This window comes from Melopsittacus undulatus, chromosome 3 (assembly GCF_012275295.1).
Source record: "Melopsittacus undulatus isolate bMelUnd1 chromosome 3, bMelUnd1.mat.Z, whole genome shotgun sequence".
NCBI lineage: Eukaryota > Metazoa > Chordata > Aves > Psittaciformes > Psittaculidae > Melopsittacus > Melopsittacus undulatus.
In genome coordinates, this window is record NC_047529.1 from 7,047,278 (window position 1) to 7,191,456 (window position 144,179).

Sequence of the window (144,179 nt, forward strand, 5' to 3'; positions counted from 1 at the left end):
ATGAATGTTTAGTACAGCAGTTTCATATCTAAACAGTGAAGTGGTCATGTCACAGTTGAAATTTCCTCTATATAGAAGACAAGCATTTAGGGAATTTCTTATTCCTTCTTTTTGCAAAATCATGTTAAATCATGATGCAAAGTAGATTCCAGAGAACAGCGACAGTTGTTTCTCTGTAGCAAATGCGATTGCTAATGGAAAGAAATGCAAGACAGCCATCTGTTGGATTGCACAGCAACATGCTTAGTTTCCAGGTCCCAGTGTGGGCTGTCGGTAGCCCAGAAAGGAATGAGAACAGTGCTCATTGCAAAGGCAGATGGTGTTTGTGGACAGTTTAAGTTCAGGCTGAGCAGAAGTCCTCTAAAAAGGAAATGCATGTGTCTGAAAATGGGTCCTGGGAGTGCTGCAGACATCTGGGATGCAGGCAAGTCTTTGTCATCAGCGTGTTACTGGTTGTACAGAGGTTTTCTGCATCTTTTCACAAGTAACAATTCTATACTGCAGAATTGAGTGCTGAGCTGCCATCAAAAGTGATGGATTCAGCACTGATCCACTGCTTGGGGAGAGCAAACACACAGCTGATCTCAACATGCGTATCAGTGTAAAGCAGCAGATGAGCTTGTTCCTGGATGTGTATGACACCTTCATATATGTATTGTAAAGAACATACTAATGAAGATCACAACCATGTTTATCTTTAAAAAGTTGGGTTTAATGTAAGGTTTGACTTAGGTATTTTGAATCCTTATATTTTGTGTATTATCGGCTTTTAGTAAAAACCTTTCTATAATATTGATCATTAAGTGATATAGTCAATAACTGGGTCTTTGGTTGTTCCAGATCTACTGATCCATGTCTATAATTTGATAAATTAGCCTAGTTGCACATCACTGCCATTAAGGCTGAGGGTCTGAGCCATTATATCATCTTTCCCATCCAAGATACTCTGACAGACTTCTACTTTGAAGTGATTTTGTACCTTTCTTAGATCTGGGGCCTTTCTTAGATCTGGGGCCTATAAATAAATAGGCTTAGTTCCCAATACCACAGAGGTGATTGTATTCTGTTGTTTATCTCCAGATCTTTTTAGGAGATGGCTATAAAATAGTGGATATACTGGTCCCCCTCTTACCACAGTCTTCAGGGTAATGCTCAAGCTCACGTTATCTCTCTTCCAGGTAACAATAACACAAAGGAGAACTTCTGATATGGTACCAGAGTGCTGGGGGTTTGGGCAGGGATTTGTAAGCCTCATGCATGTTGCTCTTCTCACTTCCATTACAGCTGAAAGCTGGTACTCAGGACTAAGCTCTGAACCGCAGTGATTTCAATGGAGATATTATCAGTGTGTTTATCTGTCACAAACTGTGCAATTTTCAAGAGCTTCCTGGCTTGCCTTTGCTTATTTTTTTGTCCCTGCTGAGGCAAATTACACTTAAAGCTGGAAAAATTGAGCCACTGTTGAAAATCACACCCTATGTGTTCCTCTGAGTACCCATAGACTGAATTTCAATTAAAAATGAGTGAAGTAAAAGGTCACTTGTTAATTCTAATGTAATTTAAATGGGTGTAAACTAATTCTGTTTCTTTCTCTGTCTTCATGTTCTGTCACGTGTTCTTTTGTAGGTCACTGAAATCACAAGAATGGGTAACAGCCCATGGATGTCAAAGGTAAAGGGAGAGGGACAATCATAAGGAAGGTATCAAAATAACCAATTATACTAAATAGTAGAGGAGAAAACCATACTGGTTGAGCTGCACAAGTGATTTGTTTGCTGCATTTTGTGGCAGACATCCATTGTGAATATTTGACACGTGTGATTGCTTTGGTGAAGATACTCTGTATACAGACACTGAGGAGATGACCACTGCATTCCATGTGATAATCATAAACCTCATATTCTGCATTCCTGTGCTGGTTTTTTTTTCCTCCAGTAATTTGGCTTAGACTTGACAGCTTCTGCTTGTGATGCGTTTATCCCATATGTTGTCATCAGCAGATTAATATTATGCTCTAAATAAGATTCAGCTGATACCAAACTCATAAAGCTGGGAGGACAAAGGTACCAGCTGGGCTAAGCCAGCTTGTTAACATCCCAAGAGATGTTGCTGTGAGCTGAATACCTGTCACTCAGTCTGTAACTTCCTGAGAGTTTCAAAACTACATAGGCAGGCTTTATTAATTATAATTTCTACAGCCCCTACAGAGGATTAGAATCAGTTTTTAATGTACTTGATATGCAAAAATGTTTGTAATATGTGTAGAAGGTAAATCTTGTCATTTCAGTCCAAACTCAATGAACAGTTCAGTTGGAAAAGTATTTCAGTTCTCTATATGCAAATGTTAGGAGTTATCCTCATGTCCCACTTGCTAATAAAGAGTGTTCTTACCTTAACACAAGGCCGTTAAAAGGGGAGAAGAAAAAGGTCATACAGTTTCAGGGGAGATTCCTGACAGATGGTGCACTAGTTCTAAGAGAAGCTGGCTTTTCTGCTATGAAAGGTTTTATTCTTGCTTAGTCAGTAAATTATAACAAAAAAGGTCTAGTCTGGTTCTGATTTTATGTTGTATTTAGTATGAATTTCACAACTCTGACTCCATTTTAATCTATAAAGCCTGCATCTTTCCCTTTAATCTAAATGACCTGGTTTTGAAATTGCTGACTGCTGCTGTTTGGGATATTCACTTCCAGAAGCTCCTGGGGAAGAGGTACTGATCCCTAACCTCAGAGCAAGATACAAGTTTTATCCTGCATAAATAACTCCATTCTCAGAAGCAATCGGGAGGGGGATATGGGAACTGATTTGTTTTGAAAGCAAGGGAAAAGTTAAACAGCTTCAACAGAAAGTAGCCACATTACGTCTACTGAAAGCGAAGAAAAACCCTCAGAAATTTGGGAGCAAAAACAAGCCTTTTTTATGCTAAAACAGTTTTACAGTAATTCCAAATATGTTTGTTAATAACCTTCTCCGAGCTTGGCCTTTGACCCCAAAACCAAAACAGGAGAAGGTTTTGCCTTCGCTGCTCAAGACAGATGAGTTTGTTAGAGCAAGATAACAAATGTGGAATATGTCACTATAAATACCGAAGGGGAAGGTGACACTTCAGGTGCTTGCCTCTGGCTAAGTATGTGAGGTCAGGGCTATATTCTTATCTAGGTACAACCTTCTGCTTACCTTACAATAAATTAAACTGACTGCTTGTCTTTGCTAAGGCTAAAGAAGCCATGTTTTTGTATGTATGTTTGTTTTATCCTTTTAACCTCAGGATAACTTATACACCTCAGCTTTCCTGAGGTAGAAACATAGTGAAGGAGAGACACTACAATTTACAAGATCAGTGCTATACCTCTGCCTAAAGTTGACTTAGCTAAATCCATCCCACAGTAAAACTGAAGCACTCTGACATTGCTGTCCTTTCTTTTTCTTCCTTCTTTTCTTCACCTCATGCAACCTTGTGTGTGCTAATTACAGCACAGCACATCCTAAGCAATGAACGATTTTAACTGCAGCATACCCAGGTTATGCTACTAAGGAGATCACAGTGCTGATGGTACTATACTTACCTTGAATGTAATATATCTTTTCCCATAGGCAAGTAATAGTCCTCCTTCTCTTGGCTCATTACTCAATTGTATATTTCAATTTGATTCTCTCACATGTGGCATTCTGCTGTTCTCCTTGCCAGATGTACCTGCTCAGATTTAGCTACTTCTGAAGTGCTTCTCCAGCTGTAGGCTTTCTGTGCCACAGTCATCTGCTCTTCACTGAAGCAGGTGCAATTAGCATAGGAACAGTATTTGACATCTCTGTACAATTCATCCTCCCACCCCAGAGTGACAACCTGAGATTTTCTGACTTTCCTGCACTTATGAAAACTCAATTTCCTGTGATTTTTTTTAGTTGTTTTTATTCTCTCTTAAATATTAATTAATAGCCCAGGATCCCAAACCTATTTCTGAGCTTCTTCATTTTACTCTACAGTAGAAGAAAGTCTGTACATCACTGTAAGAATAAATTCTTTATATTCCATCTCCACTGCATCCAGAGTTTTCTGACTGTACTATCACAGAAGTTATACTGGGTTATTCTGGGTACTAACACTGATTGATATCTCTTAGTGTATTGTGCTTCCCTAACTTGGAAACCTCTCTCAGCTATTTTCCTCAAAGTTCATCTATGTGCCCTTTCCTCTCTTGACATATCTCCCCAACAACCCACATCTGGTAAAGTTGCACTGAGTGCCCTGAAGAGAGTCATAGCATTACAAAGAGTTTTCTAGTACATAGTCTCACTTTATAATAGTCAACTTTGTTGAGTAATATGGTCAACCTTTATTTTTGAGGTCAACAAAGTGTATGAAGTGTTTCAGCTCAAATACTCTTCTGTATTTCTAGAAAATGCATAACCAGCAATATTTTTCTGCTACTAAGGACAGCCAAGAAGTTGATGAGTGTCCAACCCTTTCCAATATAGATTAAACAATCCTACTGCCTCACCAAGCTGAAAAGTCTTCCACTAAGTGTGAATTCAGTTTTACTTTCTCTGCTTAATGGTAAAACCAATTTTATCATCTTCTTCCAAAAAGTTTTAGGTATAGATTTGATTGGAGCTGAATGCAGTGACATTAATCTGTGCTAATAGTGGCAGTTCAGAAACCAAAATTCAAGTGATCATAAGATGGAATTAGCATAATGCTCTCAAACATAATCAAATTTTTGATAAATTGGCCAATTTTCCTGCTAATTGTGTGATTATCCCTGAAAATGAACTGTGAATTATATGCTCTGTAATACATTTCTGACACTGATGTGAAAGCCATTTGATGAAGGAATTACTTGACCCAAGATGTTTATTATTTAGATGGTTTTTAGACTGTACAAATCAATCTCAGTATTAAGGACATTCCAGTAGTTGAAGACATACACTTGTATTTCTAGTCTTAAATAATGATGCTTAACATTAACCCATCATCCAACTGGCACATTCCAAGCCAGGGCAAAAATTAAAACCAACCAACATAGATGATGTGTGTGTGCATATTTGCTGTCTTCTAATTTTAAAGTCTCTAAACATATACATATGTATATATATGATTCACTGCATTCTCAGGACACTTTAATGTGCCAATACTATTAAATAAGAAATTAAAAAGAGTATATTTTTTGATGTTGGAATGTATCTATGTGAGAGCAGGCTACAGCTCAAAGGCTTGCTAGCCACCAATGCTTGCTGTCTCTGCAGCAGCAGGTCTGCAAGTGCCACCCAGGCACCACTTTTCAACAGGTCTCTGGTGAAAGGAAATGTGACTTGAGCAACTCACAATACTCTGTTTCTTCACCTGCAAATGAGTAGTTTTCCTGTTGATTTTAGACTTCACACAAGTGCTGTGCTGTACCAAACCAGCTGTATTTTCTCACTCAATTTATAGCACATAATATTACCTGCCTTTCAAAAACCTAAGCAGTATAAGCTAAGAGCATATCTTTCATGACCACTTTGTCGTTTCTTACATAAAACCACACCTGCTTGTATTTAAAGCTCACAAGTAGTGATATTTCTTATGTCACAAAAGTCTCTGATACATTTAAGCAAGGTTCTTAATTTTGCCAAAGCCCGATTCTCTGGCAGCATAAAATCCTAGAGGAAGATGGAAACAGGTGCAGAGAGGATGCTGTGATTTAGCAGGGATTTTTTTCCTCAATGGCTGGGATTTTCTCTATGACCACTTTAGGCTTAAAGTGCTTTTGAGTAAAAGTGCTTTACCCAGTATCAGGTTCCGGCTAGCTGGGATTGGCAAGAGCTTTTCAGGATTCAGATCCTGTTTGGCAAGTTCAACCTTTAAAGTCCCCGTCTTTACACACAGTAATATTGTGCAGTAATGAGGCTTCTCTAATTTAAACCAAACATTGAAATGGTGTCTTAATGGCCTTGTGTTATCAAGTTGGCATAACACCCTCCTTGCCCTTTCCCTGCAGAGCAACTGAACCTCTGTAATTCAGGAAAGGCTCTTGGCAATGTCTAGGGTATGAGGGTTGCTGTGCCAAGACTACTGCTTTTACACTTCCTTTGGAAAAATGAAGTTCCATCAGAATAATTCTTTGCAGGACTATTCCCATCCCAACTGTACTGGTGACAGATATGTTTGTAAATGTTTCAAAGCAATCAATGACCTGATTTTGTTTGCATCTTGTTATTGACTTTGGCCTTTCTCATTTCCTTTTATTTTGAGAGGCTACTATGCTGCGTTTTCCAGTTTAATATGAAATAGTTGAAGGCATTTTAGAATTGCAAGTCTGCTTAGTATTTTATGAGTATGAATTTTTCTCCAAAGTAGGACAAAATAAAATTGGGAAAAGTCAAACCATCCAACAAGATGGAAATTCTGTAGCAGATTTCATGTTCCCCTCTGTGATTTTGAGCTCCAAGGACCTGATTCAGTGCCCAGCAAAAGAAACTGGAAGCTTTCTCTCCAACTTAATTACTTTGGACTCAACTTTAAGACCAAAAATCTTTCAATCTGGTTATAGAAGCCAAGAGGCTTTTATTTTCTTTTTAGTTTTAAATATTCCTACTGCTATGAAAACCCAACTGGCAGGAGGAAACTTGCAATGAATATCCATACTTAAGTCAATGTAAGAAATTGAGGGGGCTCCCAGTGTCTACTGAATCCCAACTAAGCCAGGGATTTGAGTTGAATTAGCGGAATCCGCCATGAACCATTACTTGGCTCCAATGCCTTGTTACTGGATCTCTATGAACATTGTGATGTTGAATGTCCAGGAACAATGTTTTATAAATGTTTGAACAATGTTTTAGAGATATTAAAGATTTTCATGTAGATTGCTTCTTATTTTTTTTCTTTTGGGATTGAATAGGTTTCCTGAGGCAGCTACTGGGGGATTGAATACAGAGTTGAGATGGAGCACAGAAGTGACACCGCTCACATGCCAGTATTCGAGCACACTGCCTCGAGTGGTTCACTGAGGCATCTGAGCACTCCAACAAGTTCTTGATGCCACCAGAAGTACTTCAGGACAAGAGACCAGATCACCACTTCTGTTACAATTGCATGAGTCACTCTGCCTCATCAAGACAACACAGGTAGAAGTGATAAGAGATTATCATATACAATGTTCTGCTCTCATCACCATCCTTACACCCCATCCAGTTCTGTAATGGGGTGTGGGCTGTTTCCTCAGCTCTGCCTTGCTCTGTGCAATGTGGTGAACCAAGAGGAAATAAAGTCTCTAACTTCTCAGCCATTCAACCCAAGCACTGAGAGTCAAGCCTCACTTAGTAATTTATATCTGGAGTCACCCAAGTCAGTAAATATGACCATGGACATATAGAGGGTGTCACTTTCACAGAGCAGTTATTTAGAAAGGAACCATTATACTAGTGACCAGCTGATTTTCCTGAAAACTTAGTGGTACATTGTTGGATAGGGTAAAGAAATTTTGGTTATATGCACTGTGTTCTACTTCTGCTGTAACAAGTTTGTGAGATGTGATTCTTCCGGACTGCTCAAAAGGTAGGTGTTTTCTATAGTCTTCGATAGATACGCAAAGTAGGTGTTTGGCTTGCAGCTTCTTCCTGCAGGTAAGGTACCAAGGTACTTGTTTCTTTCATTCCCAAGCCCCTTTTATCAAGCTTTTGGGGCTTGTTTAGGCCATCTTTGTAAGACTCAAATGTTGGTGTTTGGGGTTTTTATCATAATAGTGACATTTCCACTTAAGAAGCTGAAAGGTGCTGCTAATCAAAGTCCTGCATAAAGCTCTAGAAACGATCAGAGTTTGCCTCTGATCACTTCTGACAAATCCTTTGGAGAAAATCTTGACAGAATGATGATGACTTCTCCCCCTGCCCTGCCAACCTTTTTGGTGAAGTTCATTCTCACAACTTAGCAGTACTAGAAATCAGGTCTTCTGTGGTGTATTTTGCCCAAAGAAGTGGTAAATGCTCCATTCCTGGCAGTGTTCAAAGCCAGGCTGGGCAGAGCTTGGGCAGCACAGTCTAATGTGATGTGTCCCTGCACATGGCAGGGGGTTGGAGCTAGGTGACTTCAAGGTCCTTTCCAATCCGAAACATTCTGTGATTCTATGATTGTGAACTCAGTAGCCATTTCATGCTTCATGTGTTTTCTTCCCTGTGATCAGAAAGATGAACTCATGCATAAAGAAGGAATAAGCTGGACAGGTTTTTCAATAAAACCTTCTTGTGCAATTTTCAAACAGCTGAAAGACAGAAAAAAACAGACTTTCCATTGGAAATAACTTTTCTTGCAAACACTTGTATACATTTTCACTATGCTGTCAAAGGAAAATGGTGATGCAAAGCAAAAATAATCTCAGGACTCCCTTATAAATAACTTGGTTTCCATGTCAAAAGAGCTGTTTTTCTTGTCGTGTCAACATTATTTTAATCAGAGTACTGGAGCTCCTAAGGAAGCACAAATTGCAGGACTCTGTTTCATACACATTCACAGCCATCAGAGGTCAGTACAAGTTCGTTCATCTGAGCAGTTTTAAGGTCCTTTATTCCTCCAGTTTTACATATCAAGTTTTGGATAAATAAGAAAATGAGCTTTCATGTCTGTGACATCTTAGTAGATAAGAAGCTTCTCGGGAACTTTAAAAGTTAATAAACATAAAGTATATGCTTACACTTGTATTTTCATGCCTTATAGCATGTCAGGAAAAGCTCCACTTCATGTTTGTTCTAATTTTGAGAGTCTAAGTCAGCAACTGCCAAAGGAATAGAATAGATCACAGAATGGTTGGGTTGAAAGGGACCTTAAAGATCATGGGCAGGGACACCTTCCACTAGAGCAGGTTGCTCCAAGCCCCATCCAACCTGGCTGTACCTTATGCCCTTCCAGATTTTGGTTAATCCTTGTGCCTCATTGAGATATGTTTGACACAAATCCTACTGGTTATGAACCTATATTGTTAAGAGTAAGCACCAGGACAGCTACAGCAATGTATTATTTCATATTTTGTATTATTTAACTCATTTAAGCCCAATATCAATGATCCACAGTAAAGTGCCCTCTAAAAAAAGCTATCTAAATACTCTTCAGTTAAATAGAATGAAAGTTTAAAGGCAACTTTCTGTGGATTTATGGCTGATTTTACAATATACTTTATTTATTTAAAAAAAACCCATGTTGTAAATTGGAAATATAAAAAAACTCTGAGGAGCAGAAGGTTCAGGAAGTTCTGAACTTATTTTCCCAAACCAGTACTTATTCTTCATGTGTTTTACTGAAAAATGCTCCTTAGAGGAACATGAATAAAATTTTATTTGGCTACAGTGTGAGAGAGTGAAGGACGTGAATCCAGTGGTTTGAGTCCCTCTGCAGAAAAGGGCTGAGAATCTGTTATGAATCTGGCAAAGAATGAACTTGAACTTCTGCCTCCCGCTATAAAAACAGTCTATCAGTTACGGGATCTTCCCCTCTCCCTCCAGAGACAAATCCAAAAGGTAAAAACACAAAATTGATAACTCAAATGGGTTTAAGTGTTTGCTTAGGAAAACGTTTTCTAAACAGTTTTTGGTTTGACCTAAAAGAAATAATGAAAAACAAGAAAGTTCTATGAAGTATAATTTTAGTTCCCTGGACAGCAACAATAATAATGTGAGCTGCTTCTTATCTCTAACTAAGCTATGAAAATAAAATTCAAGTGTAGAAAGTCAGTTGAAAATTAAAAATGCAATTCATTAACTTGGTTTTATTGGAAGAAACACTGATCTGAGTCTCAGAGGATAATAAATATCACAAAATGCTGCATAGGCAGAATTGCCAAGGCTTCAGGTTCAAAGTGGATCTCACTAGACTGGCTGTTTATCTTGAAGCTTAGTTCCCACAGGTGTATATCACCTGAAAATCCCAGCTTTCATGAAGACACTATTTTGTTGCCTTTGCACCTGTAGAAGTACACATGAAAATACAACAAGCACCAACTCAAGTGTTCCTATGCTGTCCTTTAAAACAAATAAACAAAAAACCAAACCAAACTTTAAAGCTAATCTCACAAAGTCTCATTGCTCCAGAGCCAAAACTACAGGAGAAAACATTAAATGGTCCATTGATTAAACTGTGACAGTTGGCAACTCTGAGTGTGGGAAAATAATCCTCTCACAGTACCAGGCCCAAATGTGAGTCCAGTAAATACATATCAACAGTATCAGCTTTGAACTGACAAGGAACTTCATAGTCCTGGTGAATTACTTAGGAAATCCTAGTATCTGATAAAATCCACCCTCCATCAGGATCACACATGATCATATATGCTGTGAGGTCAGAACAAAGACTAAATAAGGCAGTATCCTGACTTTTGTTGCCACATCACCTGGTGTTAACCTGAAAGTCTTTGCTTTTTACTGGTGTTAGTTAACTCAGCAACAATTAGTGCTCTTGTAACATTAAAAGATAGCAAAACAATTTGGATTTTATTGAATGTGATGCTGAGGGACAGACATACACAGTGAGGTCTTGTGAAGCCCATGACTGCCGTGTAAAGAAAATTCAAAGCTGTAACCACATTTAATAATCATGATTTGAGAAACTTTAAAAGAATGGTCAGGAACTTTGCTGTACCTTATAAACAATTATTCTCAGCCTTACCTTTACACTGTGAACAGCTGTAATAATTTGATTCATAGCAGCTCTCCAGTATCTGAAGGGGGCCTATAGGGATGCTGGGGAGGGACTCTTCATTAGCACACATTCTACTAATCCTGTTGGTGTAAATCTGTTGGTTCATTGGGCTACAGACCCCCAAAATCAAGTGCTTCTGCCAGATCTGTTTAATGACTGCCTTTGGTATAATGTAAAGGAGGCAGTCACATAGGGCAGCTGGTAGCTAGGGCAGTAAAATGGCTGTGGCTCAGCTGTTTCCATTACCAGGACTAGAAACCTCAGGAGATAAGTTAGCTGCTAGAGCTGACAAGGGAAAGGTTGGAGTTTACAGCATGGTGGTCGCTGTGGGAAGGAAAGAAGGAGAAAAACCTTTTTTCCTCATATTTCATTCTCAGAAGTACAATAGTAAACCTCAAACTCCACAGTATCTCCCATCAGTTCTCAATCCTTGCTCCCCCCCTTCCTCTATACACCTGTATTCAAAGAAAAGAGAGTCTATGGAGCTTCCGCTCACCTTCAGTTCTCACCTTCCCTGCTGACTATTTAGTTGTCTGTCCCAGTCAGAAGTCTTGAGTCAGCTCTATTTTCAGCTTGCTTTCCTCCAGTGAAGAGAAAGAAACCATATGCAAAGGAACAGCATTAATGCTGCAGTAAATCCATGACATCAGCTGTTTGCCAACATAGGAATAGCAGGTGGGGAAAGAACTACTCGAGGTAAAAGACTGTTTTGGATGTCTGTTAGCTGCAGTGAAAGCACTGGAACTGCAGGACATGCACTAGTCTCAGAACAAGTTGCAGGAGATCACTTACAAGCTTGAATTTTCAGTAACATTGAAAAAGCAGCACAAGAACTGTATTCCAGGTTAGTCCCATGTACAGGAAAGGTTGCTTTGAAACCCATTGGAAGCAGTAGGCTGCTAAATATAGCTCAGTCACCTCTCCAAGCTAAAGGATGAATGCACATAGCTGGAAAGTAGAATGAGGCCTACCTAAAAGTCCTCTAAGTCTCAGCTTGCCTAGACTTCTCCAGTGATATAAAAGTGCTGCTTTGACATAGAGGTTTGTTTCAGAAAAGAACTATTGGAAAAAAGCAACCCTTGGTTCTATTTCTTTACTGAGGCCTGACAAACCTACCTTACATAATATCAAAATTAGACATTACATGGAATATCAACGTGAATAAACACCAGAGGAGGAAAGAAGCTTTAGTTTTATGGCATCTCAGCATGGCAGTTGCAAGACTCCAATCATAAACTGGCTTCCTGTAAGAGTGTGTTTAATGAAAATCTTGTGACTGAAACTGATGTATTGAAACAGAACCTGCTGCTCTGAAAGACCTTCAGATTATTTTATTCGCTGGTGTATGCACCAGCTGTGAGCTGAACTTGTTGAGTCCAAGCTCCTGAAACAGTGTTTTGGAATACCAGAGTGTGTTCCTAAAGCTTCTGTAACAAATGCTTAACGGGTCAGACTTGTACACTAAATCTTAAGGACAAGTACCCCCAAGTAAGGAACAACAACGTTTTATTTTCTTGACAAAATTACATCGTATGGTTAAATGTAAGGCTTCAACCAACTTCAGAAATCATCTGTCTCAGAACTTGGTGGATTTTTAAAATTCCTGGGTTTTGTAATGTTGGCATTCCTGCATTTGAGATCAACTTCTAGGATGACTTTTTAAACTCTCACTCACCTTTTCATCCTTCCATCTGACCCTTGGTACCTCTTCAGAGCCCCATTGACTTCATGGGGGCATGAAACTGAGGATGAATTGCAGCTAAGTCTGCTGAAAACAGAATTATGACTGAGCATGCAAAACCATAGATGAAGCAGAAGTCTCAAAAGACACAAGAAATTCTGCACAAGTGAAAACAGAAAACAAATGGATTTGGAAATAGGCAAAGTAAACAGTAATTTGGTTTCTTCCATCTGTTTGACCGTGTAGGGTAAAAATAACTAATGTCAACCATATTAAAGTACCATGAGGCAACTGAATGAAGAACTTTTAGGCTTTATAAGGCAACTTGGCTAACAGCTTTTACCATAATACCATAAATATGAATTATCTATCTATCTATCTATCCATCTATCTATCTATCTATCTATCTATCTATCTCTCAGCCTGTATTCCCCTAAAAGGTAGGTTATACAGAACTCAAATGATGAATAGCAAAACTATAGGCAACAATAAAAGGAAATGAGACTATAGATAACATATTTAACACAACAGTTCTGTGTCATGTCTTAAAATGCTTTGTTCACTGCCAATGAGGAAGGCAAATAATCTGCTGTATCATGTCACTAAGTTTAGTAGTTCTAATAAAAATGTGTTGAAGCATAACTACTACTTGGATGAGTAGGGGTATTGACCTCACTGGGTCTAATCACATGAAGTGCTTCATTGAATGAGTAAGAATTGCAAAAGAGCCACTTGTTAGATTAAAAATGGATTTGGGGTGTTTTGCAATGCTACTTTTTTTCTTAACTGGGTCCCATTGCGAGCCTTCATCTTGGCCTGTATAAATCTCTTGCCTCCCGAAGCACTGAACAATTGCGTTACAGGAACAATGAACAATAACCTTTAAGCTTTGTGTGAAATCACTTCTTAATTTCCTGCTCTGAGACTTAAATTTCATCCTTAAACATAGGTTGAAGCTATGACATCTGATTCAGTTTCATTAGTAATACTAAGGAGATTTTTCTTTCCTGTTAAATATCAGTTGTTTTAATGTTCCAGATGTTTGTAGCTAAGAGCAACTTGTCTGAATTGATGTGGTGATGACACAGAGAAGGAACAGATGGCACAGAGCTGTCTCTGCCCCATTCATCACGTCAGTGACTGGAAACAGTGACAATACCACACTGACTTGTTCCAAATTATGAAGCCCAGCAAACAAATTAGCCAGACTGTCAGGAGGTCTCAGAAAAGTAGACTGGAATCTGCTTTGGACAGCTATAGAAGTTATACAGCTATGGCTCACAACGCTGGTGAAAAAGGTAGGTAGAAAAATGGCCAAACAAAGGTTTTGTCTCTCCCTGGTTCTTGTAAAGTTCTTTCAGCTTTTGGCTTGGATGAGTATTTCTATTGACTTCCCCGTGTCTAGCTACATGAAGTTTTTCATTTAAGGACTGAGAATTGCAGATTCAGCTTGTTGATCAGATACCAGGTAAGAATGTAGTAATGGCATGATACTTTCAAGTGGAAGAAGCTAGAGTAAAAGGTTATACTAGGCTTACTTATGCTTGTTGCTGTATTTTTGCAGCAGGCTTCTACTTACCGTACTGTCATTCTTTTTGTCTAGGTCTGTTTTTCTGTATTGCTTTTGGTTTTGTCTGACCATAACATTCCAGTCAGATCCTTTTGTGTTTTTGTATCATAAGATAGGGACAAAACCATATCAGCTGTGCAGTTTATAAAGTCTTAATCCTTGCAAGAAGATTAAAGTTTTTGGTGCCGCAAACGTCCTGGGGTTGGGTACCGATTCCTAACCAGATATGTGTACCATATATCAAAAATACCAATAAATTCCTACTGTTATGGGTACTTACAGCTGACTGACATCTGGATACACTCAGATCAAGTGCTGGTAAGATTGCTTAAGAAACCGGGGGAAAGTACATTTATATGTATATGGTTTGCAACCTGTCATCTTACTGTACATCATGAAAGAACAAGCAGATGCAGGATTTGTAAGTAAAGAAAAGCAGATTTCATTGTTTCACCAAAAAAAATGAAAACTTGGTGGGCTTTTTCTACTCAGACCTGCAGTAGAGCTTGTTACAGAACACCAAATACAAGGGTTTGGTGTAAGTGCTTATTAAGTTTCTTCTGTGCCTTGGTGAACGCATTCTTTTTGTCAGGGCATACTTGTAGTTTGAGAAGGATAGGAGAGTTCATATTGGTATACTTAAAAATAATAGAAAATGAGTAGAATCACTTGCTTGATAAACAAGAAGTGAGTAAAGTTAACTATTTTATCCAGATTGAAAAGGAAGATGTGGATAAGCTCTGATTGTCCTCTTTACAAGTGATAAACTGGTTACCTCTTTTACTGTTGACTGCTCTAGCAGTGACTATCTGCCAGAAGACTATTTTGTACAGTGAGTGGAAAAAGATAAACTCGTAATTCTTGTGTTAAGGGTGTGAATAGTTCCCTAAATATGAAAGTTTGGGGATTCAAACCCAAGGTAATTTCTGATACTTTTCCCCTTCTATTATCTCACAGGAGTTAAATATGTCCACCTGAGAAGGTCTTAGAAAAGTGTTTGTACCAACTTTGCACTCAAGAGTAAGCAGAATTATTTGAAATGAAAAAGTAAGAAAAAATCTCTCTCTCCTACAATAATTCTATGAGTATATTGCAGCAGAATCTGTGTTTCTAACCTCCACCTTTGGAGCTGTTAGAACTTAACTTTCTGTCAGGAGAGAGTTCCAGCTTTCAACAACTGCATTAGTACTTGAAAATATGACTCAAATGCATCCAAAAGTTTTGGAAAGGAGAAGGTCTCAAATCATTATCATATTAAACTCATTCTATGGTATTTCAGTACCTAATATTAACTGTATCCAATAAATTATGATAACAGTGATGAAATAATTTTCTAGTCTACATAACAACCCAAAAGCAAAGTTAACCTGGTAAAACTAAGAGGAAAGCACCACTGTGACTGAGTTTCCAATAGATTGGGTTATGATGAAAGCAGACTGTTAATAGAGAGTACATGTTGTCTGAGGACGTATGTTTTATGGTAGAATAAATAAAAGGGAAAGAAAGAGGAATTTAGAAGCTTCATTTCTCAAGAGAAATATCCAAAATCAGTGCTTATATGCAAAATTTTTAGACCATAAAATGATATTCTAATTTAATTTTCAGCTTATAGACATTAAAAAAACCCAAAGAGGGACTACAAAAATAATGGTAGTGACAGCAAAACAGCAGGGAACCTTATCCAAAATTTTAATAGAATCATAGAATTGTTAGGGTTGGAAAGGACCTTAAGATCATCTAGCTCCAACCCCCCTGCCATGAGCAGGAAAACAGATTTAAATGGTCCAGACAAGCACAACCCTGTAATATTAATTGACTTCCAAAAATGTCTATAAGAATCACATGCCAAGAAGACAGCAGAAACTGCTAATCATGGTAAGAGTTATCCTGAATCATGGTGCTTTTCCTCCGTGATACATCTGATTAACTAGTAGAAACTTGGCTACCTGGAAGCCTAGTGCTGTTGGGGTTTTTCCTACTCATAACTTACAGCCTCCTTTATTTACATAAGTGAGCTACTGCAGATTTAGGATATTAAGATCTGTACGTTTGATTATAAGCAGGGAAAAAAACCCAACCAGAGAATGTTATTAATTTTATCTAAACAGTGGCCTAAATAGTCGATTTCATCATTAATGGTTGTGGAATATAAACTGGAGATGTGAAGTGTGCGGTTTCCTTTCTTAGTTCAAGAATAACATCCGCAATGATGCGTGCATGCTGGTACATGAAGCTTAGGTTATGCCAGTCTGTCATCTTCTAGTAGTCTATAGTAAACGAACTATGGATTTCATAATCTAAAGTGTTTTTCAGATGTCAACCAAAACTTATGCCAGTTGCTGACACACTGTTGGCAAAAGTTAGGAGTAAAATATCATTAGAAACCAAAGATGTCTGCTACAACTAGTAACTTATTCACAGTTGTTACTCCCCTGACATATTCACTTAAATAATGTGTTATTACAGTGCAAATGGAGAATGAAACTTAGACACTTATGGAGGAGGGAATGACATCTGTATCAAGAAACATGATGCATTTGTCTTTTTAACAGCTACATATTAAGGTGGTAAAATAACAGAAACAAGATACCTAAGCAAAGATCTTGCTATCCAAGAATCAGATGATCTGACATTCAGACATACAGTAGTGTCCTGCATAACTCAAATCAGTAAAGCAACTGCATTTAGTTCATACATCTCCTTTTAGCCACTTTTGCTGCTCAGAGAAATATACATTAAGGTTTCAATGCAGCTTCTTCCTGTAGCACTGGATCAGTAAGTACATCCAGGGAGGGTGTATCAGAATGCAGCATTAAAATGAGAAGCTTTAAGCATACCATGTTTAGTTTGGGGGTTTAGATGTGTCCACTGCAATTGAGGGTACTTGGGTTATCAGTAATGATCTGGCAATCCATGTGATACTCTCTGCTTTGAATTAACTTCACTAGTGCATGTGAGCTCTGTTTGCACTGACATCAAACAGCAGAATAGTCTGGTGCAGTTTATTCTGCATTCCAAGGAAAGAGAATTTATTTCCACTGTTATACAAGCACTTGGAGGTGCGGTGTTCGGTATGCAAGGGCCTTGTTCTGAAGAGCCTACAAATTTAAATCAAAAGACATAGAGCTGGTGGGATGCCAAATTCAGACCGTGTTCTGTGCCATGGGCAAACAACATAAATGGAGCATCTGCTCTAGTCAGCAGCGTTTGAGCTTCCCTGTGAAAACACGTACTTTCATGTAGGTGTGAGGAAATCTCTCCTTTCTCCTCAGAGAGAGCAATTAGTAGAAACATATCTACATGTAAATTACTCGCACTTTACTCCTCTCTCAACGGAGGTTTTGTCAAACATTCTTGTCTTTCCCTGGCACCTCAGCCCCTCAAACCAACAGCTTATGCGATAAGAACATTTAAAACCATTTTCTAATCTCTTCATTAACATAGTGTAATCAAGTTATTCAACTGAATTCACCTCTGTCTTTACAGGAGTTTTAAGCCTGAAGGAAAGGTTTTGAAAGCATAAAAACCCAAATAAGACACACCAGCCTGGGTGGTCTTACAAGTTTTCATACAGGGCACCTAGTTTTTTACGTCTTTTCAATGGGTGCACTGGTTTATGATTTATATGTAATGTAGATTTCACACTCTGGCCAGGTCAGTGCCTTTACTCACATCAAAGTAAACCTTTGGTTCCCAATAAATACTTAGATAAATCACTGCTTTGCCTCTGTACAATATGAATTCCCAACATTTTCAGTGGCTACTCTGTGTTTGTTTGTGGGATATTTTTTCCTGAACCCACTGAGTATTTTGTGGGCAGGCAGGATGGATGAAGGCCAAAAGCTCTTTGTGCATTACTGAGAGCCTGTCTGCAAAAATCTGAAAGCAAGGACAGAGAGAAACAATAGATTGCGATGATAAAGCAATATGGATGAAATTCAGATGGAAAATGTAAAAGATCAAGTCTCTGCCTGCTTCATGCTGTTTCCCAAGAGCTTCCCTTGAGCTATCCGTCAAAGAAAAGAGCTGGAGAGGATTAATGAGGTGTGTCAAGTTTTAAAGGTGACACCTGTTCTGGACTGCCAAAAATGGATTTGAAGGAGTTTAGGAGGGCTTTTTTCCTTTTAGAAACGGGATCAGATGACAGGTAGGGAACAGAAAATGGAAAAATGGAAATTTTTCTATGGAAAAATGTGGAATTCTGAATTTTCTTTGTGGAAGTGTTCTTCATGTATTGGTGTGCCTGTGACTTTCTACAGAGCTGTATTGTTGTGCCCCTCCTTGAGGTATGAGTCTGAAAGCAGGATGCACTCCCACCCCTGTGTAGTGATGTCCAACCTCTGTGGTTAAAAATCAGCAGATCTCTCTGGGCTGTTGCTGTACCGAGTAACAACAAATTTTCAAGGCCCATTTGGAGGTAAAAAAAAGGATAATCAGGTTTTTCAATGCAAGACAATTGCATGGAGTGCTGCAGCTTCATAGCATAGCAAATGAAATTTTCAGTCATTTATAGACCCCTCAAATGTGTGAATCCATGTGTCAAAACTGCATGTTTGCACAATAGGATTTTTTTTCCTTAGGTACTTAAATCCATGTTCCCTCAGAAGTCCTTGCACCCTGATAGGTCACAAACCAAAGTGAATTTTCTAGGGAAAATCAATGAAACTCAGAAGGTTGGAGTCACATTTTGACGCATGAAGCAACACTTCTTCATCCATTAGTCCTTGAAGAGGCTTTCACCCCTTTTAAGGTTTAGTTGCAGTCTGGGATTTGAAGGAAGGACATCTGCCAACAGAATGGCAATCTGCTTGTCCCTTAAAACAGGGGCAATGTTAAGGAAAACTCACCAATACTTGATACAAACTTGTAGAGAAAAAGTTAAAGAGGTTTATGTAAGTAGGAGAAAAAGTAAATACAAAAAAGAGGTTGCTTCCTGGCACACAGTCATTTGTTCGTGCTGACAGGACAAAAGTGCTACACTGGCATTCTTGCTTCACTCAGGTTTTTATAGCAAGTAATGAAATGACTGTATAAATCTAATCTGTCTCTTCAATAGATGGGTCCAACAACAGGCTGTAAGCATGTCAGACTGCACCCTCCAAGTCCTTGCCTGCTCCCCTGGTTCCTATGCCTGGATATAGCTTCTTCCTCCTGTGCCCACACTTCTGGCTGTGCTTTTTCTTACCAGAATGTGAGTTTTTTTGCAGTAAATCCAATGAACTTTATCTCTTAAGTGGTGCAAGACTTCCTTGTTGGCAGGACCTTCCTGTCCTGGAGATATCACAACCTCTCTTCCAGATTTCACACAACCCAGCAAAAATGTGTATTTCCCTGTGGTTGCACTTCCCAGACACTAATATCTGATGAAAGACATAGAATACATAGCCCCCTCTACCTCACGACTGAGAAGCCTGTTTGTGCTCTTCTGTCTCCTCCAGCACCCAGTCTGTAGAGGTGAAAAAGGGGATCTGCGCGGGCCCCAGAGCTCTGCAGATGATATATGGACCTGCCAGAGCTGGAGGAGCACTGCTTGTTGTACCATGTTGCAATGTCTCTGATGCAATGCTAGTTGCATGCATACACCTATGCCGTTGGGTCTTGGTTCTGAGATGCTCTATGATTATTTCCTAACCAGTTTCAAAGCTTTTTTCTATCCACCAAAGGGCAATTGTGCAAGGGCACTTGAGGGGATCCATCAGCATTGGTGCGCAGTTTCATGCCCAGGTATAGGGTGATATCCCTACTCAGATAGGGTTTAAAGAAACATACGTGGATTGAGGTTCTTCCATCTGAACATTTATGAAGTTGAGCCTACAGCCAGTGTTGATGAAGCCTGGGTGAATCTGGAAAGACACCCAGGGAGATGACTGACCAGCTGATACCTGGTATTTGCTGTTGCCTATGTCAGTTTGTTGTTGTGTCTCCCTATTTGTTCATTTATTTCAGCCTCACTGGTGTTCATAGAATCATAGAATAGTTAGAAGTGGAAAGGACCTCAAGATCATCTAGTTCCAACCCCCCTGCCATGGGCAGGGACACTTCACACTAAACCTATACTGTAAGTCATTTACATATCTGGTGCAGGAATTGTCTCCAATATCCATGGGTCCACAGGTACTGAATGTACTGGGATCCTAAACAGAGAATAAGGTAACAATGGTACACAGAATTTATAAGGCAAACTACTGTTGTAAGAGAAACAACTGGGAGAGCAAGAATGCTTTTTAACCGGGGGCATGCTCTGCAGCTAAATTAAATGTTATTAGAACCATGACTTTTAACAAAGGAACTGAGTTAGGAACCCAGTTTTTTGAGCTCCTCTTTGACATTGGTGTCTGTCCAATGAAAATAAGGATAAAAATGGTAGTTGCCTTTGTGTAGCTCCTTATTGTTTCATGTGGCATGTAAATTTACACCTGTCGTGAAGGGAAATCATCAAGGTCTTGCAACTACATCGTAAGACCATTTCACAACTATGCTGGAACTGTTCTCTGGGATGAGCATGGGCCATGTGGAAATCATTCCGGCTTATGACATTACAGTTTCTGGGGATCAGCTCTCACGCTTTCTTGCAACATGTACTCTTTTTATCAGTAGGCAATCTAGTAGTGATGTCATGCATGGGGACCCTGTGGCCACCCTAATGACTCTACATGGTCTGACTAGGCTGGAAGTGTAATGGAAGGTTAGATGGTTTTGTCCCTATTTCTTGAATTCATCAGCCAAGTTGAGCCTTTTAACCTATCCTGTGTAACAGTGGTAATGCATAGCAGAAAAGTGGCTTTGTTCAAGTACTGAGAGACTGCTCAGACAGAGCCCTACCTCTCCCTTTCTCCTTGCTCTGTTGTTAAACCTCTGCTAATTAACTGTATATATTTTACTTTTCCACCACACTCCTTGGCAGTTAGTCCCAGTGCATTTACAAAGGATTTAAACACTTTTATCCTAATTTCAAGAGGTGAGTCAGTAAAGACCCAATGGCATTGACATGATAATGACAAAGCAAAGGATAAAACCTAGATCTGGGGAATTCACTGAGGGTTTTCCTACAGATTTATAGTAATTGTAGCCATGGCTTACAAACGTTGCTGGCATCTGCATAGAACATGGTGTGTGGTCTGCTAGTAACCTTAGAAATTCATCATCTTCTTGCCAATGTATGAAGGGTAACTGTTACTTCTGACCAGAACCCAAGCCACTAAAGTGAGGAGCACATACAATATTAGTAGGATTGGGGTCCCCTGCAGCTAAATGCACACAGTTCTTGCATAGTCAGCATAGTAAGTTTTCTTTCCTTTTGCCTCTCAGAATGGTAAAAAGAGACAGGGCATCACTGTTGGTCATTTTGGTGTTGCAAAGTACATCACTGAGTCCTTCCTCCAGTGTCCAGAATGCATAGACTTTCATATTTGTGAGCAATAGATTTAGGCGCAGCAAATCAGTAGCATGATAGATACGGATAAAGAAGCCTGAGTAACAGATGGCTTTGAATAAGATGGAGTTCTAAAGGGCACAATTCAACATATTTCTTTTTCTGCAGGAGAAATACCACATCCTGTTTACAGGATGTGTATCCTGTGTGTATTTGTCCAGACTCATCCCTTCTATAAATCTTTTGCTGTGAATGGAATCAGGGCAGTAATTCTACTCAGCCTTCAGCGGTATTTGTTTTGTGAGCTCTGGCTTTTACAGTGTGGTTAAAAGAGACCCTAAAGGATAGCTGTTCTCTGAGGTTTTCAAAATTGCTCATTTAAATTCTTATTTAAAAGTAGTCTATTTTTTTTAAGTGGTGTTTGTTTGTGATCTTAAATACTACAGACACTGGAAGCTAAAATTAATGTAGCATATTTAATTCCCTTTTTTATTCATATAAGGGCACTGATATTTCATGGGCCCTGAAAGGTGTAGACTTACAGCCTGGGATTAGAGACAGAATTTGTATCACCTGAACTGTTATTTAATCAGATGCTACTTCCCCATAAACCTAATGGGGGGGAAAAAAACCCAAATAAGACACACCTGATATGTTAATTATACCACTTTGTGCCCTCAAAGGTGCTGAGTCTGTTGGGAAGCATACCTGGCAGAGGTGCTAACTGAGACTGTTAAGGGAAAGAAGTCCACTGGGTAAGTTTCCTTGTCTTTATCACAACAGGATCAAGATGATCAGTCACTGTCTGAACAGATGATGTGTTTTACAGGTTTTAGTTTTGCTGTGACAGTCAAGGAAACAATTCCCAAATGAAGAAAGATTTTGGTGGGAGGGGGTTGCCAGGAGCAGAGATTATGCTCTATGTCATTGTGCTGCATTTGTCGTGGTACTATAGGTGAGAGAGATGCAGGAAAGTATCACTGACTATTCTTTCACCCTTCTTCAGGTTTGTCCTTATCTCAGTCTTCTCCCTGTAAATATTAACCTCTAGCCCCTTATCATGACCAATTTATCTTATCACTACATATTCTTGATTAATTTGTAATTGACTTATCCTTGCAGATGCCTTAATGAAGCCTAAAAAGAAGACTTTCACACAGAAATGAGGCATTCTTGCCTAGGAAAAACACCAAAAAGACAAACCTAGGAAATCTGAGTTCTGGTGGTGAACCTGGTATAATTGTGAAGGAAAGCATTCTGATGTTTTACTGTTTCTGTGTCATTCTAGTCAGTTAAGGGGCTATTTTCTTGACCAAAACTAATACTGTCTTATTAATTGAAATATGTGGTAGAAGGCTTCTTTCAAATGATATAAAAATCAAACCTGGTTATAAATGGACTGCTTTTTCAGTTGATGTACTCCATAGTGTATCATGGAGGTTTTCTGCAGGCCTTAATGGAAGTTTCTGCAGGCCACCTCTGAAATGAGATGAAATGCAGAGGGAAAGATGCAGAGATACTTCTTTTAAACACAGTCCAGGCCTATGTTAAGTAGGGACCAGAAGATTTCCTACTTTTCCATTGAAGATATACCACTTTGCAAACCACTTCAAAGGAGAAAATACATGTTAGCAAATCAATACATGACTAAGACAAGTTTTCAAAACCAACGCAGTGTTTCCCTGTATATTTTTACAGTGGCTCACTAAATATTTAACCTCCTGAGTTCTACATACTCAAGTTGTAGGCTGCTTTTTCTGTGTATCACTAACATTTCATTGCTGACATGGTAATTTTTTTCTAGCTAAAACACTCCAAGTGTTTTTATTCTCCCAGTCTTTCATCCTTACTGTTTTCCAAAATGGATATTATAATACAGCTTTCCTTTAATCCCTCTCCATAATAATATTAATCTTTCTGGGAGGAAGAGATTCTATCAAATGCTGCCAGACACTCTTACACTTTCATGTTTTGCCACTAAAATCTGAAACATGAGAATTTGCTTCAGCAAAGACACTATACATGAGTATTTCCTCGTGTCTTAAAAGCAAAGATGTATGTTAGTCCTGCTTAGTAATTTCATATGTGATTAAAACATGACTAGTTTTAAAACTAGATTAATAAACTTTCTAAAAGTCCATTTACTCTTAATTATAATATCATGCCGTTTATCCTATTACTGGCCAAACTGATCTTAAAGGGACAGTTCACTCCAGTAAACACCTGTGCACACATCTGTAGGATAGAGCTAAATATATTGTTTCTAGCTCTAGATAAAATGTCATTTAAATACTGAAATGTTTTCCATTTCCTTGCAGGATTAATGTTTTTTCTATCATGCTACCTATATAAGAAGAGATTAAAAAAACAGGAAAAGAAAAAGTTGTTCTTCTCCACTCAGTGAAATCCTACTTTTTCAGCCAATACATTCTGAGCAAGATGAACCTTGTAATTTTAAAGATTACCCTATTTAAATTTTCCAAGCATTTTATTACTCTAAATGGAATAACGTAGCTCTACATTCAGTGTAACCAGGAGGAGAAACTCTAATGTTCCTCACTGGGAGATGTTTAAGAGGTAATGTATCTTTAAGTGTCTCCGCCTCTGAATCCACCCACTTCTTGATAGCTGCAGCAGCCTTGTTGACTCATAGAAGCTGTGTTCATACAATAGCCAGCAATGAGACGTATTTCTCAGAGATTTTAAGAGCACACCTCCTGCTATGTATTTCGCGATCTAGCTTGCTGGGGCTGAAGGTATATGAAAGAAACAGTTTTAAGTTTCTAAGATATTGCAAAAGATAGATCTTCTTCTCATCCCGGAAAATCCTGACAGACCAGTTGGATACCTTTCAGGCCTTAACCAAGAACTTTATCTGCTTGTCCCACTCTCTTTTTTTGTAGCAAAGACTTGAGATACCCTTAAGAACTGGGAATCTGACTAATTTAAACAGATGGCTAATCCCAATGCTGTCTGCAATGGACATCTACATCACCATCATCATCAGAAACAGAATAACCTCTTAAAAAGTGGGATCTATAAGAAAAATGGAATTACGAAAGGAATGAAGGTAAGGTTTGTTTACCCTAATTGCCTCTATATTGAAAATAAGTAGTTGCAACATTACTTATTTAGCTAGTTTCATGGCAGTCTTGGTCTCCATTGAACAGGTTGTATGGATTGGGCTTATATGTTAAGTTTTACAATCTTGGGACCTGAAGCTGATTTTTTTTCTGTTATCCTAAACTGCAACTTACTGCTGGTTCTGTGGATTAACTAGTCTCTAGTTCATATCAAACACAACAAACACTTGCATGTTGAAATGCAGTAGTTTCCTTCTAAAGCTTAACCAATGGTGGAGTTGACTTCATGTTGCATTAACCAGTAATAGAACACTGTTTTATCAATTTAAAGTGTGCATGGAGTAGTTTTTAAAGTGTGATTTATTGCTGTACAAGTATAACCAAAACCAAAACATACGCAGGGGAAGCTGTCTTTTCTTGATGTTTACATTACTGCAAGGTTGGTTTAACTGATGCCTGCCCTTTACTGATGCCGGCTCTCTCTAGTCTTGTACTGCTTAAAATCCGAGCCAGTTTGCTTCCTAGTTTCTCAAGCTGTTCCTTTTGAAACCAGCACTCCCCATTTATGCAAACGTTTTGTAGAGCACTTGGCATGTAGCAACCTAAAGAATAAACCACAAAACCAAAGGTCTGCTTCTGCCAAAAGAACCCAGATCTGCAGGTTGTCTGTCTGCGATGCCTGTTCTGAGAACCTACTGTCTGCCTTGAAGTGTCCTAATTCTGGATCGTGATGTGGTCATTAGTAGAAAGCCTTGTAGTGACAAGAAAAAGGCTGGCTTTACAGTGGGGTGTGATGGTGAGAAAGGAGAGGAGAAGGTTGCTTCTGGAGCCTGAGCACTGACCTAACCATCCCTGCTGAAAGCTTTAGACAGTGGCTGTGGTAAGGACTCCACTGTTTTAGAACTAAACTGCTATCTTATATCTTTCTCGAAATGGGGCTCTCACACACCTAGCACTCTAATGAAGGCACACCCAGTGTCATGCTTAATGATTGTCTGCTTTAGGTGTCTCCCTTGGTACCGGTGTTTCCCAATCTTTGGCTTGTGTAGTAGGATGAGGAAAGCAAAAACGCTTGTGCAATGATTGAAAGGCCTTTCTTGGGATTCACTTCCAGAAACCTAATCTGGCATCCTTTTATATGTCATCATTTTATGTATTAGCTGTTTGTCGCAATGATGTCTGAAATCTCTGCTTTCACTTTGAGTGGCAAATTTCAATAAGCCTTGCCATTCAGTTATTGTTAACCTGCTGCAAGTGAGCAGTTTTGAAAGCAGTAGACTCCCATTAGGGGATTAATTAGAATTTCCTCCTTAATAGGAAAGCCATGGCTAGAGAAGTAAAGGAGAATATTGCTGAGGGTGAGCAAAAAGGAAATAAAGAGTGGCCTGAAAGGGGTGGCAAAGAAATGGAGGAAAATGTTAGTGGATGTATCTGCTAGGTTAGTAAGGTCTCACAAGCACCATGTGGTTGAAGGACAGGAGGTTTTACCCTGCCATGTGATGTGTGAAAGAAGCACCGCACCACTGATAAATACCATCCATGGCTGAGGAAGTGGTGAGGAAACGAAGCCTTAGAAAGTTCAGGAGGCTTATCGCAGGCAGATTTGGAATGTCCGGGTCTAGCACTGTGTCCGAATTACATGCCATTTCACCTCTCTCCCTGCTTCAAACACAGATTAGGAAAGAAGGAAACAATAACAGACAGGAGTCCTGTATGAACCAGGAATCTCATTCCTGGTAGGAATCTCCCCATTCCTGTCTGGTCTGTTTCTCCACCCCAGCTGCCTCACCCTGTTGGGTACTTATGCTTTATCCTACTCTACACGAACAGATACTGTTCCTTCCTACCTGAGCTGTTTACATGGCATACTGCTCTAGATGCACAGCTTCACACAGTCTTCCAGGGTGTTTGCATTTGCAACACCTCACTAAGGTGTGCTTCCCACTTCACAGCTGGGATCTGAGGAGTAGGCAGTATGGCAGCTGGGTGCACAAGGAATTCTGTGCAGGGACCAGACCCAGGTTTGTCATGATTCCAGTCATCCTCCTTCCTTCCTTCTCTTTTGCTCTTTCTCCACCTTGACCCAATTTACCCTAACACTTTCACACACATGCACACACACGTATATGTACTTTACTGCTTATTGAATAAATTAATTCACTACTAAACACCTTACAGTGGAGGTGAAATACAGTACTAGGATATTCAGGGGACATGACTGATGATGCTGGTTGTAGCACTGAAGACTTGTGGCATTTCTGAAACTCTTGGAGCTGGTGACAGCTGTGTTACTTTGCAAGGAGGAAAGGAGAGCATTCTGGTTTGAGAGAGGCAACTGGTGGCACAGAGGCTGCAGCAAGATGGCACAGTGAAGGCTTCTAAGCCAGTAATATGTAGCAATAGTTGCACACAATTGACTGACTGGAACACCAGGCTTTGCAGAAATCTGCTCCATAAACCCTTTTATCTAGGGAGCCCACAGGAAGCACTGGCTTCAGGAAATGCTAGCTTTGGAAACACTGTTTTTGAAAACACTGGCTCAGGAACAATGTGTTTCACATTTTAATGATGTAAGGACACTTTTTGTGTCTGTGAGTGCATGACAGAAAGAGAGAAGCAATTCTGATACAGCAAAACCCCCAGGTTACCAAAGAAAGTATTTTGTTTAATGGTTTGGGGAAGGCAATTAGGGATGATCAAATGTGGGCGAGTAGGGAGGTTCTCTTTGCTTCTAGCAAGCTGTGGCATACCAAGGACAGGAAAGGAGGTATCCGAGTGATAAAGAAGTAGGGAAGCATCCTACCAGAAGAGATACTGCTCTTGTGGGGAAAGAGATCTACACCTTTGGGGTGGGACTGCTGGTTTGAATGGCTTCTGTGATTATTTTAAGTCTGACTCGTTCAGTTCTAGCTGATAGCACAGATTTCCACATAGTGATGAACCCAGGCCTAACCACATCCCCACAGCCATGCATCCTTGCATTCCTTGTAGCATATATCCTTATAGAAACCTTCCAATACCTAAAGAAGGGCTACAAGAAATTTGGAGAGGGACTTTTTACAAGGACATGTAGGAATAGGACAAGGAGGAATGGCTTTAAACTGAAAGAAGGGAGATTTAGATTACGTATTAGGAAGAAGTTCTTCTCAATGGGAGTGGTGAGGCACTGGCACAGATTGCCCAGAGAAGCTGTGGCTTCCCCATTCCTGGCAGTGTTCAAGGCCAGGCTGGACTGGGCTTGGAGCAACCTGGTCTAGGGGAAGGTGTCCCTGCTTGTAGCAGAGGGGTGGAACTGAATGAACTTTAAGGTCCCTTCTAACCTAAGCCATTCTGTGATGGTATGATTCATTGGAAGGTGGGCCAGAGTAAGGACATAAGCTTTGGCAGGTGGGTTGTGCGCCATGTCTCTCACTCCATTTAAAGCTTTCAAGACAGGCAGATGCTTTATGTTCTTCCAGAACTTGTAGCCTGGACTTGCCTTTATCCAAAGCACAGTTCAATAGATAACCTATTTATTTATGCAATTGTAGTATTCAGGAGAAGGTACTTTCCTAACAATGGTTTCTTTTGCTGTTATATTGCTGTTGATTGGGTGTCAATTGTAGGGAACATTGGATTTTTAAAAAGATAAATATGTTTGTCTAATAGAAACATTTTTTCCTAAAGTATACATGCAGCAATTTTTTTGATAGATCATTTCCTTGGATATCTTCAAGACAGTATAAAACTATTTGCAAATTCATTTTTTTTCTGTTCTGCACTGAGAATGACATTAGCTTGCATTGAGAATGGCACTTCACTTGCAGTGAACAGCACTACAGCCTTTTCTAGGGCTTTCAGTCTCCCTTCTGGAAGAAAATAAGAGTTTAGGATTAGGTCAGACGCAGCAACATCTGCCTTACTTATTTGATAGCCCCAAAATGTGTTAGCTTCTGCCATCTGGGGGTTCTACAGTTCAGAAGCTGATTATATTTACCCTCTGTCCTGTGACATCCGGTCCCCCTCCTAACTGTTCTACTCTGCTATTGATTTGACATTCCAGCAGCTGCCTTAGTACCTGCCATGCTTTTGGCTCCCCTGCTTTTCTTCCTCCTCTTTGTGCACTTCAATGTCACTTACTCCCTAGTGAAGGTCTTAAAGAAATATTGGTTGTTTAAAAAGACAGTTGTGAAAGGAATATGCCTTGCAACTGCTCTCATAGGAATCATTTTCTTGTATGTTGCAAATGCCTCCTGTAATTTCTCTGTGCTCTGTCCTCTCACATATACAGATAGCACTTATTTCATGTGTGCTTGCAGGGGTTATGCAACTGGGGCATTTTGGATGCAAACTCAATACAAATGTTAATGACTCCTGTGGGGAAAATATAAGCTGATTCCCACAATTAGAGTCACATGATCAGGTTTATTAATGAGAGAAGAGGAAGAAGGGAGGGTTAAGGCTGATCAGACACAGCCTTTCAGAATGGTTGCAGCCTCAGCTACACAACCATAAAGTGACCTACTGACAGAATCATCTTCTTCTGAAGTATCTTCATTTCTTGGTGTTGCTTTGGGTAAAAACAAACTGAAAAGGGACTTTGCTAGGCCCAGCTTATTTTACCTGTAGCACCTAAGCCTTTTGAACCTGTTCCACTGCGCATGCATTAGTGGAAAGCTCAATCGTCATAAGCCCTCTGGGTTTCATAGCTGTAGTGATGACAAGTAAATACTGAGACTTGGTTTCCAGTCACAGTTCTCTACCAATTATTACCCCTGTTACTTCAGCTGCACCACAGACATGACCTCCTCATCCTCAGTTCCTGCCTTCTCTTCTCCTTGGTTTCGAGCCCCAGAAATTTGTTGCTTTGTACCGGCACTCTCAGCTAATAATCACAGGTCTCAGATCCACACCCTTGTTTCTGTCATTTACTCTGCTATGTGATGAGCTCAATGCATTGGAAGCAGGAAATGTTGAAGAAGTCTTTCTGCAGACTGAGATGTGACAAGTGTGTAGGCATGTTAAGCATTGCTACAAGAGTCACTGTTACCTGTGTGTTGCATGAGACTTTACATGCAGGGCTAGGGATCACATGGCACAATAAGTTTCCTGTAGGGATGGAGTCACTACTGTGTTAACACCTTAAATCTCTTAATTCAGCTAACTAAATTCTGGTAGGTTGAGCCCTGCCTGGCAAAAGCAGTGTATAGTGCTTCGCTTTGGCTTGGAAGACAGAACATATCAGGTCTTTAAGGACAACCTCCTCTTAGCACAAGAGCATGAAACAGGTGAATGTATCAGGAGGCTGGCTCAGCTAAACAGATAACCTATGATTAATCTGCAGTGCAAAAAAAAAAAAGGCAATATACAAAAGGCAGAAGCAGAAATTTGGTTATGAAATAGGAATTTTCAAACATTTCAGGGGCATGAAGGAATGGTATCAGGAAATACAAAGCTCACCAGGAGTCAACATTTGTGGGGAAACATCAAGGGAAACAAGAAGAGGTTTTATAGCTACATCAGTAGTAAATGAACAAACACATGAAATGTGGCTCATTGCTGAATGGCGTGGGTAACTTAGTGGTAAGGCTGAGGTATTCCATGCTTTCTTTCACCACCGAAGTCTTCCAAGACTCTTTGTTGTCAAACTACCAGTAGCGGAAGACAATTGAGTCCTGGATCTATTGAGAACACACACAAGTGAATGGGATCAGAAGGAAGCATCCAAACGTGCCGGCTGATGTCATATTGCTATCACACACTACCATCTTTGACAGATCAAAAATCATCCCTGATATCTTCAGAAAGACAAATGCTTCATGTGTTTTCAAAAGATAGGATAACTTCTAGGAAATGTAGTTTCATATAGGGGAAGGTAAGGAATAGCAAGCATGGTTGTAGCAAATACAAACAATGTTTGTCTGACTGATTGTATTCTATGATGAAGTGACCAGATTTGTGAAAGAGGGCAGAATGATGGATGTCATCTACCCTGACTCTAGTAATACTGTCCTCTTATGCTCCTTGGGACATTACGGTCTCAATGGGTAGACTACTATATGGGTTAATAACTGGCTGGATCATTGGGCTCAAAGAGTAGTGGTTAATGGTTCATACTTTGCCTGGAGGCTGGAGAGGTTTCATATATGGGAAAAAAAAAAGCTTCAACATACAGGTAACACTGGGACATGTTGCTCTGGAGCCTTCATCATAGAGGCTTTCAGGACCCAGCTGGGAAAAACCCTGAGCACCCTGCTGGGAATTAGGTGTTAACCTGCCTTTGAACACAAGGACAAACCAGAGACCAGCTGAGGCCCCATCCAGCCTAAGTGAGTCTGTGACCCTTTAGCATAAGGACACAGTATTTCTTTGGTGAGAGTCAGCTGCAGTGATGTAAAACTGGACAGAATTGAACCAAAGCCCCAGTGAGGCTTCTGTGGGTAATTACTTGGCAAGCAGCTTACTCTTGCTCAGTAGAGATAGTAAAAGAAAGCCATGAAGTGGCTTGTCCCATTGCCTGTTTACTTGTGTCCCTTCAGCATGAGAATTAACTTCATTTGCAAGCTGTAAACAGCAGTCTAGTCTTTAGAAGCAGGCAAGGTAATGTGCATTTTCTACCTACTATGTCAGCCAGGGGCATAGCTGACTGCAGGACATTGCAGAAGCAAGTTCATGAATAGAATGGGCAATAGGATAAGATAATGGCTGCTTGAGGGCTACCTGCATCTCTGTGTGAGCTGACACAGGCAGGAGCATGTTTATAATCCTTACCAATGTTCCATCATTTTCCCAAATTCCACCCCCTTGTTTAAGACACCATTTCCATTGAGACTGACAAAGCTGGAGGTGTCCATTTGGGCTTGTGGGGTGTAGAGCAGGGAAATTTAGAGGCACATAATAAACACATATAGAAAAAGGAGGGAACATATCACTACAATAATGCTCTGAATTGGGTGTTCCATTCATCCTGTCAGGGAATTACACCACTCAACCAGCCAGGCACCACCAGTAGATTGTTTTATTTGATGCTTTAAGCTCTCAAGATGCTGAATGTCAGCCTCCATGCTGGCTGATTCATCAGTTATGTTGAAACAACACATGTCTTCAAAACTGGAGCAGTGTTTATGGTGTCAAAGAAGGAGATATTCTACCACCAATCGATTTTGTAATGTTTCTTGGTGTATGCCCATTACCTTCCTAGAAAAAGTAACGATGAGGACCATTAACATCAAATGGTATTAGCATAGCATAATTCTGCAATACAGCCACTGGGATTTACATGATTACATTTTCCCCTGGAGTTAGTATTTTGGGGGAGATATCATCTGGAAGAATTTCAGTGCTTACCATATTTCATTCTGGAGGTGTTGTATTAAAATTGTATGGGGTTTGATTATGAATATTCTGGCTATTTAAGACAAAAACTGCTTTAGTAAGATGTGAACTCCAGTGTTTATTGTTTTACTAATAGTTAACATCTTTAATTGTTCCTTCAAAGTCCCATTCATTCTTTCAATCAAGCTATTAGGTTGGGGATGGTAGACAATGTGGAATATCGAATCTAGCCTTAGCCCTTGAGCACAATCTTGGACATTATGTCCAATAGAGTGTGTTCCTTGGTCACTTTATTTGATGAGGAGGTGTGTATTGATGAATGTGTTGTTCTAAAGCTTCAGTTGTGTTGTGCTGCTTAGCATATTTGGTAGGTTTTGCAAAAGCCAGTCCTGACAACATATCCACTGCATTGAATTCATGTTGCCACTACCTCAAAAGGAGCATGGGGCCAGTGTAATCAGCCTGCCAGGTATTCAAGGCTCACTGACTTCATTCTATCTTTCCCCATAGCCTATACAATGCCCTTAAATGTAGCTGTGTACAAATAGCACAATTACACGTACATGCTTTATAAGTACATAATGGCTATTGAAAAGAAATGGGTAGCAAAAATCTGTCACCACCTTCCAGGGTAGTAAATTTTTGCTGACTTTCTATAAGAGTAGCTATGTTTGGTACCATAACTGCAAGTGGGGGGTGACTTTATTCAATTCTCTATAACCTACAGTCATTCTCCAAGTGCTGTCTGGTTTTTGAACTGATCAAGTAGGATTACTAAAAGCAGTCATGGTTTCCTGAACAATTCCTGCTTGTTGAAGTGCCTGAATGGTTTGAATAATTTCATCTTTCTCCCCTGGAATATGATAGTGTTTTACAGTTAGCACCTTGCAAGGATGGGCAGCACAACAGGATCCCACTTCTGGAATCCATGCAAGATGGCTATGGATCAAATAGCAAATCCTGCTTGTGGAGTCTTGAATTAAGATCAATCATTTAAAGTATTGCTTATCTTGCCAACAAATCAATGTCCAAGATATACTCTTTCACTGGGGCAATTAACACTATCCTAGTAAATGGAGTTGTGTTTCCCACCGCTAAGGTAACCTTAGCTCAGAGGGCAGGGGTCAGATTTCCTCTGTCTCCACAGATCTGTGATGTGGCTTCTTTATTCTTATTATTACTGTGTAATGTAGCAACTTCAGCTCTAGAATCCACTAGAGCTGACACGTGTAAAATCCCCTCAGACTTTATGGTTAAAGGAATATAGGTGTGTCAGTCCCCCTCACAGTAAGAGGCTACAGTGGCAGCAATTCTGGGAGATCTACCCTTCATTTCTGCTGTTCTGGCATTTTCCATTTAGTGCCCTGCCTTGAAGTGGTGAGCAGGGTGGAAGATGGGCACAGAGTTAGTGGTGTGGCCAGGGGTGGTTGGCTTCTTTTGCTTAGGAGCTAACTTTTGCCATCAGAGAAACATTTCTGGCGATGTAATCCCATTTATTTCTGACTGTGGGACACCAACTTGGACAAGGTTATTCCACATTTGTTTCCTCATTGCCTGCAATGTAACTCCTTGATTTTACCAGATTTTCTTTATTCACCACCCGCACAGACGGTCCCAGAGTTACAGCCCCGGTTTCTCTCAAGGTATTTGTTAGGGCATTTACATGACCTGTATCATTTATGACTGCTGGTATAACCAAGGGTTTGACTGAGGTGGATGCTTCTCTAGAATCTGCAGTTTGATACCTCTTGTTACTGCTCCCTGTCTGACTGAATCCCATAATCAATACATGAGCCACCATTGTTATCAGAATGTCCCCAGGCACAGCAGAGTGAGATGATGATCAGTACAGCAGGCAGTGAAAGCAAAAAGCAGCCACCAAGGAACACTGGACATTAACAGACAATAAGGTAATCAAGGCCCATCCCAAGCACAGAAGCCTATCAATTAACAGCTCAACAGCAGAAACAACTATGAGTTTGAACTAGCACATTCTAATCAAATCTGTCTTAAAACTTTCATGTCTCACATTGGGTACCAAAAAGGGCTGCCATGGTTTAACCCCAGCCAGCAGCTAAGATCAGCACAGCTGATCACTCACTCCCCAGCTAATTTGTTGGCAATACACACTATCAACTGTTCTGCAGTATCTTGCAGCCCATAGCACCGCTCTGCTAGAGTAGTAATTACTTCTTGCACAATTGCCGTTGTATCTTGTAAAGTCCCAACTTCCTTTTCCCGTTCTCTCATTTTACTCCATAGTAAAACAACTTCACAGTCAAGAGCTCCCAGTCCAGTAACTAATAACCATTCCGATCTCCCTGTTAACCTGTGAGAAGAATCCAGTGCTGCTTTCCATGGCAATACATACATAGACATTCCCGTTATCTGGGGATAACCATCATCCCATCACCTATTTCAGGCCATGCTTTTGACAGGGCCCATGTAGCCAGTAAAGTAGCCACTGAGGTTCAGCACTCAGTATTGGGCCATCCAATGGAGATGCAGGTGCCATGGAGCTCAGTCAATGCCAGAGGATGACCAAACCTTCTGTTTTCTCCTGTATTTCAGGGATCAGTGTAGATGGAGTTTGCCACTGTGCTTTGATCTGTCCCACAGCATGTCTCAAGCATGTTTGATTCTAAGTCAGTCACAGGCCTATGCTATTTAAGGACAGATTTTCCACTTTACCAACACACAAGACTAAACAACAATTAGTATATGTGTGTTTTCTACTCTTCAGCTTCAGGTCATTTGACTATATTTATAATCCTTCCCACCAATCTTCCATTATTTTCCCACAGTCTCTATAAAACCAGTGTTTTCACCAGACTATTACCTAACATCATGATGCTTCTCAGAGAATGCTGTTTGCAAACATGTTGTAGGGATTCAAATCCTGTTTTATAGGCTAGGAGACATACAGATCCCTTAATTTATCATAGAACCATAGAATGGTTTGGGTTGGAAAGGAACTTGAGATCATCCAGGTCCAACCCCCCTGCCATGGGCAGGGATGCCTATGCAGGTCAGTTTCTGCTGCCACCAGACATATGAACTCTCTCATGACTTGTTATTTTTAAATATCTATTTAAAGAAACTTCTGTTGTGGCGAGGTCTGTGGCATTAACCAGCAAAACAGGAAATTAAATCTCCCTACAATGACCAGTGGCTCGGCCAGAGAATTCCTGCCATTCCTGGCAGCTAGTTTTTCCACAGGAAACACTTTTAGAAAGCAATCAAGCCAGAAGTCTTGTGAGACTATTGTCTGAGAGCTGTCACTATGGGATGTATGTTGAATTGGGAAGGAAAGTGTTGTTTAAGGAGAAGAGCAGGCAGGAAGAACCAGCTGTGTTGTGTGCCAGACCAAAAAGGAGCTGGGGCATTTCACAGGTTAGGATATATTAATCACAGAATGGTTTGGTTTGGGAGGGACCTTAAAGCTCACCCAGTCCCAACCTCCTGCCATGGGCAGGGACACCTTCCACTAGACCAGGTTGCTCCAAGCCTCATCCAACCTGGCCTTGAACACTGTCAGGGATGGAGCAGCCACAGCTTCTCTGGGCACCCTATACCAGTTCAGCCAAATAGCTAGAGCATTTAGTGTGATGTCTTCAGTATAAAACTGCAATGAGAAGAGCTGAATTCCCAGGGCAGGTACCATCTCTGTGCACCCATGTCTTAGCACAAACTTGTTCTGGCCAGATGACTTTCTCACTCTTGTAGCACTTTGAATTTGTGGGAGAACAAGCAGTGTAGTCTTGTCTGTTCTTCTGATCATCTCAGTTTTCTTAGATATTATTCAGCTGTATCCTTTCCTTTATTCTTTTGGCCAAGCACAGGCCTTGACATGTGCTCTGTCAATCCCCCTCTTCTGAAAGACCCATTTTTCCCCTTAGCCTACCAAGAAGTGAGGATTTATTCATTCAGCAATAGAAATATGGAACTTTGCAGTGGGGAGCTGAGATTTGCAGCCATTTCAGCTGACATCATGCTGCACTCTGCTTCCCCCAGGAACTTCCATTGGAGTTTCTGCTTCCCTGTCACTGCTGATGATTCATGTTGTCTGAAGAACTGCCATACATCCCTCTCTGTGACTCACACTTGTCTATCTGAGGCTTCAACCTGGGTAATCTTCTAGCAGTCTCAAAGCTGTCAGCCTACAAGTGAAACAGCAGCAGCCATTTGTACATTCTTAAGCTTCCTGGGGCTGTTCTTCAGTACCTCAGTCTGTCCCTGTATTTCACTTTTCTGTCTATTCCTTGTGTTTCCACAAAACTTTGTGCTTGTCTTTGGAAAGATAAACACAACTGTGTCTGAAAGACACATTGCTCCCTCTGTGGTCCCCAGGCTGTACTTCCTGATGACAAAGGTATCTGTGATCAGGTTTTTGTGCACTCTGTTGGGGGGGAGATCTGTAAAGATCACCCAAAGCCACTGCCTAGAGAGGGCAGGGTACAGTTGTTTCTATCCAGTCTTAACAGCCATGTGTCAAGATGGGAACCCTGGGGGCCAGGAATGTAACTTGAGAAATACATTTAAGACCACCCATGCTTGTCACATTGTACCTTATTGTCAGCTGTGCCCTGAAAGCATCTCAGCCCCTTGATCTGATCAAATACATCTCCTCCTCAGGCCACCTGCTGATCAGCCTCAAAATCTCAGATACAGACTCAAAGAATGAAACAATTCAAAGTGAATGAACTTTTGTTGAAGTAATTTCATGGTCCAAGAAAGCATTTGAAAAATCGATGTATTTTTCTAGCTTTTTAAGATCATGTTCATGTAAGTTCATGAGTTTGAGCTTTTGAACTTTCAGCAACTCTTGACATCAGTCATGCTCAAAGAGAACTTCTTACTTTGGCACAAAAAATCTGTGTCTGCACATCTCTTGGCGTCCTATCTTCTTTATATAAGGCTTTGCTCTCCTGTGCAGTTCTATCCTTGCATCACTGCTATATAAACAGCATTTTGTTTGCATATGTGGGTGCTAAGATTGTTTGGGAGGTTCTAGCAGGTGCAAGGGTGTGTTAATCCCAAAGAAGAAAACCTTCTTGGCTTCTGTTGTTCTCCTTTGATCATGAAGAATACAAACACTGTTAAACTGTTTTGATGCAATCTCCACCCCTTTTCCTCTCTTCTAATCACAACCATTTATCACCTATGGGTCATCATCCTCAGTTTCTTTTCACTTGCCTTAGGTTATAAGAGAACCAATTGTGAGATTTTTATGAGTCTTTACGTGTTGCATTGGTGCATCTGGGGGTAAATATGTAAAGGGTGTTATGCAGTAGATTCTGCTTTCTCCATGTGTCCTGTTTCATCCCCCATTAAGAAAAGCACAGTTAAGTTATCAAGTAACCAAGGAAGAATCCCATGTGGATGTAACTTGTCTATTGATAAGTTTTGGTTTTCAGTGGAATTCTTAAATGGTGTCTCTCCAAGTTGAACTCAGAGCTTTTGTTTCTACAATCTAATTCTTACCCACCATCAAGCAGGAATAATTACAGATTCCAAAGCAAAAGTGATCATTTGCCAAATTCCACACCTTTTAAAGAAAATAGTTACTGTTTTTGCCTTTTATTCTGTGACAAATATGCTGCTGTATATGCTAAATCTATTTGCTTGTTCTTAAAATCCACATTTTCAAGGGATAGAAAGCTTATGAATTCTGTAAGCTGTCTTTATTTTCAGATGTATGTGAATGGAACTGGTATATTGACATGCAGTAGTGTGAAATGATGGATATGTTATGTACATTAGTAAGACTTGGTAAGATAATTAGGAGTGAGTTTGTGTCCTGAGACAGGAGATGTGATTTGGGAACTGAGGAGTAGCATTAATAAAATTCAGTTTCGCTTGGGTTAAACCTTTTGTCCCAAGAGAGGTGTAATTTATTTCATCCCTCAAAAGGAATTAATTGGCCTCCTCACATCCTTTGCTCACCAGTGAAAGCTAAAGAGATAAAATTCTGCAAAAAAATAATTACTGTCTTTAAGCAGAGATATACAGGAACAAGAAGGGCTGCAAGGAGGCTGTTGGGTTTTCTTGGTATGTCCAATGTAAGGATGGATAGCTTACCCGAAGCCCTGGCCTTTGGGCTTTGATGCTCAGTGTAGTAACCCAGCAAGAGGACTTCTCATTATAGCAGCAGTTTCCAGCATGAAGTAATGTCTGCAAAATCCCTCCATCTCCCTCCATGTCTTCCCAATGCACAATGTCTACCCAAGCACACATGTTCACCCATCCATTTCCAACAAGCTCTTCTCTGCACTTCATTAGCATCTTGGCTCTTCCTAAGTTTCTGTTGTGACAAGGGAAATTTCTTTATTGCCTTACTATATAAAGGAAGTTTTGTCATCACGTCTTTGATCTGGTGAAGAAATCACTGTGGCTTTTGTATTAGAGATGCATCTCTACAGGTTACGCAAGAGTGAAAGTCAACCGACTCTCTGCTAGTAAGGAACAAGATGGCATCGCCAAGCATGGCAGACCAAAAAATGGAGCCCTGTCAGCTTCCATTGCAACCCTAGCCCAAAGTATACATTAATTGCTGTGATTTAAAATGTTGGTATGAACTTTGTTTTCAGCACAGCACAGTTAAATCAAGCAAATCAGAAGGGAAATATCTGCTTTACCCATCAATAGGTGGAAAATACTGTAAAATTTGCAGAGATAAGGTACTATCAGTAGGTTTTTATACCTGTGATTCAGTATAACTAGAAACCTTTTTAAAACATTTCTTGCTGTAGGCTGAGAATTATATGGATTTATGTAAGTGAAGCATAGCAGGTTTTTGTTTGATTTCATCAGTATCGTGTCAGAGACTTTGGCTGCTTTGATTGTTTCACTATATACCTGATGAGAAACAAAGCCTTGTAATCTGATCATTTTGTTATAAAGTTGTTCACATTTACAGGAAACAAAATTTCATTCAATGACAAGATGTGCATTTGCTTAGAATATCAGCTTGGCTTGTTTTTATTCCCTGCTGAACACTTTATAGGTGTAAAAAATGTATGTGGTTCAGGAAGGGGAGTGTTGTATGAGGGGAAAAAAAAACCCACATATGTGGTTTGTTCTTTCAGCATGGTAGCAGTCAATCTTGGTTGGTTTTGGCTTCATTTCCTACAGAAATAAGACTTATTTAATGATACTATCTATCAACTCCTTAATGACTTGTGAACTAGTCAGCCGTTTTCAGTCAGATCTGACAAAGGCTTATCATCTACTTCTTCCTTAAAGCAAGCAGCTAGGCACAGGAGAAAAGCCCTGCACATTCCCTGTTGAAAGAGAAGCTGCAGCATGAATTCATTCCTCCAGTACCCAAGAGAATCTACAGTAGAAAAGAGATTGGATCTGTGCCTCAAATAAGAAGGAAGTTTCTGTCAATATGTTACTTTATTTGACACCAAACTCAGTCAACATAAGACAGATGTAGAAACCCAGAATTTATTATTCCCAGAGTTCAAGGTGCTCTCTTTATTCTGCTCTAGTTCATTTCTGCATGGTGCGTATCTTCCAATTGAATTTCTCTGGAATTGATTTAGTTTGTAAACTTGCCGAGATGAAGACTTTTTTCTATCCTCTTGTAAAATGCTTGGTATACGTAGGAGCAGTATCTATTAAATGTACCTTCATTCACAGGAATTTTCATCCAAGTTTGCCCACATTTTCCAATATCAGTGATTTGTTACCAGTATTGTGTAGAGCAGTTGACCCACCTCCTGTTCTAGTTGCTGCTAGTAAGTCAGGATAGAAAAATGTATCTTAGTCTTATTTCTCATGGGATGTTTCTACTCTACCAGTCTAGCTACAGATAAAACTTGAGTTCAAATTAAATGTTATACTTACTGTTTCACATTAATTCAATCCTAATTCAGTCGCGCATCAGTTCTTCATCTTTAAAGGAGACTGGTCCAAAAATGAGCAGATTCAGACTCATCATTTTCATCTAGCTGGCTTCTATCCATTTCACAAAGGCTGCAGGTTTTCAGTTAATCTCCTACTGATCAAGTATCTCACCTACTCAGCAATGGCATTCTAGTGGGAGCTGTATTTCAGGACATCAGCATAACAGAAAGCAGAATGGATGCAAAAGACAGAAATGGAATGTATGCATATCTTTGACAGGTAGTTTCTGTAAGCTTGGGCTGAAGGTTGGTGGTTAGGCCTTTTAAGAGAGCTTTAACTGTATCTTCCTTAAGATTAAGGTAATCATAATTAGAATATTTTGTTTTTCAGGGCTACTTATATAATCATAGAATCATAGAATACTTAGGGTTGGAAAGGACCTTAAGATCATCCAGTTCCAACCCCCTGCCATGGGCAGGGACACCTCACACTAAACCATAACACCCAAGGCTCTGTCCAACCTGGCCTTGAACACTGCCAGGGATGGAGCATTCACAACCTCCCTGGGCAACCCAATCCAGTGCCTCACCACCCTCACAGTAAAGAATTTCTTCCTTATATCCAATCTAAACGTCCCCTGTTTAAGTTTCAACCCATTACCCCTTGTCCTATCACTACAGTCCCTAATGAAGAGTCCCTCCTCACCATCCTTATAGGCCCCCTTCAGATACTGGAAGGCTGCTATGAGGTCTCCATGCAGCCTTCTCTTCTCCAGGCTGAACAGACCCAACTCTCTCAGCCTGTCTTCATAAGGGTGGTGCTCCAGTCCCTGATCATCCTCGTGGCCTCCTCTGGACTTGTTCCAACAGTTCCATGTCCTTTTTATGTTGATGACACCAGAACTGCACACAATGCTCCAAGTGAGGTCTCATGAGAGCAGAATAGAGGGGCAGGATCACCTCCTTTGACCTGCTGGTCACATTCCTTTTGATGCAGCCCAGAATACGGTTGCTTTCTGGGCTGTGAGTGTACATTGAAGCCGGCTCATGTTCATTTTCTCATTGACCAACACCCCCAAGTCCTTCTCCACAGGGCTGCCCTGAATTTCCTTTTTGCCCAACCTGTACCTGTGCCTGGGGTTGCTCTGACCCAGGTGTAGGACCTTGCACTTGTCATGGCTAAACTTCATGAGGTTGGCATCAGCCCACCTCACAAGTGTATCAAGGTCCCTCTGAATGGCATTCCTTCCCTCCAGCGTATCAACCAAACCACACAGTTTGGTGTCATTGGCAAACTAACTTGAATAGTATGGAAAGCCTCTTAACTAGCTTTTAACTAGATATCCAAAGAAGGGTTTTGTCTTAAAAATGTAGTCTAAATGACTGACAGAGGATGGTTTGAGGGTTCTTTAGTTTTCTTATTGCTCTGAGTTTTGCTGATGAAGCTAATCAAAATATCTCCTCACCCTGATGCTTCTCAGTAAGTAACCACCATGACTGACAGTGATTTGTTTGCAGACTTCACCATTTCCTGTTTATTTCTACCTTCCTTTGTTCCAGCCCTATACATCTCCCTGGCTTATAGATGACATTTCAAGGCTACGTTTAGTCACTGTTGTGCAGTGTGTTGCATTCTTGGCTGTGCTACATTCCCTTTTAGCTGTGTGGCTAAAAAAAACAGGTCATTTTCCACAGGACTCAGGGTTTGTGATGCAGTATTTCAGCACAGGTATGCGAGATGAGCATCAATCATGTGTAGGCAATTGTATTTGTCAGCTATACCTTCTTAAAATAGGAATGAGCTTTACCCATGAGATCACCATGACAGTTACCAATTCTGATGATAAATCTTCGAGTGCAATTTCCTGAATCTCTTGGTAGAGGCAAATGAGCCAGTATTAATTTCAATGCTATTAGAGAAAGAACTTCTTTCTCTAACATGAAACAACTGCTGGAGTCTTGTTTCTATATTAACCTCATTTAGCCATGGTTAAAACAAGCAGACGCACCTGCCCTTTACCTATTCACATGTTCTGGCAGATAATTGCCAAACTGAACGGGAGTTTGCGATTTTGGGTTTAGCTGGGTTTGTTCAGCCCATATTGTTCAACATGTAAAACTCAGCAGAGCTCATAAACAGCATTGCTTTACCAATTGAGTAGATAAGAACATTGCCTTTGAAGACTTCGAAGCATTCTTTGTTTTGAAAAGACAATTAAACTGGAAAAAAATGCGAATAAAATCAAAATGGCATGCACAAGTGAGATATTGGAATGGATGGATGTCCCTAGAGCTGCCAGAAATAGGTCCTTATGTATGGGTACTGATCACTTTTGGAACAGGAAAACTAATTTCTCAGTTGCATGATATCTAATTTATCTAATAGTGGTTAGTTTCGCATATTCAGATTACTCATCAGGTAGATAGAAAAAACATGAGTGTCATAAGCCAAGCAGGTTACAATTATGAATAAACAGTTTGGTATAGATCCCATTTTCACACCTGTTAAGAGAAAAGCACACTTGTGAATCAGGCATACCTGATTATTCAAATGGCACTGTCAGGGACAAGGAATCACAGCTGAACTTTTGTAACTCCTCACTTTGAAGGCAAGTTCAGTAAAATCTGTGTAAGCAAAGGGAAGGGACAAAGAGCTCCCTCACAAGTGACAGGGTAGAAATGGAGGAGTGAGATAAAGCAGTGGTTGAACTGGAGAGTCCGGCTTGCTGGGTTGTCCCAAGGAGCCAGCCTCATTGAGCAGTGTGGTAGTGCTCGAGTGGAGGAAGGTGGAGCTGCCCCAGGGAGCAAAATGCACTGTGAGAATTAGGTCAGGGGAGTGCCGAGCTCTCTGGGGGTGCTGGCATAGCCGGAGGCTAGAGAGAGAAAGCCAAGAGGAGGTGAAAGGTGGATGGATTGAGTCTGTGGCAGGTGATCTCAGCCAGGATTAAGGCAAGGAACCAAGGAATGGTGCAAGGAGGGGAAGATGGAGATCTGTGAGCAGCTGCAATCTCAAAAGAAGAGTGTTGACTTATCTTTAACTTCCTTTTTTTGCACATAGCAAAGAAATAGCACTGACAAGCACATAGCTGCAGAAACATGAATTATCTCACAGCCTGCATGTGTATTGAGTAACATGTAGTACTCAGCAATGAAATACTTTAGTGTTGAATGAGCATTTAGTTAAAACTGCCATTAAGAGAATTCTAGCATAACCTTTTATGTAACTGCAACACCCTCCTTCTGTTTGTGTTTGTAAGAGCACTTTAATACATTCATTCACAATTTTCTCCCTAAAATTTCACTATTTTCTTTCTAAAATTTCACTATTTTCTTTCTAAAATTTCACTTTTTTCTTTCTAAAATTTCACTTTTTTCTTTCTAAAATTTCACTATTTTCTTTCCAAATCCAAAATTCGGCTGTAGTGTTTCTGTGGGAGCATGGTCTCCTCTGCAATCTGTCTCTTTAAGATACCAGAATCAGATTTGAAGGCTGTGTGGGGACTGACACGGATCTTAGAAAACAAGGATAGAATTGCAGGTTTCTGTGTAGGAGTGCAAGTCTTTCACATTATTCTACTGAGGTCTGTAACACAGGAAACATCAGCTCTCATTCCCTACAGAAACACAGGAACATCTATGGAATTCCAAAATGATTCAGCTCTGCTTTGCAAACTGAGTCAGATTTTTGGAACAGCTCCCACAGAAAGTAAAAAGCTTTCAAAATTCTGAGGCCTGTGATCCTCTCTTCTGGCAGTGCAGGAATTCTCATGTCAAATCTATTCTATCTTGGCATGTACTTATTCTCCCAGAGGTTATATTCTGTTTTAATGCAAATGATCTGTATGGTGTGATGCATCTGACTAAGAGTACTTTAAAGATTTGACATTCCATTCCCATCAAGACGGGAAGTGATAAACTGAAAAGCTGAAACTTAAGTGTCAAATGATAAGCTGAAACTTAAGCATAATTCTATTCTTATTTTCTAAACCTTTCTGCATATCTTCATTTACCACTACGCTGGTAAAATTGCATTTTCAGTTCCCTAGGTATGGTGCAGGACCCAATCTTACTGCTTGGCTGTCCTCAAGGAATTTTGCCTATCTTTTCAGGCAATGTGTCTACAGTAGAATCCCAGTTAGAATACTCTTTCACTGTTTTTCTTTCTAAATAAACAAACAACTTCTGATCTGTTTTGTTCATTAACAAATACTGTATTTTACTCCCATGCTTTGGCTTATAGTAATTCCGTGAGAATGCAGCAGCAATACTTGGTAAGGCAAACCTGCAAGTAAACTACCTGAACACAGATTTATGTTGCGTTTGACATGAAGTGATATTATCTCTCTTCACACTTTTCTCCAGCTCTTCAGAAATGGGCATAACTTTTTCTTGGTACCTTTCAAGGTCCCTCAGGGAAGCAAATGCCTTTCACTGTACATTTCTATATCATTTCACACAACAGCTCTGATGGACTTTGCTATACTGAGCACTTAGCTTAATCTGAACTGCCTTAACCCTCCTTCCATCCAAAAGTAGAAATGTCCCATTGATTTACCCTTAAACTTGACTTCTGGGATTAGACTCTAGAAATGGATGGGATATGTATTGCCATCTCTTTCTGCATGGATGTAGGGAAGACCCAAGCCAGACCACTGCTTTGATTGTGCTGAGCCCAGTTCCAGTGTCACAGCAGCTTGCAGAGGGAAGGTACAGCCAAGGTATCTTGCTTTCATAAAACTCATTGTCAGGAAGCAGAAAACAAGCCTGCCAGCTCCTGAACAAGCTGTGGGCCAGGATCCCCTGCGTGTCACTGAGGCAAGACCTGGCCTTCAGGCATTGCAGAAATCCCCTGCCACACAGACTGACATACTGGCAGCAGAGGATATCATGTGTGATCTCTTGCCAGACAGGAGTGAAAGCACTGCTGGTTAAAGAGAAGAGTAAGAAACATGATTGGAAACATCAGGTCTTCCCATAATTCAAGCAATTATTTGAACAGGTAACACAGTCTAATGACATAGATTAGTCTTTCCAGCTGACAGTTCTGTTGTTCTGGAAGAAAGATTCATCATGTTTTAGGAGTTTCTCCAGGGCCTTGTGCTGATGCCTATAGCTGCCTTTCCCAAGTACCGAGTTGTGCGTTCAATGGAGCTCACAGTGCCTTAGCCATATTCCCTCACTGATAAACACTGGATTCTCCCTCATGAGACCCTGCGGTTGAGCATCTCTACCTGAGTTTTGCTCTAAGAGCTTCCACTTTTTTTCTCTTGAGCAGAATGCGAAAAAAATTAATATGTAAGAACTATAAATACTGGTTTACTACTTTTTATATTCCAGGAGCTGCTCTGCTTGGAGATATTAGTTTTGACCTATGAAAATTAAGAAAAGAGGCAACCATCCAATCTGTTACAGATTTGGTCCCCACAGAAGGATAGTCTTGCATTATGCTGGTTATTCTGCATGTCCCTCTTGTATTTCTTGATTTTGTATCAAGTAATTTTTTACACAGGCTAAATAACCATTAGTCCATAAGGGAGCTGTTAGGATGCACACATAAAACGTCTTAATTCAGTTTAGGATGATGGAGTTCCTCTATGAGAATGAGGAGATGCAGAGCTTCCTTCCCTGTGGAATGGGAAAGCATGTCAAATAAGGAGTTAATCAGAGTATGCAAGTATTGTTTCAGAATTCACTGTGAAGCATTGTGTCTGAAACATCTAAATACTCACCTACAGGAGTGCCTCCTGAGACTGATTTTGTGAGGATTTTATGTGCATGAGATTGTCTGGGTTTTCCCCCACTGTAAATGGGGTTTATTAATTCTTTGTCAGCTGATTTGTGCTATGGGACATGCTGTTAAGGTCATATTACTTTGCACATGTGGAATTTCTCAGGAGTAAATGATCATAGAATCACAGAATGGTTAGGGTTGAAAAGGACCTTAAGATCATCCAGTTCCAACCCCCCTGCCATGGGCAGGGACACCTCACACTAAACCATGTCACCCAAGGCTCTGTCCATCCTGGCCTTGAACATTGCCAGGGATGGAGCATTCACAACCTCCCTGGGCAACCCATTCCAGTACCTCACCACCCTCACAGTAAAGAACTTCCTCCTTATATCTAACCTGAACTTCCCCTGTTTCAGTTTGAACCCATTACCTCTTGCCCTATAATGACATCATATTTTTCTCTGCTAGGTGGTAGGATGTGAGTACGTTGTTCACCCTCTCAGAGTAGTTACTGGATGAATTTAAGTTGTCAGAACAAATTTGAGACCTCTCTCCACACAGTTGAGAAACCTGCACCGACCTTTTCTAATGGCTCGTTCTTTGCCTCATTGCACAAATGTATTTGTAGCAGCCATTCTAGAAGGGCACAACATTAATCTTATGTTCAGGTTAGTAATTTTCCTTTTTTTTATTTCTTTTTTTTGCAGTTATATTGGAAATGTAGAGGTGAAACATGAGGTCTTCTGAAAAAGGTTTCTTTATCTTCTACGTGAAGCTTTGCTGTGTTATACAGTTACAACTGTAAATAACAACTATTATTTACAGAAACATTACACTGTTTTGCTAGTACTTGAAAACCTTTGCATTTTAATGGGCTTTAAAGCTATGTTCCTTTCTGAGAGAAACCTTTTGGGTTTCCTTGACAATGGTCGTATTTGAGAAATAAGGCTGGTGTGCAGGCATCTTGTGTCTCTCCTGAAAATGTACTGGGTAGCTCAGGAAAGTGTACAGTTGATCAGAGCTTCAGCACATCCCTTCTAGGTGGTTCTGCCTAGTCTGTTTTACCAGCTACTGTTGGTCTGTCTTGGTACATCCCAAATTTAGACACAGGCTCAGATGTGCAAACAGAAGTATTAGACTAATGGAAAAGTCAGAGAAACTTCTTAACTTTAAGAGGATTGTAATACTAGAATGGTGTTATGTAGAGATGTTAATGAGACACAGGTAACAGAACAGCATGCAAAAGACTGTCTACACAGTCTGTTAGCCGGAAGTTTGTTCACTGATTGGTCAAGAGTGCAGCACAGATTGAAGTTCTCCAAATACAGACAGCTGCCAAAAGCCAGAGTCATGTTAATTTTATCAGAAACTCTGTACATCTACTTCTTTCTTCCAGTATCTATGGTTTAAATGTTCTCGCTGTCTTCTTGCATTTCACTCAGTGCAAAACATGTTTTGTCTATTTTCAGTGTGGTCCATCTTTTGTATTCTGCTTTTTGTGTCATGATGACGTTTCTGAACATAAGGAAATTGGGAGAAATAGGTAACAAGGATTAAAAGTATTTCAAGATGTCATCTAGTTCATTTCTATGCAAAGCAGACTTAGTTTTATCCAGAGCTAATTTTATGCTATAATACTTGAAGGTTATTCTGGACCCTCTTATCCCATAAGCCATGCCACTGTACTGAGAAAGCACTGCTTTCTGATATCTTTTGCTAAACGGTATTAGCTGTGACTATACGTAAAATGTTCCTGACAGAGGTTTGTTTTATACAGAGGTTTGCTTATGTCTTATACATGTCCATTGCTCTACCTTCAAGTTTAACTGCTTTTATATGTAGAAAGTTCTTTCTGATGTCTGATTTAGACTACCTTGGCTGTGATTTATTCATGCTGATGCTTCGCAGAGCTTAGATTACTCTCTTCCTCTTACACTTATTACATGCTTAGAGATTTCTCAGGCTGCCAGTTGTTAGGGTTTTCTCCTCCCTGTAGAACATGAAGCTCAAATTCTTTCATTTTTAACTCATAACTTACTTGACCAGACCTTATGCTTTTCTTCCCAGATCTCTCCATTTAGTTTACCTCTTCTTCCTCCAAAAGCATTGCCCAAAGCTGGATGGAGTGCTTCATCCAACACCTACATACTGCTTAGCAGCACTGGAATGGTTTGTCCCTTTGCCCTTATTTTCTTAAGAGATTGCTGGTTTTATTCTCTTTTTAGCTTGAATATTTCTTCTGATAGAGTTGCCTGTTATTTCTGAGTACAGTTGTGCTCTCCTGAAATCTGTTATTCTGCTGTTCTGTTTCCTGCTTTTCCTGAGTGCCTTGGTTTCTACCACTTTATGACCAGTATAAATGAAAACTTTAACATACACTAATGTCTACCTAAACTACTTTCATGGTGTAGCAATGTTTTGAGTATTGATTTTTAATTTGTCCCTCAGCAATATGGGAAGAAATAATATTGGAGGTAAGGCAAAAGCTTGTGAAATGTCTTGGGTTTTTTTGCCGTGAGCAATGGGTCTCATGAAGTTTGATTTCATCTTGTTTTGTGTTCGGCACCTTCTACCACCCCAGAACATACCAGCTTGCCTACCATGTTCTCAGGTCTTTGGCTTCCATGTCCTACCATACTTCCAGATGGGCAAGTAACAGGGTAAACCTTGCTCAGAACTATGTAGATGCTGGTTCATGGGTCATTACACTTGTAATTCACTTGTGTAATTCACACCAAGAATGGATAAATATCCAAGTTATTGCTGTCTTTCCTTCAGCACATAGATTTGGATCTCTGCCCTAGCAAGGTGAAATTTGTATCTTGAACGACCTCTACTCTTCCATAGCATTTGATTGAAATTGGTCTATGAGCTCAGAAAAAGCTACTGGAGTGTTACTTGCAGGTAGAGAGATGTCATGAGGGAATAAGCCATTGCTTTCTTAGAAAACAGGTTAAAGTTTTTAAAGTTCAAATGATAATTCAACTAAATCTTTACTTCTTCTTATGCATTTGAACATTCCTTTGCTGAACCAACAAAACATGCTTCACCTACCCCTTTCCCTCTGTACTCTTGCACCTGATTTGTCTCCTGAAGTTCTGGTGTGCTGCTTTTTCCTATTTCATGTCTTCGAGAACCAACAGCCTGTAGATGTTTGCCTCTAGGTAGATGCAAATCCACTGATGAAAATTAGTACAAGGTGAGGTGAGGACTTCCTTTTTGTCTATACCTAGACTGCAATGAAACCTCTGGAGAGCATTCATTTGAGTGATTTCTGTAAACCTAATAGTGCCATAATGTTCAGTTGAGAGAAAGCAAGACATTCTTATCTTCAGTGCTATGATTTTTACATAAGTACTGGAACCACTTACAAAGAGTGTTTTAATGTATGATGTACCAAAAAAACATATCATGTAACAATTTATTTCTGGATTCTTTTTTATTAATATTCAAGCATTTGAACTAGAATGCTATTATTTTGTTTTGAGTTCCAAGATTGAATTAGCCAATTTAAAACTGGTTAATGAAAATCATTACAATTAAATAGACATTAAGAAGTCATCAAAGCCCAGGTCATCTTCTCCAATTGTACAGGGCAGAAATTCAAATCAGTAGGAAGAGAAAGCCTCTTGAAGAACTGTTGTACTACTTCAGGGATCCTGGACAGTTCCACTTGTGAGCTTCTCATAGGTATAGAAGTGGGCATTACTTAATCATTATAGATTGAAACTACTTTTCCTTGATAATTTCCAAACAAAAAGTAGGTAGAGAGGGATGTTACTGTTTCCGTAGAGTTTTAGGTGGGAAAGAAACCTAAAGTTAAATAATTGGTTGTCATCTGCTAAAATATATAGCTTTTCTGCATTAGGGCAGAAGTTGTTGAATCCAGGTTACTCTGTAAACCTTCTGGGGTTCTCGCAAGGTAATTGGAGGGTAGGTGGGTTGCAGAACCTGTCATGTTGTTAAATTATTATTAAATGATGCGTTGATTTGATCACATAAGCCAGTTTTGATGCTGGCTTTGGTCCTGGAAGGCATGCTAGGGCACATGAAAAACAACAAGGTGCTTGGTGACAGCCAGCATGGCTTCACTAAGGGGAAATCCTGCCTGGCCAATTTGGTGGCCTTCTATGAGGGCTACGGAACTGATGGACAGGGGTGGAGCAGCTGATGTCATCTACCTGGACTTGTGCAAAGCGTTTGACACTGTCTCACACAACATCCTTGTCTCTAAATTGGAGAGACATGAATTTGATAGGTGGAGCACTTGGTGGATAAGGAACTGGCTGGATGGCTGCATGCAAAGAGTTGTGGTCAATGGCTCAATGTCCAGCTGGAGACCAGTAACAAGTGGTGTCCCTCAGGGATCGGTGTTGGGACCACTCTTTTTCAACATCTTTGTCAGTGACATGGACAGTGGGATTGAGTGCACCCTCAGCAACTTTGCCAATGACACCAAAGCTGTATGGTTCTGTTGATACGCTAGAGGAAAGGAATGCCATCCAGAGGGACCTTGACACACTTGTGAGGTGGGCTGATGCCAACTTTATGAAGTTTAACCATGACAAGTGCAAGGTCCTACACCTGGGTGGGAGCAATCCCAGGCACAGCTACAGGTTGGGCAGAGAAGAGATTCAGAGAAGCCCTGTGGAGAAGGACTCGGGGGTGTTGATTGATGCGAAAATGAACATGAGCCGGCTTCAGTGTGTGCTTACAGCACAGAAAGCAACTGTATCCTGGGCTGCATCAAAAGGAGCTTGACCAGCAGGTCAAAGGAGGTGATCCTGCCCCTCTACTCTGCTCTCGTGAGACCTCACTTGGAGCATTGTGTGCAGTTCTGGTGTCCTCAACACAAAAAGGACATGGAACTGTTGGAACAAGTCCAGAGGAGTCCACGAGGGGACTGGAGAACTTCCCATATGAAAACAGGCTGAGAAAGTTGGGGTTGTTCAGCCTGGAGAAGAGAAGGCTGCGTGGAGACCTCATAGCAGCCTTCCAGTATCTGAAGGGGGCCTATAAGGATGCTGGTGACGGACTCTTCATTAGGGACTGTAGAGATAGGACAAGGGGTAATGGGTTGAAACTTAACAACAGAGGTTTAGATTGGATCTAAGGAAGAAATTCTTTACTGTGAGGGTGGTGAGGTACTGGAATGGGTTGCTCAGGGAGGTTGTGAATGCTCCATCCCCGGCAATGTTCAAGGCCAGGTTGGATGAAGCCTTGGGTGACATGGTTTAGTGTGAGGTGTCCCTGCCCATGGCAGGGGGGTTGGAACTGGATGATCTTAAGGTCCTTTCCAACCCGAACTGTTCTATGATTCTATGATTCTGTAGTCCATCTGACTCTAATTATGCCATGGTCACCGCTGCCAAGTTGCCTAACTATTATTTAAATGAATTCCTGCGATCTTGCTTAGGAGAGCTTCCCTTGTGTTTGAAGGTGTCAAGCTGTTCATTTTCTCAAATTTATTCCCACTGTGGTGTGCTGTGAGACTATTGGCATGTTTATAGAATGCCTATCTCCCTCATCTTCCTCAAATTCTTCTGTCATAAAAACCCATGTACTACACAGTAAGTGAGATTATTTTGAATGTTTTTTTATTCCCTGGTCCTCTTTTCTGATGCTTAAGTCCTATCTTACTTCAGAGAAGGACCTTTTCTACACAGATGCTTGTCTTCGTACTGAACTCTTGATTCCCCTACCTGCAAAACTAGCAACACAAAACCCGATTGTCTCTCTCCCAGCTGTTCATGAGAAATTCTGCTTTCCCTATCATTAGATTGGTAATTTTTTTATTATGGGATTTCATGTCTCTCTCTTCCCTCGCTGTCCATGGTACGCCTACAGACCTGTATTTAAATGTTATTTTAAAATAGTTAATTGCCTTGAAGAAATAGCATAAATCCAGCTAAGACTCTGATTGCATTAACAGAATTGGCAGTGATTTTCTCTGTTGTAGTGTTTCTGAAATATGATACTTTTTACTCCTTGCAGTAATAGCAATGTCTTGGAAGGCATCACTTCAACTTAACCCATGCATAGCTCTCAGGATGAATAGAATAATGTGCAAATTATTCTAAAGATATGCAGCTTTCAGGTAGGAAGTGTGAATGCACTTGTGGATCTTTAACAAGGAACCCGTGCATTATGCCTTCCAGAAGACTTCATCAAAGCTGATGCTGTCATCTTGGGAACCAGTGATGCCTGAGACTTTTTCTGAAGTTTCAACATATGAACCCTGTGATGAATTTGGCACACTCCAGGCAAGTCCAGGGACACATCCATTCTGAACATGAGCTTGCTGTGTGCCCAGGCAGCCAGGAAGGCCAACAGCATTCTGGCCTGTATCAGCACCAGTGTAGCAGCAGGGCCAGGGCAGGGATTGTCCCCCTGTACTGGGCACTGGTGAGGCTGCACCTTGAATCCAGTGTTCAGTTCTGGGACCCTTACTACAGGAAAGACACTGTGGAGCTGGAGCTGGTCCAGAGAAGGGCAATGGAGCTGGTGCAGGACCTGGAGCACAGGTACAATAGGGAACAGCTGAGGGACCCGGGGAGGTTTAGTCTGAAGAAGAGAAGTCTCAGGGGGGACCTTATCCCTCTCTATAACTTCCTCACAAGAGGATGTAGTGAGGTGGGGGTCACTCTCTTCTCCCAAGTAGCAAGCAATAGGACAAGAGGAATTGGCCTCAAGCTTCACCAGGGGAGGTTTAGACCAGATATTAGGAAACATTTCTTCCCCGAGAGGGTGGTCAGACATTGGAACAGGTTGCCCAGGACAGCAGTGCAATCACCATCCTTGCAAGTGTTTAAACCCTGTGTAGATGAGGACCTTAGTGACATGGTTTAGTGGTGGCCTTGGCAGTGCTAAGGTAAAGATTGGACTTGATTTTAAAGGTCTTTTCCAACCTGGTTGATTCTATGTTTTTATGAAAGCAGATACATGTCTCAGAATTAAACTGCTCTGATTTGTTATCTGTGTTAAATCCTGGTCCTGTTTGCAGCTGTTGTACTATATGGTGTGGAAAGCTCTGGGATTCAATGATTCATTATTATTATTGGTGGTAGCAGCAGTGGTTTGTGTTATACCTTAGTTACTGGACTGCTCTTATCTCAACTTGTGGGAATTACACTCTTGATTCTCTTCCCCATCCTTCTGGAAGCAAGGGGAGGAAGAAGGGGAGAGTGAGCAAGAGGCTGCTTGGCTCTGAGTTTCTGGTTGAGCTTAAAGCGCTACACCAGGTATGCAAGTTAGTGCATAAGATCTGACTGTTCACATGTAGCGTTTTGTTCACAAGGGAATTTTGCAGGGAGTGCAATCTGATACTAGTTAGAACATTTTCTGGTGTTCCTTGCTGATTCATGAGGTGGGAAATTGAGCTGGTGGACTGCTTCATGTTGATTGTAGCTCAGAATCCACACTGGGCAAAATCACCGTAACAGTCTGGTTATTCCATCTCAATTATCTTTCAATTCATTCACAGTCTTGATCCTAACAAATATTAGCTTCTTATAAAAAATGTATGAGATCCATAGGATGAATTTCTAAATGCTAAATCACTTCTGGAAGAAATCTCTTGTCTTAGCAGATCATCCCCAGTGGTGTGTGGGAACTGACAGCCTTTGAAGTGGCTTTTCATCTTTTTGATTGTTTGTTTGCTCTTAAAGCTAAAGCCATAGGATTTGAATGATCAAGAGATACTCTGATGTGGTCCGGCAGTGCAGTTCTTGTAGCTTACTCTAAGCCTTGGAAATAAAAACAAAACACTTGCTGCAACTTGACGCCATGAACTATGTCAGGATTGCTTTAACCTAAGCGTTTCATCCTGGTCTTTTGTCTGATTCAACATGCATGGCTTTCTACTCTGTAATTGCTGTAAGGTTAGGAAATGGCTTCTGGTGTTCGTAAATATCTCTCTGGGTAATGAACTTCATTGTATTGTCTTTAATAATTTGAAATTATTAAGCTCCCTTTTTGTCCTCATGCAATCCTGGTTATATTGAGTTTGGTTTGAATTTTTCTGGGAGTAATGGCAAACAGTAACAGCTGTATCAGGTACACATATTCCTTTTTCTTTCTAGTGTTTCTTGATATTGTTTGCATAGATGTAAAGCCACTGGGAGAAGAGTTTACTGTGCAGGCTTTTCAATCTCCCATATACTGTTTGATGTAAGTGTCTTAGTTCATGTTGGATAGTTGGATAGTATCTGTTATGGTTCATACTGCAATTCCTGAAACCTACAGTTCAAAGTAGTGTTTTCTTAGATTTTTGTCCCCACCATGATATTGCGTTTCCATGGGTTATTACTGTCATTTGTCCTGAGCCTGTGTGCATGCCTCTGAGTTTCTGTGTTGTAAAGTTATGTATGCAGCTTTTCTTTTGACAAACACTGTAGTATGACCGCTCTGCAATGTGCAGTTCTACTCATCGGACTAAAGTCATACCAGATGAAAACTTGTGCTGATCTATAGGTTTTGTGAAAATTGCATGGAGGAGACAGTTTACTTAATAGTTGCAAATAACATCCACTGATAACAGAATGCAAATTGCTTCAAGTGTATGCCAGGCTAGAAATTCATATCCTGACATACCAGGCTAAAAGACTTCTTGAATGAATATAAATATCTGCATAAAAACTTCCAAACTGAAGGCGAATAAATGTGCACCTTCCAAGCTCACCTTTGTTCTAGTTTGGACCTGCTGTCACTGCTGTCTCTAGACTTTTACCAACTCCTTTTCTTCCTGAATGTTATTTAAGAGTAAGTCTTCTGCGTCAAGGAACAGCCTCACGCTCACAGGCTCTTGTCCTCATGGGGGACTTGAACCACCCTGATATCTGTTGGAGAGATGGTACGGCCCAGCACAAGCAATCCAGGAGGTTTCTCGATTGTGTGGAAGACAACTTCCTTCTGCAAGTAATAGAGGAGCTGACAAGGAGAGGTGCTATGCTTGACCTCATGCTCACCAACAGAAAAGGGCTCATTGGAAATGTGACACTACAGAGCAGCCTTGGTTGTACTGATCATGAGATGGTCAAATTTGGGAACCTCAGGACAGTGAGAAGGGCGTGCAGCAAGCTCATTGCCCTGGACTTCAAGAGAGCAGACTTTGGCCTCTTCAGGAACCTGCTTAGTAAGGTTCCATGGGATATAGCCCTAGAGGGCAGGAGGGTCCAAGACTCTTGGTTGATATTCAAGGATCACCTACTGCAAGCTCAGGAGTGTTGTGTCCCAACTAGAATGAAGTGCAGCAGGAGGGCCAAGAGACCTCCTTGGATGGATAAGGAGCTGCTGAGGAAAATTTGAAGGAAAAAAAGAAGCTTATAAAAGGTGGAAGCAAGGACAGATGGCCTGGGAAGAATACAGGGATGCTGTCCAGGAAGCTAGGGATCAGGTTAGGAAAGCTAAGGCCCAACTAGAATTCAACCTGGCTAGGGTTGTGAAAGATAACAGGAAAGGATCCTATAGATACATTGAAAATAAAAGACAGACTAGGGACAATGTAGGCCCCCTTCGGAAGCTATCGGGAGAACTGGCTACCCTGGATTTGGAGAAGGCTGAGGTTTTGAATGACTTCTTTGCCTCAGTCTTCACTGGCAAAGGCTCTGACCACACTACCTAAGTCTTGGAAGGCAGACACAGGGACTGTGCAAATGAAGACCTTAGGCCCACTGTAGGAGAGGATCTGGTTAGGTACCATCTCGGACCTGAATGTGCACAAGTCCATGGGCCCTGATGAAATCCATCTGCGGGTCCTGAAGGAGCTGGCGAATGAAGTTGTTAAGCCAATTAGTCCTTCCTAACCAATTTGGTGACCTTCTACGACGGGGCTACGGAACCAATGGACAGGGCTGGAGCAGTTGATGACATCTACCTGGACTTGTGCAAAGTTTTTGACACTGTCCCACACAACATCCTTGTCTCTAAATTGCAGAGACATCAGTTTGGTAGGTGGATAAAGAACTGGCTGGATGGCTGCATGCAACGAGTTGTTGTCAATGGCTCAGTGTCCAGCTGGAGACCAGTAACAAGTGGTGTCTCTCAGGGATCGGTGTTGGGGACTGGTCTTGTTGAACATCTTTATCAGTGACATGGACAATGGGATTGAGTGCACCCTCAGCGAGTTTGTTGATGACACCAAGCTGTGTGGTTCTGTTGATACGCTGGAGGGAAGGAATGCCATCCAGAAGGACCTTGACACACTTGTGAGGTGGGCTGATGCCAACCTCATGAAGTTTAACCATGACAAGTGCAAGGTCCTACACCTGGGTTGGAGCAATCCCAGGCACAGCTACAAGTTGGGCAAAAAGGAAATTCAGGGCAGCCCTGCAGAGAAGGACTTGGGGGTGTTGGTTGATGAGAAAATGAACATGAGCCAGCTTCAGTGTGCACTTACAGCCCAGAAAGCAACCGTATCCTGGGCTGCATCAAAAGAAGCGTGACCAGCAGGTCGAAGGAGGTGATCCTGCCCCTCTACTCTGCTCTTGTGAGACCTCACCTGGAGCATTGTGTGCAGTTCTGGTGTCCTCAACATAAAAAGGACATGGAACTGTTGGAACAAGTCCAGAGGAGGCCACGAGGATGATCAGGGACTAGAGCACCTCCTGTATGGAGACAGGCTGAGAAAGCTGGGGCTGTTCAGCCTGGAGAAGAGAAGGCTGCGTGGAGACCTCATAGCAGCCTTCCAGTATCTGAAGGGGGCCCATAGGGATGCTGGTGAGGAGGGACTCTTCACTGGGGACTGTAGTGATAGGACAAGGGGTAATGGGTTGAAACTTAAACAGGGGAAGTTTAGATTGGATATAAGGAAGAAATTCTTAACTGTTAGGATGGTGAGGCACTGGAATGGGTTGCCCAGGGAGGTTGTGAATGTTCCATCCCTGGCAGTGTTCAAGGCCAGGTTGGATGAAGCCTTGGGTGACATGGTTTAGTGTGAGGTGTCCCTTCCCATTGCAGGGGGGTTGGAACTTGATGATCTTAAGGTCCTTTCCAACCCTAACTATTCTATGATTCTTTGATCCTTCTGAAGTCCTATGTTGCACTTCAAAGTATCATTTTAACATCAAAATGTCAGTCTGAAAATTACATAGGAAGAATATTGTTTTCCTAATTACATAACAATGTTTTCTATTTAACAGTATATTTCTAACGTGCTTGTCATTCACATCTGTGTTTTCATGACATTGGTATCATAGTCTGCATTGCAGGACTTGATTACTAGGTGCTGAAATAATTTATTATAAGGCAAATATGTTGACAGTTTCACTTGTACTTGGCTGAAAAATAATGCAATTCTGGAAGGTGGAGATCCTGTTTTCTGTACCTTTATTGGTATGTGCCTGTAGTAAGCTGTCAAGAGTTTTTACAGAGAGACTGTGAGTTTTTAGTCAGTAATTAGATGACAGTTGTGTATCAAATCAAAAGCCATTTCCTGGTGCTTGTGAACAGTATGGTGAAAGGACTCAGTCTTCATACAAACATCAAGCAGCAGAACAGAACAAGCAGCAGTTAGCACTGTTTACAGAGTGAAAACTTTCCAGAGGTCCCGTGTTGTTAATCCTAAATCTCTGGCAAGTTCAATAGCACACAGATTCTTAAGTTATTTTGATGCTGCCTTACTTTTCCTAAACCGCCTGGCCAGCCTTGGAAATTTTACTCTTAGTCTTTGTGGGTTGCCTTACTACCAGGTGTATATCTTCATCCTGAAACTTCAAGAGAATTCAACACTCAGTCTAAGCAAGGGTTCTGCAGACACACACTAATGGGAACTAAAGCTTCTTTGGCTTGGTTGCTTTTTTAGTTTGCGTAGTGCGAAGATTCTACTTTCTTGTGGCGTTTTCACGTTGCAAGAGGCTGTGACCTTCATTTTAGCACTTTCTAGACAGATAAGTTTAATAACTATTTTTAATTTAAGTCTTGTATGTATAGCACAGTAAGCTATGAATTCCCTATGTGGATATTACTGACTCACATTTGAGAAACTTCAGTCTGTATGATCTGAAATGTGTTGTATCAGAAAAAAAAAACATATATACTTAAAGAACATCACTGACAGTAACTGAAGAGATTTGTGAAGTAATCTCCATCTCTGTTCTTCTGAGACCCCACTTGGAGCACTGTGTGCGGTTCTGGTGTCCTCAACATAAGAAGGACATGGAGCTGTTGGAGAAAGTCCAGGGGAGACCATGAGGATGATCAGGGGCTGGAGCACCTTCTGTATGAAGACAGGCTGAGAAAGCTGGGGCTGTTCAGCCTGGAGAAGGCTGCGTGGAGACCTCATAGCCCCCTCTGAAGGGGGCCTTCAAAGATGATGGAGATGTACTCTTCGTCAGGTACTGTAGTTATAGGACAAGGGGGAATGCGTTTAAACTTAAACAGGGGAAGTTCAGGTTGGATAGAAGGAAGTTCTGTACTGTGAGTGTGGTGTGGCACTGGACCAGTTTGCCCAGAGAAGTGGTAATTGTACCATCCTTGGCAGTGTCCAAGGCCAGGTTGAACAGAGCCTTGGGTGACATGGTCTACTGAGAGGCATCCCTGCCCATGGCAGGGGAGTTGGAACTAGATGATTTTAAGGCCTTTTCCAACCCAAACCATTCTATGTGTCAACAGTGTATTCATTATCGGAAACTTCTGATTTTCATTATTTCATTTTCATTTTTTCTTTTACTGGGGGCTGCATACAGTCATTAAGAATCCCCCGGTATGTAATGGTGTCTACATATGGCGGTTTGGGGAAAAAATAGTAATTATGGCAGTCACCTGTGGGCTTGCATAAAACCTGGCAGTTTTATTCTGTGAGACCCAGTCTTTTGGTGACGATGACCCATAAGAGGCAGTATTGCACAACAGTCATTTCAATCTGTGGCTATCCAGTGTCAAGTTCTGAGTGGGATTCTGCCAGACCTTCTCACGGCTAAAATGTTTACCTGTAGCACCTTGTCTTCAGCTTCTGCTCCAGAAGGGTACAGGCTTCTATAGGTCCTGGTATGCCATGTGGCTGTCTCGCACATCCTAGGACATCTAAAATCACTTTCCTTGCGGTCTTGTCCCAGATGTTATTCTTCTAATGTCAGGGAGGAATGGTCTGTTTGGAACCAAACCATCTGCAAACAATCAGATGTTGCAGCAGGGATTATCATTCTGTTCTGCTGTCAGTTTTTAACTGTAGAAATGCACTGTCCTAATTTGCTCAGTATTTCAGTGTCATCTTGAAATCTGGCAGATATTGAGCAAATGTAGCTGTTACTTGTTTCACAGTTTTCAACACCTATCTCTTCATGTACATATCTGTCTTGGAAGCTTTATGGTGATCAATCAACTTGCACTGCTTTTTTAATAGGTTCTATCCAGCAACATGATAAAATCTCATCCAGAAACAGGTGAAACATTCTTAAACTGAGGGAGAGTAAAATAAAGTTACATCTGCTTCTGGATCAGATTTTGTTCCTAGTGGGGTGCTTATATTTTGGAAGACTTTATTATTCTCACAGTAGTTTATTTCAAGGATACAGTTGTCCCCTGCACCTACTGCTGCTGTATTGGAAGTGGCCATAATAACGAAACAATATTAAATTAAGGAGAGGGTTCGAAAAGCAGGTTGGGATTTCTGGATTTCTTTAGAGTTTATGTTGTTTTTAAGGAACTTGAATGAAACCATGAATTCTCATGTCTGTTCCCTTGATGCAACTCCCTTCACACAGGTTTACTCCTAACTTACACCAGCAGAAATTGTTACCTCTTCGCTAGTAACCTCATCAGGGCCAGCACACATGTAACACAATGTCTATGCTGTTCCACTCTTAGCTCTCCCATTGGTACAAATCTGTCTCATGAGCACTATTCCAGACGCTACAGGACCTGAATGTGATGAAAATTCTCTCCTATCTTTAAGGGTGTTATGAACAAATACTGAAGTATTACTTATGCTATTGCATAGCTATCTTTCATTTTACTTTGTTAGTGCAAATATCATGTTTCATAACTATCTCCTTTAAAGGTGTTGCCAGGAGTGTGTTTAACAGATTTCAAGATTAGTTTACATTATTAGAGCAAGCTATTTTGATTAAGACTGTGTGACCAATATATTCAGTGTTTTGTAAGGATGCCCATTCTATTAACACTGTTAGAGTTGTTGTTAGTGTTAATTTCTCCATTTTTTCATTAGGGGAGAGTTTCAAAATGCTTTGGATAACTATGGAATATGGGGATCTAAGAAGGGTTTAACTTCAAACTGACCTTACTGTATTGGCATCACTCCTGTTGACTTCCTTGGCATCAAAATCTTGTCCAGGAAATCTCTTGCTGTGAGTGTCTTACTGGAAATCAGTTTGCAGCTGTGGCTTAAGGCCACTGCCAAATCTGTTGACATGGGTTTTCTGTTGACATGGGTTTTCTGCAGCTATGTGCTACAGAGTTCCAAAGCTGAGCAGCCAGTGTAGCCTTTGATATCAGGAGAGTACAAGACAGCATCATCTAACAAGCTAAGCAGTCTCAACACGCTGAAGTTGCGTATCCTAATTGTGCTTTTGGCTTCCAAGACATCAATGAAATTCCAGATTGTTCAAACTCTATGCAAAGCATCTATTTCTTTTGAATTTTGGCTACAGCCATTCTGTATTGGGTGTCTTTACATTGCCTTAGCAGATTCCTTGCATTTGTGCCTGGAAAGTGTACTTACTCTGTGGCAGACTGCTGGGAAACTATTTTGGTTTGGAATGCCAGTAGAATTTTTAAAACAAGCCAATAAAAAGAGGATCACATATCACAAAGGTTATTTACTCAAGACTTTTAAAGGAAACCAAACATAGAACTGCTGAGTAACTCTGGGTCACTGCTTAAGTTAAAAGCCTTTTTTTGCCAGAGAAATGGGGAATTAGGGTTACAAATATAAGACTTTTTCTAATGCGGTGACCAGGGACAGGCTGGGAACAAAGTCCTGGAGGGATCTCTCATTGGACCTGTGTCCTCTCACACTTCCACCAATGGTCTGGAAAAAGGGAGAGAATAAATAGATGTCAGTATGTGTGGACACTACCAAATTCTTCAGGGAGTGAAAAATTAACTCTGGACAGCAAACACTGCAGAAATTTCTCAGTGTTAGTGTGTGGTGTGATAAAACAGTGGAAAAAAATGTAGGTCACTAGAAAACAATCCATGAATTGGAGGAAGAAATGATCCTGAGAATGCATCAATAGTGTGAGCTGAATTAGGTATTTATTCCAACAAAGGAAGGATATATTCTAATCATAAGAGAGATTTCTGAAACTGTGAACTGTGGCAAGAAGGCAAATAGAATGTTAAAAATTAACAAGCTTTAAAAAAAGCAACTGAAAACAAGGCAAAACATTTGAAGATGTACAGATCCATACTGTGCCCTCAGGTGTGCATGCAATGTTGATTTCCTTCCTCTCCCTTTCAGAAAGGTATTATTGAACTTTGCAGAGTGAAAAGAGTTGAGCATTAAAATATATATTTAATTTTGTTTAATCTGTGTAAGGACCAGGACACTAAACTAGACCAGAACTAAATCGATGAGGATTCTTCATCTTGGGAAGAAACAAGTGGAGAGGCAGAAGCCATTTAAGTACAGAAAACTTGAGTCGTGTGATTGGTTGAGTAGGAAAGCTGGACAACAGCGGTCAAAGTAAATGGGCAAATTGAATTATCAGTCAATTTTGCAATAACAAAAAGAGGAAATCCATTTTTACAGATTAAATCAACTGTTGAATCCACAGTTTATATCCACAGTAGTTGTGGGTTCAAAAATTATGAGCAAATTCATAAGTATTCCCTGATGACTCTTAACTGTGATAACACAATCTCAGGCTTTTGGAATCTCAAAGCCACCAATTGCTGGAAGTTGGGAGAATATACTGGGGAAAGTACAATTCTCTGGTTAGTTTTTTAGAACCTTTGCCTAATTTGATATTTAGGATTGCTACAGTTGAAATATGGAGCTGGAAAATGTACTGTATGCTACAGGTGTTATTACAGGTAATAATATACTAGTGAGTGCACAATGCAGCAGTGTACACATTGTGTAACTAGTGATCTCTGAATCATTTCAGGCATATGTATGGGATCTGCTGTATTTGATTTTGGTGCCAGCAAACGTTTACTTACATCTATCTTCACTGCCTAAGCGCTTTAAATGCACAGTCTCCAATTTCACCTCTTTCTCCTCAAATAAAGCTTTATGTTAACATCTGCAAAGTCAACAGTAATGCAATGTAAAATGGCAGTTAACCGTTCGTGCACTGCCTTTTCAGTTTGGCTGAAACTGTTGCAATTCCTCATGATGTTCAGTCAGTCACCCATACCCCGGTGCTTGGATTTGAAGTGTTGCACTAAAGCATCCACATTACTGCTCTCTAGAAGCAGCTTGTTAAACCACTTGTTTTGGTTATTCCAATCCCAAGACTTTTCTTCTGCTTTTTTGGTGGGACTTTAGGGATGAATGAAATGCTCTTTGCTTCCCTCCCTTCAGTTTTTAGACAAGACGTCCCTGTATTGAATTTGTTCTCCCAGCCTTATACTAACTTTGGGCTATTTGGAGGCTTTTGTTTTTCACTATCCATAGACTGGAGAATATGGGTCACAGCCTGACTTCACATTATTACTATTGATGCCATTTGCTACTAGCTACTTGTAGGTGATAGTGGTTACATGTTTAGCCACATATGTTATACTGAATGCATAAAATAGCAGTGACTGAAATGAGAACTCCAAAGGAGAAGAGTTTTATTGTGGAAGAAGAGTTTTGCAATGTAGGAGTCTAATATGAGCTTCCTTGCTCCATTGCAAATAAGATATATAACAATAAAGTGTTTCTTAATAAAACTGATAAAATTATTGTGGTAATTCCTCTGGGCTCAGGTGCATTATCACATCAGCACAGCTTGACAAGCTGTGATGTCAACTGAATAGCCATAGATAACCATAAGTATGCTCTTAGCTCATGGCAAATGTAAGGTAAAATGGTTGAGCTTAATCCTTGATGAAATATTTACTTTATCTCAATGTTGTGTGCACACAGCTGTTGTGACTCATGTGAAATACGACTTGGCCATGTATTTAACTCATCCTCATAAAATGATTTTCATGGTTAATGGGTTGCCTTAAAAGAGTGATTAGCCTGAGGTGTGAGTGTGCGTGTAGCATTGTTTCAAATGTCCACCCTCACATGGTGAGAACCAGCCCTGCACTCCTTCCCCTTCACAGAGCAAAGTCTTTCCAAAGTCTAAATATTTCTATTTAGCAATACCAATAATTTTTTCCTTCTTGTGTTTCCTTCAAAATCTTTACATTTCATCTTATGCACAACATCTTTTTTCTTTCCTTTTTTATTTCCTTTTTCTTTTTCCTTTCCTTTTTCTCACTCTTTCCCAAGAAAACTGTGACTCTGGGGTTGGACAGCAAATTACTACTGAAATCAAAGTCATTTGAAGGATAAAGGCATTTTAATGTAGCATGAAGACCAATAATACTCTGGTTCTGACAAGTAATATGAATTTGCAGTTGTTCTTAGTATGAGTATTCTATGTTAGCTTGCTAAAACAATTGCATTCTATAAATACATCAGCTACTTTTTTAGTTTAGTCCCACAGAGAGGAATATATTAAGGGCATTTCTTCATGTGTTGGTAGATTTGCTTTATAATATGCTTAGAAAGGTATGGGATTTTTCTGTTTGTTTTAGGTTTTTTAATAGAGGTCACTATTGTTTCTGAATTGCATTTTGTTATTTTGAATTAACAGGCTGGCTGTTACTAGACAGTAACTGTAAAAGCCATTGTGTTTTGCAGAAATAAGGGAGTTACCTCTCTTCCAAAGAGTAATCTGATAAGCCTACTGAATAGAAGCTGATTTGAGAAGATTGAAACTGAAAAACTTAGATTCTTCAATACATACATGGAAATTTTAGCATATTCTCAAGAAACATTATTTTGTCCACATATGGGTTTATACTTCTAGAAGTTAGTCACAATAGGGTCACCAGTTCCAAGAAGCAGGTTACCTGTGTGTCTCCTTTCCCCTCATCCTTCCTCCCCCTTTTCTTTTACATACCCTTAGAAGTGTGGGAGAGTTCACTGAAAAGATGATTAAAAGCATTTGTGAAGTCAGAACTGTAATAGAAGGCTGGGATCATGGCTGTTTTGGATACTTCTTCAGATCCTAAAAACTTCATGGAAAATGTGCCCTATTTCAGACAGGATTTGCTGTATATAGGTTAGTTGTTGCAATGTGTTTCACAAGATTTCCAGAAGCAGAGTCAGATGCAGTGTAGGTGAGTTTTTAATGCTGCCCTTCCCTTTTTATAGCTCTGTCTTGCAAGACCAGAGTACTGTGGTTTCCATTTAATCACCTTTGAAATAATTGTCCAATTACACAATAATATGTTGCCAATATTTAATAAGTTTCACATGTTTCAAAATAGACAAGGGAGTGGTGTTGAAGACACCTGCAATTGAGGTCATTGGTGGAGAGGAGAGAAAATGGAAAACACTTGTAGTGGTCAGTAACAACTGCAGGAGTTAAAAATCCTCTTATTGAAGTTTAGGTTGCATCAACTGATACACTGTGAGGTCTAAATGTCTCTTCTAATTTGCATTGTATTAGAGAAAATAATTTGCTTTGAGGTTTGAGGTCTAGGCTTTGATGAGATGAAATGTATTAATCACAAGTTTCTGTTCTGTATTTCCAGAAGAATGGTGTATCAAATGGAACTCTCTACAAAAAAACCTTTATTGAGCACTTTGAACAGGCACCAATGTATGTTGCTGTTCTTACTTTCCTGGGTTTTGGAGTGGGAACAATATTTGGCTACCTGCGAGATTTTATGAGAGCCTGGGGACTAGAAAAACGTCACATTGCTGCAGAAAGAGAACAACAAAAAGTATGTATGGAAAAGACATTATGTATCCACAGCTGAGCATTCCCCTACTTGCAAGTTATGTGCAATAACCTACCGAATTAACAAGGCAAACAACTTTCATCTTACAGAAGATCACTGCATAGCAGTGAGAGGAATGACGCACATTGCAGAATGAACACCTGTATGAATATGTCCCTATATGAATGTAAAATCCTAATTTTCACACAGAGAGATGTTCAAAGAGCACCAGAGCACTCTAAACAAAATAGAATCTCGGTGTATTAGGTCAATCCACAGAAAAAGAAAACTCAGAAATACCTCATTGTTAGATATATCATCTCTCCTAACCGCTTAAACCCAAACTTTTCTTTGCCCCATATGGCTGTCCTTGTCTTTCGTAGCAAAAGGCAGTGCTAACATCTGTAATTGCTGACTTCTGTTTGTTGAGCTGCTGATCACAGAGCACTCAGCAATCAGTGTCCCAGCTACAGAGTGAATGTAGCCTGAATTATCCCACATGGTTCAAGTGAAACTTACACCTCAGCAGGTTCAGTTGTGGTTTTAACTTTTAGATCTTTTATTGCTCCTCCTTATCTGTGCAGGTTGAGCCATCATTTACAGTAACGCTTGCCATAATGGAGGAAAAATGCAAATAGTCTTACTGTTCCTCTTACAAATAAAATTCCCAAAATTATTTCCTGTTTCGGCTTTCCAAAGATGCATGTGCAACTTGATGAAATATCATGGTGCAGTCTTTTTGTCAGCATTCTCATGGAATATACTTTTCACTTCATGATTTGTCCATTTGTTGAGCTATTTTGATTCCAGACATGCTAGTTAAATCTTTTCGCCATCCAGTATGGATTACGTGTTCATTTAATTCTCCAGTCTTCCACATATGTAACTACATACCATGTTGTTTTGTCAGCTTATTGTATCCAGTGTCTGATATGCCTATATTGCTGTTTCATATAAATCTTTGTTTAGATTTCATACCTTTCTTTTAACTTAATTTCTAAGTAAAATCCATGGATAGAAATTGTCAACCAAATCAGTTGTCTTAACTGGATGTGTGAATGTGCAGTCTAGGTCAATAATGCCCAGATAAATTACATTGGACTGGCTTTAACCTAATGTATCCAGCATTTCATGAAACCTAATGAGTTGTTTATCTTAGTTTTGCAATCTGCTCCACACATAGCAAAGGAAGCATTTGGTTTCTCCCAGTGAAAGAAGCATGAGCTCTTCCGTTTCCAGCTTTCCAAATGCTGAGCTGGAGAATTAGGCCAACTTGTTGACCATTAAAAAAGGAAATAAAACCAACAACAAAAGAATACCCCCCCCCCCCCGAAAAATACCAACACTATTTCAAGGAATTAAAGTAAGATATTTGCTGGTAGTTGTTGTTTGTGACATAGGAACGTGTGGCTGTTACAGAGCTCTGTTCACTAATGAATCTGTTTTTCCTTTTTAATGGGAATGACTTGGGTACAGCAGCAGACGTTTTCCCAGCAACATAACCCTGTGCATGTTTTCAAACCAGGATTTTGTGCCACTTTATCAAGATTTTGAGAACTTTTACACCAGAAACCTCTATATGAGAATACGGGATAACTGGAATCGTCCAATTTGCAGCGTCCCAGGGCCACAGTTTGACCTCATGGAACGCGTTACAGATGATTACAACTGGACATTTAGGTGAGTCAGCTTATACTGCAGCTGTCAGACTCAGAAGTATCCTCTACAAAGAGCACAATGTTGCATCCAAGCCCCTCATACCTAAATCCTCCAGTAATACACATTAGCATACATTTTCCTGAAATCACTACTGTGCTGACAGTCTGTCCCCTTTCTTCTGAATGTTGTTTGGAAATGCAGTATGGAAGGGACTGAAATCTATTTCAAATGGGTTTTATTTGGCTATATTGGCAGAATTAAGACTGCTTATGCTTCATCAATAACAACAGGCCTTTAGTCAGAATATTACAACAGAATTCGTTTTATCATAGAATCACAGAATGGGTTGGAAAGGACCTTAAAATCACCTAGTTCCAACCCCCATGCTGCAGGGACACCTTCCATTAGACCAGGTTGCTCCAAGCCCTGTCCAACCTGGCCTTGAACACTGCCAGGGATGGGGCAGACACAACTTCCTTGGGAAGCCTGTTCCAGTGCCTCACTACTGTCACAGTAAAGTTTTTCTTCTTTATAATGAAACTAAATCCCTGCTGTTTCAGTTTGAACCCAACACAATTGCCCTATCACTTTGTTATAATGAAAATCGTAATTTCTTGCAATGCATATATGTTGCTTCTTACTTCCATAGTGAATCTTTGGCCATGAGTTTTAAGCAGTTTACAGCTTGAAGTTTTCAGTGTATCCCACCTGTTGCTGAATTAAATAGATACAGAAATTCACCACATAGACAATGTGTAGGTTGGGTATATTTCAGCCTACTGAGAATGTATCACAGTGTTTGCCACAACATCTTCTCCATGTTTAATTTCTCTCTGTGTGTGAACACTGATGACTCTGTAGATGCTGTTGACAATTTGCTTGAAAAAATAGTGTCTGTAAGTTATCCCTCAAATAAAGTTTTAGACTTGATTGTTTATTCAGGTCCATAAAAGTCCCCTTTCACCCAGTACTAACAAATTGCCATCTACGGCTTAGAATCTAGAAAACATTCTGAGCAAGGAGCAGCATTTAGACAGGAATAGAGAAATGCTGCAAAAAACTTCTGGGATGTTAAAGCAGGAGGATTATAAATTCCCAAATAGGAATTTGACAGTGAACAGAATTCAGTGGGAAAATTTGTGGGGTTTTCTTTCTTTTCTTTTTTTGGGGAGTTGGAGGAAAAATTGCACTATTCTTTAAAATATGCTTTGATTATAGGTTTACAGGAAGGATTATCAAGAATGTAATCAATATGGGTTCTTATAACTACCTCGGCTTTGCAGAAACGGATGTTAATGCTTTGAAAACTGTGACCATAGAGTTACAAAAATATGGGACAGGAGTCTGCAGTACCAGACAGGAAATGGGTGAGTAAACAGCTACATGACCACCACAGCTTCTGTAACTATGTGCTTTTTCTTACAGATATCTTGAAGGAATTGGATACTTAGAGAATTTTAGTTGCATAAACAATTACTTGTTTCACTATTAAAAGGGATGCTGTGTTTTATTCATTATCACATATGGAGCTTTTAGAAAGGAAACATGTTACTGATTCTTAGAAAAGCAAAACCAAATGGATCACATAGAGGCCTGGGATTTTTAACGATGGAAGTAAGAGGCTTATTTTCTAAAACAACTAAAATAAACATTGGGACTTTGAGAATTGTTCCAGGGCAAATTTAATTTCATCACATTTGTATCAGTTACCACATACAGAGTGTTCTGATTAGTAAAATGTCCTTCCACATCATTTATTTTTTAGTTAATTCAATGTTCTAAGAATACAGTGTAATGTTTTATGGGACATTAATGGGCACATCATATAAATTTCTACTGTGCTCCTAATGCATAAATTTGGGAAGGTTCCATCTGACTTTTCTGTTATTATATGTCCTTAATAGTTTGTCTGCTTTTTGGTTTGGAGACTGCGTGTAGTGTTATCTTCAGTTGTATTTTTGCACAAAGCCTTACGCCCTAGTGGTGCAACCAGGCTGCATTCCAGAGAAAACAATTTTGATCCACAGAAATACAAGGCGAGGTTCCAGTTCAGGCTTTATCTTTCATGGGAGCTATCAGCCAGAAATAGAACAGGTAATCTTCCCAGCATGGACAAGTATTTTAGACTATTCTTTCCCCTAATCCAGCAACCTGAAGAATTCTCATTTTGTATCTATCTCTTAAAACAAACTATTATTCTTCCATAAATCTTATGGAAAACTATTTTATTGTAATCTAAGTCTTATTTCCAGGCAAAAGTAACGCAGACCTTGTCATCCACTTCTTATCTTGTCATCACGGTTTGATTTGTCGATAATACACTGTTGACACCAGAGAGAGTTTACAGATTGACCCTACTTTCCTTTTGTAGGTGACCCATCTGGTGACTGCAGTATATTGTTTAACCTGAATTGCATGCTTGAAAGTGGTCACCATTACTAGTCATCTAAGGTACTGAAGGAACATTTCTCTGCATCTTTATCTCTTGGATTCTATTTTGTCTGAGAACTTTTCAGGTTGTTTTCCCTATGTCAAAGAACATGTCTGGTGTTCCTTATTCTTTATCTCTGTGGGATTTTTCATACGGAAGACTTGCATAACTTTGACATATTCTCAAAAAAAAACCCCAAAAAAATAAAATACTGGTTCTATTTTTAAATATAAAAAATCTTACTAGTTACCTTCATCTAGTTTGTTTTGAGAGCCAATTATATGGATTTCTAGGACTTCCTCTTCATCTGTACTCCTTTGGAGTACTCAAAGTTATCTTAACAGGTTGGGCAAAGTTTTGGATTTATTCAAATTGCCTTCATAACAACTAGTCCCATGAAATTAATTCAGACTATTCATAATTCAAAAACGGGCTACAAGTAAAGAACACTATGTGAGTTTTGTCAGTGTCAGTCTTTTAGGAAGCGAATTTCAGAGAGCAGCTTGGACATCAAGAATTACTAAAATAGGAAAGCAGGGTGTTAAGACCTGACTTAGATGGTGCAAAAAAGCAGTCATTGCATTTTCTCCCAGGCAGCTGACAAGGGAGCCTGTGCCTGTGTAGTCAGTGGGGAGAGTTTGCTCCACAGAGCAATTCTGGGCAATGGTTACTTCATTGGCTCTGGCCCTGTTGGAGCCTGCCTACCACCGAATACTACATAAACAACCTAAGAAAAACAGTTTCTTACTAGTAATAAGGATAGTCTATTTTATTTTTGCCTTACAATTTTATGCTCTTTCAGCTCTGTTTTGGTTCACAGTTGAGCAGATCTGAAAAATTCTGAGTTACATATATATGCACACATACACATGCGTGAAAGAAGGAAGAGTCTGTATGAAAAGTCTTACCTTTCTGAATCATCATTTGCCATCTTCACATTAGAAAAATAGAGCAGAATGGTTCTGACCCTGAGCAAATAACATTTCAAAACTTTTGTTGTTGTTGTGTGGCTGAGCTAAAGTGGTTTGGAGTAAAAAATGCAGTGAGCTGTAGGAGCCAAGGCTCTAAATTGCCTTTGGGGTCCTAATCCAAAAGAGAACTTGAACATATTTATAATTTCAAGATAATTGACTTTGAAAGTACTGTTCTGCTGATGCGCATTTAAGTGTCTGGCATGTTTGGGGTTTTACTAAGATCTCTTTCAAAGCAGTAAGAGGTCTCCTTTTTAGAGACGGATCATTCCACTACTTTGAGAAGATTACAGAGACTGGAAAACAAAGAAAGACATAAGAATAATGTGGGTGATGTTTGGAAGAGTGTATTATGGTTAAACTGTCTTTTGACGGCTTCTGCCAAAACTCCTCTTATAAGTGTGCTGACTGTGGAGTGGGTACAAAATGTTGTCATATCAGAACGTTGCTGCAGGTAGTTTACTCTCAGAATAAGTTAATATGACTGTTTTAATGTGGTGGTTTATATCTTTACTAAACTGTGTTTTATTTAAGGAAACTTAGTGAAGCTAAACCATGCAAAATGTAAAACAGTTATTCTGCATTCCCAGAAAATTAACTTCAGACTGTGTGTAAACATGGTGCAGAAATTAACTTCAGTGAGAACTGCAAAGCCCTGCTCATGCTTTCTCTGAAATAATGCATATGCCACTGGAACAGACATTCCTCTTCAAGCACAAAAGCATAGGAAACTGATTAAAACAGTGGCTGGTCTTCCTGGATTTGTCCTCCATAACAAGATTTAAGGCTTTTCACTCCATTTTAAATTCAACACTCTCTTAGAATTGTAGTAATAATAATAAATCACTTTCTTTGCATAACAGAGTCATTTAAGACACATTCCTGAGGCTTTTGTGGGACTTTTAATCTGTAAGAACAATATTTTCCTTTTTTTTAAGACCAAGCCAACTATTATCCCTTTTGAGCATGATCTTGGGGTTATAAGTAGTAGTTCCATGAAAGCATTACCTTATTGTCCAGTGGTCAGAAAGCAAGTCAAATACTAGAAATTATTAGGAAATGAATAGAAAGGCAGACATAGAACCTCAGTATGCTATTGCATAAAGCTGTGGTTTGCTGTCATCTTGGGTACTCTGTGCAGTTCTAGTCAAAACAACTTGGCAGAGCTGGAAAGTGTCAGAGAAGGGGCAACAACTCCTTTGAACAGCGTTTGGGTGGAGAACTACTGGGCTAGTTGTCTTTAGGTGTCAGAAATGCCTGCAATCTGGTTCAAAAAGAACCTAAAGGAGGAAATTACAGAAATCTTCAAAACTGCATGTGGCATAGAAGAGTGGTCAGGGTGGCTGTTCATTGTCTCTTCCACTGGAAGATCTGCAGGGCATTGTATGAAGCTGGTAGGAAGTTTCCATCTAAATACAAGAGGCAGTCTCCACACTGGAGGCTGCCAGACCCAAGGAACTCAATACAAAGAAGGCTGAAGACACTAAAACTTCATACTTCTTTACCTTCTAAGAGACACTGGCCACATACAGAGGGAGAGATCATTGGTAGTTGCTACAAATACTTAAACCATTATCTGACTCAGGATGTCTTTATGCTGAAATTAGTTAGAAATCAAACTGCTGCTGCATATATGTTTGTCCTGCATTCATTCTTCCCCAAACATGAATAGAAGACAACTGTCAGATGAAGGATTATGGGCAAAAGGGACCTTTTCTGTGCCATTTTTCGTTTAGTACTAGTTGTTTAGCATACTTTCTTATTAATAGCTTAATATTAACTCATTACTTATATACCTATTGCCACTGCTGTACAGTCATTAATACTGGACTTGTGGACTAACAAATCATCGTACAGATTTGGCTTGACTTAGGAACATGCACATACTTACAGCTTTGTAAATTTGGACAGTATTCACAACAGAGGCAGCATTTAAGAAACTTATGAAGCAGTAACCTGCCTGTTTTCAGTGGTTCCAAGGACACTAAGATCAAAAAGACATTAAGGGAAGACACTTAAAAAGAGATCAAGAGTTGCACTTATGGTTGGGGCATGTCTTCTAAGGGTAGTAGTTTGGATGAACGTTTGAAAGTGGTTGCATACAATAAGCAGAAGGCAAAAGATGCTTGTATCAAAGTCTGCTTAGAGGGGAAAGACTTTTCAGTTGTGTGGTATGTGGAATGGAAATAGACCCTAAAGGGTATTGACAGCAAAAAGTTAATTGTAAGCAAGATCCTTCAGAAAGTTTTGGAGCAGCTGGACATTCAGGATGAGGATAGACATGTAGGATCAGGATAGAGAGACCTGCACCTACCATATCCGACAGAACAGATCATGGGTGTAATTGAAATTAAATCAGCTTTTGTCAGCAGAAACCTGTCCTGCAGGTGCAGAAAAAGTCACTTTTTTAATCACTTCGCCTAATTCATTGTAAGTGAAGAAAGCAATGGGGACATGAAAAAGCAGGAAGTTGTGTTTTCCAGGAACAAATATTGGATCTGAGACAATAATTTTTAAATGTTGAAGGATTTAAGTAACTGGAAATTATTCAAACAAGTGGAGTAATTGGAACATTCTGGTATTTCAACTAAACTATCCCTAAAGAATCTCTATATTATGTTTTATTTATGTTTTATTTATTTTAATATTCCTTTCAAAATTGTTATTATTTTTAGCTTCATAAAAATGTGAACAAATAGGAATCTAAACAAATTTGAAATAGCATCTATTCCCTCTGTATTCTCCACGTACAAATCAAAGTATTTTAATGGCCAGAGTGGGAGTTGGCTACTGTTGGAGGCAGGATCATAAGCCTTTTGTCTGAGCCAATCCTGCCATTCTTATGCATATAGTCAGCCTTTTCTAAGCAACCTAACTTAAAATTAGTAAGGGAGAAACATGCAGGTGATTATTTAACACTGCTTCCTGCTTGCTGATTGCAGACGATAACAAAATCAGTAAAGTTACACATTTTTAAAGATAAGGCAGATTATTATGCCCTGAATGCTTCTAGGCTTAGCACCAGGGTGGTGATGGGGCTGTCTCATGAACAGCTAGTAGCTCCAGTGCTCTATTTATCTAACTCACCATTACTCCTTATGGAGATGACATACATGAGTAACAGCAGCAAATGTATCATTAGCTCTATTTGAGCAGCCAAACAGGATTCCTGCCTTTTGAAATCCTTCTCCTGTGATTATGCCTTGGACCAAAAGACAAGATGGAGCCTGCACGGAACACTTGTGGGGTGATTCATTCTGGAGGGCATGGTTAAGAGATCGCCTTTTCATGGCCAGCTTGCCCTCAGTTGTAGAGTTTTGTATTTGTTTGAGGATTTTTTTTGTGCTTGATTGTGGTCTGATTTCTAAAAACCAGATTTGAAAACCTCTGCCAACATTTAAACTACAAAAGGAGCTCCATCCCCCTTCCTTCCTTCTCTTAGGTTCTAATGGATAATGTGAATTTCTAGCAGCATTTCAAGAAGGTAAAAATAGTTATTTGGCCGTTCACTCTTTTAAGCCAGTTCAAAGCTTTAATTATGGCCAAGACTCACTTTAAACTAATTGTAAACATAAATAAATGCTCCATTTTCAGTTAGGAGAGAGATAAGGAGCTAAAGTTCCCATATTTTGCAGTTTCCGAGTAGGAGCTTAAGGAGGAATACAGCCACATAAATAAGAACTAGTGTATATATATTTCATAATCCTGATTACTTTCTGATAGGGTATGGTATGAATTAAGAAACAATTCATGAGAGGAATTTTCATCCTTTGTCATCTCTTACTAACATCATTTTCCTTTTGCGCATCATAAATAACTGATCCAACTTATGATCAAAGGGTAAAGTTTGTTCCTGGTATTTCACCATTGCAAAAGTATGCTTTGCAAAGGATGATTAAGCTCTGGACAGTCTGTCTTCTGGCAGGTGGAAATGAAAGCATCAGGAGTAACTAGGAGTTACAGGTGTGACCTGTTGAACACTATCTATGTGCATGTAAATATTTGGACACTTAACACACTACTACTCAGCCTTTGGCATGAAGAGGCTGGACTTAAACTGTAAATTTTAGCTGTGTGTTTTTATAAAGGAAAAAAGCAAATAAATCTGGAAGATTTCAATTAAACTGGAAGTTTTGTTAAAATTAATCCACTCTTTCTGAGAAGCTGAGAATTACACAGGTACATTATTATAGCTATGACACCCACAGCATCTTTGTGGACTGAAAGCCCTATCAGCTGGAAGCAGCATTAAGAAAGCTAGAGCATTCCAGTTCTTTCAGATGCTTCCTCAAAACCCACATCTTTTAGGGTTCCTTTATGCACATCCAATGTTAAATGAGGCAACTACATAACATTACTGGATGCTTCTCTCCCTGTCTCTTGCCTGCATGTATTGTTCTACAAGTTTGGGGTTTGCTCTTATAGTGGACTCTGTAGGCCAGTGATACCACCTGCATCATTCACTCTCATAGAATGGTGTAAATGAATAACACACTTTCTATGCATTCTGTTTCTTCATCCTTCCAGTAATAACTCATCCAATCTTGCTTTTGTAAAAGTATGTGTTTCAGTAATATTATTCTTTCATCTGTGACAAATATCAGAGTGAATTTGTGACCTTAAGTTTCAAACGTGGAAGGGAAGTTTAGGCGTTTTGTTCTCTTCCCCACCCTCCTAACCTCTGACAAGCCCTCATTTTCTTATTCACGTTGGTGAGTCACATCAGTGATCTACAGGATTCCCAGTTCCTGTTCATATGTGGAAGTGGCTTTTACGGGAATCTGTTCTATTCTTTATTTTCAATGGCTTGTTGCTTATATCTGTTTACACCTCCAGCTGTTGTTTAATTTGAAACAAGCAGGTATTTTCCTGTCTTCTTTGGGTATCAGTATCCCAAACAAAAAATTCTGTTACAGGATACTGTTGCCAATGTTGTCAGTTTAACCAGCACGTGTCATTAGCACATAAGAACCTGAAAGACTGTGTTGGGCAGGCTACCTAGTGGCATAAATCACCTTGTCCAAGCTGAAAGTGTCAAAGCTAAATAATGAATTGTGTGGATCATGGGAAGTGCATTTTCAAGCTTTATCTGTCTAGCAGACTGACAAGGACTTTCAACCTAAGAACATGGGTAAGCCTATAAAAGCCTGTAAAAGCACAGTGTGTTTCATGTTCCTTGTCCTAAGAGTGCAGTGACAAGTTAATGGAGAGAACTGAGTCATCAGATTTGAAAAGAAGGGGATTTGCTTTGTAAATTGTGGGAATCTGTGGAAGTGGTTAACATTGTGAAAGTCAACTTTTGATAACATCTTGATTTTATTTTCCATAACACCTATATGATCTTGAAACACCATAACCGCTGCTGTACTCTATTGCCTTCAACTGCCCAGCAGGGAGGAATGGCTTTCAAAATAAAACATTCCATTTGGAATGACTCTTAAAGCATTCCATTTGTATACCAAATACAGATAGCTTTCCTTTTACGTTTCTGTCTTAAATCTTTCCCAGTAAGATGGCATACATTATTGACTTGTATCCTCATTTCTCAGGTCAAACCAAGCTATAGTCAGCATGAAAATTAGAGCAGGTAGAGTGTGTGGAATAATCCTAAGGACAAGTATAGAAGCTACCTGTGTATCCAGCGCACTAATAAAAATATGCCTAGTGTATAACTCCTAGTTATCTGGATTGTGATGCTGATCTGAATTCAGCACAATACACAACACTTAAGGGTCATGATAACCTCACTTGACACAGCTAAGGCTGTATTTAATGCAGCCTAGTGTAATTACTGCCTTTCTCATGTAGCTTGAGATGTAGCAGCTCGTGTAAGTGGATCAAATTTGCATCTGTCTGGTAGTGCTGTTTGTGCCTCTTGTGGTGGTTCTGTGACCAGCTGGGAATGCTATTGAAAAAACCTCATTCAGGCAGGGCATATATGACCTTATGTTTCCTCCAGTGGAGCAAACTGATATAATTGGTACAGTTTATACTGTGTCCAAGGACTGATCCGTACTAGAGAAATCTTCTAATACTATTAGATAGCTGCATTATTTATTAAATAAATATCTTTTTTACTTTAAACCTAGGAAATGCAAGCTGATATCCTATATCAGCTGAACTCAATGTATATTGCTGTCATGAACTGTCAGTACTGATGCGTATTGTACTGCTTCTCCAATACCTCAGCTACCACCTGCAATATTGCAAGTATAATTAAAGTGATTCAAAACTGAGGCTCATTTTGCAAATCCTTGTCATTCAGGTTTTGTACATTCCAATTTGTATTCCAAGATTTATAAGTAATAACAGTACACAAGAGCACCTACATTCACTGTTAGAATTAGTAAATAATAAGTAGAAATCAGTCACCTTCAGAGTGTCTCATTCTTTGCCATCACAAAATCAATAAAAAATAGGTCAAAAATGTGCTGTTCCTTTCTGGTTCGTCTAATAGATGCTTGAATAGGATAATCTGTAATGAGTCAGGCCTTTCTTGTTTGTAAAACCAGAAAACATGATGCAACCCCAAAAAGCAATTTAACTCCACCCCGGTAGTGTCAGATTTACCCATGCAAGAGTCAGCGAAAAGTTTCTCATGCCTCAAAATGCAAAGCACACACTGCTTGTTTCTCATGTTTTCACAAACACCTTTCTAATTCAAGCTGTGACCATAGCACAGTTGGCTTCAAGCTTCCATTTCAGATTTCATCTTCTCTTTGTGCCAATAGCTCCCAGCAGCAAAATAACATCTGCAGGGAACATTGGGGCAGCTAATCGGGCTCGAACCCTTGGTTGTCAATGAGTGTTGTAACAAGGTTAAAGATTAACTGGGCCCAAAATGCAAAAAATGCAGATCTAGTCATAAAAATACAGCTTGAGACCTCCTGAGTTTACAAGTTCGGACATAGATTTTCGTATCTCCGGTGAGCAGCTCAACTCTGAAACACTATGTAGGTTTGTATTTTATGGAGCTTGGCTACTAAGCTGTGGCTATGTGCTGAACCAGCACTTATCCTGGTGCGTCTTGGGCTTTATAAATGCAAAAAGTAGCTGTCATCAAATAAGTTCATGCAGAGTCAATTCACACCTACTGGATGTTCTGCAGAGCCACATTTTCTGTGTCATGTTAACCAACTTAGAGCACAAAGCCAGAGACCATCCATGCGATGCAAGGAGTGCAGAGACACTCCTGAAGCTTTGCTGGAGTTAGCTGAGGTCTAGCAGAAGCCAAGCACATTCTGTAGATCTTGTCATCATTGTCCTTCACTGTCTATGTAATCCAGGCTTTTCTAGAAGCCACATGATCCTTGCTCCTTATCTCCATGGTTTGCAGGCAGTTACCTTCCTGCATGGTATTTTTCACATTCTTTTTCCAAAAGAATGTCATTCTTGCTTTGGGTGTTTAGTGAGAACAGATAATGAAAACATTACCTCACTGCAACCACCTGAGCTAGTGCTATTGCTGAATCTGCACTGCTGACATTTCTATTTGACTCTTTTTTGGTGGACTTTTCTCCATGAGAAAGGTGAGATCATCTTCCTGACTCGTCGTTCTTGTTGACACACTCTAGTCAACCTTCTGCTTTCTCCCATTCATCTCTCCTTTATCCATCACAATGAACACAGATTTCTTGTTCCCATCAATTTTAATTCCCTTTGCTTATACTACTGTGACATCAATTTGTGCAGCCAGGTGAAGTGAGATATTCACCCTCCCAATTTTTTAATTCTGGTCTCTGCTTACAGCCTTCTTCATAGGGAAAGTGCTCTGCCAGAATCCAAAGGCTACTCTCTTTTCCTCCCCACAGATCATCCTGTAAGAGTTCCTTCTGGTTTGGTACCTGCAATGCACAGCCAGGCAATCAAAGACTGGACAGTTGAGATGATTCATTACTGCTCAAAGTTATTTATTGCCTCAATCTCTTAACGACACTCTTACATTTATCGCCATCTGTATTTTGCCATCCTCTATTGTGAGCTGGGTGGGAAAGATATTGCTTTTGTTGGATAGCTGGAGCACCTTATTTGTCTGTAGACTCCAGACGCTAATATTAGATAAGTAACATGCAACAAGGAAAGCTCTCTAGTATTGCCTCATTATTTATGTTTGACTGTTGAAAGGCACTGCAACAGGTTACCCAGTGGCTGTGGTTGCCTCATTCCTGGAAGTGCTCAAAGCCAAGTTGCATGGGGCTTTGAGGAGCCTTGTCTAGTCCTGCCCATGGCAGGGGGTTTGGAACTACATAATCTTTAATCTTTGGTCCCTTTCAACTCAAACCATTCTGTGATTCTATGATTTGTACATATACCTTGGCATCCAAGAAGCAATGGAAGAATTTTGTTGTCAGCAGGTTTTGATTTCACATCCAGAGAGAACTCAAGAATGCTCAAGATATTTGTCCCACATTTCCTATAAAAAGGAAGGTATTTTTGTCCTCATTGCAAGGGTGAGAAAAAGGCCAAAATCACTCCTCAGAATAAAGGAAACTTTTCCCCAAGGTAACTGCTTTGCTACCTTCACAGCAACAGTATTTGGTAGCATTAGTTATAGCTGGTTTGCATCCTTGTTTTTTCTTGCATTATACCACATGTTAACCACAAGTTACAAATGGACAATCTTCATTGGAACTTAATGTCATATACATTAATGGCACATTTCAAGCTGGTTCTTTTTTATGTTTTATGTCCTTAGAATTAATAACTTTCACAGCTTAATGAGCTTTATGATTCCCTGTCCTTATTTCTGCAGGCACCCTAGACAAACATGTAGAACTAGAGAAACTTGTGGCCAAGTTCCTTGGTGTGGAAGACGCTATGGTGTTTGGGATGGGCTTTGCAACTAACTCAATGAATATTCCAGCCCTTGTTGGAAAGGTGAGTACTTCCTTAAGGAACGCACAGAACAATAGTTTATTAATTGTTGTACAACTGTTGCAGTATTCCAGGCATGCATTAAGTGGAAAGGCTTGATCGAGGAACAAAGCTTGATATCAGGAGTGCATGAGTCATAAGGCTGATGACCTTGTGAACATTAATATGCTCCTTCATCATTTTTTCTAGTTCGGGGTGTTGCTATCAGACATACCTAACATCTACTTAAGGATGAGTGATATGGTTGTTTAGCTTCTCTTAGTGAAGTTGCTTCTCCTTAAAAAGTGAGCAAATGTTGCATCCCATGTCTCAGGTGTTGTGGGATGAAGCATTTGGACTACTTGCAGAGACATTGCACAGCTAGCTGTGGTGAAAATTAGGATTAAGATATTCTCTACAACACTTCCATAAAACAAAAAGCACAATATTTAACATTCCTGGTGACCATGTCTCCAGCCAGCCTTGCAAAGAGAGTTGGCAGCAAATGCAAGTCTAAAGTTGAATTCCAGAACTACAGAATGGTTTAGTTTGGCTTGGAAGGGGCCCTAAAGCTCATCCAGTTCCACCCCTCTGCTATGGACGGGAACACCTTCCACCAGACCAGGTTGCTCTAAGCCCCGTCCAACCTGGCCTTGAGCACTGCCAGGGATGGGGCAGCCACAGCTTCTCTGGGCACCCTGTGCCAGCGCCTCAGCACCCTCACAGGGAAGAATTCTTCTTAATGCCTAATCTAAATTTCTTCCCTGTCAGTTGAAAGCCATTCCCTCTTGTTCTGTTATGACATGTCTTCTCAAAAAGTCCCTATTCAGATTTCTTGTAGACCTCGTAAAGGTACTGGAAGACTGTTATAAGGTCTCTCCAGAGCCTTCTCCAGGCTCTCTCAGCCTGTCTTCACAGGAAAGGTGCTCTCCTATGTTGTGACCATATGACAAAAGTTGGGTTCTTAATTGGCGTTGAAGGGACTTCATCTCCAGTTTGTGGTATCTAACACAAAGGCATGAAAATCCATTACTGTATTAATCACAACTACTGACTTAACAAGAAGACACACTCTGCTGTCAGCCAGGAAAGTGGGTAAGCTCCTCTTCAGTTCACACAAGTGTGAAACAGTATGAAGTGTGTCATGCAAGTGAGAAACAATTTCTCTTGGTTGAGACAGAATGAACTTAGTCTATGTGATTCAGAAGCATTGCCATAGAGGTCAAGTCACTTCTTCACTCACTATTGAAGATGAATCCAGCTTTTGCAAGAGATTTCTAGAGTACATGTAGACAAGGTTGAGTAGGGAGAATTGTTTCAGCTGCTCAGAACATGAATTTAGATCTGCAATGGTGCTGGAGAAGTTGTCCAGCAATTTCAAAGGGAACAGATACAGAGAATTAATAAAGGTAAACGTATAAAACTGCAGACATACATCACAGCATAAGATACTTGTCCCTCGCTTAGCTATAAATCAATTTTGCCTCACTTAGTTGGCCTCATATGGAGACTCAGGCCTCTGTCAAAGGTGGGATAGTTAGATATATCTGGCACAAATAAAGGTATTAATATATGTATTATACGGAATATAACTATAACAATTTAGTATGTATTAATATTATAAAGTATTACGATATATTATGTATTTTTTTCATGTATATGTAATTGCCTATGTTGGGGAAACCTGTTCCTAAATATTTATCTATAATTAAGCCTTGCAGTTGCATTTTCTTGTCAAGATGTGTATACTCCTAGGGATAGTTCTGAATACCAGTCTTTAAGCAGATTTGTATATCTCTCAACCTAGGAATAATCTGTGTTTCCAACACAAGTATTTACTTAATGTTGTATTGACCTTTGAATAATGAAACCACTCCACAAGATGCGTAATAGAAAGCAGAGCTAAATTAGGGTTCCATCTTGAATTCCAACTGTGAATCCTGTCTCCTATTAATATAATATACAAATCTATTTATTCTGCATTTCTATTTAAGTTTCTAAAAACTTAATTAATGAAAATATGCTACAGGTGAACTGTATATGTGTTTAACAGAGGAGGACTGCCTGGTGCCTAGGGTCCACTCACATCTTAATAGAGGTGGGATTTATGAGGCATCTGTCTGTCCTGATCTCATCCTTGCAGCCTAAAGTGCTGATGTCAGTTCAGCCTCAGTATTACTCCTCCTTCAATTACTGTCATGCAGTCTTTATATATGGGGTGGTGACTGCATTTTCCTTACGACACAAAAAAGACTGTAGATAGGTGGCAGAGGAAGCAACATCTCTTGGTTTTACTATAAACCAATCAAACTCTACTAGGGTTATTTACTACTTTCCAGTTATAGGGAATATTTGTCCCCTTTGCACCACCTGTGAGAATCTGATCCTGCATTTTCTGCCTGCCTTTGCAGTGCATCCTGGCAACTTCAGAAAAGTGTCAGAAAATCTTGTTAATGTTTTATACTTACGACTTAATTGGTGCAATGCTATATCGCAGACATGGGTGTATGCTGTGCACGCCTGTCAACAGCCTCCTAGTTCATGCAGATGCTTATTGTACTCCTTCTCCACAGGGCTGCCTCATTTTAAGTGATGAGTTGAACCACACTTCTCTCGTTCTTGGTGCGAGGCTTTCAGGTGCTACTATTAGAATCTTCAAGCATAATAGTGAGTATTGAAGTTGGGAATATTTAGAGACAGAGCTGTTCACACCTCAAAGTCAGAATGCTTCCTTTGGGTGCTTGCTTTGCTGCCAGTTCCCAGATAAGACTTCTGTCCAGGCAGAAGGATTAACTGTTCAATGCTATGAGTGATTTCTAATGGGAAAGAATTAATAGTGTAATACTATAATTGTTATTGTGCATGATTTAGGTCATAAAGTTGGACCTGAATTTCAAAATCCAGAGTCTTAATCTCATTGCTGTCTTTTTGACGTGCTGAATGTCAGTGTGCTGTCACAAAGGCTTTACTGCTATTGTCACTATAGTCAAAATAGTGTAAATATACTTACAAAATGATAGTCTGTATTTTCCTGACTCTGTTTCTACCAGGTTCAGTGCAACCTCACTTTAATTACATTATTGCAATAATGTGGCAATACATTAATGTGGAATGATGTTAATGTGGCATTACTTTGAAAGGGGTACCCCGAGTTTCCAGGGGGCCATTCCAAAGGTGCAGATGGTTGAGTACAGTTTTAGTAGAGAAATCCCACAGTAACTTTGCAATCATGTAATTACCTTCTAAAATACTCATGCTTTTCAACTTTTATTTAGTAAATGCTGTAAATTACTGTAAATTACTGTCAGAGACATTGTGACGGGCTTTGATGACAAGAGCTCATTCATTTCCCTTATTCCCCCATTGCAATTCCCCTTTCCATCTGTACTGTGCCACCAGGCAGTCATTGCAACAGAGGTTAAGAAGCTAGAGAAGTGGTAAGGAAAGAGAAAAGAGGTCTGATCACCTTTGTTAATAGCTAATACACTCCCTTCTCTTTATTGTGTTCAGCCCTGAGGTTAGGAAAAATGAATTATGCATATGCTATAAAAGGCCTAAGGATCTGTTGGAACAAAAAGCACATTATAATTATAAGGTGTTATAATTAATATCTATTCATAATTTGGGCAAGAAGCAATTTCTGAAGATCATTCTAGAATTAAAGATCATCTGAACCTGAGTGTTTTTACAGAAGTAATTATTTATAGATTAGCCTGTAGCATACCCCAACATGTACTTCCACAAATCTGAATATGCTAGGCCACCTTGTTACACCAGTCTTTTCCCAACAATCCCTTAGTTCCTTCAGTGCCATATCCCATGCAAACTTAGGTTTGCATCACATCTTGCAGGATGACCTACCTCTACCCAAATCCAAATACTCTCACAGTCTCTCCACCCATATATGCTGTGTGCAGCTCAACAAGCTTGTTTCACTTCCCACAGCATTTCAGAGGACATTCCATTTTGAGGAGTGTATTACTTTCAGCTGCTAGGGAAGCAGTGAAGATATCTCTTGGAGCTGTCATTCTTGCTTTAAGGAATTTGGTCTCTAACCATCTCCAGTATTTCATTCTGCTGCTAAGAACCTGATACCTAAGCAGCCTCTGCTTGCGCTTATGAGAAATTAAAGCTGATATTCTTTAGAATAATGTGTGAACCTGAAAATATAGTGACATGTCCAAAAAACATTATTCCAGCACTGGAAAATATAGACAGTCTTTATAAAGGTCTCAGCAAACATCAGTGGAAGCCAATCCAAGTTGCTTTGGGAAAACTCCTTGCTTTCTAGATTAAAGATCCGTTTTGCCAAAGTGCACCTTGTATGCCATTTCTAAGACATCATTTTAACTTATTTTCAAATGAAACCTTAGAAATTTGCAAAAATACTGTTTGGAATTTGAGTATCACCTTTTGTCATTGCAATTTTGTAGGCCTTATGTCTTAACCTATGCTGCATTTAGAGAGCACTTCACACACTCATGCTTTCTCAGCCAACTGGGAGCCTCTCAGTATGTTAGTTCCATGATTAGAAAGTTCTTTCTGGTATTTTGTTAATCATATCTGTAAGTTCCATATCACCAACAGCTTTTAAAATCACTATGTACATGCCTTTGTTTTGGAGAAAACAGGATGTATACTGGGGTAGTATAATAATGGAAAGTGTAATCCAGCAGGACTGCCTTTGTAGGGTGCAAGTTAAAACAGCAGATTAATGAAGGACACACACAACCAAAACTCCCAGCTTCGTCGGGAGGGTTCTTTTCAGCTAGGCAGGTGCTTGTTTGTTTTGTTAGATCAGAGCTGTGTTGCTTTTGATCCCAGATTATTTTTCTTGCTAATGTGTGGATTTATAGCATACATACAGGCACGCACATGCATGCCCAAATTGTCAGAGTATGTTAGTTTTGACATTGTCATGCTTATGAACAGGGGAATTAAGCTATTACCCGTGTCATACTGCTTGATGTAAAAGAAAGGTTCCTAATGCTGTGTTGGCCCTGTGGATGAATAGAAAACTTTGCATCTGGAGTTACCACTTGAAGAGCTTTAATAGGTATTAATTCAGCATTGGGTAGCAATATCTTACTTTTTAATATCCTCTTCTGTATACTAGTAAAACAAAGCAATATCCTTCACCTCTTCTTTCCAAGGACATGGGATTGATATATGTCATTTCACATAAGGAAATCAATGACCCTTTAAAGAGCTTGGCCCTGGGCATCGCCTGGAGGATGTTACTGTTGTCAAAGACTTAGCTAGGGCCCTTTGATGAGCAGCTGGAACAATTCTCCAACAAGGTGCAGAAAAAAATAATGAACCTGAGTCCTATCCCAAAGAGGATTCGGGCTTACTGTGCATTTCATTCTTACTTGCATGTACAGAGCCAAATTGCGTGCTGACATGCGTTGGCTCATCTCCTTGGGAGCTGTGCCAGGTTATACACACATCCTGTTTGACTCAGTATTGCCCTACGCTAAAGAGAATAGAAGAGATGCTGGGTGGTACCACTGCTAGTGCCTGAGACATGCTTTCTGTGCAGCAGAATCGAAATAAATTCAAATCAGGCAGCAGATTTTGAAGTTATCTTTCAGCTTCCAAAACGCAGCTTGAGAAAGCAGGTTTTTGTCTATGCTCTTCGTTGCTTACATCAGGCTCTTTTGAAATACTATGTAATACCATGGTAAAACTGCTTAGAACATATTTACTTTAAGGAATGACATCCAGAGGGACCCTGACACGCTTGTGAGGTGGGCTGATGCCAACCTCATGAAGTTTAACCATGCCAAGTGCAAGGTCCTACAACTGGGTTGGAGCAATCCCAGGCCAGCTACAGGTTGGGCAGAGAAGAGATTCAGAGCAGCCCTGCAGAGAAGGACTTGGGGATGTTGGTCAATGAGAAAATGAACATGAGCCGGCTTCAGTGTGTGCTCACAGCCCAGAAAGCCAACCGTATCCTGGGCTGCATCAAAAGGAGCGTGACCAGCAGGTCAAAGGAGGTGATCCTGCCCCTCTACTCTGCTCTTGTGAGACCTCACCTGGAGCATTGTGTGCAGTTCTGGTGTCCTCAACATAAGAAGGACATGGAACTGTTGGAACAAGTCCAGAGGAGGCCACGAGGATGATCAGGGGACTGGAGCACCTCCCATATGAAGACAGGCTGAGAGAGTTGGGGCTGTTCAGCCTGGAGAAGAGAAGGCTGCGTGGAGACCTCATAGCAGCCTTCCAGTATCTGAAGGGGGCCTACAGGGATGCTGGGGAGGAACTATTCATTAGGGACTGTAATGACAGGACAAGGGGTAAGGGGTTGAAACTTAAACAGCAGAGGTTTACATTGGATCTAAGGGAGAAATTCTTCCCTATTAGGGTGTGAGGTACTGGAATGGGTTGTCCAGGGATCTTGTGAGTGCTCCATCCCTGGCAGTGTTCAAGACCACGTTGGATGAAGCCTTGGGTGACATGGTTTAGTGTGAGGTGTCCCTGCCCATGGCAGGGGGGTTGGAACTGGATGATCTTAAGGTTCTTTCCAACCCTAACTGTTCTATGATTTTACTTTGGCTGCTACTTCTTTGGTTGCACCATGTGAGAAGAGCTGTTGGGAGAAGGGTGAGGTGTGAATACTTAAAATAGAATCATAAAATCATAGAATAGTTAGGGTTGGAAAGGACCTTAAGATCATCCAGTTCCAACCCCCCTGCCATGGGCAGGGACACCTCACACTAAACCATATCACCTAAGGCTTCATCCAACCTGGCCTTGAACACTGCCAGGGATGGAGCATTCACAGCTTCCTTGGGAAAACCCATTCCAGTACCTCACCACCCTAACAGTAAAGAACTTCTTCCTTATACCCAATCTAAACCTCCCCTGTTTAAGTTTCAACCTATTACCCCTTGTCCTATCACTACAGTCCCTAATGAAGAGTCCCTCCCCAGCACCCCTGTAGGCCCCCTTCAGATACTGGAAGGCTGCTATGAGGTCTCCACGCAGCCTTCTCTTCTCCAGGCTGAACAGCCCCAATTTTCTCAGCCTGTCTTCATGCAGGAGGTGCTCCAGTCCCTGATCATCCTCATAGCATAGAAGGGCAGGATCACCTCCTTCAACCTACTGGTCACTTTCCTTTAGATGCAGCCCAGGATACGGTTGCTTTCTGTGCTGTGAGCGCACAATGAAGCTGGCTCATGTTCATTTTCTCATCAACCAATATCCCCAAGTCCTTCTCGACAGGGCTGCTCTGAATCTCTGCCCAGCCTGTAGCTGTGAATTTATAAATGGTCATTTGTTATTTGCAGTTATTTGTTGCAGTTATAAATCATTATCAAAATGAGGAGGATTAATGATATAACAATTCAGTGAAGCAATGATACATTTTTTGATTCAGCTACTTCTTGAATGTCATAGAAAAGACATGCACAAGTGTGTGCTAGTAACCTCCCTTTCTAACAAATGTGGCATCGTAAATCTCTCTCCCATCCCTTTTTTTCTTGTGGTATGGAAAAAATATTTTTAACAGAAAAATTACAGGAAACTTCATTCTGTGATAAAAATATTTCATAGAAAAGAGAGTAAAACCTCCCATTTCAAACTTGCTACTGAAACACATTCATCTTTCAAGGGCTATGCTGCAAAGTCTTAGCTCATTGTGTAAAACTGTCTTATTTTATCTCAAAGCACATAGTCTGGAATACTGGATCTATTTGTCATTACTCAGAAGTAAATAAGTATGCTTCTTTTAATAATAAATATTTCATTAGTAAACCAAGACGTAATCTCTACCTGTTACCTTAATTGGGTGTAATGTAATTCTTATTCTTACTAAAGTTAATGAAGTTCTGTTTCAATATGTGGGTAGCTGTTCTGGGCACTGTACTTTCCACAATATATCTGAACAGTTTTGCTAGAACAGACAAAATTGCTATATCTCTGTGCTTCTCCCACATAAAAGACATCTGGATGTCTTCTGTTTGACAAAAGCATTACCCAGGTGTATAGGAAGGTTTTAAAGCCTTAAGGTTAATATTAGAAAAAAAATGTATTGTGGACTTATAAGTCCATTTTTATTTGGTCGTAGGAATGTGCTCTGCATCTTGCCTGCCAGTGAACAACTCCTTCCTTGTAAACAGACAGGAATTTACAGTCTTGGGCTGAGGGAAATGCACAGGCACACACCTATAGATGAGAGAAATTAGGAAGATTAAATTAGGTGAAATTAGAGATGAAATTAGAGCAAATTAGAGAAATTAGATGAGAGAAACCTACCTATGTGAGAGAAATTAGGAAGAATACTCCATTTCTGCCCTTCCTGTGTTCTTTCACTAGCACTATTTCTAATCTTAATGCTGCACTAGTCATACCAGTATGCCACAGGGTACTTGGCCTTTAAGGGACTTTTTCTGTTTCAGGGACTTTTGTGGATGCTGGCAGCAAAGCTCTGATCCCTGGTGCCTCTGCTCTGAGGAATGGATATAGAGCCATCCAAAATTTATGTAGTAGTGGTTTTGGTGGGCTAAAATCATTCTGACATGCCCAAAAAGCATTTGCCTGTTGTCTCCCCTGCTGTGGTGTAGGCACCATTCAAGTTACCATTTCCCAAGCAGTGATTTGTTTGGGAAGCTAGAAAAGAGATACATTTCAAGTGTAGAAATGCAGCCAGCAGCATGGTCCAAAAGCTAGTACACTGTGGGAGGAAGGCTGGAGGCTACAACATCTCCCTGGCTCTCTGGCTCCCCATGTAACAACTATGGGGGTCCTTTAGCTATATGAGGGCAACACTTTTGGATGTTCTCATTTCCTGGCAAAGGAAGAGAGTGACTTATCACCTTTTCTTTTTTATTTCTAAGACAATCTTCTATTAATAGCCTTTATTTTAAAGCACTTTTTTTCAGAACCTCTGACCTTTATCTTGGTTAAATATTAGCCAAAATCCCTTGACCCTTCCAATAAAACTTGAAAAGCAAAACTAAATAGCTAACCATTAATCAGCTTGTGATTTTATCAAGGCTTTTCTGACATAGCAGTTCTGGGTCATATACTGGTATCAGAGGAAAGAGTGTCTTTGTTCAAATAATGGGAAGTTAAGTGTGTTACTAACTACCTCCAAGTGAATTCTATTCATATCAGTCTATATAAGAAAGTGCCGTATAAGACTCGGGATTTATTTATTCCTTCTAATTCTACTACATTTTTCCCATATAGCATCAAGCAACTCAATGGCAGTCACATTTTCAGGTTTAGGTTTGCAATTGCACAAGCAGAATGTGGGAATATCATGACTACACATTGATATCATGACACGTGGAAAAAAATACCCAGTTCTCATCGTCGGAAAGGCACTTTAACATGCAATCAGAGCAAGCGATCATATGGGGAGGGCAGGCAATTGCAAGGCACAACCAAGCACCTTGGGCAGATGAAAATCTGGCCTCTAATCTGTTGCTTGAATCCACATCTGAAATGGGAATCACAGTAGTACATTCCTAGCTCCTCCTTATGCACCTTTTCAGAGTGTTGTGAAAGTAGTAAGAGGGGTTTGAGGTTCTCACAAATCTGGTGGTTGGTGACAGAAGTGCGTCATTCAGCTGTGAGCTGTTCAGGTTTCCATACGAAACATAGTTTCCTGCTTGGACAACAGATGTGAATGTATGTTAATCGAAACCTGGCATTACTCAGGCTACTCAGTCAGATTAAGGCTTTGGAGCTCAGATGTGTGTGCCATGAGGACACTTAAAGAGAAAACACAGCTACCTGGAGGAGTTGTAGTTAGCACTGAAGGAACTTTAGGGCAGAAAGTCCTTACCTTTCAGTGCAAATATGCTCTCCAGCACAAAAAAGAACTAAAGAAGAGAAAAAAGAAGTGGAAAGCTCTAAGTGCATGACTTTAACAAGAAAGCAAATAAAATAAGGAGGGAACAAAAGAGATAAAAGAACAGGTTAAAGTCAGCAAAAAACCTCTTTGGTTGCCAAAAACAGGGTTTGCAGGGGCTTAGTAAAGATGATTCCTTAATTTTTTTACTTTTCCTTTTGAAAGATGTAAGTGCCCCTGGAATTTAAGAAGGGAGGGCAGTTTTATAACTATTACAGCACAGGATGAAAAGCACATTACCCAAGTAAGGTTTTGTCCTCCTTGAAGCCTCTGGCCACTATCAGAGACAAGATTATTGCACCAGATAGGTGGACCGCAGCCTAATCCAGTTTGGCGTGTATTTCCCTGTGACACATGCAGACGCTGCCACAGGGAGGAGACTGGTATATCCTGCTCCTAGCATGCTGTGTCTGCATTTGCCCTCTCTGATTTGAGAAAGCCATGTGCCTGACTTGCCAAGTGTGAACAGGAAGCTTTACTGGGTGAGTGTCCTTTGCTTGTACAGAGATATGTATTTACTGAGGGGCAGGGAGGGGAGTCTCAGACTGTTTGTGTGGCTGCAGTAGTCACCACTCCCACCATTCCAAACAAAGATATTCAAAGATGGGATTTCAGGGAAATGACTCTAAAGAAGATTTTGCTGCTCAGAACTGTGCCAGAAATCGGGGACTTTTCAAAGATTAGTTTGCACTAGAATGAAAACCACCTTCCACAGTCCTATAGTTACTGTTTAGATCAACAAACCCCATGCAGTTGCTTTAGGGATCTGCAAGGAGGGACAGCATTGGAGCTAGCCGCATGAGACATCATGAAAGGACAGTGACCAGGAAAGGTACCAAAAGGACAGCAAGAGAGAAGGTGGCAGATGCTGTAGCAGATGCACTGCAGCAGGGAATAGGTGGTGGCAAGGGAGGCTGAGAAGGGACAGGGAGCCACAGAGTCTGCCTGAAAGTGCATGAAAGTGTAAAATGGGAGAAACTGAAAATGAGAGTGGCAAGCACAAGGCGAAGGAAACAGGAATGTGATAAGGGCAGTAGCAGCCTGTTTAATTAAAAAGGATTCAGCTGACATCATGCAGGAGATTTCCATCCCACGCAGAGGAATGGTGATGACACCCCCAGCATTACAATGTAAGGATGAGGGGTGGAGACGCCGTTGTCTCCTTGTGAGGAGGCACTGAGTGTGCCTGGGAGAGGGCAGGGGCCTCTCCAGGAGCCTGGAGTCCCACCTGCACTGGAGGCAGCATGACACATGGCTGCCTGTCCAGGTCCAGGCTCATTCTACCCACTGGCATTTTGAGTTGTTGGCATTTGTGTTGAAGTAACTCTGAAGGATCCCAAAGGATTATGCAAGTCTATTCAATTCTGGAAAGCCTGAGAGACCCACTGCTCCCACCCAGCAAACTTTATCTTCCATGTCTATACAATATGTTGTAGGGAGAAGGTAGAAAGTAAGGCAAGGAGAGATTTGGTTGTGCTTTGACTAATAAATCAAGTGGAATTCTTAACACCACCTTCTGGACTGATGAACGGTTATTGGCCATTACCACTGAAAAGCCTAGGCTCTGATGGTCAAACAAGGAAGGACAGTTATTATGCCCATAACTGGTTATACAAGATGGACTTGTGCAATTCATCATCTCAATGTCCCAGGGTTTCACTATATTTAATGTGCAAATAATTTGATATCCAAAAGTCACCTGGGGTTGCACGGTTTCTCCTGGCATTCAGTATATCCTATTTTCTGGAAAGTCTAAGCACAAGCACTTAGAGAGCACTGCATCTTCACTTTGAATAATAGAAGCAGCCTTTTGGGAGAAGATTAAAGGTAACAGGTTTTCTCTTTGTCCAAATTTCCCCTTTCCAAGTGAGGGATTACAAACAGAAAGGTCAGTAAAATTTGTTTGCACCGAAACAAGTTATGTGTTGACTGTTACAGGCCTGAGAAAGGGTCACACATACATGCTCTTCAGAATAAGACATCAAAACCAAAGTGGGATAGCTCTGTTCCTGCAAACAGACATGTCCTTAGCCTGTACTCCAGCAGCATTATGTCATGGGTAAAGTCAGGCAAGCACATTCCTTGGGGAGGTTCTTCCCTATCAGCGGTCTCACGTTCCACACTAGTTTGTTCAGAGGAGATCCTCACTTCCATGCAGTATTGAAACAGCTCTATTAAACAGTTTATATACATTTCACTTCTGCCCACCCTCTCCTCTTTCCTTTTGTTTTTGGCATGTGGACACCCCCATGTTAAAAGAACTGAATCTTGAAGCCTTTAGCTCAGAGGGCTGGGCAGGCTGACTTTCCTGAAGTCTAGAACCAGTCTGGACTGACATGTAGGCAGAATACTGAATCTAAAGACCCTGCATGATTCAGAGGATGGTTTCAAAGGTTCCAAAACTATTTGGATGGCAATGACTTCAGTAGAGAAACAATTCAGTGGAGAAAAGGGGGTGCCCAATGAGTTACTGAGTGAGCTTTCTGTCATCCTGAGGAATCCTTTAATGCTCAAAGCTCAAAAGGATTTATGAGTATTATCTACTCAAAACAAAAGAGGAGGTGAGCAGTTCTCTTCCATGAAATATGCACATGCTGCAAATGCTCAGCCAGCTGGGTTATAAATGCCTCTTTTAAAGCATCAAGGAACTTTTATTTCCTTGGTTGCCATCTAGTGGAAACTCTGCTGTCTGCATTGCTTTACACATAATGGTATTTCCATCTCGGAGCTCATTGAGCTGAGCAGATGATGGCACCATTGAAACGAGGGTCAACTTATCACGCATGTTTTGTGCTTTCTAAATCAAAGTAAGGTCTTGCTAAGTCAATAGATTACACAGTAAGTAGCAGAATAGGACACGTATTTCTGAGAAATGTTTTGCTGACCACTGTATGGTACTAGCAAGAGGTGAGGTATCAGGATAGAAGGGCTCAGGTCATAGATTATTCGTGATGGGCAGTTACTGTGCAAATGGCCTGGTGTCATCTAGGTGTAAACCAAATCACACGTCAATATTAATATATCTCAGGTGTATTTTCTTCACTTGGGACAACTGTATTTAACAGCTAATGTTGTACTGTTTGATTTTATAACTGCATTGTGTTGCTGAAACAGTGAGGTTATATCAGGAAAAAATGGTATTGATTTTCTCAATCCATAACTTGAGTTACCTGTGCCATTCCTTGGGGTATCACGAGTCTCTGTAAGATGTTCTTTGGAAACACTGTGAAATGACAATTCCAGTTCCTGAAAAGTACCAGAATAATTCATTTTGGAGAGTGTTCATTCATGTGGAGACACCAGGGTGATGGTTAGATTCCTGTGATGTTTTTTCTTGCATCTTCCATGTCTTTCCTTCAAGAATTAGATTGCACACACACAGTCCTTGAGAAAGCAGCTAAGTTGCCAGCATTGTTACAGGCCTCCTTATATAGAAGTTCTGCCAGTGCCAAGCATTTTGGCACTGAATTAGTGTACCCACATCATGTGCTTGTATCCAGTTTTCTCTCCCTTTCTCATCAGCAATAATTCAGTCAATTTCCTTCCTGAGAAGGACAAGATTTCTCTTGCTGCCATCCTGATGTGCTTCACATAGCGCGATTCAAACCTTGCTGAACCAATGTATGTTATTCAGGGGTGCTCTTGGTGATGTTGGAAAGCAAACAAAAACTCACTATTTGGAAGCCTTGAGACATTATGAGTATCATCAGCCCATACAGACCAACTGCTGGCAATTAGCCTCAGTACTTAAGTGGTTCCCTTTTGCCTTTAAGTAAAAATGTATGCTAAGAATTTCTAGAAGTTTCCCAGATAAGCTGAAAAGCTTTCTGTAACTGTCCTTGCCACTGAATTGCTGTCAGGGAAATTACATTAAATGTTAGATCTTGCCTATTCATAAAGGAAAGTTATCTTTAGGACACTTTTTTAAATGTCATCCTTTTTTGCATATGAAAACAATAGTGCTGAGGAGGAAATCAGAAGTTCTGTCAAAAAAGCTTTGTTAATGTTCTTCCTTCCTCCTTTTTCTTCTTTTGAAATCAAGATATGCAGAGCCTTGAGAAGCTGCTGAGGGATGCAATAATATATGGGCAGCCTCGAAGCCACCGAGCATGGAGAAAAATTATCATCCTCGTGGAGGGCATTTACAGGTATGTTTGTGCTTTAGAAACATGAGTACTTGTTGTCATTTCTGATGATAGAATGATGTATTGAGTGAAGTGACTCTGAGAGAAATCTTAATGACAGTGGACATTAAAACAACATTCTGTGATCTTATAAATATGTTGGTTTCCATTGCATCAGTCTGAGCCCTGGATCCTGCAGCTCCAGTTAGATCCTGTGTATTGTTCTGAATGATGGTTTAGCAAGTCACCATGGAGTGGGAGATGTACTGTGAGAGCAATACAGACCATCAGCTGGTGTATGCTGTCACAGCTGTGATAAAATCCATGGAGCTGTAGTAGGTGAGGAGTTTTGTTAAGTGAGTAAGCTGTTGTGCACAGGCAGATCAAAAGACAGCTACTCAGAATTAATTAAGTTCTGCATGCCCAGTTCTTACCCAGCTTTTGGAATCTGAAAACTCAAGCTGAACATAGGCCAAGTGATATCAGTACCTTTCTAGTAATTAGTGTAGGCTCTAAAGGACCTGCAGTTTAACAGGAAAAACAATTAAAAGGTTGGGTTTCAAGGAATTATCTAGCCCCAGTCCCTGGAGGAATTTGAATGAGAAGTGCCGTTGATAACCCATCAGATAATATAATCATCAATAATACCATGTAATTATAGAGCATCCTAAGTCAGATAGCTTGTGTGGTGCATCTTACACCCAATCAGAAAGACAAACCACCACTAGAGTTGGGCAGCAAAGTAGAGGCACCAGCCAGTCTCACCATCCTGGGATTCATCCTGGCAATCACTCAAGGCAGGCTGCTGGAGAGGAAGCCATGGGGCTGGTGGATGGCACGGAGCAGGAACCTCTGGTGGACAAGGAGCTGGAATGGGAAGAGGTAGAGATCATGAAGAGGAGGGAAGGGTTGAAGAAGCAGGGATCTGGACAGTGAGAGGGTTTGCAGAGATCTAGGCAAGGATACTGCGGCAATGGCAAGAGATGGGGAGTAGGAGAAGGATGGTTTGTGGAGTAGTGACATCTGCACCAGAGCAAAGGGAACCAGAACGATTCATTTACAGGATGTGACATGGTTTACGAAAGCAATATTAAACTTTATATGTAGGGATCATGTCAAGTGTTGCTGAAATACAGCTGGTCTGGATGGGCAGTGGTTTATGCCATTTTATTGAGAAGTGCTAGCACAGTTGAGCTGATTAGCTTTTTTCATTAGGCATCCTTCTACAGTCTCTTGTCATCACAACTTCATAGTTCTCAGTGCTTTCTTTTCACTTAACGTTTTCCATCTGCAAAGAGAGCAGATCAGTCCTTATCTAAACACCTGTCACTCAGAGCTGAAACAGGTCAGCAGCACATCAGCTGATCCAAAGCAGGCTGAACGTCTCCTTTCAACCAGAATAAACAGAGCAAAACTGCAAATAAACATAGCTTGGCACTACTAAAGGAAAACTCAGGTTTAAGGACTTTGATCATGCAGAAATTAAGTGGACCACCAACATTTTACTGATAAATGTTCCCATCAGTCACAAGCCTCCAGCTGCTGAGCTTCACTCCCTTTTAAATCCTTTACCCTGGATATTGACCACTAGGGAGCAAGAACATAGACTGTTGACACAGAAGCATAGATCAGTCCGAGCACTGGGAGAAACCCACTATAGTTACACTACCACCACCATATTTGCAACTATAATAACTATAACTGTATTTCAAGGCCAGGTAGGACAGAGTCTTTGGTGACATGGTTTAGTGTGAGGTGTCCCTGCCCATGGCAGGGGGGTTGGAACTGGATTATCCTAAGGTCCTTTCCAACCCTAACCATTCTACAATTCTGTGATTTCCAGATGTATTTTTGATATAGAGTTTCCTCTTCCTCTCTAGTTTTGCAGTTCATTTTCAAAGATTTCATTCTCAAAAGTTCAAAGATAGAACACAAAATAAAAACCTGTTAAATCCCTGAGAACCTCACTAAAACTGAACCGTAAGAGCTAAATAATGTTAAGATCACTCATGCCCTGAATGTCTATGCTTGTGAAAGGCATGAACTAAAAGAAAAACAAAGCTCAGGTCTCCAATAGTCTCCCATCGGAAACTGGCCCTAGCAGTAGCTAGGTTGGTTGGTTGGTTGGTTGGTTGTTTTCATAGTCTAAGCAGATCACAAGTTGAAGATTGTGGTGTGGTTGCAAAGCAAGTCTGCTCTGACTGGAGGGAGAATACCACCACACCCCCACCATGCAGTGTCCTGGCATCGCTGCCAACCTGAGGTGCACGCAGCTGATCTTTACTTATAGCATTACTGGCAAAAGGCTTAGGCCATGCAGTCTAATTCAGCAAGTAGCTAATAACATTTCATATGAGAAAGAAAATATTAGAAATGCTCTCTTTTTTATTTAATGTGTGCATGTTCTTCCTTTTCTTGGCCCATGAGTTTTGAAAGAGACTAAAATTTTCCAAGCCCACATTGGCTAACGCTAGTTTCCTTCAAGGTTTGCCAGATACCGAATTAACATCCATCCAGAGGGTTTAAGAGGAGGCAGAGTGTTGTTAATATATGCTTCTTACAATAGTTAATCCTGCTTTCTTTCTTTTTTTCCCTGAAAGGGCTTAAGTTATGCTTCAGGGACAGCTAAGGCAGAATTGAAATAAGTTGGTCAGAACAATTCTCCAAGTTAAAATACCTTGGACTTGCAAGTATGGCTTGGCAAATATTGTCAGAAATGCTTTTTCCAGAGATGCAGAAAAAACATTAAACTTTATTTTTTTCCTTCTTTAAAAAAGAAGTATTACTATATGGGACACCATGGTCTTAGTATGATGAAGTTGATGGTATGGAAAAAGAAATTGCCTTCTGTTTCCATTAGGAGTGTGTGAAAGTGTTTGCACTGTGCATAAGCCTGGACTTACCAGCTGGCACAATTTGAAAAGGGTCGTTGTTAGCCAACATGAGCATGTTTGGAAATCAGGTTTGTGTTTGAAACCAAAAGCCGCAGATTTTGCTCGGTTTACAACTGAAGGCAGAATTGGCCCCTTGACTTGGGAAGCACTCAAGCTACACATCAAATAAATAGTAATATGTTTGTTTGCTTTTTAATGTTTCTATTATCTTAAGAAGAAAAAAGTCATCAGGAGTAATTGTAACTGCTAGTGAAAGCTGGTTCTTAACTTGGACTACCCTAGGAGCAAATATATTCCATTTGAATTCCAAGCTGAGAGAGATCATCTAGCTATCAATCTTCAGCATAAAAAGCATGAAGAAGTTTTGGCAGTGTCCAGGGCACAAGTTAAAATGACTTGCAAAATCATATTTCTATTATTTAAAATTCCAGTTAATGTTTTCCTTGGCTTCTACCGTTTCCAGTTCAGGATTAATCAGTTACTGTGTTCTGATATGGTTTGTGGTAGGCTTCTGCTCTCTTGCACACATATTTAACTAGAAGTCAGATAGGCCAAAGCCCTGGGCAGGAGTTCTGGGGCACCAGAAACTGATCAAAACCAATTGTTTTTCATTTGGTTTTTCCTTGCTTTTAATTTAATTTGGGTATTTTCCCTTCCAGCTAAGAAAATAGCTGATAAGTTAGATGTTGTCCAGTGCCTGTTCACGTGCATTAGAAGTTCCTTGGGATTCAATACCATAGGAAATTTATCAGGGTTATTTTTTATTTCCTGAGATTAAGTGACTGGACTTCCAGAAAAGAATGGGGTAGCATTTAATGTCTTTGGCCAGGAACCAGCATTAAAGGTTAATGTTTCTATCGTTTCAGTGTATGGGCTTATATTTGAGAGCAGGACTGGAAGGTTTCCTTACAACTATTGCCCTGAACTACAAAACAGAGATTGCTCTATGAATGTGCAAGGTTTATGTAAGAAAACAATACCTAAAGTAAACATTAACAAGGAACGGGTGCATCTCGGGAGTAACAGGTCAGGAAAAGAAGGATTTTCCCAATTAGAAACTAGCCTGAAAGGGGAATAGATAGAGTTTTTAAATGTTGAAAGGATAGTGGTGCTATATAGGACATGTTTAGGGGCATTGAGTCATGCAAATATGAAGAAAATAATGGGTTGACAAAAAATAAGAACCTGTGGTACCATAGTAGGATGTAGAAAACACTTTTTCCCAAGAAGTTTCAAAAGAAACTGGACAAAACCCATCAATATCCTATCAGGAGAAAGCCTGTGTCCCAAGCAAAGAGACCAGCACAAGTGCACACCTCCTGTCTCTCAGAGCACCTGGCTCCACAGTTCATCAGGATGAATCTCAGTGGTTTGGTAGGGATTGAATCAAGCTTCAAAATCAGTGATGCCGAAATTTTGGATTAACTCCTCACATCTGGAAGCAGATTCAAATGAAGTGTGTAATGAAGCAAGCTTTTGTGCCTGCCCACCAAACAAGGGACATGAGGGTCAGCTACAATTTAGTTTTACATCCCTGCCACCAAGCTACAAAGACAGGACAGAATAAGACATAATGAGAACATCTGGCTTGGGCAGAGCCATTTTAAGTTCATCTACATCCACCTTTTCTGATGTGCCCTGTGTGCTTTAGCAGATCTGGAAACAGACCAATAGCTTTGTAGAAGTGACACAACCACACTGAGACAGAACAATTACAGTTCACTGCTGGTTCTCTGGTTTAAACTCAGTTGACATCAATATTTACTGAAGGATCCAGCAAATTTTCCATTTGGGCTACCCAAGGGGTTATGTGAAGTGAGCTTTATCTTGGAGCAATTCTAAACAGAGCAGCATTCATATCACAAACCATCTACCAGGGTCAAAAGAGAGACCAAGAACAGAGCAGGCAGCAGAATAGATCTCATCTCTGCCATCAGGAGGGCTGAGGCCAGTTTGAATGGCAACACAGAAAACATACACAAAATCAACAGTGCTTTATCTACTCTATGGACACTTCAAGGCCATGTTAGGATCTCTGTCAATGATTGTAACATTTGTGTCAGCTAGCATCTTTCAAGAGCAGTAAGTCAACACTGAAACAGAACACAAGTGCTTTCCTTTGCTAAATAGTTAGAGTTCAGAGAGAATTCTCCTACTCACATGAGAAAGAAACATTTCTTCAAATTCTCTTAATGGTTAAGTCTTCCACCAGCCATGTACCAGCTCTATGTATTCTGGGATTCAGCAACAACACAAATATGCAGCAAATCAAGCTCTGTGTTTTTAATTTACTATTTTCACTCTTTTTTTAAGATAAATTATCTTTCCCATCTGAAACTCCATGAGCCACTAAGCTTAATGACATCCATGTAAATGTGGAAAAAACTGCTGTTGTCCTTCTCTGCCTAGTTGATCTGCCCAAGTACTATTGGAAGGTGGAGGGTGGGATACCTATTTACTCCCCTCTGTAGGGATGCTCCATGGCATCACTATCACTCTGGCAGTATAGCCAACCTATAGGCTGACCAGACACAGCTGAAAGCTGCCATCTCCAGCACACACAATGCTGCCCAAGCACACCACTGGCTCAGGATCATTTTTAGCTGGCTAAGCTTTGACTCTGGGCTATGTGAGGACTGTGGGCTCTGCCTTTGTATTCATTAGGAAAATAGCTGTAGCAGCTCATGTTGCCTTTACTCTTTACTGCAAGAGACCGTGGTGCCAGTATACAGCCCCAGAGCTACCTCTTTGTATGGCTGGGCAAGACAAAAGGGCAAGCTTTACCAACAGTCACCGGACAGCCAAAAACATGCCTCCAGGTGCATGCAGTCAGGCTCTCCGATCCTCCCAATATGAACAGCACAGGCAACCCCTGTCCATGGCTGCTGCCCCGTGCTGTTCTATCAGACAAATGGAGACTCACCTATGGACAGGTCTCCTTCAAAACTGGAGACCAAGCTGTTCCCAAGCAGACTCAGAAGACTGAAGGATGAAGAAGGACTAAAACTGGCAAAGATTTCCTGAGTGCTAAAAGAACATCCTGCTCCCTTTCTGGTACCAAACTTCCAGCTGCATAATATAGGGGCAATAAAACAATCTGTGAAAGCCATTGGCCTGCGATCTAACAATTGCCAAAAAGTTGTGTTGGTTTCACTGCTCTTTTGTACAATTTGGGAAAAACTCGATGTTTCTGCTTTCTCTTGTAGCATTTGCAATTGGATAGACCTTTAGCCTCAGGCCTTAGCCATGAAGCACTGGTTTTCCTGGCACACAGTGCACTCATTTTGTGTTTGATATGAAGTATTTAGCATTTAAAGACCTGATCACTAGAGCTAGTGGAAGAGAATGTGTTTAACTCATTATGAAATGAATACTGAGTGCATCAGAGCATATCCAAGAGTAGCTGTAGTCATCTCACAAAGGCTTTCAAGACGTAATAGTCTTCACAGCAACACTATAGATACTTCATTTTATGGGATTACAGTGTATTTCCCATTTATCTCCCTGGGTTTTATTTTGTTATACACCTCTTCTGTGCTTTCTAACTTACTGATGTGATTACAAACAATACCAAAGATTTATCGCTTTTTCTTATTTCTAGAAATCTCAATACACCATTAGTGCAAGTTCAGAATGTTTCCTATTCTTGCATGGCTGTAAAAAAAATGTAAAAGGAAAAAGAAAGAAAACATTTTTCTTTTTCAGTATTAGGTAGCAGGCTACATCTCCTAAAAAGCACATATTAGGAGGAACAATTGGCAAGAGTGGACCTGAGCTCCCTTTTTTAATCCCTGATTCTGTCCGCTCTGAAGACTGCTTACAGTTCTAGCATATTCCCTGGGTTCCATGTGGCCCATCTCTTCTGTATGTTAGGCCCAATTCCTCTGCACCAGAGTAATTTGCTCTAAAACTGTTACCCCCAAATACTACCACAGTAGTTGATGATGGAGTAAGCAAGGACCAGGCCAAATTACAGTGGTTCCATATAGCTCATTACAATGTTTGTTTGGTAATGAACTGCAGTGCTTCTTTGGGTGAGTATCTCCCCCTTGTTTTATACCTTTCCTTCTCTTTTGTGACATGCTGAAAATTTGCAGATGTTCACCATCTTTTTGACTGATGTTTTTTGTTTGAATTCTAAAACTCACCTGCCGATGGGAAAGCATTGCAGTTTTTCTTTAAACTGCAAACACAAATTGAGGTTCCAGAACATCTTTTTTGTACTATGGCAATGAATGACTACATTTTCTGGTGGTATCTTAAAGAGAAAGTACAGGATTTGTTGTTCATCCATAATTCTCTCCATCCACAGCATGGAAGGGTCCATCGTGCGCCTGCCAGAGATAGTCTCCTTAAAGAAGAAATACAAAGCCTACCTCTATTTGGATGAAGCTCACAGCATTGGAGCAGTGGGAGCATCGGGCCGAGGAGTTGTGGAGTACTTCGGTATGAATCCTGATGATGTTGATGTATTAATGGGAACGTTCACAAAGAGCTTTGGCGCAGCTGGAGGATACATAGCTGGCAAAAAGGTAAAAGGAAAACACATTTTAACATCAGGGAGGGAAAGGGGGAAGCATCTTCTTATATATATGATGTATTTCTTTTCATCTTCTTATTATGTATCATATATTTCATTATCCTTTTGCACAGACTGCTTTACAGGAGCACTGTTCTAAAGTTAGTGCCATTTTTGTCTGGATCCCAAATGCGCATCAGTTAGACTTTCTTATTTTTGTCTCATATTCATATTATGTAATTTGCTTGGGTCGGGTATTTCTGTGCCATCCTGATGATTGCTGTTTGTCTTGGAAATGTTTAGACACGTTGTGGTTGGCTAAATATACTTCACTACATTAATTTGCATGCAGATTGCTCATTACTTTGTTTCACATTTGCAAACAGTGTGTGGAGCAACATGGAGAGATTAAAGCCACAGCTTCATCCACTGATAATAAAAATCCTAAACAGTTGTGGATTGTCATAGTTGCATTTTTTAGGAGGATGGGGAAAGAGGGTTACTGAGGGCCTTTTGCAATAGTAAAATCCGTGTCCTCATTTGCTCTGCATACATTAACAGAACAACCTCTTGCCAACAACAGATGTCAACAAAAAGTAGAGCACTGGGGGTGTACCAGAAGAGAAAGCATAATCAGCACCATTGTGAAATGTCATCAGCTTTGTTGCTTGACAGAGATATCAAGTGGTTGCTGATTATTTACCCTTTTCATACCCTGCTGAATGTATTTCTTAAGTAGTTTGCTGAATGAGTAGGAAGCCTGTTTAGACAGCCCATATGGTTGTTGTCAGGATAACATTAGTAAGCATAGCACTTGAGTAGAATAAAAGAGCTGTAAAAAAATATAAAGTATATGTTTTTTACTGTCTTTTTTGGTTTTGCCCCTGGAGAACTTAAAACAGGCTATTATGATACATCAAGAATCAATTTTCTTTGTTTCCTTTGCTTCTTGAATCTGTATCTGAGGGTTTTACTCTCACCAAAGACTATGTGACTAATGTAGCTGGAAATTACAGAAAGCACACACCACTGAAAAGCAGCTTAAAGTAATTAATCATCTAATCCTTGGCAGTTTTCTTAAATGAAAGCGGAACACTCTTTTCACGCCTGTGTGTGTCACTAAGCTTTGCCTCACGTTTCTGGGCCTTAGTGGCAGCTGCTCACCCGACAGGCTTAGCACTTCTGCATTCATTTCTGCAGCCAAAAACTCACTGTGGCAGTGCTTATTCTGCAACAGCTAGAGCAAGGAAGCCTTGTCAGCTGTTTGATCAAACCCTTAGGATTACAATTGCAATATAGCAATGCATAACCTGTATAACATTAGGTAAATCTTTATCCGTAGCATTGGAGTTACTGCATAGACTCAGCTTTTTTGGCAATAATTTATGTTAGTCTTTGGGGTTTTTTTTCTGGTGATATTTTTTATCAAAGCCAGTTTTCATTCAAGCCTCCTTTCTCACTAGCTTGCATTCAGCTTATAGTGTTGTAACTCTTACTCTGGTATTTTGTATTAGGAGGTATAAGCTGCCATAATGATGAAGGTCTTAATCAAGGGCTCAATTCCTACAGTGTCCCTTGATTCAGGACAGTGCTGTAGATGTGCCTACAGTATATCAATGCTTTTTCTAGGAGCACAGACTGTGCTCTTAGTTATACAAGGAAATTTAAAGCAATTATACCAATTCTAAGATGACTGCCCCTGCCACACTGATGGAAAGTTTCAATTGAAAGAAATTTACATGCTAATAGCCAAAGATAGATCCCAGTAAGGCTGCTTTTCCTGTCTTGTGGCAGAGGAACTATACTGATGTCACGCAGGCTTTTCTTCATTCCCGGGGAGAAACCAAGCAGTATTTTAAGTGCAGCTGTTCATTGGCCTTTAAATGATTTTGGCTCCTTTATAATAAGTCTTAGCACAGAAGTAAACATTATTCTACTCCAGACTTTTGTTTCAGCTGTAATTGCCCCACTTACATGGGAAAGTTTTTGCACCTGCCTGGTGTTTCTTCAGGCCATGTAGTAACAATAGCAGCCAAGAAAGCAAACCAATAACTGGTGAAACATCCTCTTCCTTTCACATGTTCTCACTCCGGCAGTAGTTAAGAGGGAGTTCTGCTGTTTGACCAGCTCAAAGCTCATTCATGCTTTGTTTTGCTTGTGTAAGGACCTTGTGGACTTTTTACGAACTCATTCTCACAGTGCTGTGTACGCCACATCTATGTGTCCACCCGTAGCAGAGCAAATCATCAGGGCAATGAAATGTCTCATGGGACAAGATGGAACAACACAAGGTAAGCCACCTTCTTTAACTTCATTGACTGCTACTGTGTAGAGCATCTGCTGCGTAGAGGCACACACAAAATATCATCCAGCAGCATAGTATGGTAATACAGTGCAAAGGAAGTCATTCTTACTGTGAGATTAATATCCAAATCATTATGTTTCTAAGCATTACCAGCTCTCATTTTCCATGCTCATCCACATACAGCAGGAATTGAAATATTCTGGAATTCTGGCTCCATAGTTGCCAGCCCAATCTGCACCAACTAATAGAAGTACACAAATTGCCCTTGGAATAGATTGTCTGTCTTCGTAGGAAGGGTTCATAAGAGCATGCTTTCATTTATGGGTTAGATGCTGCCAGCTTAGCTTCTTTGTAAGCGTGAACCTTCAAAATGGCAAGGAACTCAAGCACGGGGCAGAATTTCAAAGCAGGTATTGTATGATAACATAATAGTATGAGAAGATGATTGTAATAATTCCTGCCTCACTCAGGCATTAATTGTGGTACCCTGAAGCTAGCATAGGAGTACATTTTGTCCCAGAAGAATTGACTGCTTGGTGTATTAGGTTTATCTGTATTGCCCTTCTGAAGTTGCAGATGCAGCTACCATCCAGTCCTCTGTGTAACATGCTTTCTACACAGCAAACAACAAAACAACTATGTGATAGTTCTATCTGCTGCTGTTTCAGAGTGATACTGCTGTGTGCTCAGTGTTCTAGGACTTAAATCCCAACTCAGAGAAAAGCTGGTGTTTTGTGTATTTCTTTGTCAGGAAAGCCTAAGAATTGTGTGATTGTGTAACATGCAGTGGGAGATACAGATTCTGACTTGTAATCTCATTTTTACTGGTCCAGTAGCACTGTGCTTTGCTGTTCTATCTTACCTCCTGTAGGAGTAACAGAAGAGTTCTGTATTAGTCCTCCATGATTGATGTGGCTAGGGTAAGGCTGGGGATGGAAAGGCAAAAAGGCTATATGAGAACAGGTAAGATGCTTCTCTGCACTATTCTGTTGCAGTGCCCTAGAGGGCAGCTTCAAACCATGACAGACACAAGGCTATAAAGACGTTTATCACAGCCCTTCAGCGAGGCCAGATTCACAAGACCCCAGTGTGCAAAAGGAGGGATAGAGAATCCAGTCCCAGTGCCAAAATCTGCCGAGTGCAATAACAAAGTGCAGCAGAACTCCAGTGCAATGTGTAAACAACGAGGTCATGATCATAAAAAACGATGCTTTTGTCATTTTGGCACAGAAATCAGTGTTACAGCTGTTTCCAGCTCGGAATTCGAAAGGTCAGGGTTGAGTGTGCTGATGTCTACATCCTGGTCAATCTAAGAGAGCAGCTCTGACATGTTTCTTCTACCTTGGGGACTAAGCCTGCAGCCTGACCTGCTGTGCTGCTCGCTGCGCCAGCTATAGGAGATGCTTGCCGTCAGAGGGCGGTCTCGGTCTTACACTGAGCCTGCCCAGGAGTTAAGACACTTGAGGCTCTCAGAGATGCCGCATGTGAAGTATTAAACATGCAGAGCATTTCCAAACTTTCAAAGCCTCTTAAAACTGATCTTCATCTAGCGTGATTCTGCATGCAGTTCAGTGCAGGCTAATAGGAGAACTTGGTTCAAGACGGAGCCTTTTAAGATGTGCGTGTTAGGGCTAAGAGTTTGCATCATTTTCTCCTCCAGAAGCATTGTTTAATGACACAATGTTTGTATTTCTGCACAAAATAAGTGCTTATTAAGTCTTCCGCAAATCCTTTATGAAATAAATTAGTATTCTGTTATTTTTTAAGGATTTCCCTTGTAATACAAAATGCAAATGAACGGAAAAACAAATGAATAAATCATATATCACAACTTAGAGCATTGCACAAAGGCTAGGAAACTGGCTATGATGTGTAAAAATGTGTCTTGTCCTTCCGAGCCAGACTCATTATTTTAGTCTATTGGGTTTTCTTTCATGTGGGCCTCCCTTCATTAGGCTGTCTTGTGGACTACAAAAAAACCCCATAACCCAAAACACAGGAAAAAATGTTGTGCTGGACCACACTACAGTGTTGCTTTGGCATCAGAGAGAGGAAGGTGGTGGCTTAGAAACGAGGGGGGAACAGAAGGAGAGAGCACTGTCTCTTCCTAGATATTTTTGTTTCCAAGGACAACAGCAGCCTTGGCTGAGTCCTTTTGGTCCACACTCATAGGAAATGGTGAATCCTGCATGTGAGCCATCATGCTACACAACAAGAGCTGTATAGCAGAGACACCTGGCAGAGGAGTTGCAAGTGAACCAGAATTGCCCCAGGGTAGTATTGCACCCTTTGTCCTCTGGAAGCTTGCTCAGTTGATAAAAGGAGTTTATTTAGCCATTTATTTCAAATGGCATCCTCTTCCTTATGGATGATGTGGGGAATCCTTTATAAGGAGATGTCCACTGCTGTCATGTCCACTGACATGCTTATCCTCTGGAGGGCATTTCCAAAGGGAAAAGAAAAATACTGGGAATGTTTTGGAAAATAATTAAATTAGAGTTTGCTAAAAAGTTCCATGTTAACTGGAGAGTGTTTCTCAAAGAGTGTGAAATAATGGGATGACAAATCTGTTAACCCAGCATGTTTTTATATCTGAATTTCATGACTGAGTCCTTGATAGATTAACAGAAAACTAAGAGAAGGAAGACTGATTTGATCATTTAAACTGCTGCTCTGAAAACTCTTTATTCTATAGTTTTTAGCACTTCACACAGCCTTCTCTTCTATTTTCCCAGATATCATGCTTTTACATTCCCATCAGTTTCTTACTAGTTATTCTCCACTAACTTGTTAAGCAGCTGATCCAGAAAAGAGTAGCATAGGTGCAATTATAGATTAGATAACGCCAGAGGCCAGAAATTCAGTGACAGTGTTTGTGTTTTCCCTGGTGTGTATCTAACTGATCGATCTCCCATATTTGCTTCCTTTATTTTCAATTAGCAAGAATATGGTTGTTTGGAAATGGAATCAGGGTGTGCACTTCCAGGACAGGATCGGTATTCTGGAGGCATGACTGCAGGATATGAATAGGTGTTTATGGACACAGTGGGTACAGCTTCATTACAAGGAAGGAATACGGTAGCACTTTAAAGATAATTCCATGAAACCAAAACTGTTTAGGTGGAAATTATCCAGAGCAGGTGTCTGTTTCAGGCTACAATTATCTCATATAACAGAAAAGTTTCAGCCCTTCCATAGAAGAAGGCTGGATATGCACATAGGGCTTTGATAATCTAGGAGGAAGTAAAAGGGGAAAGGAAAAAAACAATTCTTAACAAAATCCTTTTCTCCTAAAGATCTTTGGTTTCTCCAGGCTTAAGGTGGAAGATTTTGACTGTGGCAGCCAAGTTTGTAATTTTTGCCAGGTCTATGAACTGCCGTCTGAGTCTTGTGATGGGGAGGGACTTTTCATTAGGGACTGTAGTGACAGGACAAGGGTAATGGGTTAAAACTTAAACTGGGGAAGTTTAGATTGGATATAAGGAAGAAGTTCTTTACTGTAAGGGTGGTGAGGCACAGGAATGGGTTGCCCGAGGAAGCTGTGAAGGCTCCATCCCTGGCAGTGTTCAAGGCCAGGTTGGATAGAGCCTTGGGTAGCATGGTTTAGTGTGAGGTGTCCCTGCCCATGGCAGGGGGGTTGGAACTTGATGATCTTAAGGTCCTTCCCAACCCTAACTACTCTATCATTCCATGTTACAAATATAAAAAAAAAATCTCTATTTGAAATAAATATTGACAATGTGAAGGTGCACTGAGTGAAGGAGTGTCTTCCAGCTCAGTTTGGAGGGGCAAAAGCCATCTAGAACCTAGTCAGAGGAGTGGGGCCCTGAGCACCTGCATCGATTCTGCACTTTCAGGCACTTAGGGAGGTGATAAGGATGGAGACGAGGACCAAAATGAGGTGCTGAGAAAACAGTCTGGAGACGCTGCGAACAAAAAGGGCCTTGTGTGGGGAAGGAGAGGAAGAGGGGCAAATGTGCCTACGGAAACCGTAGCAAACACACAACCCTCCAATCCAGTGCTAGTACCTGAGACACTCCTTGCTCATCTCTGCTGTGGAAGGGTCCCAGCAAGATGTGTGCTTGCCTTCCTTTGCACCAGGAGGCTCCAGTTTGGATGGGGATGTTCTCATTTTGAAAGCCTTGCACTGACATGAGTAAAAAGATACAGAAAAGACATTGTACCCCACACAAAAACCATCTATGAAGGTGCGAGCCTGTCACATAACAGTATTTGTGATAGCTGTGAGACATTAATGTCATGATACTGTGACTGGAAGGACACTGCAGAGCCCACAGACAGCTATAACAGTTTCCTTTTGTTTTGCTGTGTTTTCTCCTGTGACTTGAGAAAATGAAGCACAAGAAATGATGAATTAGGACAAGATATTAATTCCCTCCAAACTAGGCAGCTGTTTCTGCCTAGGAAAGACGAGCAGGTTGGGGTCGCTATGACCATGTCCTTTGTTTCTTGAGTGGCTATCAGAGGAGTCAGAAACTGACAAAAAAATAGCAAATGTATTTCTATTTTCCTGTGAAATCATATTTTTGGTGGAGTACAAGTCCTGGTGTTTTTCAATGCCATGTTTTTTACAGCACACTAAAAATTGAGAGCTTGTAGAACCAGACACAGTTATTCTTGGTACCATAATGTCATAGATACTATCATAGTTCGTTATAGAGTTGTTCTAGTGTGCTGGCAGCTGTATTTCCTTTAGTAATGTCATAAGGCAGCAAGTTGCACAGTTCAGTACGTATAGTCTATTAAAAAAGCCCTCATTTTATCCCTCTTAAGCCTTTGTGGCCTTTTCATCTCAAACATGTGCCTCCTCGTTTATTTGGAGATATGGGAAGCAGGAGTTCCCATGGCATTTACTCTTTATAATTCACAATATAGATATTCTCTCTATGTTCTCCTCGTGGCTTCTCATTACACCACTGGAGATACGTCAGGAAACTCAACAGCTGCTTTAGTGGTTTTATCCCCATGATGAGGCTGTAGTTGACTCAGAGTGTTTGGACCATGCACAGATTTTCAAGTACACTCGCATGCAACACAGCCCCTCCAGCTGTGACCTTGGACTGGTTTTCCCCCTTTCTGTCTGAGAATACCAGAAGTGTATTTTTACACCTAAGATGTGATAGGTAACAAACAGAACCACTAGGCAGACAGAATTGAGAGTGGTGGAAAATCTAAAGCAATTTTCTTGATGACTAATAACAGATTATAGTGGAGTAAAAAGAGAACTGCAGCATTTGCAAAGGCCTCATTTGAATGTTTAACTCCTGGTGAACCATAATTCACCAACAGCAGTAGCATTTTCCATGTTTTTATGGGATACTGAACATTTTCAAACTGTATCCTCAGAAACCTACTGCCCCCGTTGTGTGAAAAGATAATTCCTGAGGTGTTTCAGACAGACATCCTTCCTTTAAGATGTTCATTTTCTTTTCCATTTGTGCCTATTGGTTTATCTCTTTGCAATTACCAGTTTTCATTTTTGTTTTTAGCACACTTTGAGTTCTTGCATTTGAGCTCATTTGGTTTGTGAGAGATGCAGATTGCTGCTTTCTGTTTCAGCTTGGCATTAAAAAGGTCTGGTTTTAAAAGGTTCCTTCTTAAAGCGTTTCCACCTGCCTTAGATTTTTGCAGAAATGGAGGACCAGCTTCTTGAAATGTTCAATTTCCAACATTTTCCATTGCTATCACTTAGCAGTCTTTTGAAAACTTTAGCTTTGCTAGTCAGGGTCCTCTGCAAACCCAAACCCCTTAGTTTCACATCACTAAAACCTGGCCTAAGCCAACCCTGATGCAAGGAAGAGCAGTCTTGCCCTCCTTTTTGCCTTTGTCCTCTCCCTGTCCAAGTCTTATTTTTGCCCCTTTTCCTTAAGCCAAGCGTTAGTGTTCATGCAGCCATGCAATGAACTGAACCAGAGAACTGATCTAGCTGAAAAATAACCAATCCTCCCACAAATGGTTAGCCTACAGCCAAACTGGTTCCCTCAGCCAATCTACCATGTGGCTACGTGAATCCCAGTGCCAGGACTTGAGCAACTGGAGCTGCAAAGAGCAATCCTTTTTGCAACAAAATAAGTCTGTGCCAGACTAAACTGATCATGAAACTATAGTTGTATGCTTCAATTCTGCAAGCCACTTAGTATTGGACCCCTTGAACCTGCTCAAAATGGCTTGCAGAATTGGTCATCCCCGAGTGTATCTTTTTACTCTTCCCTCTCATACTCTTATTTTGCTATTTCATTTTGAAACTACTGTTTCTCTTGGGTCCCCATCAAGCAGAATGCTTGAGCCCTGGTTTAATTTTAACTTAATATTCCAAATAGGTATGTGCTTACATTTAAAGCACTTAAGTGAATTATTTGCTGTTTGCAGAGCACTGGTTCTGTGACTAGGGCTCCCGGTCACTATGAGGGTGAAGGTGCTAATGACTATAACGTGCTGTCATGATTATTTGTCTAAGCTGAACATCACAGATGTTCTCCCAAGCAGTGGATGATGAAGCAGAGCTAAAATCTGTCACCTTTACTCACCTGCCATGCGGTCCTCAACCTAAAGGAAGCCATACTTATCCATGAAGGGTCAGTTGATCTGAACAACACACGCTTTGGAGTAATAGTGTTTGCAGTCATTTGCAGGAGCTCTGAGAATTGACCAAATTCTACCTCATTTGAAGTCACTTTTTCCATGCACCAAGTTAAACCAGTGCTGTAGTCCTCTAGCAGACCTTACGCCTTTTGTGTCCCCTGTATTCACAAATGATATTAACTGCAGGCTGAGGAGGGATGTGATCAGACTTGGACGTGACTCATAGCCTGTCCCCCAGCAAAGAAAGTTATGCTTTCCCCAGGGAAAGCAACATGCAGCTTCATGACAGAGTCGCCTTTTAAGGGTGTCTTTGCTGCCAGGATAGAGCGTGAGCATCCCTCCTCCATTCCAGATGCTGCTTGCAGATGCCCAAGGAATTCAGTGCTGTTATCAGCCTGAGGAGCACAAAGGAAAGAAGTGCCTTTCCTAATGGTGTTTGGATCCCTGGCATTTCAGAAACACCTAATGTGATACAGATGGAGCACTTGTGCACTGGCTTTCGGCAGGGGGACTGACGTGCCTTGTGATTAATCACCTGTGCTGGGAGTAAATAAGGCTCAGCCAAGGCTGGCTGCTCTGTCCCTGCTTTTGGCAGGACACTGATTGCTTACATTATTTATCTGAATAGAGACAAGGTGGTGGGTAGGCAGAGCTGACTCATTCAAGAAATAAGGTAAAAATGACAGAATTTGTACAATCTTTCTCCTTTTTGCTTCAGCTGAAATTGTTGCTTTTTCTTCCCTTCATCTGCTCTGGAAAGTGTATTGCAGCAGTTCACAGTTAAAATTGGACTGACTAAATAAGTCCTTAAGGGATTATTTAGCAGATGAATTAAGTTGAAATTACTAGATTTCTAGTTAGCATTAGATTGTAGAAGAAAATGTCTTCACTTCTCCCCAGTTCATAGCAAAGTTATTTCTTTATGAAGATTTTTTTATCTGAGAACGTATTTCCTTTAGGCACCCCAGTTTTATAGCACTCTATTTGTGATTTAATGCACATGGAGGTAAATGTGCATTACTTTTATAATGGAACCAGAGGGGAAAAAAAGAAAATCTGTCCATCTGCAACAGTTTAGTGGGGAAGAGCTATTGTTTTCCAAATTTCTTTTCAGCCTATGAAAGTTTGCTTTTTACTATCTACTTCTTAGTAGAGGAGAGCAGGGAGTGGAGTCCTCCATCCAAGGAGCACAGATTGAAGACACACACTGACACCAGCATGTAAATCTCTGATTGTGTAACTAATTACCTAGAAAGACCCTATGAAACAACATCTGGAGAAGATTAAAGCAGGTGGATTTCTGTCTTGAAGAGTCCACTGTGTGCCAAAAGAAGTACAGTGTGGGATTATCTTTCCTGGAATGGGTTCAGGAAAAATAGCTCTCTTTCAATTAAAATACACCTGAGATCTTGATATGAAAAGCTACAGGTTGTTTATTCCTGTTTTCAATATTCTGAGTCAGAATTTCCAAAGGGTAGGAGCCTACAGGAAGAGTTCAAAGGTACAGCGTTTGTGCAGGAATTGAGTGCAGCCAGCTTCTCTGCTTATTAAAGTCCTGCAGGAGCAGAAAACAGACATCTCAGGAAGAGGAAAACAAACTTCTGTTGCAGAGAGCTGATAGTTTTACTGCATCTTTTGCTGCCAAGATAAGGTCTTCAGCTGGCATAAATAACAAAGCTCTACTGAAGTGCACGGAGCTGTGCCAGGTAACACTAGCCTGAGGCCAGGTCCTCAGATGTGTAGTGAGGATGTCTTCCTGCTGTTAAACTCCAGAGCGGGTCACTGAGAGCAGGTCCAAAGCCATAGCCTGACGTGTGACAAAGCATCTACCAAGCCTCTTATTCCAAGCGGCTCTCTTAAAAGTCTTGTTGCTTCAAAGAAATTATAAGCAAGCCGCTATCTTTTAGCATTTCTCTCTCCCTTTTTTATTTTTCCTTAAACTAAACCATATTAATTTTGAGCTATAAAGCCTTCAAAAAGCCTGCAGCAGTTAATGAGCTAAAAATGTGTGTCAAATAAAAATATAATCAACATTTTTCCCAGAGTTGCCAGCACCTTAGAACTTTGCAGTAAACCAAATACTTTTAAAGCAGTGCAACAAATGTAAACTGTAAATTTGCCAGCAGTAGGTGATTGCAGATGCAGTAGATCTGTTTTTATTGTACCGTCCAGGTAATTAACCCTGTATTTCAACCAAATCCTAGCAAGCTGCTGTGTATTGCTATGAGTTCCAAGCAGCACGAAGATAACTTAGAATTATAGAGTCATAAAATGGTTTGGGTTGGAAGGGACCTTAAGATCACCCAGTTCCAACATCCTCCTACAGGCAGGGATGCCTCGCACTAGACCGGGTTGCTCAAGACACTGTTCAACCTGGCCCTGAATGCTGCCAGGGATGGGGCATTTACCAGTTCTTTGGGCAGCCTGTTCCAGTGCCTCACCACCCTCAAAGAGCTCTTCTTTATGTGCAACCTAAGTCTCTCCTGTTTAAGTTTGAGCCCATCACCCCTTGTCCTGTTGCTACCATCCCTGATGAAGAGTCCCTCTTTGTCATATTTGCAGGCCCCCTTCAGACACTGGAAGCTGCTCTGAGGTCTCCAAGCAGCTCCTCCAGGCTGAACAGCCCCAACTTTCTGAGCCTGTCAACTTGTAGAATTCAAGAATCATTTATCATTCGGTTTTCTCTCTTTCTGGTCCTTCTTATTTCAGCTAATAAAAAGATGTAGAGCTCTTACTAAGGTCATACTCAACCTTAGCTGAAGACTCTGGAACAGTAGTGGGCTTTGTTTTAATTATCTAAGGGTCAGTTTTCCCTGTCCTGAATATTTTCTCTGAACATTGGCTGTACTGTGGTTCCCATGTCTTATAGAATACAGCTATCTGATCATCCTGCATGCTGTGCTATAAGCTATTTGCGTAGATTGTAAATCCTCAAGAATCTTGCAAACTAAGAATTTTTAAACCAATATATTATTGTCTAAGGACCTGATCCTCTTATTGGTGCCATAGTGGTAAGTTCTTATACTCAAATAGATGCAGCTCTATTATTTTAGCTCAGGGGTCCAACTCCACGGATTTTCACTGAATAAATAATGAAGGATGCAAGATCACAGCCTCAAGAATCAAAGAAAAGAGTTTTTAAATGCAGTGCCTTTGGTTAAATATACCACAATGAAATTGGTATTTTGGACTAAGATCTGATTCTAAACTATTCACCACTCTTACACTGATTTAATCTGCGGTGCGAGGGAAAAATGGGGCCAAGGAGACCAAAATAAACATTTTTCTCAGATCTGCCCCTTATCTGACATTGGAGGGTCCCATAAAGGAGCAAAAATGAGCCTTGAAATGCAGTTACAAACCTTAGGGGGTTTATTGCTCTTATCAGGACAGTATATAAGATGCCTGTGTATATGATGTGCGTATGTGGTCTTTGACCACAAAACTTAACATGAGAAAAGAAAGTGTTGACACTTGGTAAAGAAATAGGTTCCTCCCAACCATTCACCCACAAACCCAGTGTGTGTAGCAATAGTCTCCTAATGTGCTCTTTTTCCCTCCAGATATATGTGAGTGCTCTGATCTTTTATTTGGCTCTTTAATGCATCCCTGCAAGTGAAATTACTATTCTGAGTTGTTGCTAAAACGCTAAAGTGGTTCTTTTGCATCAAGCACTGGCTGGCTTGAAATTTGCTCCATAGGGATTCTTGAAAAGAGAATCCATCCCATCACAAACTGGTTGAGCATGTAGGTTTAGCAAGGGAAGACTGGAAAAGGAAGAGCAGTTTGACTTTCGGGGGACTGCCTGAAATTCATCTTTCAGCTCTAATATTTCCTTCGCTGGATTCCCCCTCTTGCTTTGGAGTCTAAGTTTCCGGTACCTAAAATAAGTAGAGACAAACTGATCGACTCTGGGCCATGTGCATATGGTTTGATAAATACCAAAGGGCCTGGAATCCTGCATGGCTGACACTCTGTTTCCAGCTTTGCGGTGAACAGCTGAATAGAAAGGAGAAGGCAGCAAGTCTCAAACTGCACTCGCCAGGAACATCTGCATCTATGAAAACTTTCCCTAATTGAAAATCTAGCAGTTGCAAATGCTGTGGACTGAGAGCTTGGAAACTAGCTCAGGGCTGCTAAGATAGGAAGATGGTTTTGAGCCCCCAGTTCAGGTTATTCCCCACCCTCCTCCTTGTAATGTGGGTACTCAGGAGGTGCTAATAACATCTTCATGAATTCTGACAAGGGAAAAAGTGTCTCTTTAGGCTTCAGACTCCTTATTCTGCAGTTCTTCTCCAAACGCCTTTCCTTGCCATCTCCCCTGCCCCCATTTCTCCTCCTCCTCAATGTTTCCTCCTGGTTCTTTGAGATCTACTACACCAAAAATATTTTTGGAAATACCACAGACTATTGTTTTTATTAGTGACTGGAAAGCTTTGTAGTAGGATGCTTTTGTGTTTCATTTGTTTTCCTTGCTCTGGCACAGCTGTTTCTGTTTTAGCAACATTAGAGAGATGGTTAAACTATTTGTGGCCTTTTCTACCCCAGCAGATCTCTTCCACTGAATGCTTTCAACTGAATGACTGAAACTGTAACTAACAGGTTGTCTGCGTGGGCAGTTTTGTGCATAAAGTTACAAACGCACTGGTTTTATGAGAGCTTTTAATTTGTTCAGCAAAACACTGATCACTGTGAAGCAAGTCCCAGTTTCCCTATAAATTTCCCAGCCAGAATACTGACAGAACCTTGACTAGAGAAGATACAGAACAGATGAAGCAGTAGATCTTGTTCAAACCTATGCACGCTCAGAAATGATTAATGGAAAAGGGATTTATGTAGGTGTGGTGATGCTCACCTTAACCAAGAGGGAATAGGAAGAAATGTGCCACAGCAGGCAGTGGGGCAGAACGTGGCCTGAGGACAAATCTGTCTAAGGTGGTATGTAGCAGGTACAGATGGCTGAATGGCCACTTGTGGTTACAAGGAGGAAGATGGGAAATTAGGAAACAGGCATTCAGATGGACAAGGGTGACAGCAGAACATAGTAAATTAAGAATGAAGCAAACAAAAAGTAAAATGATAAAGTGAATAGAGAGTGAAAGCATAATACCTCTGCAGAAAGGTACTTTAAAAGCAAAGGGAAAAAGAGAAAATGAGTTGTACTGGAGGCTTCAGTGTTCATGTCTGGTGACATAATGTAAGTGATATTGTAAGTATGGGCTGATGAACGGCAGGAAAATGAAAGTTACTGGTTTCTTTCTGGTGAGGTCAGGCAGATGACAGACCTGGTGTGATGCATCCTGTGGCTGAGTGAACGTAGGACTGGTACCGGGGAGGCACTTGAGTACAGGGTAGGTGACACCATCCCCATCAGCATCCTACAGGATTGGAAGAGCAGTACATATATCAGCTCACTGATGAAGTATAATGCAGGTGGAGTGAGAAAACGACATAATATATCTCCTACCTACAGTAATGTTGGATGTGGCTCTTCCCTTTTTGTATGCAACGGGTGGGGAAGAAACTGCTCTTGTCAGAAACCACCTCCTTAATAACACTGCAATAGAAAAGGCTGAGATGACTTTTCAAGCACATTTTTTCTGTGCTCTTTTTTGTGGTTTTCCTGCATTAAAAAAATAGTTGTTTCAACTCTTCTGTCAGTTTTGCTGTGGGACACATCTGTAGATTCATAACCGAATGAGGCCAGGGACAAAACTTGCATCTGAAAGTCCTGAATGACTAAAGTCTGTTGTCAGATGATGATATTGGGGTAATAATAGTGATAAAAGATGACAGAGAATCTAAGCAGAACTCAGCAAGGGATTACATATCAAGATGCATATTAGAGTAACTGGAGTTACACTGAATGTTGGTAACAAACTGCAGAAGATCAGACCTTGTGTAACAACAAAATTTATCACATGCTTTTCCTGTCTAAAAAACTGCAACAAAAGCATCAGTTTGAGCTGCCCCATAATGTTTAATGTTTTCTACTTTAATCTTAATTACAGTCACAGAATAATAATAAAAACAAACAACAAAACAAACATGTATGCATAGAACTAGCTATAAAAGTATAAGATATATTGTTAATGAGAAACATAAGGCATGTACTGGCATCTGTATCATCTGTAGACATTGGTTATTTCCCTTTATAGTGAATTGTATTGAGAAAGAGCATATTCTATTTACATTCCTATATCTATAGAGACATACAACTACTTCTGAATAGCTGTGTGTTATTCAGTAGGCTTTATTCAGCACAATTCAGTAAAGGGAATTGTTTACCTATCAGAATCATAGATTGTTTTTGCTGATGAGAAGACTCCTCACAAGTACAGGTATGTCCATCATATGTCCTACAATGCCATAATAATCAACATAGTTGAATTCAGCCCATTTCATGTCTTTCTTCCGAATCAAATAGCAACACCTACATTTTACCCAACCTTTTTTGACCTGTTACCCACATCTCTATTTCTTGCCTGTTCCTAGACTCCAGTTATGATCCCTGCACTGACTGTTCTAACTGGCTCATTTCAGGGCTCCAAAGAGTGCGCCAGCTGGAGAAAAACACAAGATACTTCAGACGAAGACTACATGAAATGGGCTTCATCATTTATGGCAATGATGATTCACCTGTTGTCCCCTTACTCCTTTATATGCCTGGTAAGATAGGGTAAGTACTGAAAAAAAAACCCTGTTGGCAAAACAAACACTATTCAAGTTCATTCAGGTTGTTTGGTATCCACTAAAACAAAATATAGTTATGTGCAGTAGATTTCTTCACAGGAGAAACACACATTGTTAGGTGAATTCATTGTTTAGTTATGTTCTCCTTTAAATTTGGCCTAGACTTAATTTTGAGCTGTTACAGTATTTAGATGTTTTAAAATTTCTCTTTTCCTTTATTAACTTTTGATTGCATTTTGAATTTGAATTGTTTTTAACTTTATCATTATTCAAAGAAATACATTTCCTTTGATTGGATGGATGTCTTTGAATTGGTTTGGATGGGTGTTCTTTTTCTCCCATTTGATCATTGAACAGCCTTTGCATATTTTACCATTCAGTACCTGTCAAGCAACACTCATGCACTGACTTGGACACACATACCTGAAGTCAGTAGTAGCTTAATGTAATGGTTGAGCTGTAAGGAGTATTTGAAAGTAGCTTAGGGTGGCTATGTGCTGTAGGTCTACTAGGTACCACACAAAAGGTTCCTAAATTGGCAGAGTAACTTGAGAGCAAAGAAACCATCACAGAGACTGTTTTATTCCTTTTAAAGTGCAGGAATCAACTTCTCATACTTTCCAGAAGTCCAGCCTCTTCTGTACTTAGGGACTGTGAATGCCCACACTCTGATTTGCACTCAAAGCCTTTCATTAACATAATCATGTCTATTCTACAGTGCCCTCTCTCTGCCATCACACTTCTAGTATTTGACACCCACTTGTCTTCATGAGCTGTTAAGCAGCAAAGAATCTCAGTCCTACTGGTAAAATTCTGGCTCTTATTGAATTCAATGGGAATATTACCACCCACTTCAGTTGAAGAGAGATTTTACCCATTGTTTTATTCTACTTGAATGTTTTTTCTCTGTGGTCAACTTATTGGAGATAATTTACTTTTGTTTCTTTCCTTCTTTTTCTCTCCTTAGGGCTTTTGCAAGGCGCATGTTAGAAAAGAACATCGGGGTGGTTGTGGTTGGGTTTCCAGCTACTCCTATCACAGAATCCAGGGCTCGGTTTTGTGTGTCCGCTGCACATACACGGGAGATGTTAGACACGGTAAGCACAGCAGATGGCCTGCTGAAATTAACTTCAGATGCAAAGGAGTTAGGAGAAGCTGTGTGTCTGTTACCTCAAATCTCAGTAATTCAGTTTTACATTTGTTTTTCTGGCCCTGTCACTTGATCTTTAAAGGCATTTTAGCCTTCTATATTCTATTTTTAAAAATAAATTATGGGACAGTTAACTTGTTATGTTCTTCTGGTTCTAATAGTGACCCAATCTGTCACCACTAATAAAGACCTACATGAAGAGCACAGCAAGACAAAAGTTAAATGCTAGGTCAAAACTCTCAGAGTAGGAAACCTGAAACGAGATGGAAATAATTGAGAATCAAGTTTTCTATACTCTTATTTTCATTCCATATTTCCACGTGCTTCTTGAATTGCAGAAGTATATGGGACAGCCTTGGGGGTACAGGTGGAAATGGCAAAGAGTATTTGGAACTGTTTGAACCTAATGAAATTTAATTGGTGCTGTCTGTTCTGTCTCGGTTCTGTATCTTTCACTGATAGCAGACATACTGTTAAGAGTATGTTGAGATTTCCACCATAAACCTTCATTCCAACGCAGTCAGAAATGTGTTTAAAATAAACTCTTTGAAATTTTCCATCTCCCTTTCTTGCCGAAGGTGTTTTTGGCCTGGCTTGATATACGTTCTTTCATTCTCAGCATAAGCCAATCTAAAGGCATGAAACACAGAGGCTTAACAGTAAATTTCAGGCTTTTTCCTCTCTTTGCTTAAGTATGATGGTCAAAGCAAAAACTCTATGAACACAGAAGGCATTTGAGTTGAAGATGCCACCCCTTCATCCAGACAAGCACCTGTGCCTGCAGAGTCCTTGCCTCTCCATTTGCATCCTGGGACTCATGTGGAGCTGGAAGCTGGAGCTCAGCCCAGCTCACCAGCTCCCACACCAGTGCAGACCTCTCTCAAACACCACCAAGAAATCTGCCTTGCATGTGTGCAATAAAATTCCTGCTGCTCTTAAAGGTGCAGTAGTTACTAGCAACGTAAAATGCCATAAAGAGAAGAGTGCATAGAACAGGGTATAGCTACCTCCTTGTGTTGGTCATTGTCAGCTTTTGCTGTTGACTGTGTAGATTCTGGCTTATATAAGTTGTAATAGGCGATGAATTTGATCTGAACATGAAACTCTTGATCTGCTGCTTTGATTTTCTTCCTTCCCTTCGCCCCCAAATGTCGAGTCCACTACATTTTTGAGCCATCATTGCATGTTCACTTCCTGCTACCTGCACATTGCTGCTTCCTAGTGCTAGTGAAGGCCTGACCCACTCCCCACCCATCATTCTTGAGCATGAAGCATTTTTGCCTTTGAAAGTGGGATCATTGCTGTAGTAGTTGTGGCATTCTTGAAATGTCCTTACAGCATGCAGGAATGGAAATGCCCTGAGTTTAATTGCTTGCAGACGGAAAAGTTTTTAGGACAAACGCTTTGTGAATATGCCCAAACCCAGGGTAACAACAGGTAACAAGCACAATGAAAGCTTTTCCCTTTGGCAAAATTTGTTTTGAATCTCAGCCTGGAACTAAAAAGAGGAAAGATCCATGAAAGGGCAAGTTCCCAAGAATAACTCCCTTAATGACCTTGAAGCTATCTCTCTGCGTAAACCATTACTAAATTACTCCTTTTTGTTCTTGAGCTCATTTTAGTGGCTTAAGAGAAACAGGCTCAAAATCAAAATTGCTGTTTTCTTCTTTGATGGCAAAAGGTTGGCTGCTCTTGAATGTGGATCAGATGCTGCAAAACACTGAGCCACTTCTCTGTGGCATAGAGTTCCCTGGCTACTTTTTGAATCTACTGAGAACTGGGAGCACAGCTAGCGAATTGCATTACAATATTGATGCATGATTAATTATGCCTGTGATATTAATACAAGCAGAAAATGGAATGCACTGAAAACATCTTAAACTATTTAGACTATTTATGAGGAGTCTGATCAGCACTGTGGGCTGAGGGCCATCTAAGAAAGTGCAGTGGCAACTCCAGTCTTTGAGATCTATGGGGGAATACTGAAGTATTGCCTTATGCATTCCTTTTGCACAAGCAAAGATAACTCTTTATCTGGATTATTATCTCCCCGTGTTTTAGAAAAACAGCATTGTTTTTCATCTGTGCTTAATTAATGCACTTACTAATAGACCATGACCTACTGAAGGAGTAAATTCTGTTCTTATAGATGCTATTGCACATCCATGACTGCTTTGCCACTTACTACAGGGGAATGAAAGCAACATTTGCCCGTTTGCCCTTAAAACTTTATTTAACTGATGCTTTTATGATCTTCCTGTTCTGCTGTAAAGTAGAGGTTACTAGAATTTCATTTCTTTTCCAAGAGAATTGACACAATATAATGGTCTTACAGGTGTTGAACGCTCTGGATGAATTGGGAGATTTTCTACAACTGAAATATTCCCGGTATTCCAAGGCATCTCATCCTGAACTGTATGAAGAAACTAGGCTTGAACTTGAAGATTAAGTTTTCCACCCATGAAGAGAACATTATGATGTTATGAAAGGGAGGAAAACCCAAAAACTAAAAAATACGAATGCATTTCTCCCCTTTAAGGACAATTTTTGTTTCTCAGTTAATTGAAAGGAGGGGAAGCTCGGGTGTTGCATCTTATTGTATCAAAGTTCTGCATTCAAGAGACTGAAATATTGATACAGATTTGCCTCCCCAGGGATCTGTCCTTCTTACGATATTTTTGATGCAGAATGAATGCATCCATTGATCGAGTTGCTAACATACAGCTTTTGTTATATGGCCCCTTTTTATGAAGAGGCTTAGGTAGTCTTAATTGTGACTGAAATAATAAAGTTCAAAACCTGAATGGATTCCAGTGTGGTATAGTAATATAGCTGAGCTTCATCAGTGAGATTGACTTTTATCTCTTAAAGAGGATAAATCAAGACATCGGCGTGGACTGCTGCAGAGGAATGAACAGAAAGTCACCTCTTTAAGTCTCCCTGCCATGCATTTCTACAAGGACAGAAAACGTTAGAAAAAGGCTAATGCTGAGAACAAGAAAAGTAGCCTGATCAGATCATGCATTTCTGACAGCGGATTATGGGAAAGGGAAAATGCCTCCTCCCCTCCACAGACCCTTTCTGGGCCACTTAAATAATCTGTAAGCTTTGTAATGTACAAAAACTTGAGTTTGGACACAAACAGAAATGTTTTTCTGCTAACGCATTTGACCTACAGCCTATCACATCTTATCACAACTGAAGTTTTTCAGCAGGCTTGCTCCCTTTTCGTGTGGCAGCAGTAAATAATTTTAATAACCATTTAACTTTCCCGTAAAAACCTTGATCAAAACAGTCAGATACTTGCAGTTCACAAACTGCAGATGACATTTATGGGCCCATTCCTACATTTCTTGAACTACTTATGGGCTTAATAAATTCACTAACAAGTACATAAGCTGAAGCGGTTAGTTATACAGAATGTGGAGTCTGAGATACCGTGAGCAGTTCTGCCACCTGTAAAACTGAAATCTCTGCTGTTCGTAAATGTGCTGAAGTCACCCATTTAATACCATTTCTTGAAATAGATTATGTCTGTTGGGTTGGTTTACATGCAGACTTTTCTGAGTGGTTTGTTTTTCAAATAACTGATTATGGAAGGTGTCCTTGTCCCCTTTTCTACTGCCTGAGTGGCAAAAGCTCAATGATACTTGAAGGAGTTGTTACAGCCGGCAGTTTCCCTGCAATGCCTGCAGCAGCGTTGTCGCCAGCCTTATGTGAGCTGAGTTGCTTGAAGGAGATTGGAGGCTTTTTCCCTTTTTTGCAGTGTTGAAAAGTGGTTCTGCAGCTTTAAGAATGAACTCCAAACAATTCCACGCTATCAAATGTCATTGTAAACACATCAGATGAGAGATGTTTAGCTTTCTGTTGCACAGATGTACCACACTTTCATGTTCTCTTGAAAGCTGTGGTGTAAACTTAACCCACAGCTGCAATATTAGATTTAAGAACAGAACAATTAAATTGTGGAGTACCAATTACACTATATTACTCCCTGCTTGTTAAAGCAGCTTTCAGGATATAACAAGGCTGATTGGTTACGAGGGCCCATTTCTCTGTTGGATTTTTGTTGTTGTTGTTGTGCAAGTTAATAAAAATCCAGTGGTGCTATAACTTTAAGAATTGATTACAACACATTCCATAATATCAAATGTCGGCTTTAGGAAACATATATCAAGGGCTGGGGGAGGACTTAATGGTGTCATATGATTCTTCACTTTGGTAGATGGATTTGAAAAGCACTGCAGAGGTTCAAGGGAGCTGTGGATAAGAACAAACTCACTGTATAAACGTTAAAATAAGCACAGGACAAGGAGAAAATAGGAAATGTGAACTTTGTCTTGGAGTAACCTGGCAATTTGCAATGTACAGCTTTGTTACATAGGGGATGAATGCACTTACTGTGAAGGAGAGGGGCTGAGCAACTTCTGCAACCTGTTCCTCGAGGAAAAGTACTGAATTTGATAGATTGCGTTTTGATCTCTGTTGCCGAACATCTGCGACCAGATCCTCAGTTGACTTCTGACCTTTCATCTTGGGGTATATGGCCATAGTTTATATTTCAGCAAACATTATTACACGTGCTGTTGCAAGCAACACGCTATTTCCCTCAAAGAGAGGCCTGAGATTGATTAAACTACAGAGTGATCATTTTTTGTCCCCCTATAGGGGAATGTTTTCAGTCTAAAGCCGAATTCTTCCTGCCCTCAGAACATTACTCTCTCTCATATTAAGGAGACAGGACAGCTATTTCTCAGAGACTGTCAGTTGATTTATTATGTGCTCTCTTCTGATTTCTTCCATCCCTTACACATTAGAGAAAGTACAGGCTGACTACCCCTGGGCTTGGGGAACAGTTAGGGAGAAACCCCTGCTCCGCTGGTGCAATAATAAAGCTCCCAGGAACTATAGGCTTTTAGATTTTCCCCATGAGGCTTATTTATGGTCTGGCACTGGCTTTTCCACCAGCGTAATTTCAGTGGAATTCTTTCAGATTTACATCCATTATAATAGATTTAGAGTTGATCAGCGCTTGGAGGCTCTGTTTCAGCTAGCTTAACTAAAAAACCCAGTGGAGTACTTATTAGGGAATTAGCACATCTACCAGAAGGATCACATACTTCCTAGAATGTACTCCATCTTCAGGCATGTGTATGTTCTCAGGAGATGTAGTTCTTTGTAATTGTTTTAGAAGGTTTTGAAGAAAAACTGCCTTCAATAAATAAAAATTGCTGAAGTTGTTGTATTTTAATCCAGTAGAAATGTAAGAATAATTACACTAACTTTTTGTTGGCAAGCTGCAGTTCCAACAACTTGTTATCTTGCATAAAATCTCAACTGACCTGCATGTTATGGGATGATTCAAGATTTGTCTGACAGAGTATCTGAATTGTTTGCCCCTTCCTGTACCTTTATCCCACCTCATCTTTTAGAAAGACTTAATTTCCTGACCTTATTGAACTTACAAGGTGGTTCCCCATCCAATTCTCCTCCCTCTTGAGTTTTCTCTGGTCTGGTAGTTTCTGTCCTAGAACCATAGGATCATTCTGTCCTCTGGGTGTAGGGGAAAACATGCTGGCAGCTGCAGAGGATCTGAAATTAACATTTGGCTTTGTAGGCATTACCTGGCTCTGCCTCTTTTCCTGGTATCCTCATCAGCACGCTTTAATCTTCCCTTCTCAAATAAAAATTCCCTCTGATGGTGCTAAATTTCTAAGCTGAACCGAATCTGAAGTGCCCAAGCTGCTGAACCAAGAATGGGCTTGATCTGTCACTCACGCAAGTGTAGATCAGGTTAAAGCTTGCTTTGAAGTCAATACTGTTGGTTTAAAAGTAATGCAGCCATGAGAGCAACCTGTCAGCATGAGGTGAGCTGCCTGCATTTGTTTCAGAGGGGTTTGAACACTGATGTCTCTGGACTGTTTCACAGCCGCTGCTCTTCACAGGGGACCAAGATATGGGAGTGGATTTACTTAAGGTAGGATTTCAATGTTCTTTTGGGTTTTTTTTATCTTTCTTTTCTTTTTATCCCAAAAACGTGTTTGATTGAAGGTGTTTTCCTGTTCTGCTGAGACAGGGAACAAAATAATGATGTAAGAAAAGCAATCTACACTAAAGGTGTTTATGTACTTTCAGGACTGCTTAGAAATCCAACAGAGATTCTCTAATATATGATCTGCTTTTTATTTGTGCATAAAGTTTAATTGTTCTTCAAATCAAAACACAGCTCAGGACCAAATTTTAAAGAAACCACACCACCAGCTGAGAAATGACAGATGTGATTCCACTATTGGCAGCTGAACATTCAGGCTTCCAGATGCCTTCAGAATAAGCCTATAGGTGTTTCCCTCATTTACTCACATCCAGTGCTGTTTGTGCTCACTGCAGATCAGTCACAGAATCATAGAATCACAGAATGGTTTGTGTTGGAAGGGACCTTAAAGCTCATCCAGTTCCAATCCCTGCCACAGGCAGGCACACCATTCACTAGACCAGCTTGCTCCAAGCCCTGTCCAACACGGCCTTGAACACTGCCAGGGATGGGGCAGCCACAGCTTCTCTGGGCACCCTGTGCCAGCACCTGAGCACCCTCACAGGGAAGAATTTCTTCCTAATGTCTAATCTAAATCTACCCTCTTTTCATCTTAAACCCATTCCCCCTTGTCCTATCACTACATGCCCTTGTAAAAAATAGCTAATGAAAATCTCACTCTATCCATTAGTGAGAGAGAACTTCAGACCACTCAGGATGGTCCCAAAAGCATCATACAAGTGACCATACAGAACGATAATTCAGCACCATCAGGACATGAGTCTGGAGTCTGAATCATTGTGGTTGCTCAGCAGTTACTTAGGAGGTAAGTGTGTTTCTTTTCACATATGTAGTATATCACTGACAAGTGGCTTTAGGGAGAGATGGTAAAGCCATTTGTATCACATGCTAATCAAATGAAAAGGGTAATGTAAACACACAGGATCTGGAGAGACGTGGTGGACCTGGAGATTTAGACTAGATCAGTTGTGTGCAATGATTTTTTTGTGCAGGTGTTACAGGAGTTGCTAAATCTTTTTAACCAGCCTGGTGGAAAACTTGGTCTGTAATATCAAGATAGTGACTGTGAAGCAGAGAGAGATGCTGCACTCTCTGCTTTACTCCAGTTTGTTCATGAAGAGAAGGCAGGATACATAGGGTGCCATAGCAGATGTTGCTGATATTTGGTACTCTATTATGTTTCATAGACCATTTTTAGAGTCTCTTTTGCCAGATGCTGTGCCAAGGTCAGAAAATGTTAACTGTTATCAATATACCTGGATCCAACAGCTTGTGCTGCAGGGGTAACCAGTTCACAGTAATGCTTGAGCCACCATCTGCAGAGAACAGTGTTAATGCTGAAAATTGTTCAGAGATCATCCTAATGATAACCATGCACAGCATCACTGATGATTGTGATGGTCTCACTGACCATCATTGCTGGGATGCTGCCACTGCAAGTGGCTGTGATATGGTGATAACTGCCTGTGCTGCTCTCTAGGTGTAACTGATGTAACTCCAGGACAGACATGACAGTCTGCTCTCTTTGCAGGTACAGAAGGGCATGGCCTGGAGGGCATTCCAGCAGATGAGTTTCTTTCTGGCAAATCAGCTCAACCAGATGTAGCCACGTAAGGAGGACATTGTAGGAAGTCTAGAAAATCAGTTCTCACAAGTTAGTCAAGTATTTGCTGCAACAGACAGAGAAATTTTGGTATGTGTGACGTGGAGCAGGGGTGCCAGATGAAACGAATGAAGCTTGTTTTTCTATCACCTCCACATAAATTGTCTCAGAGAATTTGCTGTGAACATGAGCTGGCTCTAGCATCCTGTGAATAGGCCGAGGTATATGTATCCTCCAATTCCTGGAGCATAGAACTGACCTCTTACACCATGAAGTGTGAAGTACCAGCATGTTTGTTGCCCTTTCTTTGGTAGCTCCTTTTCTACTCCTAGCACAGTAAGCAGCACATCTGTCTTAGCAGTTCAGAGCACAGCATAAAGTGGACGGCTAAACCTTTCGCGGTCCAGTATAACCCTATATGGCTTACAGCATTGTAGTGAGTACATGTTTCTCAGCACAGGCTGGCTTTTGTTGTGTGGCAGATAGTCTCTTGTCTGAAGCTTACTCCTCATCTTTTGACCTCTCCAGCAGCTGTTCTGGAATAGCACAGAAGTGATGAAATCAGTGGGGATATTTCAAAAGCATATCTTCCCCTGTGTGTTTCCTGGAGCTTGCTCTGACAGAAGTATCCCATGTGTGTCCTACTCTCCTCTTGTTGTTACCACACAAACCTCGTGATGACTTGGCTCTCTGAACCGTACAGAAATGGTTTTGTGCTTTGCTGGGGATCCTACTTTCATGTGGGAGCTGCTTTTCCAGAAACCCTGACACAAGGATACAGCTACTCTCAGCCAGAGTGGTCAGAAGAGACACGATATTTTTCATAGTTCCTGGATTATCTATTTACACTTTGGCACTTCCCAGTGTGCAGAACATCCTGATACAAACGTTCTGACTCCCATTGCACACTCATATTTTATAGTTGCTCTGCACTGTAACCTATGGACCAGAGCTCTAAACTGGATGCAGGAGATTCAGTTCTGATCTGTCTCTGCTAAGTAGTTGCAGATGAGGCACAGCAAGTTCCTTGCCTCATTTCCATCCCTTTCTAAAACTGTGATAGTGATCCTGATTTATCTGTAAAACACAAAGTTGAACTGATGAAAAGAGCTACAGAAGACTGAAGAGTTGTTATTATCCGAGTGATCTTTTAATCTCCACATCTCAGGACTTCTCCATTAGTCCTGGAAAAGTCACGAGTACCCCGTTTACCAGACCTACTGTACGAGACAGTCCAATGATGAAGACTAATTATAAATCAGGAAAAAAGAAAAAGAAAAGCCCTGGAAAACAGATTCTTTTACCATTTTCACTCTGTACAGGCTTTGTCCGTGTCTCACTGCAGCGAGGCCAGTTGGATTAGGAAGCTTTTTCAAATGTGAATTTATAATTTCAAAGATTTGCAGCCAAGCCTTTCCAGTTAGTTAAAATGTAATTAGTGTCTGCTTGTTAATATGATGTTCATTGATTTTTAAAGTACACAGACTTCAAAGCCAGAAATAAATAAATAAAAAGAGAGATAATTCAAACCAGAGTGGAACAGCTTGGCCAGTTTTACTCTTTTGCCAGGATCCCAAAGCTGTTGTGTTCAAACAATGCCACAGTTTGAGTGGAAATGTGAAGATTAAATCCAAACCCTGCGTGTCAGCTTTTTTGCAAATGACTATCCAGGATTTCAATAAAATGTCCAACCACAGGAGATCATGTTGCAGGGATTTTTATTGCTTAGCAGCTTGTGATAGTCTCCTGTTTCTCTAACATGCATCGTAAACCAACACACCTAGCACCTAGGAGGTGTCAGTGGAATTTTGGTACCTAACTCTGTTAGGTCCTTTTGAAGAGTAATTGGAACTGGACAGAAGAAGAAAGGGTTCACAAAGATGATGGATGGTTGCAAAATCTCCCGGTTGCATGTCAGTGTGGCACATGATGGAAGGTACATAAGTATGAAATGTCATTTGACCGTGGTCATGGAGGAAACATGCAAGTGCTAGAGGCAAGTGGAGGTAACTTGAAATTCATACAGGAATTCAAAGATGTGACTGAGGAACATCCTGAGGGGACAGCAAAAGCACACAAGGCACTTTCTGAAGAAGAAGGCCTGGAGAAGAGAAGGGTGGGGATGGATATCCATGGGAGAACCCTACCCAAGCGCAAGAGAGAGGATGAAATTAGCTAGTGCATGGGAGACGAAGCTGAGCAACAAGTTTGTTCAACTGAAAAAGGAAAACAATTCAGAAGCAAAGAAGAAAGGAAGGGAAACTACCCCCCAAAGACAAAATGACAAGACAGTGGAGACAGGCAGGACTGAGGCTCCACAGGGGAGCCTGAAGGGGGAAAGAAATGACAGACTGATTTTCAGACAGGCGGGAGAGGAGATCCCACCACACCAGTATGACACGGGTGTTCATGACAGCATATAGGTCCCTTGATTGTTTAGAACAAAGGAGAAACAATGTAGAGAGAAAAAGCAAAGAGGTGCCTTGTTCTTCCATAACTAGGAATGATGGATATGAACCAATGGCAAAGAAAATAAATCAAGCTGGTGGAAACAAGGATTGTCTTCTATTCAGGACAAGTGCAAGTGTAGAAACAGGTCAAGGACAATGCTTTAAGATTGAGGTGCTCTGGTAGTTTTTCCATGGAACTTTTTCAGTCCCAATGGAAAATGATAAGGTGATAAAAAAATGTTTTCTTTCTTCAAAACTAGCTCTGTGCAGGAAATTTGGCCATGTTTGATCACTGAGAGGCAAACAGCTAAAGCAGATTCTTCTCTGAGGGTGGTCTCCATTTGGCCACTTGTGATAGTGGTCTTACAGGACTGAAATTGGCAACAGTGAGTAAAGCCAGCTTTTAAGTGTAAAATAGGGAGAAACGGGCACAAGAGCCCTGTCTGTTTTTCATGCTGGGTTTTAACAGATGGGAAATGAAATATCTTGGTAGTGAGCATAGCAAGGGATAATGGGCCTCAAAAGAATAAAGGCACACTGAGAGCAAAGGCTTCGTTCTGTGCTGGTCCCTATATATGAATATATTTTTTTCTAAAGGTTTTGAAATTGCCATTCACTTCATAATTGCAGATTTTCTGTGTGATGCCATCCATGGTGAGCACAGAAGGACGTCAGCTGTGTGATAACATCTAAGCTTTGATTTCTGTATTGTATACAATGTAAGTGTTCTGGTCTCTTTCTGTTCTTTGAAAATCAAGGGCCACCTAAGTTTTAAAACAGCTTCATAGTCATGCCAGACAGTACTGACAGGAGATGTAGTCAGTGAAAATACTTTACCAAGTGGTAAAAAACGAAAGTTGAAAAAGATGGAGAGAAATAATTCCATTCAGGATTGCCCAACTGCTTTAGAAAATGCTTTTTGAAACACCCTCCCAAACTGTCTTGTCAAGTCATCATATGAGGCCGCAGACATGGCTTGATTTGGGCCGTTTCAATAGTAAGTCTTCATTACCTTGGTTCACCTTGACTTAACCAAGAGCACAGATAGAAACACCTCCATAGACAGATAGTAGATTGTAAATAGAAGCAAAGTTTAGACAATGGTAACTTTCAGAACAGGGATGATGCTGAAGATCACGAGGGAGCAGCAACTGCTTTCTTTGATGCTTCTGAAGCCAGCAGAGATATTTGTCCATGGATTTGTCCATGAATGCAGCACGCTGAATGCATTTAAATCATTTACAGAAGTTCAAATCACCATCAGCCAAAGTAACAATCAGTGAGAGTGGAGATCTCAGATGTTTTGAATGTGGAGTCAGGATCTTCTCTTAGTCATATAAAACACCTCAGTGGTGTCACTGGGGGGAGTCTTGGGAAAAGGGAATTAGTAGGGAGAATGCTCTTTACCCAACTGGTTAAGTAGTCCTCTCTATCTGGGTATAAGGAGTAAGCTTCTGTAGGTAGAGGACAAGTGGCAAAGAAAAGCAATGCTGTGGCAAGAAAGCAAAGGCATAAATAAAGTGAGAACTATGGAACATCAACCTGAGAGATATGGTGCAAAAGTAATGAAAGGAAATCATAATGAGTCTGTTAGCCATAAAAAGAGAAGCAAAGAACTGAGTCTTGACGTGCTGAAGTTGGGTAATTTAATAAATATCGATGGCAGTGGCAAAAAAAAGTCAAAGATTTGGCTATAAATGTGCCCTGAGGAGCCCAGCATAGTGGCAGAGGTGTGATGCAGCATTGGCTGAGCTGCCATTGAAATAGAACCTGCAACACCGAGATTTACAGAGCAAATGTGTGAGAAATTAATAAAACAGCAAAACACAGTGTTGGAAAGACTTGGAGTAATTAAGGGAAGAGAAAATAGCATGGACCCAAACACCCTAAATATCACTGATACAGTGAAACTGAAGACCTATAAGGGTGATCAAGAGCTTGCTTAGGCAACACACAATGAAAATTTGCCCATGGAAGAGAAGTTGTAAGGTGGGTCGCAATCAGTCAGCAAAGGATTAGATAATGCACTCAAGGGAACAACGAAGGGATAAAGTGATGCTAGGTTTAGGGGACTGGATCTGAGGACCCACAATGCCCTGTCCAGCTTAATCATCTACGATTCCATAGAGACAGCAATGAAAGACCTGCATTGTCTCCCTGAGAACTAATTTTGTTAGGTATGAGCTTAGGTCACGTATTACAAATAGGTCTCTCTTATGTAGGATTCTAGTTTGCGGTTTGCAGTGATTGATGGATTCATTAAAACGTCATCACTGGGACAGACAAGAATTTTCTGTTTAAAAATAAATAAATGATGACAAAAACAGCAAAAGAGCCTTCTGCTTTTCTTGCTGATTCTCCCTACAGCTTAATATGGTTCAGGAGACTGGTGGGAGAGAGAGGAGACAGAATAAGAAAGGATTAGCAAAGGATATCAGCATTTCAGTTAGACCTTTGCCTACCTGGTTGCTCTTACATTCTATCTCCCAGTATCTTTGTTTTTCTGAATGTCACATAGGTGTCATTCTGGTATTGAATAATGTTTATGCTATGGTGTCCCATTTGGTTTGGAAAAGACACTTGGTTGAATTCTCAAGTACTGATAACTGAGCTTTATTGTACAGATGTAAGCAGAGTTGCACTTGAAGATCCAGCCCACTGGATTCCTGCTTGTACAGCTGGGCTGTCTGTTTAAAGCCAAATGAGTCGGTATAGAAAGATTTTCTCCACAGAATTTGGCTGTCATCCTCGTGACAGTATGTTACATTTTCAAGTAGATCCCATGGGCCAAATTAATTGTAGTATTCTACTGATGTCAGTGATGTTACCCCAAGTGTGAATGTGGCCCCATTGTTCTAAGGCTAATAGAGATTTTTTTTTAATGAAAGTGAATCATAAAATATTCTCAGATTTTCATCTGGTTTTGCTTATAGTAATTATCCTTTCCTGGAGCTGAGTAGTAAAGAAAATATTCATATTCTCCAGTGTCTGGTATAAATTGCAGTGCTTGTTTGCTGCAGCCCAAGACACAAGCTATGGACAGAAAGTGATGCATTTGCCCATTTGTGCATGGGCAGAGTTAGCCACTTTCTCCATGTGGGAAGTAGCACAGTGAAGGCTTTTAAAGTTCTCTAGTATCAGTGATATATCAGTGAAACACACTGATTTTCAGTGGCTTTTTATACTTTAGAAGGAAACTCCACTGGCAACAAATGCATCAAGATAACATTGAATTCCACCCTTTGTTATTAATGGAGACAAAAGACGTTCTTTTTAACAGGTTGCCATCTGAAAGGCTTGCAGAATTAATGCTACAAGAGGGAGCCAGCATATTTTTGCTGACAGCTTGCAGCCAGTGAGGTCAGAGAAGATGTGGGATGCAACTACAGTAAAATTAGCTGAGCCAGGCAACTATTAGAGGTGGTTCCTCCTCCTGATCTGAAGAACATACCTGAGAGACAGTGCAGTTTTGACTGTGCTGCTATCACTTTGGAGAGACAAGCTGGCTATCTCTGCTTGTTCACTGGTGGATTCAGTCGCTGTGTATCACAGCTAGTGCTCCCAGATTTGTCAAGTACCAGAAGGGTCTGGCTGAACTATTGAGTCATTGTTCGGCTCAATCTTTCCTTTACAAAGTTGAGGAACATCAATGAAAAAGCTTAAGTGGAGATAGGGCATGTCCTGGGACACCATATAAGGAGTAGAAGGAACTTCATGGGGCATAAACTTACAGACAAACTTTAAGGTACAAAGTCTATAGCTGGAGCTCTCTATCCCTTTCTAAACCACTGGGAGTCCTCGCATACTATTGGTGACCAAACCTTTTGGTCAATTTTATATTGCCATGAAATAGTTGCCTAACAGGAGTGATCTTGATTCACAAAATGGCATCAAATAGTTTAAAATTTTGGCCTCCTGGATGAATGTTAAAAGAAATAGGTATAAAAATGAAGAATGTGGAGCTGGTACTACTTTTCAAGCTTAGGAATCTATCTCTGCAGGTGTGTTTGATGCTTCATCTGGGGAAACCAGCCTTCAGAGTTCACTAGAACTGAAATAAACCATGCTGCAGAATGACTTCTTTCTATCTGAACTCAGTGGCCACTACCCTAATGCACTCCAGCAGGGTATCTGGCCCCCTGGATGTTCGATGAAGAATAAAGACCAGTTCTACCTCTGTAGTCCTGAGAGTGGGAGTTATTCTTGAAAGAGAAATGCTGTTATTGGATCAGCTCTAAAAGTAGTGGTGAAAGCTATTCTGTTATTATGCAATTTTCTTTTCTTTCTGTTGTGAGTAGGGGTGGAAAAAAAATGCACAAAGATTGACCCTGTGCCCATGTAAATAGTGTATCTGTGAAAACCATACTTGATGAAAGGAAAATTGTGTCCTAAGCAAACAGATGTGATGTACCCTAACAAAAAAGACTTGGGGGATCTCTAACTAGCTATGCTTGGGGGTTGGTTGGTTGGTTGTTTTTCACAAGAATGAAGGAAAGTAGCTGAATATACTGTACATCTGTGGATAGTCTCTTAAAGACAGATCGTTCACCAAAGAGGTCTCTCTAGCTGGTTTCTCCTCATTTTGATATGTGTCCAAAGACTGGAATTTGATGATGTTTAAGGTCCCTTCCAAACCAAACCATTCTATGATTCCATAATGTTTAAGTACCCTTTTTCCTCCAGAGTTAAGGATCTGATTTCAGATGGTTTTAGTGTCAAAGGCAGAATTTTCATTAGAATAAATTTCTCCCCAGTGTACATAAGAGAAATATCAGCTGGACATAACTGCGTGTACTTCAGGGCATACTTCAAGCTGTTCCTCAGAGCTATATCTATTGACTACAGTTTCTTGGTCCTTAGGAGCTCCCTTTCTTTGCCATCTGTTTGTCTGTCAAGTCTTCAGAGAGTACTCTGTGACTTCAGTGCAACTCTACTGTCCCATCAAAATGGCTACGTGTATGCAGAACCTCAAAATGCAGGAATGTGAAAGGGGAGAGAATTCATTGTCTGTGGTAGGGAAAGGCTAAAGACCCTCCCTCTCGGCTGTCACTGTCTCCCGGTGTTGTCTCCATGCAGTGATGTTTTCCCGAAGGATGAGTAGTTATCTCCGTTTTTAACACGTCAGGTGATATCCTGTTACCCTTAAAAATGGTTGAAGCTGGGGCAAAGCTTTCCTAATGAAACTCCAAAGCAGGTAAAACTGCCTACTTAAGGAGGTCTGATAAAATCCTGCAGCTAGTGCTGCTGTATGTGCAAGCTGGCCCACAGTTTAGCATGAATGCAAGGGAATTTACTGCAGCAGGTGGAAACCAGGCAGTGCTTGGTGAGGCCACATCATGCTGCTGCTGGAAATGACTCAATAATTTAACATTGGAGATCTTACATGGATGTAAATTGTAGAAACTGAATGTAGTTCTAAGGGAGCTGAACACATCAGAATCAAAACCAGAACAGGTTATTGATCCACAGAAGCAAATATTATCCATTTCCATACTGCCCTGGTTTGAAACCAAGTGTTACAGCGTTGTTTCCAAGCCTCGAGGATCACTTTTCTCTTTTCTCTTGTTTATAGCAGCCTGTATTTTATATCCACCTCTCTTGTGGACCCCCTTCTTTCATAAGGTACCAGGGAAATTCCAGAGAGCTAGAAGTGAACAAATGTTTCATTATTTTAGAAGGAGGAAGGAGATGACTCCCTTCTTCCAGCCTCCCCATGTAAATGTAGGCCAGTTAACCCAATGTCAGTTCTGAGACTGCAAGAAAATCAGGTGAACAAAATAGTCAACATCTACTTAAAGAAATGGTGACAAAAATGACACCACTCAGTATGGTTTTGATAACAAAGACAGCAGTAAAAAACAGTGTTAAAATGTCACTATCCAAAATGTAGCAGATATGAGTGAACTGATATAACAGAAGGATATCAGCAGAGTATTTTTATCAAGGTTCTGCAGTGATTTGTTCTTGCCCCCAGGCTATTCATTATTGTTATCTAGGATTTGAAAGAAAAAACAAATAAATTAGCTGCTGGAAGAGTTGCAGATATGCCATAGTGGTAAATACACAAGGCAGGTCAAGTCTGCGAGGCAAACTGCACCACTTGGTAAACTCAACTCCTCTGAACATGTGTTTGAAACCAGAAAAATGCAAGGTCATGCATTTGAAAACAAAGATTATAGATGACAGTTTACGTCCTGGAAGCAGTGCCTGAAAGCCTTGGCCCAGATACAGGCTGTGGGCTTTGTCAATACATACATGGGGACAGATTAAATCCAACCCCTGCCATTCTAAAATCTGTTTGTGTTAAATCTATTTAATGGGTTGTTCTCGTTAGCCAGACCAAAGCTTGTCTGTTTGGGGCAATTTTTCCCTATTTTCCCACTAGTTGGAAAACATCAGAATATACCAAATTTTGAGCTTGAAACCTCATTGGTTCTCTCTCTAAAATGCATTATCATCCAAGGTGAATATCCTGTGCTTGTGAGCATTGCCAGTTATCACACCAATCATCTGACAAGTTTTAGTGCAGCTCTGCCAACTGTAAGTGAAGAAATATGGCCCTCTGGAAATCAGAGAATTCAAACCATTGCTAAAGATCTGTTGGACAGATAGTGATGTTGAATTGGAAACAACACTCTGAAGCTCATAAACCCTTCATAATGTTCTTCTTTTTACATAAGAAAGAATTTGTCAGGTATTCAAATGGTAAGAAATGCCAGGAGTAAGGTTACCTGTGCTAAAGTAATTCTCCTTGTGAGTGGGGATTAAGGTAGCTTCTCATTGCATGACTGCTATTGATTTTTCCACAGGTACCTTACCTTACTGATTTGCCATTTGAATTATTTTCAATGCAGGTTCCTAAGTTCTATGTGACTGCTGAAAATACAACATGAGCTGTAATTCACTGGGATGCTTAGAAAACATGATCCTGTGGAGTCATCGTCAATCAGGTAAGCTGCCAAAACTGAGCATCAGCCAGCCTCACTTGTGGGGCTGTACCACAGATAGGGAGCCAAAAGGGATTTCCCTGCCCTCTTAGACTTCCCACTCTCCTCCATATAACACCAGGGAGGTATTTCAAAGCCTGAGTAGACTGAAGTGGAGAGAGAGGACTAGCAGTGATGGTGAGTGGAGCTTCTCAGTTGTGCCAAATAGGCCACACTACAATGATGGGTGGTCTTCAGTCCATAAGCAGAGAGCTCAGCAGAAGCAGCCTGGCTGCTGACAGTTCCCATTAACCACAGGAGAAGCTGCAACACTGCCATGGTGGCTACCAGGCCATTTCTATGCAGATGCTTACTCATGGCCTGTGGGTACAATCTTTGGTACAAATATTGGGAAAATGTATTGTTAAGCTCCAGAAAGAGGCAGCACACTAATACACACTTGCCCGTGTTCACCTGCCTAGGAACTCTCCAAAACCATATAATCTGGACATTCATTTGGTAGATGGTGAAGTGGTCACTTTCCCCATCATCCAAGGCTGCAGTCTTTACAGTATTCATTGGAAATGGTGTATTTTCCTCCTTGGAAAAGGCTTGTGGCTGGTGACTTACACCATTTGCCAGACCACCCTTGTTGAAGATTCATGCCTTTCCAGCACTGGTAAACAGCATTCCTTTTCTGAGCTTTTTGGTGAAGCTGAATTCCCTCTGTAATCCTAATGCTCCATGGTCCTGCGGTACTCTTCCTTGCTTTCCCTGAGCTACACAGCTTGTCCTTCCTGCTGACCTGATTATCACCAGCTAACTTAAGCCTAAATCACAGCACAGTGTTTTTACTGAGAACCTTCAAGATCAATCAAACCTCCCACAGCTCACATATATGACAGCAAAGTAAAACCTGAGGTACAAGCTGGCCAAGCAATATTAGTTTAAAAGCTCAGCACCAAAGCATAGTCCTTGTATTTTGTGATGGTGACACAGCCTTTCTTTCTTTTATTTTTAATTTTTTTCCTTTTTTACTCTGTTTTGTACTATTTGGATTAACTGCAATGTTAGGTGTTCTCTCAGAAGGTGGCACATCACAGAGCCTAACTGCTCTTCCCCATTCCTTGTTCTTCCAATTGCAGCTTTCTAGATCTGACCTATCCTCTTCTAAGCAGTGTCCTAGCACAAGAAGTGATTTAGGGGTTTTTAATCAAAATGCCTCAAGGTGCTCATTTTCCCAAGCAAGTGGATTTAGCTTTCTTAGGAAGTATGGCTGTGAAAGCCCTCCCGGTGCAAGCTGCTTTTCTTTGACTGTCTTCCAAGCTGCTTTGCACTGCTACAACTGTTGTGTTGCAAAGGCAGGAAGGCTCCTGGATTTCCTGTCTTTACCAGATGAACATCACTTAGCATCCAGCCAGAAGACTTGGTCAAGATGAAAACAATATTGAATTTTGTAGGTCTCATTTATTTAAGAGAGTAAAACGTCTTTCTTTTCAAAGTGCTTCTCTTCAGCTTTCATTTCCTGTGCACAGAGTAGCTTTGTCTTGAGTACAATAATTAAGTTGTTGACCTTCCTTAGAGGTCAAACATAGCTTCCTTTTAGAGAAAGATAAAAACAAGCAATAATAGATACTTTGACTGGCCTAAGATACTTGGTCTGCCTATCTGTCATGTAATTTTGCCTGGATATTTTCCCCAAGATAATTCAAGATGACAAACTGCTGATCCATTTATTCTGGTGGGCACACAGTATTTACTGAAGTTGTCTTTTCCCTATTCCTTATAAGAAAAAACTTATTCTATTGTAACTACATCAAAGAGCATGAGGTAGGATGCGTACACTCTAATGAGAATGTTCCCTGTGATTTCAACATGGCATTTTCCTCTTTTAAATGATGTTTTCCCCTAATCTTCTGAGAAGTTTTTTTCTTCTAGATCAAAGACAATAATGGAGAAGCCCAAACATCTTCATGTATTATGCAAACCAAATCTCCATTCTTTTTATACTGGTCTTCTTTTTGTATGTAAGCATTTTCACCCTCCTCCTCTCAAAATGGCCCATTTCTAACTTTTACATTCATTTAATTCTTGTTTACTTGTTTTTAATATGACTGCCAATTGATATTAGAGTTCCTAATAGATCGATGTTATGTTCCATGTGGTATATAGATGATACCAGCAATACAATTCCCGGTAGCTGTGCCTGTGTGAGTAAGCAAGGCACTTGGATCATCTGATTAGGCTTAATAAGTATTAGCAGTGAGTTTGACTCCTTTCATATGGAAATTTGAGATCTTGTCCATGGCACAGAAGTTGTGGAGTGGTGCATTATCCTTTACAAACTGGGCAAGAAATAGAACGCCCCATAGGTGAAAGAAATCCATTAATGCCTGTGATTTGGGGCTTTATTGCTGATTTGAGCAAATGGCAATAGATCTTTGGGTTGTACAGCATGTAGGAAGAAGGAAAAGCAAATATAGGCTCTCCAGCCCACATTCTGGAACAGGCTGGGTCAGCCTTAATACTTCTGAATTATTAAACCTTCTGTTCTAAACCCTCATATTCCCTATACTCTTCTTATTCCTTCCAGAAACCTTCATCAGGCTTTTAGAGTTCCTTTTCTGGTGCAAACAATGAAAGTAACTCTCAAAGTGAAGTATGTATATAGCCATATAAAAGCCCAAATGTACATGTACTGCTGGAAGCAAGAGAACTAACTCACATCACAGCTGAGACTGAGATTCACCCCATCTCTTGCTGTTGTGGCACTTCATAGCTATTAATGCAGGAGCAATCATCTCCTCATTCACCAAAACCCTTAAATTCATCCTACTGTCCCATCATGGTGAATTAAATATGCCTTAATGAAAGGGGGCCTGAGTAGAAAAAGTCAGGCCTAAGCAAAGCATCTTCTTTGTTCCAAAGCAAAAGAGCAGTGCTGGTATCTAATTTTGGACCCCTGGGAAATGCCTTGATACTGAAGTGGTCAGCACCACGTAAAAGCTTAGTGAGAGGTTGGCATTCTCCACTGCCAGCAGTGCTCAGATTTGTGTGGGCACCCCTCAAAACCCTAAGTAGAAGCTATGGTTCCAGTTCTTTAGCCTTTTTAGGGCTTTGTAGGTAAATGTGATCCAGCAGCAAAGGCAGTTCTGGTTTTAATAAAGATTAAAAAATATTTTTGAATGACCCTCCTTGTTCCTTACTATTATATGGTATTAAAATATAAGAGCACAGCCAAGGAGAATAGAAAACAAAGAGAAAAGCCTTTAAAAAAAAATCCACAATTTTATATCCTTTCCCTACTAACCCACCACAGAATTCAAGGGTGGGGGATTCGAGGGCTGAAAGAATCTTCATATGGTGCCAAAAACTCCCCACAGATCTCTCTGGTCCCTCAGCATTTGGCTATTTAAAGCAAACACATTGTGTTTTAAATGCTAGTTTAGATCCATTTTCCATATGAGGAGGTGGGATGCAATTAATTAGCTGTTCTTTTGATTTTTAAGTATCAGATGTACATTTCAGAAGGGCATGGACTTTTGACAGAGACTAGAAAAAGGAAATAAAATACAAGCTGAACCGCTTAAGTCTTCTGGGTATGGATCAGCAGGGGATTATCATGTGTATTTTATTGCTACCAATGGTGATTGGGTCACATGAGTGTTAATACAAACCTAAGGGGAAAAAAAATCTGGATGAAATCACAGTAACAGAGTTTCAAGTGTTTATTTTAGTCATAATTGCACTGTTTTTACATAATGCCTTTGATCTGTAGGTTGAAAAGAGGCAAAGCCAGTAGTCCACAGTAGAAATAACCAAAGATAAACTTCTCTGTAGAGTTTAAGAAAATCAAGTCCATAGTCAGAGATACACACATGGACATGTACAGAGAGGAGGTGAAACCCAGACCCCAGCATGCCAAAAAATACAACTCATTGCCATTTCAGCTAATGAAGTCCCTTTTCTGGATTTCATTGGGTCTGAGTTTATTTTAACCTTTATGTGGATCACCTACTAGAGGAAATCCAGTGTAACAAAGCAGTCATGTAAAATGAGGGGAAAAACCTTTACACCTCCCATCCAGGACAGCAAAAATAGATAACAAAGCTCCCAGACTGGAAGGGCCAGCTGAGTTCTCCAGGTCTTTCATCAGCACAGAAGTCCAGTTGTCCTTGTTCCATGGCCCTTTTGGCCATGGATGGTCCCGCAGACCCTTCAGAGGGTCCCCTGCAGACTGAGAGCCAAATTTACCATCACAACAACAATTTGGTGCCTATGTCAATGGAACAAAATGACCAAAATGCTTCTGTCTCCCAGAAGCAGCAAAGTCCTGCCTGTCTGCTGTCCTACCAGGATTGAATTTGCTCATTAACCTGCAGATGCAGGGTGCTGCAGTACCCAAGTGAGTGGCCTGTGACCTCTTGGATCAGGGAATGATCCAGAATAAACAAACCTCATAGCCCCGTTTATCTCTTATTTTCTTTTCCCCCTTTTTTACCCCTAAAGCTAAGGAGCATCTCCTAACTAATGTTGCTTGCAGACTGAGGACATGATACTGTTTAATTGCACAAGCCTTTTGTCATCTTTAGCCAGAGAAGAGAAAAGGTTTGTAGAGGAACTTATTGCCTTTTTGTAAGATCTGCTGATGCAGTTGGGGAAACAGACAAGGTTTCTGTGGCACAAGTCCTTTCTCAAGTCCCTCTTCTACCAGAAGGCCAAACATGTTTAGTGCACCCTGTGGGTCCCTTGCTTTATATTTGGTGGCAATGCATGAGTATTATTACATCTGCTCTTTTCTTTGCTTTTTTCCTTCTGTAGTTATCCAAAACGATTCCTGGAGGGTTTCATGCAGGTTCACTCTCCCAAAGCCCTTTCTAAATGAGGAAAAGGCAGGTTCCTTTGTGGGGCATTTCAGAGTCAGAGCCTACCACAGCTGCACCAAAATGCTCTTGTGAATAATCCCCCTCTCACTTGGGTCCAGGGTGGATTCAGGGATGCTATAGGCTAACATAAGTCCTTTTGAATCCTCCCATTACTCTACCATCCCATGCACTGTTGGTATATGAATGCACATTATTCCAAAAGTGAATCCCACTTTAACACCAAATGTTTCAAAAACAAAGCTATAAAATTCTTAACTCAGTTATTAACTTTAACTGAATTGTTTAGGTTGTTTCCTTCCACACACCCCACCCCCGTTAACTTATTCTTGAGGGGAATGTATTTCTGGAGCCATGTGCTTCTCACATGGTTGAGGCTAAAAATAGCTTTAGAAACTCATTCCAGCTAAAACTTAATTTAAAATCCAATTTGCCAGCCTAACACAGACTGTAACCGGTCTCTTTGCCTGGTTTCTGTATTTGTAATGATAGCCTTGACCAGTCTTTTGAGTGCTTATTATTCCTGGATTTCCTATAGCTCTATTTAATAATATACCTATATATATTCACACACACATTCCTGAGCCTAACGAAACCTCCAAGTTACACACAAAATTCATTTTCTCTGTATGGCCTGCACTTCCACTTGAGCAACAGGCAAACTTACATTCTCTTATAAATGCACATCTACACTGTGGAGACAGGCAGAATCAGCCCAGGTTTCTTGTCTGGTTTAGTGATTGTGGGTTTTGAGAGAGAGAGGCTTATCAGGTATATTTGCAAGTATATTGTCCAAGTACTGAACTATTTTTCCCAGGCTCTTTTTGTCAATGCCAGGCAAATCAGATGCTTCAAAAGGTCTGAACCACCACGGGTCAGATCCTTCTTCCATTTAATTCAATATGAGTTTTGTTACTCATTTTAAAGCCAAGATTTTAGGTCATAATAGACAATTATGCAGTCACTGGATGAAAGGGATGTTTTCTCCTTGCCCTAGATAATTAAGTCCAATGGAGAACCTTTCTATTCCCATCACTAGCTGGTTTCTTTAATTGGTCTTGAGATGACTGTGTCCTCAGCTCCAAGGGTGGAAATTGATTGGAAAGGAGATTTTCAGCTTGTAGCTTATGAATCTGTAGGGCAGCAATAGGCAGCTAAGTAAAGCATTGTCAGTAGGCTCAGGAACGGCATATGGATCCATATATCTGCTGAAAAAAATACAGCAGTCCACATTAAGGACTATGGAAAACCACTGATTTTGCTAATGTTACACTATCTTTGGAGGAGATTTTGGTCTCATAGAAATGCTTAGATTTGTGGAAAAATTCTTGATTCTTCTGGTTTCACTGCTCTTCTCTTTGAATCCTGCTATACATTTCAACAGTGCTAGGCATAATTTAGTTATCCTTTTTGTTTTCAGATGTGATGTCATTTAATGATGCTGCATTCTCTCTGTCCAATATATGGGAGAAGTAATTTCCCTGTGTGTAAACCAGTTGCTGTTTTGACTGGACATTTGCATGTCCACTTGTATGGCTGCTCCCTTCCTTTTGGTCCTGCTAGGTCCCTTCTCACATGGGAAAGTTCCTTTGACCCTGGTTGTCATGTGTAATTTTTCATCTGTTGGTTTCATTTTGGTGTAGAGTTATCACTTAAAACACAAACTGAAACAACAGCAAGAGTGTATCTTCAGCATTATTTTCTCCCCAACCTTCACAGCTTATTCTTCTGTGCACTTCTCCCCAGGCAACTGTTGATCACCCATACAGGTTAGTGGGGTTCCCATAGCATCAAGCAATGCATGGGAGTACTTTTGCAACATCATTTCTGCTACATTTGTCTACTTGGACTTTCTTCATTGTTGCACTGCCTATTGGGAATGGAGTTTGGTCCTATTTCCCTTCAGCTTTGTTTAGCTTTACCAGTTTTGTGTTATCTGCCAAATCTAGCACATCACTTCTCAGTTTCTATATGTAGTATCTACACATACACATATATATTTGTGCAGATAATATACATGTATGTGTATGTTATTCTACTCTTTTTAATTTATTTTTACTGTTTAAATAATTTCCAGACAATGGTAGAATTTTGCCTTTTCAACCATGATCCTTCAGTTCTGTTAATAATCCCTAGAAAGTCTTTCTACAAGGCCAACTAAGCTTCCTCTGTGATTCTGCTGAAACAGTCAAAGAATGCCAGTGGACTGGAGAGGTATCATATCTCTTTCCATGTTATGCTTGCAAGTCCTCTATTTCTTTAATGATCATATCAACTATTTTACTTGGTACTGATCTCTACAATAAGTAAGTGCCATTACAGATATAAGCCCCGTATTACATGAACCAGAACTGTTTGTAATCTAGCTGCTTCCAAGAAGGTTGCCATGTGTTTTCTAGAGTCAGAATTAAAGCTGCCATATTTAACTCATTTGAAAAGATATTGCAGCTTTGATGATCACAAGAAGGAGACAGAAGAGAGCAACTTAAACATTTACACGTTCATTTTTCCCCCAAGATGCCAGAAGCTGTCTGCTTTAACTTGGTTTATCAGGCAGTTGTGTAACATAGGTGAGTTTGCGATTCCTGGCCAGGGTTCAGGCTCAGCACCTTTAACCATTGTTAACTGTCATTAAATGCACCAACAATCAGCAGCTTTTAGTTTCACACACATCCAATTGATCTCTTCAGATCTACTATCTCAAAATGTATTATTAGCCAGGAATCACCATGTCTTCCAGTACTTTTGTGCAGAGATCTTCTATTTCAGTTAGGGGGTATGATGTTTTTGTTTTAATTAAAACTGATAAATTAGTAAAATCCCTAATGAAGGGTAAAAACCCCTAATGAAGGTGAGGTTACCAGCAAAAGGTGTTTTATACTTGTATAGATTAGTCCTGCAGATTGAAACACACTTTATGTTTGCATCGTCTCTATCTGCAGAGAGGGGGCAGTTGCACCACAGTATTTAAGTATACAAAGCTCCTGTGTCCTTTAAGGAGCCATAAAGAGATAAAAGGACAGAAATCAGATTTAAAGCATTCCAGTAAACGCATGCTAAAAACTAGCATTTAACACAAAATTATTTGTTAATGGAATCCTAGCATTGTCGGAGGGGTCACGGTACTCACTACAAAAGGCAGGAAATTCAGAGTTAGCCCTGCCCTGTGCACCATCACCTTCTTTGCCTGGGTGCCTTGGAACCGGTGCTCCCTTGCACACAATCTATTGTGGTCTGGGGTGCTCATAGTTTGTCTACATGGTCCAGTTTCTCATCTGAAGGTAGTGGCCTCCAAACTACGGGTACTCTGCTGCAGCAATGCCACTGGGAGCAAGACTCCCAAATGCAGCTTTTAAGCCTATTTGAGGCAGGCTCACCAGCACTGCTGGCTGCAAGTACTCAGTTAAGGAGGTGGGAGTTAAAATCTGCAGCTACTGAGGCTGCTCTTCTGCTTTGGAGCCTCCCTGACTTCATTATTTCCTCTATATATGTCAGCATTAGAAAAACAAGCTTGAAAAATATCCCACTAATTTAATACACTCAAGCTTGAAGTTTGAGGACTTTAAGAAGAAAAGAAGTAATTCTGAGGTTAATCATAAGAGCTGAACAGCAGATAACAGCCCAGGCTCTAACTACCCCAACCCCTCTAGTGATTAAATACACAGGCAAAAACTTCTGTGTGCATCAAACTCAACGCAGCTCCAGGGGATTAAAGGCAGGTATCCAAGGACAAAATCTGGCTTGCTGTTTGGCAGGGACAGGGATTGGAAACCCCATCCACCACCACATCCATGAAAAGAAAAAATCAAAGGCCAGCAAGCAGTAGACAAAGTTCTGTTCTCTTTGGAACAAAGAGCTGCCAAAATGCTCATGTCAGGCTTTTTCTCTTCTTCTTTTCCTTTGGGCAGGCAGGGCTGGGCTGCAGCCGAGCTGCTCATGGCCTCACCCGCACCCAGGGAGCACAACTGCTGGGTCAACACAGGGAGAGCAAAGACATGCACGTGTTTAGGTTTCCTTCATGTATATTGATGATTTGGAGCTTTTAATTCGCTATCTATCTCACATGTTCTTTAATGGAACTACTGGCAATGAGGGAGTGATTCTTAGATTGTGTTTTTTTCTCATTGGTTTGAATTTCTAAAAAGCATCATTTCAGCAATTTTTCTCTGTTCTCACACATACACAGAGCAATTGATTTAGACAGGAAGAAATTGCTTTCGACAGGAAGAATTTCCTAAGCTGAGTTAGACTTGAATCAAATAAATAAAAACCTGTTTTTAAAAGGCACGGTTGTGCTTTGCATTCTTATAAAAGAGAAAAATTCTTCTATTCCCACTTGTTTCTCAGCAAACTTTCATCGGTCTGTTTAAAGTTCTGCAAGTGTGAATATTCATATTTCAAACATCTGGCTTGCAAATCAAGCATTTCAGAAGTACTATATCCTCACTTACTACAGAATTGTCAGTAAAGCTTCAGTAACAACCAACTCATTTCCTCACCAAGGGCCAGTTCTGCCTTACTCACACAAACAGGCTTTTTTTTTCTTCCATTGACTGCAATGGGAGCAGAATCCATCCTGAAATAGTGGCCCCCTGGTTTAATCCATTACAAGAGACAAACAAATAGACCCTTTGAAATGAGTTTCATCTTTTGTGTCCCATTTGTTGCCTAAAGCAGGTGTCAATTGGATCTTTTCCTGTCTGTCTGTGGTTGAAAAGCAACATGTTGTAGTTAAACCCACTTGTAAATTGGAGCATTTTACAGACTAACTCCCCCAGGGATCTACTAAAAAGCTACTTGAGGTTAAGAAGTCAAAAAAGGGTTAATTTGCTTCCCACCCCCTCCCCTTCTCATTCTGTTTCAAGTTGTTTCTTGTTTTAAAAACCTCTCTACCCTCTCCATATACAGTAAAAAGACACTTCATACACAAGGGGCTGATCCTGCCTGCACTGAGGTTCATCTATTTGTAAATCATTGAAAAGAATTTCTTTTTATAGCAGGCCCAGCCACAAATTCCCTATTTTCTTGAGCCAATAATCTTATCAACCACCTGCTTTGTGGATCTAGTGCCAGAAACAGCCTCAGAGTTCTGAACCTTGTGAAGAGGTGATGCTGGAATGAAAACTGGCTGGCCGGAATGCCCTGACATTGGACCAGACCGGGGGACTATCCAGAGAAAAAACGCCACCAGCAGCTCCAATAGCAACAGTAAGCCATGTTTTAAGAGAATGACATTGTGTATAAGGAAATGCACTGGAAATATATAAACTGTCATATGATATAACTGTATGAAATGGTCATTTATAGCCAGCACAATGGAAAGATGAAGTCTGAGCTCCATCAGATGGGACTGTCTTATTATTCAGTGGTGCTTGCCCCTTTTTTGTGCAGTCTTTCTAAAGCCTCCCACGAGGATTTGTGTACTCACTGCACAAGGATGTTATCAATAAATAGAGGAGAAAAATCCTTGTTTCACAGGAAATAACTATCTTGGGCAGCAAGGTGGAGCTCCAGGTATTGCATTTTCCATGCTGTTTTGTTTCACACTTGCTGCTGTCTTCAGGGTACCGGAGGGGTGAGAATCTCCTACAGGCAGGTCAGCTGCCTTGAATAAACACGTACTCTGATCTGCAGTGATTTCCTCAGCTGTGTGCACCAAAGTGTTGCACATTCAAACTGTTCTCCCTCCCCTCCTCTCTCTTTCAAGTGCAGAGCACTGCTGTAAACCCACCATGGCCATGTAAAGAGGAGCCTCCAGCCAGCCCAGCCCTGCATCCCTGTCCAACCACAGTGCTTTGCCCAGAACCTCTGCCTCTGGCAGGACCAGGTGGGATGTTCTTGTGATTGCCCAGAACCTGATGGGTGGCTGTGCTCTCTCCCCCCTCTTCACTGCACGCACTAGGCAGCAGGTCTGCTGCAGAGGCTTGTTAGCTGCCTTTCTTCAGCTTATCTCTGTGCTTTGACCATCTCATCCAGATCCGCTGAGACTTTCACCATCCCACCATGGAAAGTAGGTGAAGCTGTTGCTATTCAAAGAGCACTT

General features: G+C 40.5%; 1 protein-coding gene across 3 annotated transcripts; it reads left to right on the top strand.

Moving 5' to 3' along the window:
- The first annotated feature begins 23,928 nt into the window (after nucleotides 1-23,928).
- SPTLC3 (serine palmitoyltransferase long chain base subunit 3) lies at nucleotides 23,929-120,341 on the top strand. 3 transcript variants are annotated; one of them, XM_031047548.2, is made up of 13 exons: nucleotides 23,929-24,042; nucleotides 24,190-24,356; nucleotides 63,970-64,161; nucleotides 65,684-65,838; nucleotides 67,036-67,184; nucleotides 77,972-78,096; nucleotides 80,646-80,739; nucleotides 91,977-92,082; nucleotides 99,265-99,484; nucleotides 101,636-101,762; nucleotides 114,923-115,058; nucleotides 116,040-116,169; nucleotides 118,558-120,341. In XM_031047548.2, exons 2-13 carry the CDS (start codon nucleotides 24,240-24,242, stop codon nucleotides 118,669-118,671), a joined length of 1,665 nt encoding a protein of 554 aa, XP_030903408.1. In that variant the 5' UTR covers nucleotides 23,929-24,042; nucleotides 24,190-24,239; the 3' UTR covers nucleotides 118,672-120,341. The 3 variants fall into 3 exon arrangements, with proteins under 3 accessions (XP_030903408.1, XP_005147521.1, XP_030903409.1); XM_005147464.4 differs by having other exon boundaries at nucleotides 23,929-24,356; XM_031047549.2 differs by having other exon boundaries at nucleotides 23,929-24,356; nucleotides 63,973-64,161.
- The last annotated feature ends 23,838 nt before the right edge of the window (nucleotides 120,342-144,179 follow it).

Bases quoted from the DNA above. Each gene is read 5' to 3' on its own strand.
- SPTLC3 (XM_005147464.4), top strand. From the start codon at position 24,240: ATGGCTAATCCCAATGCTGTCTGCAATGGACATCTACATCACCATCAT. The intron at 92,083-99,264 runs GTATGTTTGTGC...CTCCATCCACAG, and splicing joins CTCGTGGAGGGCATTTACAG to CATGGAAGGGTCCATCGTGC. The intron at 99,485-101,635 runs GTAAAAGGAAAA...TGCTTGTGTAAG, and splicing joins GATACATAGCTGGCAAAAAG to GACCTTGTGGACTTTTTACG.